Here is a 144,179-nt window from a genome sequence, read left to right as displayed (position 1 = left end):
TATTGGCTGGGCCTCCCTCCCATTCCCCGTAAACCCTCCCCATCTCCTACTGGAAGGCAAACCAAGAGGCAAACCACCTCCCACTGGAAGGCAAACCACCTCTGTTTTTCACTTGACTTGAAAGCCCCTTGCTGGGGTCACCATAAGTCAACTTGGACTCAACATCACTTTATACACACACAGGGGTACTGTGCACATATTTATAGCGATGCAAAGGCACTATTTGATAGGTGGATGCATTTCTCACAAGCCATATCCAAACTGCATTCTTTATCACAACTGACCTGCTAGCTGAGGGGAAACAATATTATCCAGTGATCTGCAGGGCAGTACTAAGTTATACCCTACTAAGACCACTGCAGTCAGTGGGCTTAAAAGAGTGTAACTCAGCTAAGGATTCCACTTCTGGAGAAAGATGATATGTGCATAAGATGAGTGTTACCTTAAGGAAAAATACTGATTCCCTGCAACAAATGAGTGCCAATCATGCTTTTATTGCATGAAGATGTCAAGAAAATATCTAAAATAACACTGGACCAACAGTAGATCTCATAAATGTATTGTATTAGAGATAAGAGGGGTAAGCAGTTTTCCTAACACTTTTATCATGTTTGTGACTTGAACATCTCCCATTACAAACTGGGAATCATTCAGTTAAGATAACAGACAATATGTCCAGATTTTTTTTTATATCATGCATAATCATTATTTGGAATTTATAACTGTGCAATGATGTCTCCTTGCATAGGTGGCTTTTTAAAAACAAATCAACAAACTCACATATGACCAACAGAGATGATAGCTAAATGGAACTTTTGTGTTTTGAGGCAAAATAAGTCTGAACACTAATATGAGAAATCAATAGGGTTTCATCAATGCTGTCATAGCCAGTTTAAGAACACCCAGAGGTATTTTACTGGTTATCTGAGGTAGAATTGGCGCGTTGGTCTGATCCAGCAAAGCAGTAATGTTCTTCTGATGTTACCAAATATTAGTGACATTTGGGATGCCATCTTCCAGCTTAGACACCAGACATAAACATTTACATCTCATGTTGGAGGCAAGGCGGACACAGTTGCTCCCACCTCTCTCTCACCTGCTGCAAAGCACACCTGGAGCCCTGTTTGGCACGGCAAGTGAGGGAGGGAGCATGACAGAACCAACTGGGTAATACTGGGAAAAGTTGGGGGAAATCATGGCTACCTTGTTTACCTCCTCAGTTTGGGGAAGGGCATGTAGAAGGTCCCAAGTTCAATTACTGGCATCTCCAGTTTAAAAGGATCAGGCATTAGATGATGGGGAAGATCCTGAGACCTTGGAGAGCCTCTGTCAGTCACAATAGACAATGCTAATATTGACAGCAACCATCTGACTCAGTATGACTGCTTCTGTGTTCTCAGTTTCTAGCCTTGCTAGGTATTATGTCATTTATCCCATACCTCTCTGATTATTCATATTAATGGTTAAAATCTCTGCTCTTTTCCATTTTCCCCCAAAAGGCATTTTGTTGTTGTTCAGTCGCACAGTCGAGTCCGACTCTTTGCAACCCCAAGGACAAAGTCACGCCAGGCCCTCCTGTCTTCCACCATCCTCCAAAGTCTGCTCAAATTCGTGTTTATTACATCGGTAACACTGTCCAGCCATCTCATCTTTTGCTGTCCCCTTATTCTTTTGCGTTCTGTCTTTCCTAGCATCAGGATCTTCTCCAGAGAGTGCTCCCTTCTCATTTGGTGGCCAAAGTATTTGAGCTTCAGCTTCAGCATCTGACCTTCCAGAGAATGGTCTGGGTTGATTTCCCTTAGGATTGATTGATTTGATCTTCTTGCAGTCCAAGGGACTCTCAAGAGTCTTCTCCAGCACCACAGCTCAAAAGCATCTCTTCTTCTGCACTTGGCCTTCCTTATGGTCCAGCTCTCACAGCCATACATTACTAGGAATACCATCGCTTTGACTATACGGACTTTGGATGGCAGGGTGATGTCTCTGCTTTTTATTATACTGCCCAGGTTCGCTATAGCTGTCCTCCCAAGGAGCAAACATCTTTTAATTTCAAGGCAGTGATCTTGGATCCCAGAAATGTGAAGTCTGTCACTATTTCCATGTCTTCCCCTTCTATTTGCCAAGGTGTGACGGGGCCAGATGCCATGATCTTAGTTTTTTTGATGTTGAGTTTCAAGCCTACTTTTGTGCTCTCCTGTTTCACCCTCAACAAGAGGTTCTTTAGGTCCTCCTCACTTTCTGCCATTAGAGTAGTGTCATCTGCATATCTGAGGCTGTTGATGTTTTTCCCGGCAATCTTAATCCCAGCTTGTGCTTCATCCAGGCTAGCATTCCACATGATGTACTCTGCATATAAATTAAATAAGCAGAGTGACAATATACATCCTTGTCGAACTCCTTTTCCTATTCTAAACCAATCAGTTGTTCCATATTCCATTCTGACAGTTGCTTCTTGACCCTTATACAGGTTTCTCAGAAGACATGTGAGGTGGTCTGGTACTCCCATCTCTTTAAGGACTTGCCACAGTTTGTTGTGATCCATACAATCAAAGGCTTTAGCATAGTCAATGAAGCAGAAATAGACGTTTTTCTGATACTCCTGTGCTTTCTCCATAATCCATCAAATGTTGGCAATTTGATCTCTAGTTCCTCTACCTCTCCGAAACCCAGCTTGAACTTCTGGTAGTTCCCGATCTATATACTGCTGAAGCCTAACTTGTAGGATCTTTAACATGACCTTGCTGGCATGTGAAATGAGTGCAATGGTGTGATAGTTTTGAACATTTCTTGGCATTACCCTTCTTTGGGATTGGAACATAAACTGAACTTTTCAAATCCTGTGGCCACTGTTGTGCTTTCCAAATTTGTTGACATTAACCGTTTTCGCACACTGCTCACCTCGGAGTCACGTCCCTCTTCACTGTGCAGCGTCTGCTCGGATTTCCCACCATCTGCGCCGGAGGAGCAGGAAGAGTCGCGGCTTCTGCGTCGCAAACGGAAATTGCTAAAACCCAGTTTCTGTTTGCGATGCAGAAGCCGTGGCTCTTCCTGCTCCTCCGGTGCAGATGGTGTGAAATCCAAGCAGACGCTGCGCAGTGAAGAGGGACGTGACTCTGAGGTGAGCAGTGTGCAAAAACAGTCATAATGTGTGCATCACTTTAACAGCATCATCTTTTAGACTTTGAATAGCTCAACTGGGATGCCATCATCTCTGCTCACTTTGTTGTTAGTAATGCTTTCTAAAGCCCATTTAACTTCACACTCCAGGATGTCTGGCTCAAGATCAACGATTTCACTGTCATGGTTGTCCGGGACATTGAGATCCTTCTTGTATAATTCTTCCGTGTATTCTTGCCATCTCCTCCTGATCTCTTCTGCTTCTGTTAGGTCCCTACCATTTTTGTCCTTTATCATGGCTATCTTTGCACGAAACGTTCCCTTGATTTCTCCAATTTTCTTGAAGAGATCTCTTGTCCTTCCCATTCTGTTATTTTCCTCTATTGCTTTGCATTGTTCCTTCAGGAAGGCCTCCTTATCTCTCCTTGCTGTTCTCTGGAAATCTGCATTCAGGTGGGTGAATCTTTCCTTTTCACTTTTGCCTTTCGCTTTCCTTCTTTCCTCAGCTATTTGTAAAGCCTCATCAGACAGCCACTTTGCTTTCTTGCATTTCTTTTTCTTTGGAATGGTGCTGATTGCTGCCTTCTGTACAATGTCACGAACCTCAGTCCATAGTTCTTCAGGCACTCTGTCTATCAACACTAGTTCCTTAAACCTATTCTTCACCTCCACTGTATATTCAGAAGGGATGTGATCAAGGTCAAACCTGAATGGCCTAATGGCTTCCCCAGTTTTCTTCAGTTTAAGCCTGAATTTTGCAATGAGTAGCTCATGATATGAGCCGCAGTCAGCTCCAGGTCTTGTTTTTGCTGACTGTAAGGAGCTTCTCCATCTTTGACTGCAGAGTATATAATCATCTGATTTCTGTGTTGCCCATCAGGTGATGTCCACGTGTAGAGTCGCCTTTTAAGTTGTTGGAAGAGGGTGTTTGCTATGACCAGCTTGTTCTCTTGACAAAACTCTATTAGCCTTTGCCTGTCTTCATTTTGTTCTCCAAGGCCAAACTTGTCAGTTGTTCCGGTCACCTTTTGACTTCCTACTTTGGCATTACATTGAAGGAATTAAATTTTCTGCAGCCCTCTCCCCCATGGTGCTATGAGGTGACCTTCTGACAAAGTGCTTTTACCATTCAGCTCAGAGTACAATAAAGCAATTAAGCTCTGACCCTTTGCTCTTTATACGGACATTATGCAGTAACATCCCCCTTACAGAAGAGGGTGGCAGGGGGCTTGTTTTAAACCATTCCTATTTAATTGAGACAGAGAGTACAGGAAGGAGAGAATAGCTGTAAAACACCAGAGGACGTGAAATGCCACTCATGTGGAAAACAATGTGGCAGAGACAATAGGCCTCCCACACAATCAGATCCATGGCAGCTCACTACTTCTTGGCCCTTGGCTATCCCTGTTATGCAGCTCTGTCAAGATTGTGGTGGTCACAGTGCCTTATAACAAGCTTCCTATCTAGACCAGGATATTATGCCATCACAGATAATGGATATTCTTTGCTCTATAAATCCTGTCAGAAGAGAACTGCCACCACAGATCTGCAGTGTGTCTGCTTTCACCTGGAAGTAGGGTTGCCAGGTCACCCTTGGCCACTGGCAGGGGATGGAGGGATAGGGTTTCCCATTCCAGGTTGGGACACTCCTACAGATTTGGGGATGACAGAGACCTCAGGGGGGTACAAGGCCATAGAGTCCATCTCCAAAGCATCCATTTTCTGCACAGAAACCGATCTCTGAAGTCTAGAGATGAGCTGTAATCCAGGTGCCACCTGGACAATGGCATCCCTATCTGGAAGTCATATTTGCCCTTATATTCTTCTGCTGGAAAAGAGAATGGGGAGTTTTAGGAAAATGTGGACAGTAGGCTTTCCCCCTTTGAAATTCACTGTAGAAACAGAGGAGAAAAAGCTTACACTACATATATATAAAAAAGACTGAATGTTTTTCTTAACCTCATTAGAGACATGTGAGGCATTCTCTCATATGGAACTCCAGTGAAGTGAAGCAGCAACTACCATTGAGGACAACGACTTGAAGAAAAGTTGGCTTCTGGGTGCTTTCTTTTGAAACTAAGTAGCTGGCCCCACAGTTTGACAAATGCTTTGAAATTTAAATGAAAGGAGAAAGAAAGATGGTTTCCTTCTTAGCAGGGGTGGAAAAGTTGTCTCCTTCCTAAGCAGGCCCAAGTGGGTGTGGGGCCACTGAGGGAAATCTATGATGGGTAGAGCAATGCCGCTAAACAATTGAGCACTGTCCCCAAGCACTGCACACCCCAGCCTCCTGAACAAAAGGCTTACACACAAGGGACCTGACTGTGAAGCTTCCATCTGCTTTCATCACTGACCCCTGGGGGGCAGGCAGGTCACAAGGTCATCCCACTTAAACTTAAATTTTTTAGCCAGAAATAGAGTCGGGAAGTGGGAAGGGTGGCCTAGTGCAGGGGTCCTTACTTCTTGAGGGGAATGTTGGACTAAATCACTTCATTTGTTTTTCATCAGATTCAGTTCCCCCCACACCCATTAATAAAAAGAGGGTGTCATTATGAATTACAACCCCTCTTAACAAGACTCTTTTACATCTTGAAGGTGAAAATGTGATGTATTGAAAGGATAGCTAGACCCATGAGTAATGAGAGCAAGCTCTGGCTCAGCTTCTCACCCTCCGGGTTGGCCAATCCACAAATCTTGTGGAGGGGTACTTTGACCTGCAGAACCTCTGACAGATCCCTCAGGGCTTCTGGAGGACAGCTTCATGCCAATTTCCAGTTCCTTCCCAGTTCTGAGCCCAGCCGTTACGTATCCATGCTGACAGATATCTGATTTGCAGAACGGACAATGTGTCCCTCCATATCTTTGGCAGTGGTTTATAGAAGATTGTAACCAAACACTTTTCATATTTGCAGATAACACAAAGGCAAGAAATGCTGCAACAATTCAAGAGGAAAGGATTTGAAAATTAATAGTCTTAATTTTTTTGGGGGGGGGGTGGTGGTGTCAAAAAATAACAAGAAACAGAAAAGCTGGACTAGTACTGATAAAATGAAATCTAATGAGTACAAAGACAGTTACATGTAGGAAAGGAGAGCCAATGCTGACAAGACCACAACACAGCCTAAAACAGAGTCAACAATGTTAAAAAAGTTTTATAAAGGCCAGTGTCATTCAGGGCCTGGGTAACGTTGACTCAATGGCTTGGGGCCAGGGTACTTGAAGGACTGCCTCTTCTCATAGTGTCCAGCCCACCAGTGAAGATCTGTCTCACAAACTGTGCTCTTTGTGTCCCCATCCTTCAAGGTGAGGTGCATGGCAACCAGAGACAGTTTTTTCTGTAGGGGCACCTTGCTTATGGAATGTCCTTCCTCTTGAGGCTTGCCTGCTTCCCACATTGTTCTCTTTTAGGCACCAGGCCAAAAAGTGTCTTTCTGGTCACCCAAACTTTTGATTAAGGGGCTGATCATATACCGTTTTAGTCTGGAAACTGCTATTTTAAACTGGCAGTGGTCTGCTTATATGGTCTATGTTTTTAATCTGTGCTAGATTTTTAATTAATACATATTAATGTTAATTTTAATTAATATCTTTTAATGGCAGGCTTATGAAGAGGCAGCATAATGTTTTCTTAAACATACAAACAAATAGTAGCAGTATAGTTTTCAAAACCTAATCTGCAGAGGAGGGCCACACCTGGAATATTCTGTTCACTTCTGTATCCTGCAGATGAAGAAAAACCTTTACTAAGGGCCAATTCAGAGTTTACATGGCAGATGCTTCTGCCATGTATTCAGTGATGTTCACTGGGATGAATATTGTAAAATGTTAAAGGGAGCAATATGCCAGAGTAGGCATGTGCTAGGGAGTTGCAACCAAACGCATGTGATATCTTCATTTCTTTCCTCCACACTTCGGTTTTCACCAGGAGACACCAATGTACATGTGGTAGACATATCTGTTTGGGAACAAATAAAAAGAATGAACTGAAAATGACCCGCTGGTTCCATTTGTTAGGACAACAATATGGCATGGGAAAATGATGTATGAAAGACAACACCTTGCCCAGGCACCTCATGCCCCTTTCTTCTATTCCTCCACCTGTCTACCTGCACTTATTGTCAAGTTGCAGATGACCTGCAAAGTATGAATGACCCATCAGTAGAGCATTAGAACATAAGAGCCCTCCTGGGTCAGACCAGTGTTCCATCTAGTCCAGCATCTGTCCCATACAGTGCCCAATCAGTTGACCTGGATGGCCAAATAACAGGGAACAGAACCAAGGCCTTACAACTGTTGCCACTTAGTACTGGTATTCAGAAGTTTGCTGCTTGCATATGCTAGCGTTCCCTTTAGTCACCATGGCTAGTAGCCCCAGTGGACCTATCTTTCATGGACCTGTCTAACACCCTTTTAATGATATGGGGGACTAAATTTAGTTGTGAAACTTACTAAAAGACAGGAACAGACAAGGAAGAAAGGAATATAACATCAAAACCAGCCTTCTTGGTGTCTGACTTTCTCTCCATTAATAAACTGGTGCCAGGGCTGGCCCTAGACTATCCGGCACACTGGGCAAGGCTAACTTCTGGTGCCCCTCCCCCACAGATAACCAATTTTCAAAAACAGATGAATTGCAGTAAAAATGAAAAGCACAAAACTTGAAATTGCTCCCTGACCTGGATAGCCCAGGCAAGCCTGATCTGGCCAGATCTCAGAAGCTAACCAGGGCCAACTCTGGCAAGTATTTGTATTGGAGACCTCCTTGAAATAACAAAGTTTGGGAAGGCAGGCTCTATTCAGCCATCTCTCTGTAATGTAATGGTTGGGGACTTTGGTTTCAACTCACTTCTCCCACTCTTGCTTCCTTCTGTGTTTCAGTTTGCTTTGCCTGCCTTGCTCAATCACACAGGATTTGTAGTTATTTCTCTAGGGAAGACTGTAATTTTGTAGACAAAAACATAGCACTGAGTCTGTGTCATGGTGCAAAATATTGCAGGAGTGCTAATGTTTTAAGCATACTTTTTTTAAAAAAAATATGTTTGTGTCCTTTTTACAACCTGACATTACCTTTTTAATGATCTGACATTACATTTTATGATATACACGGCCTGGCCTGACAAGGTCTTATTTGTCAGATCTGGCCCTCGTAACAAATGAGTTTGACACCCCTGCCCTATGGGCTTGCCAGTAGTCAGCTTTGACTTGACTGCAAAAACAAATTATTTCTGGAGTACTCAATATCTCCACAAGATGGCAATATAGTACTAGAAATGATATTTAAAACCCTGGCGATGAAACTGTTTGGTTCATTTGAACAAAGCAGGAGTCGCGTTGCACCTTTAAGAGCAACTAAGTTCACTATTCTCTCTTGACTGGCACTGCTTCACGAAGAAGAACCAGTTTACACTCAGTAAACTGTATACACTGACAGAACTAGCGTCAAATGCCATCATCACTGTCAGACTAAGTGATAAAATTTTAATCATATTGACTGGTTTTTAGTGATGTTAAATTTAAAGTTTTATATTGTTAATTTAAAGCCTTATTTATTACTGTATGTTTTATGAAATGTTGTTAGCCGCCCTGAGCCTGCCTAGGCGGGGAGGGCGGGATACAAATAAATTATTATTATTATTATTATTATTATTATTATTATTATTATTATTATTATTATTATTATTATTATTATTATTATTATAGTGAAGAGATATTCTGTATTACTCTTTCAGCCTCTTTTTCCAGACCAAACCATGCAGAGGCACATTTGCAACCATTTGATTTTTTTCCACTATAGGAAAGAATTCTTATAGATGAGTTTTCCTGTTTTCTTATCGTTTTGAATGGATTTCCTTGTAACAGGTATGAGAATAAAAACACATGGAATATCACCAGTAACAGGATGGTAGGAGGAGACAATCCCATCTATGTGGGAAGTGCCATCTCAACCAACATGGTAACCCCATAGGGGTTTTCAAGGCAAGCAAGAGACATGCAGAGATGGTTTGCCATTGCCTGCCTCTACATAGCAACCCTGGACTTCCTTGGTAGTTTCTGTTGGAGAAAGAATCTATCTTACCCCAGCTTTGACAGCTCTGTAATGACAGCTGGTGATCTAGCCGGCATGCTAGGTCACAGTGACCTTATCAGCAGGCTGGTTTGAGCCGGCTGAGGACAGGTGAAGGAACCTGCTGAGTCAGCATGACAATGCACTGCCAGGATTGGCTGACTGGACTATAAATGAACTGTGTGTGTAATGCACAGGTCTCTTTCTGAGAATTGAATTGCTGGCGGAGCGTTTTGTTCCTGTGATCAATATATTGGACTGCACTAGAGAGCACGTACTGTATATAATGTAAATACACTACTTTGGCACTAGTTGCAGGTGTCTGGCTGATTTCTTTCCTGGAGCTCAGTGTCGGGCTCATCACACCGCTCACCCTGCTAGCGTTCGCACCGACAGGGTTATGGGCCCAGAGCGGTTCCGCTGCGCGGAGGGGCACCGTGAGAGTAGAGCTGACCGGGAGCTGTGAAGGAGCCGGAGGCGAGGAACGCCGGTTGAAGGACAAAAAAGCACCAGCTATCTCATTTTGAGAGCCAGAGGGAGGACGGCAGCCAGCTGTGTGGAGGAGTCGGCATCATGGCTCAGCAGCAGCTTGCAGTGGCCGTCGAGAAGCTTAACTCAGCCAACTACGCGGTGTGGAGCCTGAGAATGGAACACTACCTTAAGCGTGAGGGGCAATGGCTGTTTGTAAGTAATCCCCCTGCCGCGTTATCTCCTGCCGAGACTGTGTTAGCCGATAAGGCGCTGGCAAACATCGTGCTAGCAGTAGGAGATGACCAACTAGTATATGTGCGTGGGAGGGACACTCCCAAGGCTGCCTGGGACGCGCTCAGTGGGGTTCATGTTAGTACCACTGCTGGCTCCCTTATGGCCTTGACCAGGAAGATGTTCCGCACTTTAATGCCAGCTGGAGGGTGTGTAAGGCAGCACATCAAGAAGCTAACGAACTGCTTCGTTGAGCTTGAGGCCAGGGGCAAAACTGTAGCTCCGGATGACAGAGTTTATATTTTGCTGTCGTCGTTGCCGCCTGAGTTTACTCCCCTGATAACATCCCTGGAGACGGTTGATGTGGCGACTCTGACAATGGAGTACGTGTGTGCCCACCTGCTTGACTTCCAAGAGAGGATTGCAGCAGTGAGTTGTCCGGGGGTGTCGGCTGAGGAGCGTGTGGCTATCGGCTCGTCCGGGAAGGCGTCCAAGAGCGAGCTGGCTTCTGCTGCTGGCAGGCAACCAAAGGCTGAAGAGGAGCCGACTGCACTGGCTGTCCGACGTTGCTATGGTTGTGGATCGTCCTTGCACCTGCTCCGAGCTTGCCCAGAGAAGGGGAAGCGGCGTGGACGGAGGCAGCGAGAGCAGAGGACCACCAGCCCGTGTGAGGAAGAAGCCCGGCTGGTCACGTCTGCAGGAGAGAGCACAGGGTCTGCCTGGATTTTAGACTCTGGTGCAACGAGCCATCTCTGCTGCGACAAGGAGCTGCTGAGTAATGTTGACATTCCTGAGCACAGTCATGTCAGATTAGCTGACGGGACCTCCGCAGCTGTTATATGCTCAGGCAGTATTGAATTTCCTGTGTTAAATTGCACTTTGCAGCATGTTCTGTGTGTACCCTCATTAAGGTCGAACTTGCTAAGTGTGAGCATGTTAATTGACCAAGGTTATCAGGTGAAGTTTGAAAAAGCCTGTTGTAAAATCCTAGGAGGTGGGGGGAAGCTGCTTGCAACTGGGAAAAGAGAGAGAAACATATATGTGGTTCAGAGTCATTGTGCCCAGGTGGCACAGGTGTCAAATGTGCCAGTGTACAACCAGTGTATACATCTGCTCCACAGGAGACTCGGGCACTGTGGGTTTAGAGCGTTGAAAAAGACCCTGCAGTTGGTGCCAAGTCTGAAAGTAAAGCCCTGCAGGTGTTATCTAGACTGCCAGGTCTGCAAAAAGACCAAGAGCAGGGCTTGCGCTGTTGCTAAGCAAAGCAAAAGGGAGAGTAAGCGTGCCCTAGAACTCATTCATTTAGATGTTATAGGCCCATTGCCAAAAAGTCTGTCGGGGAGGAGATACTGCTTAGTGGCCACCGACGACCACACAAGGTACTCTTGGGTGTTTACTATGGTGCATAAATCCGAGGTGTACAAGGCATTCACAAAATGGGTCAAAGCGGTGGAGAGGGAGTTGGATACGCGTGTCAAAGCTATTCAGACCCACCGCGGGGGTGAATTCTTATCTAATGAATTTAAACGTTGGCTGGCGAGCAAGGGCATTGCCCACCGTTTAGTGAACCCAGCCACACCCCAAGAAAATGGGCATGGAGCTGTACTGCAAAATGTGATGTACTGTATGTTAGAAGATGCAAAGTTGCCAATTGCTTATTGGGCCGAGGCCATGCATTCAGCAGTTTTTGTGTATAATCGCATTTGGTCCAAAGCTGTGAATGACTTGCCTTACAGAAGGCTGTACAATAAGTGTCCAGACTTAAGGTTTCTGAGAGTCTTTGGGACAAAAGCCTGGGTTGGCATCCTCTCCGAGGACAGGAGGGAGGGGGATGGCCGGGCAGTGAGCCTAACTTTTCTGGGCTACAAGCCAGAAGCCAGGTGTTATCGCTTTTGCAATAAGGAAGCGAAGATAACGCTCAGTAAGACTGCCCAGTTTAATGAAAGCGCCAGCTGGCTGCAGTTACACTCTACTAAGAAAGAACTTGTACTGCTGCCAAGCACTGATAACGGTGCTGGAGTCCTGCCAAGGGTAATTAAGCAGGAACAGCAATCTCCCGACCGGGAACTGGTAAGCAGACAAGCAGAGGAAGGTGAGCTCCAAGTTGGCACAGAGCCTCAGGTGCAAAGTCAGGAGGTGCAACCTCTGAGTCAACAGGAGGAACCAGGCCAGGAGGTGGCAACAGATCAGATCGAAGGAGACGAGCCCGGTCCGAGCACAGGGCCACGAGTATCTGCTAGGGCCACAAAGGGTATCCCTCCTGCCAGGTACAAGGTGCCTTATGTTACACTGGTAGTTAAACCAGACCCAGCAGGGTTCCAGGAAACGCTCAGGAAAAAGGCTGAGGCGTGGAAGGTCTGGGTGGCAGAGTGCGAGGCACGGAACAGGGAGGCTGAAGCCAAACGCCAGAGGGAACTGGCTGACCAGGACAGTGACAATGAATTCCTGGATTGGGGATTGTAAATCTGTAAATATGATAATGTAATGTTGCTGTCTGTGAACCAATGTGAAGTCATGTGTGTATAACAATGCAAAACATTGTGAGTGATGTACAGTTACCAGGCATAAATGTAAACTGTATCCAATGTTAATATTCACTGTGGTTGGGTGCACTGGGTTCGATAGATTAGGAGGTGTGTTGGAGAAAGAATCTATCTTAACCCAGCTTTGACAGCTCTGTAATGACAGCTGGTGATCTAGCCGGCATGCTAGGTCACAGTGACCTTATCAGCAGGCTGGTTTGAGCCGGCTGAGGACAGGTGAAGGAACCTGCTGAGTCAGCATGACAATGCACTGCCAGGATTGGCTGACTGGACTATAAATGAACTGTGTGTGTAATGCACAGGTCTCTTTCTGAGAATTGAATTGCTGGCGGAGCGTTTTGTTCCTGTGATCAATATATTGGACTGCACTAGAGAGCACGTACTGTATATAATGTAAATACACTACTTTGGCACTAGTTGCAGGTGTCTGGCTGATTTCTTTCCTGGAGCTCAGTGTCGGGCTCATCACACCGCTCACTCTGCTAGCGTCCGCACCGACAGTTTCCCATCCAAGTACTGATCAGGGCCAAATACTGACCTACTTAGCTTCCAAGATCTGATGAGGTCAGGCTAGCCTGTGTTATCCAGGTCAGGGCATCCGATCTCTAGTCCAACCTACATTTCACTGTATATGGGAAGCTCTTGAGCATATTGGCTATCCAATTCATTTCACTGGAGGGAGCAGACCAGATACAAGGGAATATTTTTGTGAAGGGGGTTTTAACCCTCCCTTCCAACAAGGGACTATAGGCAAGCCACTTCTATGTCATTCTTCCTCCATTTTATCCTCACTATAGCTCCATGAGCAAGGTTAGGTTGAAAGAGACAATAACTGGTCAACTCACCAAGCTTCATGGCAGAGTGGGGATTTGAACCTGGCTTTCTCAGTTCCCAGTCCAACACCCCAACCAATATACCATGCTGGCTCACAGCCCTATGTTGTCCAGTGAAATGAAGGGGGCATCCCTAATAAATGGGAGAGAAATTGGCAGATACATTAAAAAGCATGAACTGCATGGAAGTATTCCAGTTGTTTTGTGTTTTCTCTTCAAGTTCAAGGAGATTTGGCAGTGAACATTCAAGGTTCCTTGGAAGCTGATCAGTCCTCTGGTCATACAGTTTCAAATAACTGCGTTAGCCAAGAATAGATCCTCATCCTGGCCTAGTTAGTTGGAAGAATAAACTTCTTGTCCTTTGTATAATACGTTAAACTTTTTCCTATATCACCCTGTCCAGGGGTTGTTTTGTAGAAAAAAAGGTGGTGGAGCTCATTCAGAGATTGTTATGCAGCTGCACATATTATTCAATGGACAAGGAGGTGAAACTCTCAGGAGGAGGAGATGGAATTCTCAGAAAGGTTCAGGAGCTGTGCTCCTGTGAGTTCCCACTGAATCTGAGGCCTGACCCTGTCTATTCAACATGAGTGGCTTCACCTTTAAATGTTTTGATCAATGTAGTCACAAATGTCATTTAATTATGCCCACAACACTTTATACACTGAGGAAAAGTGAAACAATGATTAACAAACCTGTGTTCCACACACATTTTCAGATAAAAGCGTGGTGCTCTGCACTGTGTCAAAAGTCAGGTCACATAAGACTTTTGGTTCATCAGAAATTCTGCAATGGCTGAGGGGGAAAATGACATATAACAGGCAGTCTTGATTTGCAGAAATCAAAGCACTCTTTCAAGTCCCTGAACCCTTTGATCAAGGTAGAAAACACTTTAAAACATTTGATGGTTAAACTGTGACTCATTCTGAATGAAAAGATCTACTTTTTATTTACACTGGTCCTACAGTGCTATACAGCATCTTTGAACTGCACTGTCACGTTCACTGAAAATGTAAGGCATTTCCTTTGAAAAGTACTGAGATCCAAGTATACAACCTGAGCATTCTAAGAATTACATTTTCAGTAACATAATTCTTTGATAATAATGTTCCTAGTGTCTAGGAACAAGCACATTTCTTAGCCAAACTGCTCTTAAGAACACAAGACCCTTGCTGGAGCAGGCCAATGGGCCATTGAACCCAGCACCCTGCTTTACACGTAAGAACATAAGGGAAGCCATGCTGGATCAGGCCAATGGCTCATCCAGTCCAACACTCTGTGTCATACAGTGGCAAAAAAAACCCTCAGGAGGTCGACCAGTGGGCCAGGACACTAGAAGCCCTCCCACTGTGCCCCCCAAGCACCAAAAATACAGAACATCACTGCCCCAGACAGAGTTCCATCAATACTCTGTGGTTAATAGCCACTAATGGACTTCTGCTCCATATGTTTATCCAACCCCCTCTTGAAGCTGTCCATGTTTGTAGCTGCCACCACCTCCTGTGGCAGTAAATTCCATGTGTTAATCACCCTTTGGGGGAAGAAGTACTTCCTTTTATCTGTTCTAACCCAACTGCTCAGCAATTTCATTGAGTGCCTAAGAGTTCTTATATTGTGAGAAAGGGAGAAAAGTACTTCTTTCTCTACATTCTCTATCCCATGCATAATCTTGTAAACCTCTATCATGTCACCCCTCAGTTGATGTTTCTCCAAGTTAAAGAGCCCCAAGCGTTTTAACCTTTGTTCATAGGAAAAGTGTTCCAACCCTTTAATAATTCTAGTTGCCCTTTTCTGCCCTTTTTCCAATGCTATAATATTTTTTTGAGGTGTGGTGACCAGAATTGTACACACCACTTCAAATGAGGCCACACCATCGATTTATACAGGGGCATTATGATCTAGCTGATTTGATTTCAATTCTCTTCCTAATAATTCCCAACATAGCATTGGCCCTTTTTTATTGCAGTCACACACAGTCTCAATATTTTCAGTGAGTTATGTTTTTTGGAAGTGGGTTAAGCCAGGGAGGATTTTTACCAGCAAGACTTTTGATTGACTATTGGTGATTTGATAGGCTGTGCAGATTTTAAAAAAATGATTTGGGAGAAGCTGCCACCACAGCACCAAGGATCTATACTGTGTAGCTAAAGTTAAGCTATGGCAATCATTTTGTGGTTGGCTCTGCCTCCTGCAGCAGCCATTTTGTTGCTGCGCCCACCATGCCTTGTCAGAATTTGAAATGTGCCCGCACATTCTAAAAGGTTGGGGACCCCTGCCCTAGAGGGCCAATAAACAGGCCATAGAGGCTCAGGCTTTCCCCGATGTTATTTTCTATCACTGGTATCCAGAGATTTACTTTCTCTAAACATGGAGGCTCCACCATAGCTAGCGACTATATTCTTCCAAAACCACTCCATCAGCATAGGCAGGAGTGATGCCATTAGAGAGCAGAGGTCAGAAAGATGATAAACTGAATGTGAAAGGTCTTCAGCCTCCGCATGGAATACAGACCACATGCCATGTAAGAACAGCAGGTAGGGAGGGCAGCCTCTAGAAAACTGTTTCTCTCTCTTCTTCTCTACCTGATCTGTAAAAACTTTGATCTCAAAGAACTGAAATATGACAAAGATTTCAAACATTCCTACCGGTTGGTGGACATTTTCTTCCTTTTGGCTATTTTCTCTGATACTCTTGCAAACATTTTATCAATAAGCCCCCTCTAGAATATGAGTTTTAAAATGCATTCTATTGTTCCCTACCTCCATACTGAATTATTTTTGTGCTTTAGATTCTCATTGCTGCCTCCAGGATTCTATCAATGTACTAATCCACATAACCCTTTGTCCTATGGCAACAGTTATCATCACTTCATCCATTTGCTATACCAGTGAGTTTAGGTTTTGGAAATAATTTCTACAGAAACTGACTGCATTTTTTAATACACATCTTTATTTTGAAATGCTGCCATAGAAATGGTTTAAAACTGGCTAAATTGCTTTCTCCTAAAAGGGAGCACTGAACTGCCAGTTCCCTTGCTCTGGATCCTGTATGGGAGGAAATCCCCATGTTCCTTTTCCAAGCAACCTCTTTCTTAGTCCTGATGCAATAAAGGTAGCTGTTTGTTTCGGGATCAACTACACCAGGGGTGGTCAAACTTGCTTAATGTAAGAACCGCATAGAATAAACGTCAGATGTTTGAGAGCCACAAGGAAGGCAGGCAGGCAAATTGATGGGGAAGGGGAAAGAAATCAACTTTTAATGCATTTTCCAAGCTACTGTGTACCAATTCTTTACGACCAGCCGCTGCCTGACATCTGAGGCACTCCTTCCCGATTTAGTAAAGGTGCTCCAAGGAAGTGACCCTATCCTCCTACGCACATTTGCTCGAAAGAAAGCCTTAGTGAATACAATGAGATCGACTCCCAGGCAAGTGCGCGTAAAGACTGAGATCCTAAGCAGCTCGCGTACTCACAAGAAGATGTCAGTGCTTAAAAATCGCAGCCTTAATCCGACATTGTAGCCTTACAATAACACAACAGAACAATTCTCAGGATTGTGGTCTTATTTGTCAGCTTAGCGGGCTTTTGCTGCAACTTTTCTTTCTAGCGTTTGAAGGCGCCTCCGCCCTACTTCGCTTCCCCACCTTTTCCTTCTTCACATTTCCACTCATCGCTCACTGAGAAACGCCTAGGCTCCGCCCACTCTGCCTGCCCGCTCCTCCGTCATTGTGACTTCAACACGTTTCATCTCTGTTACCGCACCACTTTCTCTCCCCCTACGCCATCACACCTGCCACGTAATATCGCGAGAAAGGAACGGATTAGTCGATTCCTTTCCCCACCTTCGTAAGAACAGCCCGCCGAAGAGGCGGGACTAGGCAAGCACAGTAGGCGGTGCCTTCCGGTCAGGTTTGACACTGACGTGGAGGAGCCGCCGGGAGGGGGGTGGGTGGCCTCTGAGTGACAGGTGAAGAAGAAGAGAAGACCAGAGGCAGGTGGATGCGGACGCTGAGCTCGAGCCAGGCGCTTCCGGTGAAGAAGAGGGCTGCCAAATCCCCCTCCCTTTCTGAGGTGGGTGTGGAGATAAAAGCAGCCCCCTTTTTTATATAAAGGGGGAGGAAAGGGGTGTGGGGTTCAGAGAGCTGGAGGGAGCCTTCTTATTGCCCCCACCCCTGCCACAAAAGGAGGGAGCAGTCAGCCCACATCTCTCCCACCAGTAAACTAACCGACCCAAGTTTGCCCCTTCCTCGGCGACAGGTGACTTCTATGGGGATTTTGGTTTTTTGCCCATCTTGCTATCTTGGTGGGGGAGGTGAGAGGCAAAACCAAGCTAATATCTCTTTTGGATTTTATGCAGAAATCAGACCTTGCATGACTATCTGCCAATGTCTACATTTTCATCCTGCCCTTCTTCCAAGAAAATCAGGGCAGCATACTTGTTTCTCTCTATGTAAACTTGGAAGAAAGTGAGGGTTTAATTAAGTGTATGTTATAGGATGTTTTTAATTTGATTTATACACATTACCAATGTGAAAAAAGAAATGAAAAACCACTAAAGTGCTTGATATCATCTCTACACTTATATGACCAACATAACTTCATGTTACATCCTTGCAGGTACATTAACATGCATCCTTGCAGGTACATTAACATGCATACAAATCTGAAGTGGGAACATAGGTTCAAATCCCTTTTCTTGCTTACTGGATCCCATTGTAAATCTGCTGTTTGGTGTTATCTGCACCCAGGCATGATATGGAGCTACCAACCAATCAGATCTGGTTCTGATGTTGTTTCAAACACTGGAATTAAAAAGCACAAAGTGTATTTCAGGGCATGACATGGTATTTACCTGCAGGGAGACTTATATATCCTGGAGCTCTTATCCTACACAGAAATCAAATAGGTATCCACTAATACTGTTTTCCTGGATGATTAGTATTTCCTTCTTCTGTAGAATATTGGACAAAAAAAAATCTGTTTTGGTAGAAGAGTTTATTTCTGTGATAAGCACTTTGTGGAGGAATGGGCAGGTGTTGAAGCAGATTCCTTCCATGACTCTGGAATGTGCAAGAAAAACACCAGTTAATGGTCTCCATTTATGAGATGTAGTTACCAAAATTGATGATGGGCTTTTCTGCTTTCTAGGTACATCAGGGCAATCAGTATCTCTCTCAAGTGGCCTTCAATCAATTGGAACAATGTTTACAGACTTGGACTTTGACATTGAGGAGGATAAGCTGTAAGTGATTCACTCCCCCCTTTCTTCTCTTTTTGCCAGTGGTCCAAAAAAAAGGGGCTAGTTCAAATAAAGAGTTATTGCTGCCAGCTTTTTGCATACTTGTGGAGAGTGTATCTTCACAGCAACTGTCCCTATGCTGGCCAGCAGTAGAATAAAGACACTGAAAAATAGCTATTGTAGTGTGTCCTTTGAGAGTCAGATTCTGGGCTAATTCACAAACTAGTTCTAAGACTTGATTCAGTTGACAGACTTTTCCTGCACTTGGATTGGCTGAATGCTTGAGAGTCATGTGTATCATTTCACAAATAGCACACATTGCCGGTATAGTCACGATAGTCACGATGTGTGGCTGATAGGAATGGTATACTTCAAGTCCTGAAATGGGGATATGAACAAAAGTTTTTCAGCATCTCCTAATTGTTTACAGGAAGACTTCATGCACCACCTAAATGTTCTTAAAATTGAACCTTTCAACAATAACTCTTCAATAATAATCTTCAAATTGCCTACTATGGCTGCTTTCCTGAGTATACTTATATGGGAGAAATCCCACTGAACTCTGTGGAATTTGCTTAATAAGTAAGCATAAGGGTGCACTATCAAAATATTATTTGTAAAAAAAATATTTGTTTTTTATTTATATCCTGCTATTTTTCTCAATGGGAGCCTAAAATGGTTTTCTGCACCGTTCTTCCTTCCTTATCTTCACAACAGCTCCTCTGTGAGGTAGCTCAGAGAGAATGTGATTGGCCCAAGGACACCCACTGAGCATCCATGGCAGAGTGGAGATTTGAACCTGTTTCTCTCATATCCAAATTCAACACTAACCACTAACTACATCAGCATCCTGAACATATTTTTGGTGCTTTTGCTTTATCTTGGTAAATAATACGCACCTGGAAATACTAGCATAATTCAGCTTTATTTCTCATATCAAAATCTGCTCCTCAACATTTGTGTGATCTTTCCCCAGCTGTTTTATAGATAACTGTGTGATTTAGATGTTTAAAAAGTCATATAAGTTTTAATTTTTTTAAAATGTAGCTCTACATTCTACATGTAGCTCTACATTCTATCCAATTAGGTTTAGTACAATAGACAGTGCTGCTAGAAGGATAGAAAACAGTCTATGTACTGTCTTGAAAATAGTAGTATCCTAATGAAGTCTGTCTTATTCAGAAAATCTTGAAGGTATATGTGTTGTGGACAATCTTTAATAGACAGCCATCTTGCATACAAAGGAATAATACAGGATGTGGATAAACACTCCAAATGAGATCCTGTTCTTCCATGGGACAAATCCACAAAGGCAACCAATAGTTAAATGTGTATTTAAATAGATTCTGTAGTTAAAGTACAGTAGTTTTGATGTTTTCCTATTCCCTTATTGAGAACTCTCATACATGCATGAAGATTATTTGTCTGACAGAAGAGAACAAGCTGGATTGTTGTGAAAAATCACTGAGAGTGAGAAATCCCATCATATCCCCCCAAATTTTCCTTTTCAAAATCCTCTGATCCAAAGGCTTGGTGGGAGGCTAGATTTGCTGGGGAGGGGGTACATCCACACAAAGTAAATAAACCCAGAAAAAAGTTGGGGAAGAAAATTCAACCCAGAATGAGAGTAGGTAAACAAAATGTTGAGATAAAAGTACATAGGTTAGGGAATGTACAGTTTTAATAAAATCTCATCAAAATACCTGAGAAATACATGGTGAATAAGCTTTTCTGACAAGACAAAAGTTGTGAAATATTAGGGAACGGTAGAGAGTGTGTAAGTATACTTGAAGGAGAGTATGGTGCTAATGAGTGTGCATGCACACACGCATGATTTCACTTTATCTGAAACTTTAATACATGTTTAACTTTAAAAAACGTTCTTAGAGGCTGGCTCCCAGGAATTAGAAATGATTTTCCAGTTTTGAGTACCTGACAAAAATTTAGGCAACATATAATGGGTAAAAAAGTAAAAAAAAATATGTAATTAATCCAGATTAGAGCTTTTGTCTTTTTCATACGGTTCTATGTGGGGGAACTCAGAAGCCCTTGTCTACAAGAATTTGTTAATGTCCTTAAGAGCATCTCAGTTTCACTTTTAGAAATATTAACCTACTACTTAGATCGCAGTAGGCAGCCATGTTGGTGTGAAGCAGTAGAACAAAGCAGTAGACAAGTTCACCTGTAAGACCAACTAAGTTTTATTCAGAATGTAAGCTAGCAAGTTGAACTAAATGCTTAGAAATAGTAATGGGCATGAACCCACAAATGAACTCCAGTTTGAGCACAAACCGGGCTGGTTCATGGTTTCCAAACCTGGGGTTTGGGAGAACGTGCCTCTCATGTACCTTCCACGAACCTCCATGAAGGTTTGTGAGATTCAGGGAGGGTTCTTGCAGGCTCCGAAGGCATTTAAATACCTTCAGAGCCCGACCAGAAGTGAGCTTTGAAAGGCATTTAAATGCCCCATGGCCCAAGTGAGCTCACAAAGGATGGGACAAACTCCCAAACCGGACAAACCAGAAACTGGTTCATCCAATGGAGGCGTTCGTGAGAGGTACTGATTTACAAATCTCATAATCATAGAACTAACAAAACTCTTGAAGACCTATCTACAAACCCTAAATGGATGATTTCAGAATGAGAATGTCATCAAATGAGTGCAGTTTATTCACTAGATGTGATTTGGTACTTGCTGTATTATTGTAAGCAATGTGGGTATTATAATAACTGTTTAAATAACTAAGCACATCCCCGTGGCACAGAGTGGTAAATCTGCAGTACTGCAGTCGGAGCCCTCTGCTCATGACCTGAGTTCAATCCCAGCGGAATCTGGTTCAGGTAGCCGACTCCAGGTTGACTCAGCCTTCCATCCTTCCAAGGTCGGTAAAATGAGTACCCAGTTTGCTGGGGGGAAAGTGTAGATGGCTGGGGAAGCCAATGGCAAACCACCCTGTAAAAAGTCTGCTGTGAAAAAGTTGTGAAAGCAATGTCACCCCAGAGTCAAAAACGACTGGTGGTTGCACAGGGGACTACCTTTACCTTTTATTCTGTTGTGTTGTGTTTCCTATGTGAATGTGAAGGCCTGGGGGAAAGAACCAAAACATTTCAGGGATGGTAAAACACTCCCTCCCCATTTATTCCTGAGGTCTTTTTTTTTTAGTTTTTCCAGTGGAAAAATTGGAAACTTGGGGTAGTGTTGGGGAAAAAACCCTTCTGCAAAATATATTAATAAATAAAGTGCATCAAGTGTATCCTACTCTGCTGTCTTATGTTTATTTTGTGAATGTGAAGGCCTGGGGGAAAGAACCAGAAAAATTCAGGGGGGGGTTGAGTAGGGAAAAAAACCCTCTTTTTTTAAGTCTTTCCAATGACAAAATTGGAAATTTGAGAGAGTACTGAAAAAAACTCCCGTGAAATATTTTTGTTCTGAGTGAGTGAAATGCTTTAAAAGACAAATTGAGCATTCTGTGGACACATACAGCTTTTAAATTCAAGATTCATTTCTGCACCTAGAAGGATACCGAATCTTCATGAGAGGAGCACGTAGGGCTTTCATTGCTTCTCAGCAGTTGCATGTCTTCTTTTGTCCTGTTGACCTTTTCAGCTCCCTGAAAAGTTCCATTCCTCCCCCTGAAAATGTAGGAAGAGTACTGGTTTTGGTGATCTAGATCAGGGGTGTCAAACATATGGCCCGGGGACTGAATCAGGCCCCTGGAGGGCTCTTATCAGGCCCCTGAGCAACTGACTGTCATCTGCTTCCTTCTCCCTCTCTTGCTTCCTTCTGCATAACAGCTTGCTTTGTAAGGCTTGCTCAATAGCACAGGAGCTACAGAGCAAAACTTCTGTTTTCTCCATTGGCTGAGGCTTCTCCCTTGGGGAGGAAGGGGGGGGCAGAACTTGCTTTGCCAGGCTCTCTCAATCACACAGCAGAGCTGCTGAGCCAAGCGTCTCTACTATTGGCTGAGTCTCCTGGTCCTCTGAGGAGGGAGGGAAAGAACCAGAGTCTCTTATGCCCAGGTCCGTGGATCCCACACGAGAAATACAAAGAAAGCACTTTTAAGACCAATGAGCGCTAGTGGTTTTAAGCATGTTTCAAGGTGTTTTTTTTTTTTTTTTAAATCTTTAATTGTGTTTGTGTCCTTTATAAAGTTTGTATCTTTAGATACACACATGGTCCAGCCTGACAAGGTCTCATTTATGTTAGTTTCGACCCTCATAACAAATGAGTTCGACACCTCTGAATCCTTCTTTAGTTAACACCGTGCACTTGGCTTTAACATGGCCGTGCTTGTCTCAGACCTGCCGTGTGCTTCCAATATTACAAAGTCACGCAGAGCCACATTTCAAGTTGAAACAAAATAATAACTACTTTATTCTAGAAATAAATGCTTAATAGCTCAGGGTAGAGAGATAGAAGCAGTTCCTGTGCTGTCTAGCTAACAGATGGGAGTGGATGCAGAGTGGCATCCTGCATCCCCTTCTTGTGTGTATGGAAGGGAGGGGGGAGATGGAAGGATGTTATTTTTCCCTAAAGAGTGTTGCTCTACATTTCAAAGGGAGTTGGTGATAGTAAACAAAAAGATGCTTAGTGTTTTTCTGTCTGCTTGGATTGGAACTCTGTAATCACTCGCTTCTGGAGGCTGAGGCACAGGGACATACTTCCAATGCCCCCTCTCGATGGTCTGTGACTCAGTTGCACCATCTTCATTCCATCTCTCAGGACTTCAGAATATTATCTGGTGAGAGGATCTGCAATCATCTGCTTCATTGAAGAGTGGATCAGCTTGAAACCTTTCTGCAGATTTCTTGACAGGTGATGCTTCACATCGATGAGCTTGGAATGTGGACTCACATCTTCTTTCTCAGAAATGCAAATGCAAACTTTCATTGTCTTCATACACTATGATGGACTGTGGTACATCTTGGCCCATATCTTTCAGTAGTTGTAGCAGCCAACGTGTCTCTTGACAGCCTAGAGCTGCTGACAGTCTGCTTCAGTGGTGGAATTTGTCACTCTGATCTGCTTCTTATTACACCAGCTTATGGATTCTTCTCCAAAGAAAGCTATATTGCCACTGGTAGACTTCCTATCTGTTAAGTCTCCAGCCCAGTCTGCATCTACAAAAGTAACTAGTTTAGGGCTATCATTAGCAGACAAGTTTAAGTTCTGCGGTAATCATTAAGCATCTCACAAGTGTTACAAGAGTTTTCCAGGTTTTGCAGTCTTTCTACATAACAGTCCCACAGCTAAGGTAATGTCTGGTTTGGTTGAAGACATTGCCTCCATGCTGATGTCACCTGCTGCAAGGAGGTTGGACCTAGTGTCATCCATGGAAGCACTGGGACTCAACCAGGTTGTATCAGGACTCACACATCAAGCATGCCACATGCTGGATTTGGTCTTTGGCACAAGGGTTCACATGGATCTGGTGGCCAAGATGTTGGTGCCATGGTCAGATCACAGCACCCTGAAGGTCTGGCTGGGCGTCCCGTCTAGGTGGCGAGTGGATTTATGCTTGCCTGCAGAGACCAATGGATCGGATGGATTCCAGAATGCACTGCGGGAACTGATGCCCTCCAGTGATTCCTTACGTGAGCTGATAGAGGATTGGAACCTCTGGCTCTCTGAAGCCATTTATGAAATTGTCCCCAATGTCCTCTCTGTCCCCTGCAGAAAACATCCCCCTGATATACTTTGGAAGTTAGGGAGATGAAATGAACTCAGATGACTGGAGAGAATTTGGTGACAAGCTCATGACAAAGCCTCAAGAGCATCTTATAGAACACTTATAAAATCCTATGAGGTGGTGAAGGCCACGAAGAAAGAATATTATGCGGCCTCCATTGTGTCTGCTAACTCTCACCTGGTGCAGTTATTTAGAACAATTAGGTCTCAGAGAGGACCAAGAATGTTAGTAATTTGGCCATAAGCTGAGAGGCATTTACAAGCTTTTTTGCAGACATAGTCTTGTTACTCCAACCTCCCAGCCAATGTTGATACAGTACATGAACTGGAGGCTCCTTGGCTGTCTTTGGATTTGTTTCTCGACACCTTTGGCCAGCTCTCTCATGGTGATGTTGACAGGGTTCTTGGTACTGCTAGGCTGACCACCTGCCTCTTAGATCTGTGCCCCTCATGGCTGGTGAAAGCCAACTGCGAGGTCCCCTGGAGGATATTCTCAACCTGTCTTGAGGGTTGGGGATTTTCCCAGAGGGGATGAAGGAGGTGGAGGTTTCCCCACTCTTGAAAAAACCAAATCTAGATCCTATGGATCTAACCAATTACCACCCAGTGTCGAACCTTCTGTTCCTGGGTAAGGTGACTGAGAGAGTGGTAGCTGAGCCATTCCAGAAATCCCTGGATGTCACATGCATGCTGGACCCATTTCTGTCCCAGCCATAGGATGGAGATGGCACTGGTTGCCCTCATGGATGATCTCTGTAGGCAGGTGGATTGAGGCAGGTCAGCACTGCTGATAGTACTCAGCTTGACAGCAGCATTCAACACAGTCAGCTACGACCTGTTGACTCACCACCTCACCAACATTGGAATTTGTGAGGTAGCTGTACAGTGATTTACATCATTCTTCCATGGTCAAGGACAGAGGGTGGCACTTCGAGAGGCAGTGTCTCCAAGGTACCCACTGGAATGTGGAGTTGCTTAGGGAGCACTCGTCTCCCCAATGTTGTTTAATATTTATGTGCACCCCCTCATCCAGCTGGCATGGAGTTTCGGGCTGGGTTGACACTCAGCTGTTTTTGTTGATGGGTGGCCAGCCAGACACCACTTCCATGAATTTAGCCAAGGGTCTGGAGGCTATGGTTGGGTGGTTAAAGCGGAACTGCCTGAAACTGCATCCAGGTAAGATGGAGGTGCTGTGGTTGGGTCAGTGGTCACCCCAACCCTTGATGGTGTGCCCTTAACACTGGCATCAGCTGTCAGGAATCTGGGTGTCTTTCTGCCTCCCTGTCTGTGGAGGTTGCCGCTGTTATACATTCAAACCCAAGGCATGAAGCAAGCTGTCCCTCCCCCCAGTTGTCCTTTCTCAGGTCCCTCACAGGTGCAAACATAATCAGGCAGAGATGACCTTGGCCACCTCTGAGATCAGGCAGAAAGAATGCTTCGTTTGTTACACAGAGATAGAGGCTAGCTGAGCGAGAAGCAAAAGAAGCAGCCTAGGAGACAATTAACTATGACAAGAGGTACTCTTGACAAGGAGGCTCAGAGACTGTGATTTTTTTTGCCATCCTGTAATGGGGACTTTTTAATCTGGACTTGGTTTTAATGTAGGTTTTTATTTTAAATCCTCTATTGCATATATATTGTTGTAAGCCATCCTGAGCCCTGCTTGCAGGGAAGGGAGGTTAATAAATCTAATGAAACCAATAAATAAACAAATAAAGTGGAAATTACAGAAGCCTATCCAGTGGTTCATTATATTGGTTGCTTTCAGGTAGTTCTGCAGAGTCTTCCCGCTATTTGATGTAGTTTGGCTCCATGAGAATATATTTGGGTGGAGCATCTTTCAGTTTCAGGCTTTTCACTGGGTGTCTTATCTTCTGCTCTTGACAGTTGGGAAAACTGCCATCTGGCTCTCCCTGAATCTGCATGCCTAGATAGTATGCAGCGTTGCCAAAATGCCTGAGTTCAACTTCTTTGCTTAGGTGATTTGTGATTTCTTTGCTGTCATCTGGATTCTCATACGCTAGCAGAAGGTTGTCATCACAAATCCATTTTTCATCCTTGTATTTGGTGTATAGTTTGGTGTCCCTGGCTTTTGTAGCCTGACAGGATGTAGTTGTTACACTTAGATGTTCAGCCTGCATCCCATTGCTTGCTGCAACACTCAAGAGCGTTCTTATTGCTGTAAACTTCCTCCTCTGTGCCTCCTCTGGGTTGAGAAAAGTCTTCACATGATGAAAGCTCTGGTATTACTGCCACTTCTTCAAGCAGATTCAGCTTTGGGGCCGGAATACCTCTGGTAGAGCACTGTGATCATCTCACCTTGACTTGTTCAGTCTCTCTGGGCTCCCTCTGTGGCTCAGGCACTACTGGTGGAGTATCTTGTGCAGCTGCAGCAGCTTGGGTCGCTTCTTCTGGTTGGGTCTCATCAGGATCGACATTGTCTGCTTCATCCTTCATCATCTGTCACTCACAGCTGGATACACAAATAGCTTTTCCACTTCTGTGTTGGTCCCCTCTGAAGTAGTTGGCCTTTCACTTTCATCAAAATTGGCAGATCTGGAAATGGTGATCTCGTGTCTTTGGATCCATTATTCTGTAGGCTTTGCTCTTAGCTGAGTAGCCAACAAATATGCCTTCTTTGGCATGATTACTCAACTTTGATTCTCTCTTTCCTTTAGGAATGAATGCAAAGGCTCTGCTGCCAATCACTCATGAGTGGGCCACATTCAGCTTGCAGCCAAACCAAAGTTCATATGGGGTTCTAGCAGCAGATTTTGGGATCAATCTATTGTGTGTGTGTGTATGTAGCTGTCAGAATAGCCTCACCCCATGGGAGATAGTGTGCACCTTTAAGCATGCAACATACCATGGTAAGAAGAGTTTGAATGTTCCTTTCAGCCATGCTGTTTTGCTGCAGATTGGGCAATGTGTGATGTCATGGTAATCTGAGTGCTGTTAAGTTGTCTGTTTTAAATGTTTTTATTGTATTTTATTGTTTTGTTGTATGTTGTACTCCGCCCTGAACCCTACGGGGAATGGGCAGAATAGAAATTTACTAAAATAAAATAAATAAAAAATAAATAAATATGATTCTAAGGCATGGTTGTCTGGTGTTGGATGCCTTGCTGTCTCAGGAATTCCTGCATCACATTTGAGGTGAAATCTCCTCTGCTTTCCGTTCTGAGCACTCAAAGCTTCTTCCCAAATCTGTTGCTCACCATTGAAGTGTATTCCTTGAACTTGTCAAGAACTTGCACTTTGTTTTCAAACAAATAAATGATTGTGTATTTACTGTATTCATTGGTAAATGTCAGAAAATATTTAAAACCTGCTACCATGGGAGGCAGTGGTCCACAAACATTTGAGTGGATTTAGTCCAGGACATCTGTGGTCTTCTCTGATTGCTTTGGAAATGGTTGGTTAATAGCTTTTCCTTCTAAGCAACAAACAGAATCAAAGTTAGTTTTGCATTTAACACTGTCTATTCCAATTGCAAGATCCTTACTTGGCATGTCCAAAATGGTCTGCAGGCCTCTATGGCATATTCTGCGGTGTCAAAGATATGTGTGAACAGCAGCATTCTTTACCTCATGAGTATTTTCTGATATTTCATCCTCAAACTCATCCTCATAAAATTCATTTCAGTCATCATCACTGATGCTTAATTGTGGCAAAGCATTTCCTTGTACATAATCTAGCCCATTTTTCTTAATCTCGGCAAGGAGGGAGACAGCATCACAAGATATTGTGCATTTTCCATTTTCAGATTGAATTTACATCCATCCTGATTCAGATACATGAGGGACAAAAGATTGCTGGAAATCTGTGAAATATAAAGGACTTTCTAAAAAAAACCAAAAACCCAACCTTTTGCGCTGTCTGCTGGCCATATGGTGACATTGCCAGGAAACTGTAATTGGACTCTGGTCTTATTACCAAAGGCAATTGAAATAGGAGCTGGAAATTTCATATTTAAAAACAATTTAAACATATGTGCAGAAAATCCTGAATCCTTTAGTATTGAGAGTGGGTCTGCATTTTCCTCTAGCGAGGCAGAGCAATTCTTAGCTTGACAGTTGTTTGTGTCTGTCTTCTTTAAAACTTTTTGCTCTCCCTCCATCTGAGTTTTGTATTCTTTCATTTGGTGCCCTGGTGTTTGCACCTGAAGCATTGGATTTCAAAGGATTGCGCTGCTTGAGAACAGCTTGGCTGGCTCCCTTGTTGTGCCTAATGGCAGTGGATTGCCCCTGGTGCATGCCAACTTTGGGATTAGTGAATGCATTCTCAGGTCAGGAGAAATTTTGTCTCTGCCTTGGCTTAACAAATACTTTGTGTGCAAACTGCTGAGACAATGTAGAAATGTTTGCATGCAAGTTCTCACATCTCCTTATCTCAGAAATGGCTGATTCAAAAGATAAGCACCCTTAATCTGCAGAAAACTAATCTTGTCACAAACTAGGGTTGCCAAGTCCAATTCAAGAAATATCTGGGGACTTTTGGGGTGGAGCCAGGAGACTTTGGGGGTGGAGCCAGGAACAAGGGTGTGACAAGCATAATTGAACTCCAAGGGAGTTCTGGCCATCACATTTAAAGGGACAGCACACCTTTTTAAATGTCTTCCTTCCATAGGTCGACGCAGGAATCCGGGGGCTAGCCTTACAGTGGCTTTCCTCCTTCTTTGAGGGTTGGGGACAAAGGGTGGTGATTGGAGGAGAGCTGTCCCAGAGGCACTTACTCAATTGTGGGGTGCCTCAGGGGGCAGTTCTCTCTCTGATGTTGTTTAACATCTTCATGCGCCCCCTTGCCCAGATCGCCCAAAGGTACGGACTGGGCTGTCACCAGTATGCTGATGACACCCAGCTCTATCTATTGATGGGCGGCCGGACTGGCGACGTCCCTGAAAACCTGGACCGGGTGTTGCAAGCTGTGGCAGGGTGGATCAAGTCTTGTGGGCTGAAGTTGAATCCAGCGAAGACAGAGGTCCTTTGCGTGGGTCGCGGCGGGCCAGGGGAGGAGATCTCCTTACCAGCCTTTGACGGTGTGTCACTGATACCAGTGCGCAGGGTCAAGAGCCTGGGAGTGCTTCTGGAGCCTTCCTTGACAATGGAAGCACAGATAGCAGCCACTGCTAAAGCCGCCTTTTTCCATCTTAGGAGGGCGAAGCAGCTGGCCCCCTTCTTGGAATGTGGCGACCTAGCAACAGTGATCCATGCAACGGTCACCTCGAGGTTGGACTACTGTAATGCCCTCTACATGGGGCTGCCCCTGTACCGAACTTGGAAACTGCAGCTAGTGCAAAATGCGGCGGCCAGGCTGTTGGTGGGACTACCTCGGTGGGAGCACATGCAGCCTAGGTTGCGGGAGCTGCACTGGCTGCCAATTGGGTTCCGAGTTCGTTACAAGGTGCTGGTTATTACCTGTAAAGCCCTTTATGGCTGAGGACCTGTCTACCTTAGGGACCGCCTCTCTCCATATATCCCCCAGAGAGCACTGAGATCTAGCTCCCAAAATCTCTTAAAAATCCCTGGACCAAGGGAGGCCAAACTGAAAACAACTCGAGAGCAGGCCTTCTCAATAACGGCTCCCCATTGGTGGAATCAATTACCAGCGGAGGTTCGAGCCCTGCGGGACTATAATCAGTTCCACAGGGCCTGTAAAACTGTCCTTTTTCAAATGGCCTACAAGATTGAATCCTGAAGTGACATCTAGCCATCTGATATATACTGTCTTGTATATAGCACCTTAACTGTTGTGGTTTTAATTAAATTATTTAAATGTATTTTATTGTATTTTATTGTATAATGTATTTATTGTAATCATGGCATTTTCCATGTCTGTAAGCCGCCCTGAGCCTGCCTCGGCGGGGAGGGCGGGATATAAATAAAATTATTATTATTATTATTAGGAAATAATGAAGGATAGGGGCACCTTCTTTTGGGGCTCATAGAATTGGACCCCCTGGTCCAATCGTTTTGAAACTTCGGGGGTATTTTGGGGAGAGGCACTAGATACTATACTGAAAATTTGGTGCTTCTACCTCAAAAAACAGCTCCCCCAGAGCCCCCGAAACCTCCAGATCAATTCCCCATTATACCCTATGAGAATCGATCTCCACATAGGGAATAATGAAGTGCTCAGCAGACGTTCCTCCCCTCCCCCCCCCATTTTCTGGCAACTCTGAAGTGAGGGATTGGCCTCTCTACTCACGAGTTGCAGCCAACTTCTTCCAAGTAACACAGACACCCCATCCCAAGAGGAAGCCTTTCCAATCGGAGACTGGAGCCTCCGGAGGGGGGGGGGATCACATGGTGGCTTTGGGGGCGGGGCTTCCCCCCCACCGGCCAGCTGACTGGAGGCGGAAAGGAGACTGGGAAAGTGGAAGAACGCCCACTGGGACCTGGGGATTGGCAAGCCTATGACAAACACTCTCTGATAAAGACATGAAAAATTCTGTTATCTTGGCCTGGTCATCCAGTTTATTCCCACACTCCTCAAGAGATGGAAATATGCTAGACCACATTAACATGCTCAGTGAGAGAACTTCCCTCACGGAGTTTTAGCGAATTCAACTTCTGACGTAATTCATATCTGCCATTTCAACTAATTGCCTTATGCATTTTTATAAAGCTATCATACATGCTTTTTTGCAGTGTCCATACCTTCAATCCTGCTCAGGTAGTTCTCATAAAGGCTTGTCTGCAATTATGTGTTGCAGCTTTGCATCCTCACGAGTCCGTTTCTTCTTCTCTTTTGGTTGGGTGGAGGAGGGTCAGCAGGCAGGTACTTCACCAATTTTTCTCCCTTGAAGACCCCTTGCAATCAGGTCTTCCAGGAATGATAGGTCTCTGGTGATAGAATGACAAGCCAGGCTCTGGTATAGGTCTCTGCTTGTGGGCACACAGCCATCTCTCTCACTAATTTTTGTTCCCTGCTTCTTTTACAGAAATTTGGCTCTGATCACAAGCACATACACACTGCCTTTCTAATGGTAATTTGCCTGCAGATCCCCTTTTCCTTTGTTTAGGAGACTTACTGGCAATTGTTGACATAACAGGTCAACACAACTTTGCAGCTCAGAACTGGTCCTGGTTCTGGTCTGGTTCCTATCAGGTCCAATAGGCTGGGCCCATAACCTGCAGGAAGGGTATTGGTTTTGGTGATCCAGATCCTTCTTTAGTTAACAGAGTGCACTTGGCTTTAATGCAGCAGTGCTTGTCTCAGACCTGCCATGTGCTTGCAAAGTTAAACTACTTTATTCTACAAAACATGCTTGGTAGTGCAGGGTAGAGAGATAGAAGCAGTTCTTATGCTGTCTAGCTAACAGATGGGAGTGGATGCAGAGACATCCTGCATCCCCATCTTGTGTGAATGGAAGAAAGAGAGAGAGGAGATGGAAGAATGGAAGAAAGAGAGAGAGGAGTGATCTACACTCCAAAGGGAGTCAGTGACAGTAGAAAGTAAACAGGAAGATGCTTAGTGTTTACCTATCTGCCTAGAACTCTGTGGTCACTAGCTTCTGGAGCCTGAGGCATCTAGTACTTCCAACAGGGAAAAAAAGGGAGAAAGCCCAGGGCTTCTACCTATGCCTTCAAAACTTCTGGAAATTTTACATTTCTCTGTGACCCTTGTTGCCAAATTAATGAGCATCTTACATAGTATTGATTTTAGCATGTATAAGTCCTGTGATTAAAGAATGTGTATGTTAGAAACTGTTGTTGGTAACAATTTTTATATGTTTGTGCACCACCATTTCATTGTAGGGGTATACCCACTGTGCCTGGGACAGTGACCTTGAAGAAAGACAGTCAGAATCTGATTGGCATCAGCATAGGTGGAGGAGCTCAGTACTGCCCCTGCCTTTATATTGTTCAGGTTGGTATTTATGGGAGAAGAGCATTTTTCCTTTGAGAAGGAAAAAGTAGCAGTTGCATGGAGTATAACAATGAACCGGAAATTTTTGAACACAGATTGGAATTTGTTTTTGCACTGGACACTGCCAGTAACAGTCTTTCACCTACATACCAAAACCCCTATCTATCTGCTCCTGTCTGCTCTAGGCAGCTTCGTTGATGGCTCTGGCAAGCTAACTGCACATGGCCCGCTCAGAGCACAATGGAATGGGGATCCTACCAGATTTTCTGCTTATTAAAGAGGGAGGGTCATTTTTGATCAATGAAAAGGCTATGCCGGGAACTCTACAATTTTGTGTAGTGGTTTGGTGTAGTGGTTAAGTGTGCGGACTCTTATCTGGGAGAACCAGGTTTGGTTTCCCACTCCTCCACTTACAGCTGCTGGAATGGCCTTGGGTTAGCCATAGCTATCGCAGAGTTGTCCTTGAAAGGGCAGCTGCTGTGAGAGCCCTCTATGCCCACCCACCTCACAGGATGTCTGTTGTGGGGGGAGGAAGATATAGGAGATTGTAAGCCATTCTGAGTGATTCAGAGAGAAGAGCGGGGTATAAAGCTGCAGTCGTCGTCTTCTTCTTTTCTTCTTCTAAAGCCACAAAGGCAGGGCAGTGAAGAAGGGAATCAAGCAAAAAGCAAAAAAAACTGTAGGATCTAGCTCCACTTAGCTACTACTTGTTTCCTTTCTGCTTTGACTTTCCTTAGGTTTTTGATAACACTCCTTCGGCTCTGGATGGAACGTTGGCAGCAGGGGATGAAATCACAGGTGTGAATGGGAAGTCAGTCAGGGGGAAAACCAAAGTGGAAGTGGCCAAAATGATTCAGGTGGTGAAGGTGAGAGGAACAGGTTGTTGGAATGCAAAGCATACATTGCTGCTCTTTCCACAAAAGCAGGAACTTTTTCTCAATTCTGGAATGATAGCTCTGGTTTCTGCTGTTCCAGGGAGAAGTGACGATTCACTACAACAAACTCCAGGCTGACCCAAAGCAGGGCAAGACCTTGGATATTGGTATGTCCTATTGGTTTTCCCCCTACCCTACCCTAAATGCTGATGCAGTAAGTAGAGTGGCTTTCCCCTCTGTTCTGCAGTTTTTGTGACATTTTCTCTTATCCGCCAAGTTAGAGCTTTCCTCTGAGCTAGGTTCCTTCTGAACAGCAGAAGCCTGAGCAATTTTGCTACATGGTGTTGCAGTGATCCCACTTCTGTGTTGTTTGTATCTTTCCTGGAATACAGTGCTGAAGAAAGTAAAACACCGCCTGGTAGAGAACATGAGTTCAGGGACAGCAGATGCTCTAGGGCTGAGCCGAGCCATCCTCTGCAATGGTAAGCAAATTTGCAAGAAGGAGCTTTGGATTTGCAGCCCAGCAGTGCCAAGGGCTCTGTCAACATTTTCTACATTTACAAAGTGTGTATTCTCCTCAAATTGATCTTCAGCAAATGATCTAGCCAGTTTGGTGTAGTGGTTAGATGTGCTGACTCTTATCTGGGAGAACCGGGTTTGATTCCCCACTCCTCCACTTGCAGCTGCTGGAATGGCCTTGGGTCAGCCATAGCTCTCGTAGAAGTTTTCCTTGAAAGGGCAGCTGCTGTAAGAACCCTCTTGGCCCCACCCACCTCACAGGGTGTCTATTGTGGGGAGAGAAGATATAGGAGATTGTAAGATGCTCTTAGTCTCTGATAAATGTATAAATCTGCAGTCGTCATCTTTGTAATGTTGTGGGATTGGAAGCATTAGAAGGTCATTAAAAGGATTACTGATATGTCTTGAAGTGTTTGAATACAAATTTGCCCTTAAAGTATTATACTATATTTCTTTGATACCTGGCTTCTGTTCTTGGGTACTTAGGGTTATCTAATGTGTTGGAGGTCTCTTCTCTTTTGATTCTGTGGTTGTCAGTCAGCATCCTGACAATTTTCAATGTTTTGGTTGCTGCCTATAGACTGTGCTATGAAGGGAGGGTTATGCAAAATGGTGGCTCCTAGTGCTTGTTGTAGAAATCTCAGCAGCAGTGTGTACACTGCCTGTGTGCAGGTGGCCATTGGAATTCTGAGAGTCTCTCACTGGGTAGTGCAGTTTTTCCATTGTAGTCATTATGAAGAGGGCTGCCTGTCTGCACAGAATATACATCTGCCATTTCAAGATTACCTTTAAAGCCCTTGTTGCCCTCCTTAGCTTTAATGGGCCTTTCATAAGATTCATGGACAACTGAGACCCTATCTAATGAATTTTGCTGGTAATTTTGTAGGACTGCCCGTCTTCCTAGATGTCACTCATTCAAATAATCAATTGTTCTTCCCTTCCCCCCTTCTAGATGGGCTGGTGAAAAGACTGGAAGAACTCGAGAGGACTGCAGAGCTCTACAAAGGTAAATCCACCTTCTGCTCTGCAATCTAGGAAGGCATTTTGTGTCTCAGGACTCATCTGTGAGGATTTCTTCATGGATTGGGTGTACTGTTTGAGCACATCTGATCTTCAAAGTACTGCTCTTACAGGTCTTCAGCCCAGGCTGTTTCCCGTGTGCATGCATTATAGACTAAGGCAATTGTGAAAAACCAGCATGAATTTCAACTTTAATACAATCAAAACATATTCTTGTGATGTCCATAGCGGCATTTTGTTCTTGTTTCTTCTCTTAGCATCTAATTTGGTACTAAAGCTAGAGAATCTCCCATGTAGATACCTCATCACTGAGTTATTGTTGTGCATTTTTTTAAAATCCTGTCTAGGCATGATGGAACATACAAAAAGTCTTCTCAGAGCTTTCTTTGAACTGTCTCAAACTCACAGAGGTAAACAGACTGTCATTCTCTACCCTAATATTTGACACTGCTCTCTGAACAACAGACATTGTCTTTCACAAAAAAGTGTTTTTGAGCCTCTCCTTTGCTGTTGGTCTGCATTTGTGAAAAATAGAAATGAAGTTTTAAATAAGTTTGCATTAGAATTTTGACTCAATTGATGGTCATGCAGGAAGGTGCATTTACAATTGCATTTCAAATTTCTTACTGTTAGATTTGTCTGTTTTTGTCACCTTTGTGCCTTCTGTCAGAAGCACATTTTTAGTCCTTGATCTACCATTTTGCCCATAGGTTCTGCACACTTGGAAATGGCTTTTTCACATTTTTAATCTCTCCTCCCTAAGCAGAATTTGAGGGGGGGAGGGGCAAGGACCTTGTCAGTTTCTTAATGCAGATTTCCTTCACTGTGCCCCATCTCTGCTCTCAATTGAAGATCAGCCATGTTATAACCACCCCTCTTCTCTGTCGCTGCTGCTCTGAAAAGGGGAAGTCCTCCTCTCTTCAAAAAGGCATATATGTTTGTCTGCTCTGATTTACATAGTAAAACCCTAAAAAGAAATCTGATAAGGCATTGGTGAAGTTGGCAAGGCTCTCCTAGCCTTATCAGTTTCGCTAAAAAGTGGAGGTCAATGAAAAAAATGGTGATGAAATGCATTAAAAGGCTAGGATTATATCTAAACCTAATTGCAAGGCAGTAGCTAGTAGTATCTAGGCAAGGCAAATGGGGGAGTGTTTGCATAATTAGCTGGAGATTAATCAAAGGAATAGTTCTAGGCAGTAATTAAAAACACTTGAAAGTGTACAAGTGATTTCAGCTATAGTCTTTAATTTGCATGTTTGCTGTTTCTGCTCAGCATTTGGTGATGTTTTCTCGGTTATTGGTGTACGGGAACCTCAGCCAGCTGCCAGTGAAGCATTTGTGAAATTTGCAGATGCGCATCGCAGCATTGAAAAGTTTGGAATCCGCCTTCTGAAAACCATCAAACCGGTAAACAAACCAAGAGGAAATTGGTATAGGAGGGGGAAAACAGAAATGAGACTTGTTTTCTAACAGCTGTCACTATTGATTGTGTCCAAAATAATTCAAAATAAATTTTTGTAGAAAAATACTAGAGGAATTTCCTAACACTGTCTTAGATTTTTAAAAAGTTTTATAATATATTTAGATAAAGTCATGTGTATAGCTTCACTGAAAAATTCACATTCTACAAAGATAATAAGTGCAACAACAACTGAGATATTTCAAAGGCCATGGAAATGGGAATATCTATGCTGCTGGGGCAAAGGTAAAGGGATGCACATAGGCTTGTAAAAAAAGACCAAGGAGCGTTGATACTAATGGTCCAGAGAGCCTTATTTGACTTATTTTCCTGTCCCCCACCCCTATTTAGCTCTCAGCTAGCCTGGTATTGGCCAGTTGGGAAGAAAAACAGATCTGCAGTTCATGGGCCTGGAATGACTTGAGCTCAGATTGAGCATATGGAAATAGTAATGTTAATTAAATGTGTGCTTGGATTGGTGAAAAGAACTGCAACAGGACCAATCAGCAAGAGCCTCTACAATATTATTCACAAAAATGACGTCAGACCCATAATAATGCAAAGCAGAGCAATTTAGTGGGTCTCTGTCTTATCATAGAACATCCAACCCATGCACTGTGAATATGTGACAGCCAGTGGATGTAGTGGTGGCTCCAAGTGTAGATGACTTTAAAACAGAGACAGATTCATAGAGGATATGTTCATCAATAGCTACTAGCCACAGTGAGTAAAAGGAACTTCAGTTTTCAGAAGCAGCAGACTTCTGAATACCAGTGCCAGGAGGCAGAATCAGAGGAAGGCTTTGGTCTCTTAAGCCCTGTTGGTTGGTTATGCTGCACTAGATGGACCATGGTGTGATCCAGTTGGCTGTACTTATGCAAATACTAAATTGCTCTGCTTTGCATTATTTTTCCTTTTTAAATGCTATCTTCTTTAAACAGATGCTGACAGATCTGAACACTTACCTTAACAAAGCCATTCCTGATACACGACTAACCATCAAGAAGTATTTGGATGTCAAATTTGAGTATTTGGTGAGCAATTCTCTTTTGTTTTTAATTATAGCAAGGTTTTCAAATTGTTTGTTAGAAAATCTGACAGTCTGAAATTAGCTTCCATCATGCTATTTGCAAGGTGATTTAAATTTTTCTCTTGGGTGGTTTACTTTGATTTAAACATTCAAAGCATTTTTTTTTAGTTTAGCCAACTAAAGGTATTTTATAGTTCTGACTAAAAGACTCAAGACATTGATCCATCTCTCACAAAGCAGTCACTGGCCTCGATCTGTCTCACCTCATCATATACCCTCCCAGCCACTGGTATCTGCCTGTCTGTCTATCATCATCCTCCTATCTATATCTGTCTGTCTGTCTGTTCTCATAATCTTAATGCAATTCCTTTAAGAAAAATGTACAACTTTCTTAAGCCTTCATTACTTGCATACACACACGCGCGCACACACACACACACACAAGTATATTTATGGGTGCTTCTTGGGTTGGAATAAAGGCTTTGCATAAAAACGGGAATGACAAGTTAATTTTACTTCTCAAATGGCTTCATGCTGTAGTTGAAGTGCTGTTAATGTTCTGTGGCGCTTGGGATAGAAGTTATTTGTTAACAGATATCTGTTCTGCTTTTCTGCCCAAACCTGAATGCTGTTTGGTTTACTTGGATTTTTAAATGCAACAAGCAGCTTAAAAGCAAAAATAGTAAGGAATGCCTGGACAGTCACCTACAGCAGTGCCTGCACCTCTGCATTCCACTCTGCCTGTTTGAGTGCTAGGATTGTCTTGTAATGTTGGGCATTTCTTGTTCTTATTCTTTGGCAGTCTTACTGTCTCAAGGTGAAGGAGATGGATGACGAAGAATACAGCTGTATTGTGAGTACTGTGGTTGCTTCCTACTAGTCCCATAAGGGCCTGCTGGATCAGGCCAGAAGTCTGTCTGGTCCAGCATTTCCTCTTAAAAAGCGGTCAGCCATTTGCCCTGAATGGCCAAAAAGCAGGCAAAGAGGCCAAGGCCTTCTCTTGACATTGTTTCCCAGCATTCACAGGCAGGCTTATTAGTGTGCCTGACATCACAGACTTAAGCGTAATGGTGGGTGAGCAGTGGCAGGCTCACCATTTTTAGCACCTTCTTTTGAATCTTACGTTATTGTGCAAATGGTTACCATTCATGGCACCTTATAAACTGCCTAATTTTTTTTCCTGATTGAAAATATGCATCAGAAGAACCCACTGTAAGTCCTAAAATGAGAACTCAGTTTAAGCACTGTGGCTAGTTGGCTTGATAATACTTAATCCATAAACAAATATAGTTTTTAGATAACTATGTCTGTAGTTCTACAGACACAGTTTCATGGAGCCCTAGAGGCAACTAGCAACATTATATGAACAATATAAAGCCAAATGTAAGTAATCTAACACACATTTGCTGTAAAGTGGGCTACGAAGTCTCTCGTTTTATCTCAGCCCCAGTTCTGCATCACTTGTTTTTTAGGGACACCTGCCAGTTCTTTCCCCTGTGTGACATAGAAATGGCAATCATATGTTGTAGCTTCCAGCATCCTGATTCACTGTAAAATCCAACAGAGATTGGCTATTCCAAGTTTTATTTAGATCACTTGAAGCCCCATCTTGGTCACTTAGCAGCCACCTTATGGAGCTTGGGTACACCATGTGCAATTCGGTGGTCAAGCACAGCTACTTTCTGTGCTTTTTCATTCTGATAGTGATCATATCTTCCAACACATGGTCCCACATCAGCATTAAACAGGCAACTATATCATATGGTCACCATTACAAAGGCTTAATGGTGTTAAGTTTGAGGATTCCTGCTCTCGAGGGCTTTTTGGCCCCTGGGAAAGGGGTGGGGGGAGATGAATTTCAGGTTCCATTTCTCTTTACAAACAGAATTTGGCCAGGATAATTTGTAGGGGGAGGGATAAAGGGAAAGAAAAATGTAGGTGTCAGAGTCTCAGGCACAGGTTTTCATTTAGTAGATACAAATCTAATAAAATAAATAAATAGGATGTTATGTTTAGAGTTCCTGGCAGTTAACTACATGCATCAGTCCTTTTAAAATTATGGAATAAACATTTGTTTCTCTGAAATGGGCTGGAAGAGCTGACATCCATTCCTGATTTGTGGTACTCAGAGGTCTGTGTTTGATCCCTTTTGCCATGTGATAGGCCTTCTGATAGAGGTCTTTTTGCAATTCTATCTGCCCTACCCTCAAGCTTCTAAGCCTCTCCTCATTCCTCAGCAGAAGCTTCTTCAGAGTTCATGCTTTTAACATTTGGCTATCAGCCAAGCAATGTGGCAGCAGAAATCATGTGGGGAGCTGAAGTTTCCAGGACCACATCAGGGGCGAAATGCAGCCACACATGAAGCCATGGTAGAATTATTATCAGTTGCTATAGTAATTATGATGCTTTTGGCAGGCACTGGGAGAACCTCTCTACAGGGTCAGCACAGGGAATTATGAGTATCGCTTAATCCTGCGCTGCCGCCAGGAGGCACGGACACGCTTTGCCAAGATGAGGAAAGATGTGCTAGAGAAGATAGAGCTGCTAGACCAGAAACATGGTGAGTGAGGTCCAGAAGGGAGCTTGTAGATTCCACTGCGACAGAGATTCTTACTTGCCTTTTAAATATACTGGGCTTGCAGAAGGGAAATAACCAGGCTCCTGCAGCTGAAAATTTGCTCTTCCATTCAGTCATGTCTATATTTTCACGAGGAGCAGAGATGGCAATTTCCCCCTCCCATTGAATTCCATCTGTGATTGTTGACAGTTATTTAGCCATTGGGGAGCCATTGCCGCAATGTAGGTATTGTAGCTGGTGAACCAACATCCTTTTAAAAAAAACAACAACACATATCCAGCAGTACCATGATGATAAAAAAGAGTGCTTGAATATACGGGGGTGGGGGTCCTGAATCATTAGTGATATTTCAGCCATTGTTGAAACTTACTTACTTTCCCCTATAGTAGTGGGAACAGAATATTAGGCTAAAGTAATGGAAGCAGGAAAACGATGAGAAACTGAGTTACGGTGTTTAGAAGATGAGAACTTAAATGGCAGAAGGATTGAGGAAAGAACCGAGTTGGAAGAGAATGTTTGTATCATGGGAAGGGAGCTCCCCTAGGTGGAGCTAAAAGACAACAATACAGAACAATAGTGTAGGATTCTTTTAAAAACAGCTTTTCAAAGTTGGATAGTATGGGGAAAGGATACACTTAGGTATTTTGTAGGAAGGCAAAAAAGACATATCTTATGTTGGAGGAAGAGGGAAAAGACATACTTTCAAAATCTTGTATCTCATCGTAATTGTACATGTTGGTGTTGAATTGAAAGGAAACATTTGGTCTTGGAGCTTTCTTATATTGAGATTTCTGCATCTTGGGGTATTGGGTTTCTACATGTAGCAGATAACCCTATTCAGGTCTAAAAACATGCTGGTTCTGTCTGGTTGGACTGATCCATTTTGGATACCTCGCTCTTTAGCCATAAATTGTTCGGAAGCACTTTCCCTTTGTTTTTTTTAGTAGAAGATCTTATTTTCAAGAATATATGTGCTTTGGATCACAGTATTCAGACAGTTTATTGTCTTGTGGCATTAGAAACTAGTAGCTTTTGAGATAAAAGCCAGACTCCTAAATACAAATATTTGACTAGTATTATGGTAGATGTGGTGGCAGCTTCGCACATCAGACTGTTCAACAGGGAGGGATATTTTCTGCCACTCACCGTAAGCATGCAAAAGAACATTATTTTTGAGTCTTTGTACTCATTTTGGAAAACTCAGTGACTGTGTGGGGTCCTCCTTGGAATATTGTTTTGAGACTGTTGTTTTCTATTTATACTGTATGAATGTATGCCCACTGTTGTAGGCTGTTCATTTCATTATAATAGAGCTTTATATACACCAGTTAAGAGTGTTTGTTTGTGCACAATATTTTGTATTTTTGTAACTCACCGTAAGCATGGCTTTTCTCCTCACAGTGCAAGACATCGTCTTCCAGCTTCAGCGCTTTGTTTCTACATTCTCCAAGTACTATGACGACTGCTATGCTGTTCTGAGAGATGCAGATGTATTCCCTATTGAAGTGGATCTAGCTCGAACCACTCTGAGTTATGGCCAGAAAGATGTCTTCACGGATGGAGCAGAGGAGGAAGAAGAGGAAGGTGGAGGTGGAGAAGGCAACAGGAAGGAGGAAGAGAATGGTGAGAAACTCATTGATGATGCTTGAGCTCATGGACATGGGAAGGTGGAAAAATCACTGCAGAGACTTATAAATTATGTTTCTCTAGGCACTATGTCCACAGTGACTTTTCTGTCTGCAAGAGCCCACCTAAGGAGTTGAAAGTCTCTGGATATGGGTGCTTGCGGATGGCTTGCATCTCAAGTGCTTGAAAGCAATCCCATGTCTAAAACAATTCCCTCCTTCCTTGTCTTTTCCCCAAATCCCATCGCCCATCTGTGAAGCTGAGAGAAAGGAGCTGACTACGTGGGAGTACCCTTTAGCTCTCATCTTAGTGTGGCTCCCTGCACAGAGGGACCATCACTTGAGTGTGCAGGACACATATTTCCACTAGCCATTTCTGTAATATTTTATTTAATATGACCAGCCTTGTCTTCAAGTATATTAGCTGGGTTCATTGATAAAATCATTTCAGGCTCCTCCTTCAAGGAGGGGGAGAATGGCTTGAGGGTATTTGATTTATCCCTCTTCTAATCTCCACTACTGTCATTAAATGAGTATCAAAATAAGAATGTGTCCCATACCTACCACTGGCCATGTCCCACCTCAGATAAGAAGGAAAGCAAGACAGACAAGCCTTGGAGAAACTAAACAGTGCTTAGAAGGACATCCAGAGAAGAATCATCTGGTCTCTATAATTACTTATCAATACGGATAAGTGATATGAACCCAGTCGTGGGGGGTTAGATTACCTTAGCCAATGATCCCAGTCTCTGATGCTTTTCAGTTGCAAAGACTCATGGCTGGCTTTAACCAAATATGGTCCTTAAGGGATTACACAGCCTGCCTTGTAGAGCTCTTTGCATCTCTTCTAAAGCCTTATGTGGTATTTAACAAGCTATTAGATTTGGAAGCCTTGCATACAGAGGGGGGAAATGGTGCTTGTGGAAGGAGGCCTTATGCCCTGAGGTGGCTGGTCAATTTGACTGTTTGAAGCATTAAAGTTCTCAGCACCTACACTTTTACTTTTATTATTCATGGAATGCTGCTCCTGGGAACAAAGAACCTATTGTAAACCTCCCCCCCTCCCTTACATAAAGCCCTTCTGGGGGAAAGGGGGAAACAGTCTTTGGAGGTCTTCTAGTTCTCTAGCACTTTAGGATTCTAATGATATTGGGTGGCATTCTGTCCTAATTAGTAACAGTGATCTTCTGATAAGGAGTATTGGCGATCTCTTCCTTACATATTGATTGAGTCTGCTGGCAAAGAGAAAAGCTGTATAAAGGGCATTAATTTGACACACCCCCTCAGTATCCCTTTCTGTGTGAATGGCCAGCAAAAGGCTTGTGATTCCAGGGCTTTTACATGTCAGGTGGCATGACTAATAAATAAAAATGTGAACCTTCTGCCTTCTTTTTTTCCTCCAGACTTTGAACCATTTTTTAATTGTCTCACCTTAATCCTTTTTTCTAAATTCCCAAGCAGAAGCATGGAGGGTGTGGATAGGCATCTTCTATGCCAATCATTAGCTTCCAGAATTGCTGTTCCTGTTGGGATAATTTTTGCAGGCCAGAAATCATAGCCTGGACAGTTGTGAATATGCTGTCCACTTTATAGGGCTGTCCTTTGGTTTTAAGCTCAGTTTGTCTCCTTACAGAATAGACATCTACCTAAAGGTCGTAATGTAGCAGCATTCACCAGCAGTGTGGACAAGCTAGAAATTGCAGATTTCTTTCCAAGCAAATAGATTCTCAAGTTATTCAGTATGTGCGGCATAAATAATGAGCTGCTGCCCTGAATCTCTTTGGAATTTAGAGTATGCTGGTGGCATTAGAAGAACCATATACCTTGAGGAATGAATGGAAATGGTATCTTGAACTTGAACAAGAAATCTCTGAACATAATTTTAAGCAACTGAAGATAGAAGCCATGTGGTTATGTGTGTGTGTGGAAATATTGGACAGTCTTCATTTTTTTGTCCAAGAATGTGGCACTTTATGGAATGTGTACCATTTTAAGAATCTCAGTATTTCTGATTCCATAGGGGCTATTGTGTTAGGTTATGGCATTAAAAACTTTATTTTGAGATTGGAGTTCATGCACTAGAGCACTTCATCACACTGAATGAAGTGTATCCTTGGTTGGCAGGTGTATGTATATATATATATATATATATATATATATATATATATATATATATATATATATATATATATATACATACATACATACAGAGGCATTGAGGGACAAAATCGTAAACCGTGTGGTCAAAAGTTTTGTTCCAGAATAAACCTATTAGTCTTTTAAGTACTGCAAGACTCCTTTTTTGTTTGGCATTTTAAAATGCATTCGAAGTGTCACAGTACAAGGGCAAAGGCTGGAAAGCAAAGGTGAGGACAGCTTCCGTATGGAGATGATTGTGTAGCTCTCTTTGCAGAGGTATTCACAGCGGCAACAAGAATGCTATACAGCAGTTATCCCAGCACTTTCACACACGCTCTTGCCGTCATCCCCCCCCAGTTGCCAGTCATGGTTTTCATTACTAATTGCTGTGCCTTAGCCAGATCATGAAAACCTGTTTGAAAGTTTTCAGCTTGCTTGCATGTTTAGATTGTTTCCCTTCTGCAAGGTGTTTCAGGGAGCACCTGCCTTGAAATTAAACTGATTGTCCTATAAAATGCATTTAAAGTTTTGAACTGGTGAAGATGGCTGTGGGTATCTTTGGTGGTGTGTCCTAACCTGCTTACAGAGAACATATGCATCACCCAGATTTTTGAAGCTCATTCTGTCCTCACAGTCTCAGGGGCTTTGTTCATCCCATTGATAACCCATTCTTCTGAATCCACTTAAAGGTCACCCTTTGTGATGCAAATTACTGTTCCTTGCTGCTTGTGAAATATGAGGGATTTAACTCTCTTTCCCACCCCAGAACATTCTCTTGTCAGAGGACTTCACCCTAACTCTCTGCGACTGCTTGTGAAGTTTAAGACCAGCAGCAAAATGTTTGTTCTCATATAGCCTCTGCAAACCATGCATTTAGCACCTGATCCTTCTGTGATGTAACAGTTCCTTTAAGGTGGAGCTGTAAGGCATTTTAGGTCAGGTTGTTGCAGCAACAGGAAGGAAGGGCTTAGGCAAAGGTTGTTTATGTGAGACCTGGTATTAAAGCAGATTAAGTGTGATTTAGGCATGACCAAGAAGGTCGTTTTCATCCAGAAATCCATCTTTCAAGGCCAGAGAGGCCTGTAGCCTAATTTGTTTGGTGCTCAAATGCACCTTTTCATTTTAGCTGTTTGCTCTTCTATGCTAACATTGGTTTGTTATGTAAGGACCTAGGGGAGAACATTCTGCTGTGCACTGCCATGAATGGATTGTCCTCAAGACATAGGGCTGTCTCAGTGGGTTCTGGAGACACTCCTACTGAAAGCTTATCTATGGGGTGAGATTACCACAGGGCTATGAGTTGATTAAATCACAACCTGTATTTAAAACACCCAGTGCCATTAAATGATGTGTTTGTATGTCTTCATATCACGTAGAATTAATACTTTTTAGAACATTGGAGGCTTTTTTTCTTGGGGAATGCAGTGGGACAGAGTTCTGGAACCTCCTTGTGGAAACAAATGCTCAAAAAATGTTTAAAAGTTCATGATGGGCACTCGTGTGTTTCTGCTTCATTTCTGTCTTGAGAATTCCAGCACCTCTTGCACACCTCAAAGAACCTTGTTAACAGCTTTCAGGGTTGCCAGTCAGCTAGTTTGGTCTATCTCCAGGGCCCTTCCTTACCTTTGTCTCCATGCCAGTTGCCTATTGTCATTTCATATTGCACAGAAATAACTAAATATCTGGGAAGGTCCTCTTCCTGGAATGCTGGTTTGGTTTTGTCTCACGCAGTTCAGTTATGCTGTGCTCACACTTTTAGAAAATGTGTGGAGATGTTAAATGAGCAGAAACCCAACAGTTAAGATTAGGGAAAGAAAACCACACTAAAACAATTGGGTCAAGTGATTGGCAAAAAATAGTATAAATACCAGGTAGACATAACTTAGCAACAGTATGCCACCTTATGGTGCAGTATGGAAAACTCCTGAATGTTTCCCTCATCAGTCAGCTCCAGTAGTTCAGCTAAGATCATCATGGCAATTGGCCTTTCCCTCTTCCAGGGGCTCCAGTCTGTAACAATGAAGTACTATCTGTCACATCTGTTTATAGTAAGGCTTAAAGCATCTTGTTGCCAGCAGCAAAATCACAAACTTAGTCCTTGCAGTGAAAACTATCCCACACAACACATGGGCACTTGATGGACAGGATACAGATCTCAGTTTCATTGCACAATGGCACCATCAAAGCCACAACTGCCAACTAAATTCAGCTGGAGGTGCCTCACTGCAGGTAGATTGTCTGGAAGCACTGCACTTAGGCAGGTAGGATCACGGTGTAGCAGTAGCTGTGGTGGTTAGAGGTTTGATCTAAAGCTGTCCCCAGACCTTGTTTGGTCTAAAGCTGTCCCCAGCTTTGAATGATGTGTCACCTGCATCTGTTCCTGGGTCACTCAGCTAGCCACAGTGATCTATGTGGCAGTTACTTCTAGACTGGACTATTGCAATGTGCTGTATTTGGGGCTAACCTGGAAGAGTGTTCAGAAGTTGCAACTAGTACAAATCGTTGGCTGGGGCCAGTTATTGGAAGTTTGCAACTCTGATGTTACAGCATTTACATTGGCTAGGGATCTGCCCCTGGCCCCAATTCAAGGTGTTGGTTTGACCTTTCAAACCCTTCCTGGCTTGGGACCAGGGTATCTGAAGGGCCATCTTCTCCCATTCTGCTGGGGAATTAAGATCACAGGAAGAGCCCCCCTGACTGTCCCAAGAAGCTCATTTGGTGGGTACCCGAGAGAGGGCCTTTTCAGTGGCAACCCCACAATTATGGAATAATCTCCCTTCATTTTCAGTCTTAAGAGACAGCTGATGACAGTTTTATTTAGGACTGCATTTGATTAAAGCAGTCCAAAGTTATGGCTTCTAAGTTTTGGTTTTGTACTTTTATGTAATCTGTTTTATGTACTTTATTAATATGGTAAGCTGTTTTGAGATCCATAAGGAAAAAAGGTGGCTATTAAATATTTTGAATAAAACAAATAAATAAAGGAAACTCCAAGACCATAAGCCATGTTAATACCTTTTATTAAGGCCCACCAAAATAACACAAAATGGTGTGCAAGCTTTTGAGTTCTCTGGAACTCTTCATCAGGCTGGGTGTTAAACAAAAGTGGAGGGGGGAGGAGATGTTGCAGGCCATGATTTTAAAGCCTGCTGCCTGCATCCTGCGTAGAATGCCAGGTAGACCTGAACAGAGCATGGTGCTTTGTGGAACTATCTGGCTGCACCGTTCTTGCCTATAGCAGACTCTGCCACTGTACCTTCCAGAACATTAGTGGCATCAGGCTGCCCAGCCTGTTATCTTAACTGATAGAGTATGTGAAGGATATAGCTGTCACTGAATCTCTAGTATAAACTGATGTTCTCTGGGATTAATATGTTCAGAACATACAGATTAGGTAAGGCAGTTGTCTTTATTGCTCCAGTCTGTGTGTGCACAACCTTCAAAGCTTCAAAGGATCATTCTTCTAGATCTTCGGTGCTTTTGGGACGTTACGCCAGGTACCCATATCTGGAAAGATTGTGCCCCTGCAATTGCAATGAGGTTGAAACAACTCCTCACATTGTTTTGCAGTGCCCTAATTACAATGACTTGAGGGCAAGATTAATCTCTCCGATTCTTGGTCCTTGGCGGGCAGGCAGGAGGATGAGCAAATTGCCTTCCTTCTGTCTGACGCTCATTCTGATGTTTCATCTAAGATTGCCCGTTTCTGTTACGCTGCTCAGTTGGAAAGGAGGGAAATTGAGAGTGTAAATCTCAGTTATGAGTTTTAACAATATGTGTAATAGTAGGAGTCAGGAATTTTGTGTAAGAGGTGATGTGTTTGTTTTTGTTTTTATGTTTTTGTTTGTATTAAGCTGGTCGGATGACCGTGAATAAAGAACTACTACTACATTCTTCTAGAGTGAAATATAGAGATCGATTTCTGAGCTGGCGTATAAAAAAGTGTTCATGCTAACAGTACAAAGAATTTACTATTCTTCATATAGTAGTATTCAACAATGCCTTGTGCTTCTGCCTCTATTGGCAGGTCAGGTCCAAAGAGATCCCTCGTTGGGTGAACCCTTGACTTTATTTTATGCTGCAAAGGCACCCACAGAAATGTATCTGCTTTTGTTGAAATCCTTGCTGATGCTCCTGTCTTATGCCATGCAAAGAAGTCAGGGCTTTGTAAACTATGATGGGTGCTGATTAGCTTATGCTGCTCCCATCAGGACATTTTGCCCAATGCAGCAGGCCAATGTCATTGAATGTGTCGTGGACAGAGGAGCTTGAGGTGAAAAGTGAATAGAGCTACACCTGGCCTCTGCCAGGCCTCAGCTAATGAAATAGGCAGGCCATATTGCAAAAGCAAAGAGACTTCGGTCCCTTCAAATAAAAGAGTGCAGCACACAGCAGGTGCAGCTGATGTCATCTCAGCAGTACTGTACAACTTCTGCCAGCCATAGAACTTCTTAAAGGGACGGAAGCCCTGTCGTGAATTGAATGGGGAGGGAGGGATCACACTATCATGGATACTATAGGATTTTTTTGAGGGGAGTGGGGCTAACAGACTGTGACTTAATTGTTGTCTCAGCCTAACTCCCCCATCCCCAATTTACCTAAAAATTACCTCTCAGTGTTTGTGATGAACATTGCTACCAGCTGGGGGTTAAAGCTTTCTGTCTTGTACCAACAGAACTTTGTCCAGTCGCAGACTTCTCCTTTGCACTATTTTTAACTGAAACTTTGGCACTCTGCTGCTCTTTCAAAATGTATCCTATTGATTATCTGCATATATGGTATATCTCCTAATATTCTATGTATAGAACAATCATGTCCTGTATATTTGCCATAACAGGCAACACCACTCCCAGGGTCAGGATGAGGGGGCCTCTTTTACTGGGCTGTGGGTCTGCAGAGGTAGCTTAGAAAAGGTATTTAAGAGAATCAACACAACAGTGGCAGTCTGATTACTAATAGCCTCTAATTTAAAAGTTTGATAATGCCTGAGGAAAACTTTTGCAGTGTCAGAAGGTGTTATGAAGTTTCACGGACAGTTTTGGGGAACACTACAGTTTGCTTTTTAAGATAATCCATTATGTCTTCGTATGTGTAAAACCTGCAAGCCTTGGGATGCCCCTCTTTCTTCCCACCATCCAAACAAAATCTTTTCCTATGTATTTGTTTTTAAGTCGTACCAGGTCCTCCTGCCCATTGGCACAATCGTTTTTCTTGGAAGCTGAACTTCACGTAGCTAAAAACTGTCTCTTTCTACTATCTGGTCAACATGGCAGCCACCTGGTATCATTACTGTGCCCTCTGCATCGGGCCGCCCATCTCTGTCTGCATTTCTATTTTCTGTCAGGTGATTCATTGTGTCACCCCCAGCATTGTTATCACTGTGAGACAAGTAGTGATTGTTGCGAGGATGATCGTCTGCTTCCTGTATGTCTGATTCCACTTCCTCTGTTTCACTGCCACCTCCACCTGGAGGAGGATGCTCTGGTTGTGAGGTCATCTTTTTTGCCCTATTCAAGCAGCAGTAGGAAACAATGGCCAGAAAGAGAGAGGACAAAACAACCTCTGAGCCAGCCAGGTAGAAGATAACATCATACTTCTTGAGGGCATCCACCAAGAGTCCTAGGAGTCAAGAGTATAACACAGAGATTAGAGTAACCATCTACATTTCACAATGGAGATGCCAATGTCTAATATACTTGGTTTCCTGTGAATGATCAGAGTTTGCAGATTGTAGAAATTAAAAATGTAAACTGGAGCCAAGCTTGGAATATACTTTAATAATAATTTACCCGCCGGGAGCTAATTTGAACTGCTCCATCTATTGTTCCAATTTTTAGATCACAACCCTCAGTTCTAGGATCCAGCCTCAAGTTCCTAGTCTTGCTCCATTTCCTGTGCTACTGGAAGGAAAACAATGTAGAAGTAGTTCTTGGGGAAGCAAGAAGTCTGAGCCCCGAGACTCAGTGACAAGAGACACCAGGTAAAGGAGACATAAGAAACAGGGAGCCAATGAGAGAGAGGCTGTGTGTGTATGTATATGGATTTAATATTTTAACTTGAACCAACAAGTCAATTTTTGTTGTTGTTGCAGGTATGAATGTAGGTTGTTATCTTCAGGTGTTACTAATTTGGAGCTTTAGCCATAGAAGAGGCATTATTTTGATACTTCAATTAGCTAGCTTCCTGATGTTTCCAGTAGGCACAATATAGAATGTTATATTATCTCTATATATTATCTAGAACATTAAATTTATAGATAATAAATGTGTGTGTGTGTGTGTATAAAACGATGAAGTATGCTTTTAGCACATGAACGCTCACATTTTGAATCAAACTATTGGTCTTAAAGGTGCCACTGGACCGTTCTATTACTTCAGAGCAACTTGGCTTCCCACCTAGATTATTTATTCCCATATGTGCAGCTAAAATTGGAAAATGGAGCTCAGGCAGGATTAAAGATTTGTACTCCATCCTAGTGGGTGTTTACCCCTAATTTAGTTTAATTTTTGGTTATATTAGCAGTGCCTAAGAACTGCAGTTATGAGGCTCAAACAGTCCACTGTAGGACATGCATTGTGGATATAATAGCAGTTATCTCTAGAAAAGCTTTACAGCTTCTTTCTTTATAATATTTAATGAACCATCTGACAGCCCAATAAGTTGTTTATTAACATGACTGTTAATAGAGTGAAATCACTATTGTAGATTTTTATAATATATGAACACAGCACTCAGACTTTTTCCTAGTAAAAAGAGGTAAATAACAAACCCCAAGCCACCACTAAACAAGGCTGCTATAATTAAGACTAACAGGATTTTATTTGCATGCACATTTAAAATGTCACATATGAACATTTTAAACTGTAATATGGGAAATGCAAGTCTTACACTACATCTCCCCACTGTGTGTGCATGCAGTGGCAAGCTTGTTTTGCTATCATATAATGTGTGAAGTAGACTGAGTGTTTCCCCATTGAGTATTTTAAGATATGTGAGAAAAACAGGCAAGAAAGTTAGGATGAAAAAGGATTTAAAGAAAGATAAGATAGATGTCTTACTGGCTCTCAGCATAATCAATCATCATTTCTTAGCCCAACATGGAAACTGAGCAGGCAGGTAGGAACATGCCCTTTTCTTAGTAGACTCCTTATACCTCTTGAGGGATGCTATGCATGGGTAATATACTATGGGATATCTAGCTGTTAGCTTGAGATGTACTATCTTGTAAGTAAATAATTATGCTGAGATGATAGAGACCATTATGTTAATTGGGTCTGGGCGAGAGCTGAGAGAATAATCTGTGAAGCATACTGAAATTGAAGTAAATAATCTGTGAAATATACTGAAAGGTACTGTGGCTCAGTGGCAAAACATCTGCCTTGCATGCAGGACACAAGTTCAATTTCTGGTAGTTTCAGTTAGTAGTAGTAGTACATCAGGTAGTACATGATGTGAAAGACTTCTGGCAGAGATTGTGGAGATACCCTGCCAGTAAGAGTAAAGAATACTGACCTTGAAAGACAAGTACTGTGACTCAATATAAGGCAGCTTCATGTATGTTCAGAAAAATGCTGCAATTTATTTATGTTGATTAGTGTAGTGGCCAAGTTTGCAGATAACACCAAATTATTCAAGATGGTGAAAATCAAGGCTGACTGTGAAGTGCTCCAAGAGGGTCTCCACAAACTGGATGAGTGGGTGACAAAGTAGCAAATAAATGTCATTGTTGGTAAATATAAGGTGATGTACACTGGGACAAAAAATCCCCACTTCAAGTATAGGCTAATGGTTTCTGAACTTGATGAGACTGAGAGGGGAAAAGATCTTGGAGCCATAGTGGATAGCTCAATGAAAGTGTAAACCCAGTGTGGTGCAGCAGTGAAAAAGGCAAACTCTGTGTTAGGGATTATTAGGGAAAGGATTGAGAATAAAACACCAATATTGTACTGCTCCTGCACAGATCTATAGTGTAGCCTCATTTGGAATACTGTGTACAGTTCTGTTTACTGCATCTCAAAAAGGACATTGCAGAGCTGGGAAAAGTACAAAGGAGGGTAACCAAGATTATGAGGGGGCTGGAACACCTTCCCTATAGGGAAAGTCTGAAGAATCTGGGTCTTTTCAGTTTAGAAATGAGATGACTGAGGAGACATGATAGAGGTTTATAAAATTATGCATGAATTTTATAAAATTACACATGAGGTGGAGAACTGACAAAGAGAAATTTCTTTCTCCTAAAACACCAGAACTCAGGAGCATCCAATGAAGCTGATGGGCAATAGGTTCAGAATGGACAAAAGGAAATGCTACTTTACACAGAGGGCGTTTTCGCACTGACCTTTTACTGGCGCGACCACCCTCCTCACGCCGGCGGATCTGCAGGGATTTTGCGCCAGAAGCGCCGGCGCAGCCAAAAGAGCCGGCTACTTCCGTCGCGAAACCCGCTCAAACGTTTTCCTGCTTCTTGGCGGTTTCCGTTTGAGCTGGCTCCGCGACGGAAGTTGCCGGCTCTTTTGGCTGCGCCGGCACTTCTGGTGCGAAATCCCTGCAGATCCGCCGGCGTGAGGAGGGTGGTCGCGCCAGTAAAAGGTCAGTGCGAAATCAGCCAGAGTGATTAAAATACGGAATTTGCTGCCAGAGGATATAGCAGGGGCGGGGAACCTTTTTTCTGCCAGGGGCCTTATGGATATTTATAACATCAGTTGTGGGCCATAAAATATTATCAACTTAAAAAACAGTGCTCCACCGAGGGAGTTAACGATTCAGGCCGGCAAAATCAATGCAAATAATTGTTTTTCTATTTGAAGTCATGTGGGGAGAGCCTAATCTGGTGCACACACACACACGGCCCGTCGCCCTAGGCAAATGCATAGGTCCAGAGCTTTTTTGTAGAAAAAGCCCAGCAGGAACTCAGTAGCATATTAGACCACATCCCCTAATATTAGCATATTAGGTCATACACTCAGTAGCATATTAGGCCACACCATCTGGGATAATCAAGTGCAAACTGAACTGTGACAGTAACTTTTCCAGGCCCTGCAGCAATTCTGGCCGGCCAGCCACGCCCCAGAGAGGGTGCCGCACAGTACATCTGGGCCCTGTGATCCCTGCCTGGCCCTGGGGGGGCTGCTGCACAGTGCAGCTGGACCCCACAATCCTTGCTGGCCAGCCACGCCCCAGAGAGGCTGCCACATGGCTCGGTTCAGCCCAGCAATCCCGAGGGCCACACCAGGTGACCTCGAGGGCTGCATATGGCCCTCGGGACAGAGGTTCCCCACCCCTGGGATGTAGTGATGGGGATCAGACAGACATATCTATCAATGACTACTAGCCACGGTGACTGAGGTGAACCTCCCCCATGAGGTGCTAATCCTCTGGATCCCAGAGCCGGGAGGTAACATCAGGGGAAGACCTTGGCCTCTATGCCACATTGTTGGCCCTCCAGAAGAACTGGCTAGCCACTGTGTGAGACAGGATGCTGGACTAGATGAACCATTGGGCTGATCCAGCATGGTGGTTCTTATGTTCTGTATGTAAATGCTTTCTGGCATTTCAGACTGAGACTAAGCCTTCCAGGAAGCCACACCTTTTGACCTGAACTCCCTGCTTCCTAGTCACGGTTCCTGTGAGTTATTCAGTAGTGAGGGATGGCCATTCTGCACATTATCAAAGCCATTCTCTTCTCTTGTGTGCTTTGGGGCTGAACTACATCTTGGAAGCTGGCCATTGGGCTAAACCCTGACAAGCCCTATGACAAATTTAGACTCTGCGCTAAGAGAGGGAGAGGATTTAAGGGGGCAGAATTATCTGAGACTTACCTGCAGAAGGAGGTCCAATGAGCACAGCAAAGGCCTCGATGAGCAGCACCAGTCCAATGGCGCTGGAGAACTTCTGTGATCCGATGATGGCCATGAGTACTTCGAACTGCAGTGCTCCCACCATCCCATAGGATATGCCAAAGAAGACACAGAAGATGATGAGGGAGGTATACGTGTTGGCCCTGGCACTGCATATATCTGTCAAGCCATTGAACAGCATAGCGAAGCTGAACAAGTAAGTGACATGGGGGCGCACCCACTTAAGTCCAGCAAACATGCCACAGGATGGGCGGGCGAAAATATCTATGAAACCAATTATGGACAACAAAAAAGCAGCTTCATTGTCTGGCACTCCTATGTCTTTGGCATAGTTGACTAGCAATATGGGGGGCACAAAGAGACCCAATACCATGATGAACTTGGCAATGGCATAAATGACGAACCCCCGGTTTTTGAAGATAGAAAAGTCTAATAACTTTTTCTTTTTCTTGTGCTTTTTCTTCTTGGCTTTCTTTGACTTCTTGGTGCTTTCCGTGGTGCTGATGACCTCCTCTGCCCTTGCTCCCATTGGGAGCATTTCTTTTGCTTCATATTTGTCCTGGACTTTCTCTCTCTTCTTCATACTGATCTCCAGAGGTCTCATGACTGCACCACAAGTGCAGCAGTTGAGCAGCAAGCCCCCCATAATGAGGAACCCCCCTCGCCAGCCAAACTTATCCAACAAGACCTGTCCTAATGGAGAGAGGACTGAAAGGAAAACAGGGCTCCCAGCTGCTGCAAGCCCGTTGGCCAGAGGTCTGCGCTTGTCAAAGTAGGAGCCTAACATGATCAGAGAAGGCTGGAAGTTCAGAGACATACCTAAACCTGTAGAATTGGAAAGAGATTGTTTTAAAAGGCCTCAGTCTTATATGCAGCTTTCCTCAAGTATCTGCCAAGGAATTTGCGTCTGTTTGAATCTCACACTTCCATGCACTTTGCCTCTTAGCATTATGCATTATTTAGACAATTATTTGAATGTACCTCTTAAAGCTGGATAAATCTTGAGGCAGTGCCTTTTAAAATCAGGTTGAAGCAGATATGGCATCCAGTTAACCCTAGAATCCCTAGATATGGATGTTTTCATATGTCAGTTTTAGCCCTCCCTCCCCCCCCCCTCTCTCAAACATCCGATTTTTTTTTAGCCACCCCCCTGTGGCACAGAGTGGTAAACTGCAGTATTGCAGTCCAAGCTCTAGTAAACTGCAGTATTGCAATCCAAGCTCTGCTTACAATCTGAGTTCAATCCTGGCAGAAGCTGGGTTCAGGTAGTCAGCTCAAGGTTGACTCAGCCTTCCATCCTTACAAGGTCAGTAAAATGAGTACCCAGCTTGCTGGGGGTAAAATTTAGATGATTGGGGAAGGCAATGGCAAACCACCCCGTAAAAAGTCTGCCGTGAAAACGTCGTGTTGCAATGCGACTTCACCCCAGAGTCTGAAGCAACTGGTGCTTGCATAGGGGACTACCTTTACCTTTTTCCATTTCTCACATCTGCAATGTTAGTGTAATTGCAGTTAAAGATGTACTTTGATTTCAAAATGCCTCTTGTCTGCTTTCTAGGCTACAAAATTCAGACATGTACACAGGTAGCATGAGAGAGGTTCAAAGGCATGCATGTGGAAATGTTCAATGCACTGTGTTCCTTCCCCCTCCCCACACTCCTACATTCATTCTCCTATTGGTTGCTTTCAGCTGCACTCCCTATATGATTCAGCTATTCCCTTATTTACAAACACTAACCTGTGAGCATGCCAGCTGTCAAATACAGCTCAATAATGTTTGTGGTAAAGGAGGCCAGAATCATTCCCAAGGAAGCCAGGAGCCCCCCCACAAGCATCACAGGCCGGCATCCGAACTGGTTCACCATAATGCTGCATGCAGGCCCTGAAGAGAATCCAAAAAATTGGAGAGGGAGGAAAGAGCCAGTCAATATCAGTGGCAAACAGCTGGAACAACTTGACTGCCTGATACTACAGAGCAAATATACCAGGATGCAGCAAACTACTGCGATCAGCAGAAAATGTCTTGACCATGTCCTTGAATGTATCATTTGATGTAGAGGAAATGCAACCTTGGGACATACTATGACTTGGGGAAACTGGTGATCTGGAAACTTCAGCGGTTCAAATGAAACAATAAAAAAGAGCAAGGGACATACATGAGGCTGTGGGTGGCTGGAAAATGCAGAACACAACATGCTGCCCCCTGCTTTGTGGACTGGCAGTCACAAAAGCAGATTTCAAGACAGGAAGAAACTTCGTTATGCTTCTTTATAGTCCGGTCCATAGTTTATAGTGGACTAGAGGGGTGAAAAGAGCCCCATGGCGCAGTGTTAAAGCTGCAGTATTGCAGTCCTAAACTCTGCTCACAATCTGAGTTCGATCCCCAGTGGAAGTTGGGTTTTCAGGTACCCGGCTCGAGGTTGACTCAGCCTTCCACCCTTCTGAGGTGGATAAAATGAGTACCCAGCTTGCTGGGGGGATAGTGTAGATGACTGGGGAAGGCAATGGCAAACCACCCTGTAAAAAGTGTGCCGTGAAAATGTGAAAGCAATGTCACCCCAGAGTCGGAAATGACTGATGCTTGCACAGGGGACCTTTCCTTTCCTAGAGGAGTGAAAGCGGAAAGCATTTTAAATTATATAGCACATAAAAGAAGTATAGGCCACTTACTTAATGGAGGAAAGGGAGATCAATCCAATTCAACTGATTTTAGACAAACCAAGAAGGTCGACCTTGTTAGTTTCATAATTAGGCAATAATGGGGAAGACTCTGACCCCTGGGAGTATTTAGTGCTAATACGTCAAAGGACTGGCCTTCTACTCTTCATCTCAGGCAACGCAGTTGCAATCTTTAATGTCACAGAGTGTTTAGCGCCATCCACATTTTTTTGTAATAGAGGCTGGATGTCTATTAGGTTAGCTTCCCCCCTCACTCAGGACCCAGGGAAGGAAGTGCTGAGTACCACAGGGTCTAGGGATATAGGTTAGCTGAAGTTAACAAGGGAAAGAGTTGTGCCAGGAGTTCTGCCACCCAACTCAACTGAGCTCCCTATAAAGGCCTTTGGAGCGCACTCTCGGATTTCAGTCAGGCCAGCTCTACCCATAGGTGGGTCACTTCCAAACTCCCCAAACTTCAAATAAGTTCAGGAAATGAAAGAATGCATTGGAGGTTTGTGGTTCTGATTTGTGAAAATCCTGAACCACAAACCTCCATTTTCCCGGTTCATGCCCACCAGTGTTTCCTCTAAGCTGAGTTAGTATGAACCAGCTCAAAATTTTTTAGCCTCCAGCTCACACATTTTTGTCTCAGCTCAGGAAAAATGGCCCCAGAGCAAACTAATTTGTGCAGCAGCTCACAACTTTAATGCCAGTAGCTCACAAAGTAGAATTTTTGCTCACAAGACTCCACAGCTTAGAGGGAACATTGGTGCCCACCACTATTGAGGGAGGAGGACTGAATGTCACATTCACCTACAATAACCAGAGAGTGCTTGGCTGTGGGTCTCTTGTACTGCATGCGTTTTGTAAGCATACAGAAGTGGTTCCATAGGACTGGTCGCCTCCTTACCTGTTCCATACAGCATAGCCAGCATAATAGATGAGATCCAGGCTGTGTCACTGTAGCCCACGTGGAAGTCATGCATCAGTTCCTTGAAATAGACACTGACTGCCTTTGGAAAGGCATAGGAAAAGCCAGTAATGACGAAGCAACCCAGCAGCACAATCCAGCCCCAGCCTCCATCAGGGGGCTTCATTTTTTCAGACAGGTTGCCTTTCTCTGCATCGGCCCTGCCCATTGTCTAAACTAAGAGAGGAACCAAAAAGTGAACAGGCTTTGGAGCAGCAGAGACAGAAGGTAGAGTGCTGTAGCAACAGGAGAGCATTAAAAACACAAATGCATACTACCAGCTACCATCTGCATAATCTTTGCAGCTTGCTTTCTGTTAATGCATTTCTACATCTTTCCTCCACCTTGAATGTGTGGCAGAACAAAAATTGTGTTTGAAGGCTGACAAACATGCAAATTGCAGAGCAGAAAGAATGTCAGAAATTTTTAAAATAAGTTCAGCTGCCATGAGAGAAGGACAAAGCAACTGGGAAAGGGTGTTAGTGGAGTGAAGCTTTGAAGTTCTAAGAAGCATAACTTTGGGCTCCTATGAGTATACGAAGCTGCCTTATACCAAGACTAACCAGTCAGTTAAGCAATAGTTCTCCAGGGTTTCAGGCAGAGCAAAGTCTTCCTCAACACCTTCTGCCTTTACTTGGGAGTTAACCATGGACTAAACCTGATACCTTCTGCATGTAAAGCATGTACATGACCTTCCCTGCCCTTCTTTCTCCTTTTATATTCCATTTAGGTATCATTACTTATCTAGACAATAGCTATTTGCCATGATAGCTAAATAGAATATCAAAGGAGAAAGAAGGGCAGGGAAGGTCATGTACATGCTTTACATGCAGAAGGTCTCAGGTTTAAGCCATGGTTAACTCCCAAGTAAAGGCAGAAGGTGTTGAGGAAGACTAAAGAACCTAAAGGACCTCTTGTTGAGGGTGAAAGAGGAGAGCACAAAAGTAGGCTTGAAACTCAACATCAAAAAAACTAAGATCATGGCATCCGGCCCCATCACTCCTTGGCAAATAGAAGGGGAAGACATGGAAGTAGTGACAGACTTCACATTTCTGGGATCCAAGATCACTGCAGATGGTGACTGTAGCCATGAAATTAAAAGACGTTTGCTCCTTGGGAGGATAGCTATGGCGAACCTGGGCAGTATAATAAAAAGTAGAGACATCACCCTGCCAACAAAAGTCCATATAGTCAAAGCAATGGTATTCCCAGTAGTAATGTATGGCTATGAGAGCTGGACCATAAGGAAGGCTGAACGCAGAAGAATAGATGCTTTTGAGATGTGGTGCTGGAGAAGAATCTTGAGAGTCCCTTGGACTGCAAGATCAAATCAGTCAGTCCTAAGGGAGATCAACCCAGACTGTTCACTGGAAGGTCAGATGCTGAAGCTGAAGCTCAAATAGTTTGGCCACCAAATGAGAAGGGAGCACTCACTGGAGAAGATCCTGATGCCAGGAAAGATAGAAGGCAAAAGAAGAAGGGGACAGCAAAAGATAAGATGAATGGACAGTGTTACTGATGTAACAAACATGAATTTGAGCAGACTTTGGAGGATGGTGGAAAACAGGAGGGCCTGGCGTGACTTTGTCCATGGAGTCACAAAGAGTCGGACTCGACTGTGCGACTGAACAACAAAATTACTTATCTAATCTTCTGCCATCAAAACCATGTTCACCAGATCTTGTTGCAGCAAATTCCAGGCATTCTATGTAGATGTGAAGAAGTAATGTCTTTTGTGTCTTCTGACTCTATACTGATCAGTTTTCTAGCAGTCCCATCCCCTGAGCTACTGGAGCTTTTTCATTTTTTAAAGAGTCTATTGAATATAGCAATATACTATGAAAATATTATGACAAGTTCTCTGAATTCTCAGCTTTAATTCTTTTTTTTTAAGGTAAGTTTCTGGGGCAGGCTCTTCCATTGCAGAGATGCGCCTTTTCCCTTATACTTCTGCAACAGTAGGGGCTAGAGACATATTCTGTTTTACAATTAAATTTGAGAATTTAAATAATATATTACATATATTGCTATCACGGTGTACTGATATAAAATTACTTAATTGCTAATTTAAAAAAAAAAACCAAAGAAACCCAGTCTCTTGGGGAGGAGAGGGGCATGGCCACTGCAGGGTCAGGGAAAATGGTTGCAACGCGGACTGGAAAAGCTGGACTTTCCAACCCATATGGTAGCCATCTAGGCTTTACTGCAGCTTTTCCCAAAACTTCATAGCAAAGCCAGTTTGAGAATGACTGAAGAAAAGCTGGAGAAATCACAGGAGGTGCACAAATTCTCCATAATGATATGGGGAAGCAGGGGGAACTCCTTCCCAACAGCACTGAACTCTGATGGGGACAGATAACTCATTTGCAAATAAGGCGGAAAATGTTTCTTTGTATCCTGTCACCAAACTATGCATAGTTTCATAACCTTCTGTCATGTCTCTGCTCAGTCATGTTATCTTATAAATCAAAAACCCAAAATGCTTTAGCGTTCTCAAATGGAAAGTGCTCCACTTCCTTGATCTTTTGATTGCCCTTGTCTGCACCTTTTTTCATTGTTACAATAGCTCTTGCAGCTGGGGTAACCAGAACTGAGCCCACTATTCCAAAGGCAACAGTGGGATAGATTTACAGGGAAACTATTATGGCCATCTTCCTTTCCCTAGGATGGAATTTGCCATTTTCATTGCAGCTGACTGTGAGTGGCCGTCTTGTCTCTCTGATTTCCTCCTTTGCTAGTCACTGCTAGATCAGGTCCTCACTATACTATATGTGAAGATTAGAATTTTTGCCCCGTGCATCACTTCACTTTTCTTTTACTCACATTGAATCACAATGTGCTGCTTCATTGGACATTCATACAGCTTAAAGTCACTGATAGAACTATCTTTTTCTTTTCTTCCTTTGTGTGCCATTGAACCTAGCCAATGGCCACTATAATGCCATTGTAGCAGCAGGTTTCATCAACAGATGAAGTAGTGCAGTGGAAATGCTCTCTCTGGTATGCTAGGCAGGAACTTTCACTCATAAAGCTACAGGTACTAATCTGCATTGTTTGTAAAACTCTGCAGCCTTGGGAAAGTTTTCACAATGCAGCACATGCAAGGTTTAGTGAATAAATATTTGCTTTCAAGGACATAGTAAGAAGCAAGGCATTTCATTGCATATTTCTAGGCCTACATTTTCCAGTGGACTTTGTGAAGGGATAACATTATATAATGTACCACTTCATGGGAGAGAGGGCTAGGCCCTCTCCCCCTGAGGGGTATATGCTATGAGAGCAATCCTAAGCAGGTCTGCTTGGAATTCTGCTATGGTCTATTCAATGGGGCTTACTCCCAGGAAAGTGTTCTTAGGAATGCACTGTATATAATCCCAGAGAAATACCTTTCTGGTGTTTCTGTGGGATTGCAGACTACTTTCTTCATTTCCTTTCCTTCATTTTACTCTTTATACTTTGAAATTAGTCCTTGAAATTCATTTATTTCAAATGCGAATATTGTACTGCCTCAGTAAAACATTCTCGAAACAGTTTACCTCCTTTAGATTAACACACATCATACAAACCAGCAGCATAAAATAGAGTAGAGTGCATTTAAAATTGCATCTAATTAAGCAGAATAAATACAACAATTCGGAAATCTGAGGATTATATAAGCAGCATTCAATTTAAAACCACACATAACTAAGCAAAGGCAAAACCTTCACAGGGTAGGGAGGATAATTACACAAAGGCACAGGAAATAAAAACATTTTCACCTGGCAAAGGGTTGCATATTTTGTACAACCAGGTGACGAGGGAATTGAAGAATCTTGTGGGTCACAAGAGAAAAGACCCCATCTCTGATTCTCACCCACTTTGCTTCAAAAAAGTAGAAGCACAAAGATCTTCAATGATCAGCTAATTAATATCAGAGAAGATTATCCTTCCAAAAGGTAAACTTCCAAACTGTAAACTTTGGGGAGGGAGAACATGCTGTGATTTGGGAATGGGCTGTGGCATGTGCTTGGCATGCATACAGTCTGAGTTTTAAAAGATCAGATGGTAGTAGTGTGAAAGACCTCTGCATGAGACACTGCTGCCAGTCAAAGAAGACATTACTGGACTAATAGGGTGATTCAGTATAAGGCATTTTAATGTGTTCATTGTGAGTTCATGTGCTAAGCAGTTTTCAAGACAATAAGGATATGTTACAGTGCGATAGAGCTCCATACGCTGCTGTATTGCAGAACAAACAATAGCTATTTTTCTTTTAAAATCTAGACACGCACACTTTCAGTAGCCCCAAATACTGTAGAACATTTCTAAAGGAAACAAGTCCTGTAAAAGCACATGCCAGACAGATTACTGATCTGCATGTTATGTGGCATGGCTAAGATCAGTAGAAAAATATGGGCGCAAGCAGGAGACTGAGAGGAGGGCAGCAAGGGTGTCTCGAACCCTTAAGCTGGTCAAGAATGTTAGCAATGGTCAACCTAGCGCTTGTTTTTCAACACAAACTGGAGTGCCAGTCACTCATGACCTTTGTGATACTAAGCACGTCAGCCATGGTGAAGTTTTTTAAAAAAATATTAGTTATGCATCTTGGTTGTACAGGCCTGCAGTAACTGTAGCGAAGCCAGCAGAAATTAGCCCTACTGTAGATTTTGTGGTAAAGGAGGCAGATCCTGCTTGGGCATGAACTGCAGAAGAAATTCCCTCTCTAGTCATAGGGTTGCGCTGGCATCTTTGGGCTAGCACTGGAAGATCCAGCTGCATCATATCTGGAGGGGGGGCTGGTGATGAAGGAGCTACAATGGTGAAGGCTGCATGATGTTGTGGCACACTACGACTCTGGTATTTGATTCTTAAGTGATTTGACAGCAAGGCTAGATCACTTAATGATGAGGTTAGTTTCTGCAACAGATAAAGAGCAATATGTCCTTTCGATAACTATTAACTAAGTCAAAGAGATGTTTGTTTCCTTTTGTATCTTGTAACTGGCGGCGCTTAACACATTAAAGCCATCAAGGATTTGCAGGGACATGGTAAGAAGTATCTGAACTATGAGACAAGATGCTCTGCAGAAATAGCTGACTTCATGATTTCAGCCACCATTTAGAATTATCTGCATGTGGCAGCTATGGCAACTAGAATCTTGAAAATGTTTAATTTTTGAATATTAATGTTGCTAGCCCTCATGGCTATAGAGACCAAGCCTAGAAACACACTTATACTTTACTCTGTACTTAAGGTGTTTCTGAAATCCAGAGATTCTGGGCACATAACAATAAGCAATGAATATAAAGTAACATTGGAAATAAAATGTAAAATCAGCCCCAAAAGCCAGCCAAAGGAAAAGATTTTAGAATCACTTCTAAAAACATGCCTTGAGACTGAATTTCCAGATGAATTCTACACCTGTAGGGCAGCCATGAAGCTGCTCCCCTGCCTTTCAGTGCTGATTTAAAGTATGAACTTATTTATTTATAAATTTGTGCCCTTCTTTTCTTCCCAAAATGGAGAAAATTCTCCCCTCTCCCATTTTATTCTCCCTTCTCCCTTTTTACCTTCACAACAACCCTCTAAGATAGGTTAGGCAGAGAGAAAGAAAGAGCGCTGGTCCAAGGTCACCCAGCAAGCTTCCATGGCGCTGTGGGCCTTTTGTTAAGATCTCCACTGATCTTAACAAAAGCAAAGTGACAAAGGAAAGAGCAGCCTTATAAATCAATTTGGCAGCTTGTTTGCTGCCCAGTTTTTGCGCTAAATTTAAAGAAAAAACATATCTTTTACAAGAAATCAGGATCTTCTGGGGGAGTGTTTATTTAGTCTTAACATACTTGAAGATCACCTGATACTGGTCATTTTTCTGAGGCATTTATCAAGGTCAAAGATACAGAGGCCTGACCTCTTTCACATTACAGCACATATGTACACTGTCAAACACTTCTTCAGAGAGAGAGAGAGAGAGAGAGAGGAATCAGTCCTGGGAGACTCTAATCTGAAGACAAATCATGAGAGCACTATGCAAAAGACCCCCACACATCATGCTTTCTTAGACAGACATCACTCACAGCATGGAACAACACAGAACAATACCTGTGCCACATGGGAATACACCATAGCAGCCAGTCTAAACGCATGTTACTATAATGCTGTGTCCATTGCTTGGATGTTTGAGGATATCTTATAGAGAAAAATAGCAATTGAAATATAGACTCACAGAACTCAGGAATCTGTAACCAAGTACAGACTTTAGTAAGAGAACCTGCCCTGCTTATGTAGCTTCCTTTCTGGTTTCCTGTGTAGGACTTTTTTGGTGCATGTGTTCTGTGCATGAGCTGTCCTTTGCATACTCTCATCAAATAATTTATTTTACACCAGCTGGGGTATGTATGGAAGGAGTGGAGGCAACTGATATTACCAACTGCAGAACTGGAGTTTGTTTTTAGATTCTTATATTCAGGGGTCATTTTGTAGAAAAATAGGTGGTGGAGCTCATCCAGGGATTGTTATGCAGCTGCACATACTATTCAATAGACAAGGAGGTGGAACTCTCAGAAGGAGGAGGAGGAACTCTCAGAAAGGTTCAGGAGTTGTGCTCCTGTGAGCTCCCACTGAATCTGAGGCCTGGTTATATTGCTTTTAGATTGTATGTTGTTTTATTGTATTTGATTTTAATCTTGTATTATTGAGAGTTGTTACCCACCCAGAAGCCATTTGGGAATGGGCAGGCTATACATTGAAAATAATAAAAAATAATCAAATACTGTAATGGCTGCTGGAAAACTATGCATTTTGTTTAGTGTGTGTGTGTGTGTGTGTGTGTGTGTATACACCAATCTCAATGTTTACAGCTTCTTCCATTCTATGAAACTAGCATACTCTCAGTCATCATTTGAAATATTAGCATGCAGTGTGGCATCATTATTATACTATTTACCATCCATGACATAACATTTCCCAGAAAAATGGAAGAAAAGGCAGAACCCTATCCCAAGGAGTTTACAATCTAAATTCTGAGAGCAGAAAATGGGAAGTAGATTACAAGGCATGAAAAGGCAGATAATACCAGTAACCAATGTTCCCTCTAAGCTGTGGAGTCTTGTGAGCAAAAATTCTACTTTGTGAGCTACTGGCATAAAAATTGTTAGCTACTGCATAAATTAGCTTGCTCTAGGACCATTTTTCTGAATTGAGAAAAAAATGAGTGAGCCAGAGGCCAAAAAATTGTGAGCTAACTCACACTAACTCAGCTTAGAGGGAACACTGCAGTAATAAGGGGCAAACTTGTCACAGTTTTGTGTAGTGGGTTAAAATGCAACCTCTGAAATTTTTAAAAATGAATTTTCTTTAAATGGCAAATAAGTGTGTTGCACTGTGCAACATTTCTAGCTATGTAGAGTTTTTTCCCTGCTAAGAAAAGAATTATACAGAAGGAGTGGGGTAGAAACAATCTGGACCACATAGTAGCTTCAGTCTGTTAACCCTAAGCATGTTTAAAATTATTGATTTCAATAGATTGAGCACATACAACGTTACCACAAATTGTTACCAATATTTTTAAAGTGGGTAGTGCTGCTTCCATGTCTTTTAGTATAAACCTACACACCTCAAATAATCTAGATGAGCAAAGATTTGCCCTCGGAATCACTAATCAAACAGCATGCATCTTCTGTAGAACTACTGAACATTCTATTCAGCACGTGAGAACTGCTCATGTGACCTAATGCAGCAGGGACCTTTTGCATGAATCCACAGACAGTTTGTAGAAAAGTATCCAGGACAAGAAAGTAAATTGGCCTTTTCTGGCATATGTGCTCCCATTTAATTAGGTTAGGAAACTAATATTTACATTATGTCTGTGCCATCTAGTTGCAACCAATTTATGGCTACTTAAGCATTGGGTTTTAAAGGCAAGTGAGAAGCAGAGGCAGTTTGCCGCTGTCTGCCTCTGCAGAACCTTCCTTGGTGGTCTCACATCCAAGTAGCTTCCAAGATCTGATGAGACTGGACTATGCCATGCTGCCTTCCCTATATAGCCAGTATTTAACCTGAATAGGAGGCCAGTTGGGCATCCTTCATAGTTCATTAATCTGCAATACCCAGCAATGCTAACATCTAAAGAGAAAAATGCATTCCATAGTAAAATACGGACCTGGAGCTGAACTGTGACTTCCCTTTTTCTTTTTTGCTTCCAAGGAGACAGATCCAAGCAGTCCTTCTGAATGCTGAGGGTCAGTTTAATGGAGCAAGGGGTAACCTTTCAGGCATCAGTACAAAACCCCTGGAAGATGCTTTTGAATCACTCACATTTCTCTATTCTAGCCAGGAAAAGTCTCCATCCAACTTAGGCTGTTGAAGATCCTTCCCCGTGGCCCCCTCCTGAAAGTCTGATGTGAGGGGAAAGGGGTCATGTGCCGATCTCCTGTGCAAGTCCTCTTTCTAGATCCCCTCCAGAGTCCCTGGACACAGCAAAGCTCAAGTTCTAAGGTGTTTGCAGTGTGAATATGGGTCAGCAGCTGCTTATGTTTAAAGTCGCTAAAGAATCATAGGTTGCTGATCTAGCAGAAATCACTTCTGTACTTTTAAGAGGCTTTCCCAGCCAATGGGAAGGCGCAGAGCTCGGACTACAATCTCCTCATAATCCTGTTGCTCCAAAGTGAGAGGTAGCGGAGAGACGGCCCATAGATTCTCTAAGCTTCCTTCACTTCTGCTTTTGATGCTTTCCTACAGTGGAGGGTGGGGAAGAGGCATCAGTTTTGGCCCATCAGACAGGACTGCCTCATAGGACATAATAAAGGAGGGAGAGTAGTACAGGTAGGATGCAATAATGGGCCAAGGCACAGCATTGAGGGTGCAGTAAGAGGCAATATCAGAGCAGAGGTCAAGACAGAGAGGCTGCAGAGTTGGGACTGCGCAGAAGAAGCAGAGTGGGCTGATGCAGGTGCACTAGTCTTTGAGCAGCAGGCATCCTTAGGGACAAACTAACCATCCAGCGATGTGTAGGCAGTTGCCCTGTCCATTTCCAGACCATTTTACTGGTGTCCTGGTTGGGGGAAGTGATCAATTTAACCACATAATGCCTTAAAGCAAAGGTAAAACAAGCAATAGCTCCATTTGCTGACAACTGAAGGGGAAAGAACTATATCTGACATCACAATGCAACTTCCTTCTATTTAATTAACTCAAATTCACTTTGCTTAAAGCAACCATTAATTAGGTAAAGGCTCTGAAGCAGGATGTGGTTTAATATTACAAAGCAGAGGCTGCAAGAAGCAGAAATAAGATTTTTAATGGAGTTTTTTTAACAATAAAGAGGAAATTTGTGATCATTCAGGAGGAGCCTATATCTGCCCCCTTTGAATATTTATGATAGACACATATTTATGAAATCCATGATTTCTAGAGCTGTATCAAATTTTTACAATGTTTGATTTTGAATCCAGAAATTTCTCTTTATCATGAAAGGTGATGACTTGGATTGCAAAAACTGCTGTTTGTGAGATCTGATATGAAGAGACAGATTCCATATGGGTAGCTGTGTTAATCTGTGGCACTTCTGTACCTAGTTCTGTTTGATATTATTCAATCAATACAATACCAGATTGGGTGTAGTAAGAAACAAGTGGGGGACCTGGAAGGGCTTGTGGGTGGCATTTCAGTTTACCTTGTAACCCCTCCACTATATACTAATTTCTTCCTCCTGGCAGTCCCCATATCCTCTCTACTTTCCTTTCTGTCCTTCTCACCCACCAGTCAGCCTACTTTTGATCTGCCTCCATTTTCCATTATATTTATTATTTATTTCAGTTGTACCCTGCCTTTCTCTCCAATGGAGATCCAAAGCATGTTTCACATTGTTCCCCTGTCCTCCATTGTACTCTCACAACAACACTATGAGGTAGGTTAAGCTACCAGTATGTGACTGGCCCAAGGTCACCTAGTGAGCTTCCACAGAAGAGTGGGGAGCTGAACCTGGGTCTCTCACAGGGTTGCCAGGTCAGTGTTGGAAAATACCTGGAGACTTTGGGGGTGGATCTGGGAGAGGGTGGAGTTTGGAGAGGGGAGGGGCCTCAGCATGGTACAATGCCATAGAGTCTACCCTTCAAAGCAGCCATTTTCTCCAGGGGAGCTGATCTCTACCAGCTGGAGATCAGTTGTAAAAGCAGGAGATCCCAACCCTAGCTCTCAATATTCTGGTATGAAACTCTTAACAACATGGGCTTTCATAACATGGCTACTATAGAATAGTTGTGAACAGCTGTGAATGCTGCCATGCTTGGCCCTGATGAGGTCTCTTTCAAAGGCCAAAATAGCCTTAGAAAGGGCTTGCCTCCTTACTTTTAGGGATAGAAACCAAGAATTGAAGTGTGGTTGCCTAGCAACTCCTACAATGGGCACTGCAAAGGGCATTTGTTTCTTAAAGACAAAGGTATTGCTTCCATAATTTGGTGGTTGTTTTTTAAACCACATGTATAAGATTTCAGATTTTTCTGCAAACCTGGGACTTTTTCTTAGGTTTGCAGAAATATCTGTCTGTTCATGGCTCTAGTCTCTGGATTTAGGTATCCACAGACAGGCCATACTGATGATTGTGTGCTAATATGATGTAATCCCATCACTGATATACAGCAAATAAAGGCATACTGGTCAAGAGAGTGAAATGAAGTGACATCAATTGACCTTTGACCTCAAAGTGACATCATAGGAAATGACATCACAAAAGTCTCTGGCCCTACCCCCAAAAACCCCAGATATTTGTTTAGTTGGACTTGGCAACCCTAAGTGAAACATTCTATGTGGAAGCTAATAGCATAATATATTGATGCTGAATGATTTCTGTGCTAGGCATGATGTTTACACTAACAATTTCTGTAGTATAACACACTGCAATTCCAGTATTTTTTACGCTGACAGGCAGTTAGGTTACCTTCAAAACCCTAGAAAGAAATTCACTGTGGTAGTGGTATCTCCATAGTGGGGTGAGGCAAGGCAGGAGGGAAAAGATTGCACATATTTATTACTTTGTGCCTTCCTGACTTGTGTAGAAGACCTCAGTTCATAGGAACATGGTATACACCACAGGGGTAGCCAAACTTGCTTAACGTAAGAGCCATATAGAATAAACGCCAGATGACTGAGAGCCACAAGACATGAACATCAGATGTTTGAGAGCTGGGAGGGCGAGAGAGGTGGAAAGAAAGCAACTTTAACTTAAAATGCCTTCTCCAAGCTGCCAGCTGGCTTGGCTTGTAGAAGTGAATTAAAGAGATAAATGCCTTCTCCAAGCCAGTCTATTGGGTAGTGAGGGCTTTGAGAGCCACACAATATGTGTGAAAGAGCCACAGTTTGGCCACCCTGCACTACACACTGCTTATGGATCTGCCACAAGAAATGCTTCCTTTTGGTTTCCACATAACATAGGTTAATTATTATATATAAATTGGTCCTTCTCTGACAGATTCTCTGAAGGCAGGAAAAAGCAAAAATATGAATTAATTCTTTCTTTTAATATATTGAATGAGGATATTTCTTGTGAACGTTATCAGTGTTGGACCTATATCACCATTTCTCTTGTGAAAACAGAGCCAAGTAAAAAAGAATTCTGGAATAGTTTCTTACATCCATGAGGAAAATTTGATCCTCATTCTGTGGAAGAACTGAGTAATATACTTATTGTAAAAGTGGATGGATCAGTACAGAAGTACAGCATGTCTTTTTGCCCAATGCCCTACAGAAAATTCCCATTAATTTATCTTTGCTCAAGTGAATATATACAGTGGAGCCCTTGTAGAGATTTCAGTCACACAAGTCTATTGCAATTTGATCCACTAAAGAACAGGAATGGAAAACAATGTGTGAGGAGACACAGAGAGGCCACACTCCATATGTATAAAATATGGTGGACACCTTACTGAGGACTTCTGCACTTTTAACACCTTGGACAGGCAAATATTTTCCCAATGCAGAAAGACCATGATAAAAAAAATATTCACAAGCAGAACTGAGAACCTGTTTGGTGTAGTAGTTATATGTCTTCCACATGCAGCTAGTTGGGTGACCTTGAGTCAGTCACAGTTCTCAGAGCTCTCTGAGCCCCACCTACCTCACAGAGGGTGCCTGTTGTGGGGAGAGGAAGGGAAGGAGATTGTAAGCCACTCTGAGTGAAGGGCAAGATATAAATCTCGTCTCTTCTTCTTCTACTCTTTGCCTTGCAGCAGTTAAAGGCACAGCAGCCCCACCAGGAAAAAAGGGGGGAATTCTACTGGCACACTATTTCTGACAGAAAAAGCAATGGGGTGAGGTTAGGCCACTGCAGGAAAAAACACTAAAACCTGTACACAAGGCACCAGTGAGGCCAGGTAGGTTGTAATACCTACCCTGGCAAGTCCTAGAAGTGAAAGGCCTTGGTTTTTAATCCTCTAAGCCTCTTAGTCTTTCTCTCCCTTACCCCCCCCCCCTTTCTTCATCTATAAATTCCTCACAAGGGAGAAATAGCACAGGTAGGGAAGGCAGCATGTAGAGACTCTTGGAACTTTCAGACAGGGTTTAATTTCTATTAATAAGGCTAATTGGCTAAAGGAGCCACAACAGGTCTCTCCCCTCCCCTCCCACTAGTGAAGGCTTCAGCAACAATGAGCTGTTTGTATTGAAGCCATGGGAAGCCTTGAGAAGCAGCTGGTCACAAAGGAAGAGGGGACACTTCTCTTCCCCTCACTCCAGTAACCCCCCACCCCCAAGGCCAGGAATATTTTCATTAAATCAGGTTTAAAAGGTGACTGATGAGTACTACACCTGGCGCCACTGAAGGAGAAACCAAATTCCATGCAGGTGGATGGGGAAGGGGCAGCTTTCTGTGGCAAAAGGGAGGTTGTGATGTAGGATCTTTAACTGGGATTGGGGGCAGGAGGGGGAGGTAAACCTGCATAGATCAAGCCAATTTCCTCTGCCATGTCAATATATAAACAAGATCACATCCATGTGTTCTGTTTTGAATTTAGAACAAAATATTTGTCCCAGTAATCACTAATATTAGATCCCCCTGTCTGAGAATTTGGGGAGAGATTCAGTCCATCTACTGTTTCTGTAATATCCTAATCTGATAGTAATGAATGATTAAAGGATAACTGATGCTCATTAAATAGCCTTGATTGAGCGCTCTTATTTTGCGTCCCAGGGAGGAAGATGGAAGGTTAGCTCTACCTTGCCAATTATAAACATTATTAATTTTAGTTTTTATACACAGTGTGCCTTAGAGGAATCGTGATGGGTTTAAATGCACTTTATTCTGTGTTGGATTGTATCCGAAGCCTCATACATTGAGGTTGTTCATTATTCCCACTTAACAAATGAGGAGGAAAGTCCAGAGACCGTTCATGTTTCTCAATATCATCCAGTAAATCTAAAATTCCTTCAAAGCACCATTTTAGGGATTACATTTCTTAACAGCTACCACACCTGCACATTCTGAATATGCAGTAGTACTGAGAGAGCCACAAATCATTCTACTACTTGCAACTTCTCCCCCACAATGAAACTCTAAAAACCACTGATGTCAGTGCAACAACTGAACTTCAGCCCTTTCACTGAATGTGCTGTTGGAATTATTTGGTTACTGCAGCACTAATAGACCCTCTGTTCTCTTTAGGTAATAAACTAACAAATAAAGGTTGCAAACAGGTGGTTTGCCCCAGTTTAGATGATTTTGGGAAGCAGGAGTCCCACCCACTTCCCCACAGCAGTGTGGTGCTTTTGTGCACATCCTGCATTTTTCTATCTTTCCATCAATATTTTCCAAACCTGCTTTGCTGTGATGTTTTGGGAAAGACCGTAGCAAAGCAGCAGCGGCATCCATACGGATGAATCTTCCCAATCCCACTCACATTGTCATTGTTTCCCTTGCCCCAGTTCCCCATGGTGGCCATTCCTCCCCCACCAGAGAGCTTTAAAAAAATATTGTTAGAACACTATAACACACTTGGCATATTGTTAGAACACTGTAACAAACTATCAGGTTCTTTGAATTCCCAGCTTTCATTTTTGAAGATAATTCATTGAGTATTCTGGGTTAATCACTTTTAACTTACTTCTCAAAGTTATTGTAAGGCTAAAATAGAAGTAGAAAGAGTGATATATGCCATCCTGATTATATATATATACACACACACACATGACTAAGACAGAACTTCAAAAAAGCCAAGTGATGAATTATATTGATGTTAGAACGCCTGTCTGCAACTTAAAAAGGCAAGCTGTACTATGATATCAATGCTTATGCCTGTGTCACTGTAAAGCCAATCAGCCAAGGTGGCATCCACAGATGTATATCTGCTACAGGCCGTGGTGTCTTCCATGGAATTGAGAACTTCATTAATGAAGCATCTTATGTGAGCCTCTTGGGAATGACTCCAGGATTTGGAGATAAAACATTCACTATCCATGATTGGCAATGTGGTCTGCATTCTGTGCGGTATCTACATCGATACGGTGCAAACTGTGTGGCCATTTGGGGAAAAAGATGGTATTATATGGAATCCTGATGGTCTTGACCCAAAGGAGTTGGAAGATTACAATTTGCAACATGGATCATTTCTCACCTACCCCAAGGCACAAGCCCTGGACTGCCACATCCTTGAAGCCAACTATGACAGCCTCATCCCAGCTGCCAGTGAAAAACAGTTAACAAAAGCCAATGCTCATAAAGTCAAAGCAAAAATCATTGCTGAAGGTGCTAATGGGCTTCAGACTAGTTCTCCAGAAGCAGATAAAATCTTCTTGGAACAGAATATCATGGTTATTCCAGATCTGTATTTAAATGCCTGTGTTGTAACAGTGTCTTACTTTGAGTGGCTGAAGAACCTGAACCATGTTAGCTATGGTTGTGGACCTTTAATTATGAAAGGGATTCAAACTACCACTTGCTCATGTTAGTCCAAGAAAGCTTGGAAAGAAAGTTTGGGAAACACGGGGGAACTATTCCAATTGTGCATACTGCAGAATCCCAGGATAGGATATCTGGTGCGTCTGAAAAAGACATTGTTCATTCTGGATTAGCCTACACCATGGAGCATTCTGCCAGGCAAATCATGCACACTGCCATGAAGTACAATCTAGGTCTGGACCTGGATTGAGAAGGTCTTCAAGGTGTGCAATGAAGCTGGGTAGCCTTCACATAAACAAATGGCCACCCACCTCTATCTGGTTCCCTGTTCTATATCCTCTTCAGAAAGCTTATCACAAGTTTACATAACCACACAAATCCCTTTTCTTTTCAAGTTCCTTATAGTGTATATGATTTTAAATTAGCTTCTGTCAGAGCTAGTCCTTTTTATAATAAAAGGGGGAGAAAGAAGGCTAGCTTGAAATATGAAAATATAGCTCACATTTCTACACATTTTCTCCATTCTCAGATTATTAGATGCAAAGAAGAAGACAGAACTAGTCTTCCAGTTATGCATCCCCTTCCTTGCTGGGTGCCTAACTGCAAATCATGATAAAACACCTGTACCATGGAAGAGCAAATGGTTGCAGGCAAAGCTTTTCTCATCCTGGCAAGATAGTTGCACCTGTCAAAATTCCCTCTTCTAGATGATTTTTCAAGGTATAGGAACCCTGACCAGCATATATATGGTCACCAAATACAGCTAGGGCTCTAGGCATGTTTATTTCAATAATTTCTGTCCCATTCCTTCCACCAAAAGCACTCAAGATGGCTTACAGACATTTTTTTTAAAAAAATTGTAAATAATAATCACATATGACATTTTAAAAAAATAAATAAATCCCCGTTTTCCTGTCTCCTTAATCGGGGAGTGTGTTCTGCTTTACTCTCCCTCTTCCCTGGTCTTTCATGAGACCTCTCATGTAATACAAAACTGGTCCCTTCAGTTCTAGTAAACGTGTGCATAGCTGATAACAATAATACATCATCCTGGGCCTTCCTTAGCAAAGGACAGCTGCAGGACCTTTGGAGGAATGGGAAAGGATTGCTAGATTCTGCTGCCCTCTAATGGCCCTGAGATGGTACCACTAAAAGGCAATGGACAGGAGGATGCCTAGGAAAAAGGAAAGGTCTCCTGTGCAAGCACCAGTTGTTTCCGACTCTGGGGTGAAGTTGCTTTCACAACGTTTTCACGGCAGACTTTTTTACGGGGTGGTTTCCCATTGCCTTCCCCCGGTCTTTTACACTTTCCCCCCAGCAAGCTGGGTACTCATTTTACCAACCTCGGAAGGATGGAAGGCTGAGTCAACCTTGGGCCAGCTACCTGAATCCAGCTTCTACCGGAAGGAAAGAGAGTTGGTGGAAATTTGTCCTTATTTATTCCATGGATATGTGTTGTTACGGAGCACAAATATGTAGGGTTCAGTGAAGTGTCCCTTCCACGCACTGATCAGACCCAGACCCAGTGACTGCCCAGCCTGCTTACAAAGCATGCCACCCCAATGCAAAAGCTGTGTACACAAACATAGAACTTACGCACAAGTAGATAGAGCCAGGAGGGGGCATTCCCATGAAGCAACAAATTTTCCCTGGCAGAGCACCTCCCACAACTTGTAAAAGCAGCCAAATAGCACACCACAGGAAAATGTTTAGAAGAGTAAAATAAAAACATAAGTCTTGATGAAGAAGCCTTCCCTCTCTTCTCTTACACATTCTCTCTGTTCCAGGACAATCCCAGTTGTAAAATGAGACTGCAAACTACAGGCAGCTCTAGGTAGCTTGTAGGTTGTCCAGGTCATCAGTCCGTGAGGAGAGGCAGCAGCTCTCCAGAGCACCTTAACATGCTTACCTGGAGCCATGCTTTATTTTGTTAGCCCCAATATATTAAATGGAATTGGATTAAAAAATACTGCCCCAGTGGCAAAATGCATAGATTTCTGGAGTTGCTTTCTATCTCAGGTTAACAGAAAGTAAACTATAAGTAGTAAGTGGCTATGCCCTGACCTGGATATTCCAGGCTAGCCTGATCTCATCAGATCTTAGAAACTAAGCAGGATCAGCCCTGGCTAGTATTAGGATGGGAGACCATCAAGGAACACCAGGCAGGCAATGGCAAACCACCTCTGAACATATCTTGTCTTGAAAATCCCACAGGGTTCCCATAAGTCAGCTGACAGCACTTTCTATAACCAACAAGTGGCTGTACTTAGGGGACATTGTACAGGTGATAATGTCCTAAGAGAAGTTTCTAGAGCTACTTTTTTCTGCCAAGGTAGTAAATTCATGCAGGGGTGGCCAACAGTAGCTATCCAGATGTTTTTTGCCTACAACTCTCATCAGCCCCAGTCAGCATGGCCAATAGCTGGGACTGATGGGAGTTGTAGGCAAAAAACATCTGGAGAGCTACTATTCGCCACCCCTGCAGAGGGTGCATTTTAAGACTTTTTAAAAATTCAGGTTGTTGGCAGCCCTATGGACTCAAGAATTGAAAAATGAACCATTAGAAACCGCATAATTTATCAGTCAGTGCACGAGACACAAGTTCACAATCCCCACTTAGCCATGAACTTGGTTGAGTGAACTTGGGGCTACTCACTCACTAGCATGCCTCTCTTGGAGGAGCTGGAAGGATAAAATGGAAGAGGCAAAGTTGAAATATGTAAAGAGACACACTCAGGATCCAGTAGCATTTTGTCCTACTTTTTATTTTTCTTTAAAAACACACAAATTTTGTTAGCATTATTTACAGGATCAAACTGAAAAATGGGCAGTGCAGGTAGACCTCCCTAGCAATTCTAGAGCCACTCCCGGTTCTTCTGATTGAGGTAGGTGGCACAGTGGATGAATGTGACACAGAATGGCCAGATATCTTCAATCAGAAAGCACTCTAGATCTGGCATGGGGTGGGGGAGCACTTCTGCTAGAATGAAATCTGCTGGTATAACTGGTAGCTAAGATCTACCTGCTGGTAGGTTCTTTAGCCTACCCTTTGTTGAGCAAATGAGGTAAACCCTTCAGTGCTTTTAACATAAATTTGAATGGCTGCTTTCATCCACTGCCAGAACAAATTTGCATTCTCTGGTTTTGGTTGTCTGTTTTTGTTTTGTCTGGTCCCTGAAGGATAACAACTGGTGCTGCTCTTTTCAAACCTTCTTGAGTGCTGACCTGTGCCTGTCCCTCCTTCACCATATCTTGTATTCCTAAAATATATCTGCTGGGCATGAGTAGATGCCAGCCTCCCACAGAAGAATTCCAAAGACCATCCTACAAGGCCGTTCTGAGGGCCGCTCCATACACTGCATAAAAACAAACATGTGTTAGGCACTGCATGTGCATTCAAGAGGGGACCACTGTCAGTGAAAGCTATCTGATGATAATAATCCTGTTCAAAACCAAACTAAACTAGATTATGGTAGATCTGTGAATCAGTGATTGCGATGGGAGAGAGGGGGATGTGTTTAATCCTTTTCCCACAAGCAGCAGAGGAGTGCCTTCAAGATTAGAGAACTAAAATTTAAAAAACTGTTCCTCATCTATTAGGCAGTATAACTGCCACACACAACTAAAAAACCCCCCTAAAACTAAACAAAAACATGTTATAAAATGATATAGCAACTAATGGAATGTGACTGGGGAAGGATAGAGTTGCTGGGTAGCTTGACACTGAAGTTATGTCACAAATTACACTTGGTAGATACCTATCATGAACTCTACTTTCATAAAGCTATGACTGGACTATATGGACTAGGAAGCAAGAACATAAGAAGCCATGTTGGATCAGGCCAATGACCCATCCAGTCCCACACTCTGTGTCACACAGTGGCCAAAAAAACCAGGTGCCACAGTGGCCAAAAAACACAGTGTGTCACATTCTGTCCCAGATAGCTCAGAGAATACATTCTTTCACCAAGAAAAATGCAAAACAAATGTCAATCTTCGTGCTACAAATGGGAGGAAATGTGCATGATCATGCATAAAAGCCCTTTAAAAACTAAGTAAAAGGACTCAGGGACTTATCGACTGCTACAACACAGCATGTATGAAAAATAAAAATGGAAAAAGAGCCGACCTCCACTCTGGTTTGCTACATTGTGAGAAAATAATTCCAAGGGAATGCCAGCCTAAATTCTGAAATGGAAAGGACTGTTCTGTACAGTTTTCTGAGCCAGTCATCCAGCCAAACCTAGTCTGCTTTCACCGAATGACAGGTGCTGATCGGTCATTGGTCACTGTTGGGCGCAGCTTTACAGTGGCAAAAGGGTTGGTGCCCCTAGAAAGAGACAAAGGAGAAAATGAAATCTCTGGAAACATTGTAGAACGAGCCACATCACAACATAAAGGGCATCAGTCACTGACCCATGCTAAGCATAATCCTCATGGATGCAACTAACCCAATAAGCAGCATATCACCTAGTGTTGCCAGTACCTGGCTTTTGTGGGGCTCCAGTGTCCATTTCAGCCCTGTGGCAGGGAGATACCCCAGCCTGCTCTAGCTGCACTGGGACAGAAGAAGCAGCACCTTCCAAACATCTCTGGTCTTAGGCCGGAGAATGGCCCAAGGACTCGAGATGCTGTTACACTGTTGAAGGTAAACAAGCAGGCTTAATGCTGGGCACTGTCCTTCTGGGGGTCTGCCTCAGAGCTTCAAGAAAGTTGTTCTGACAGCACGTTTTATATATGTGCATACCATGAATTCATTAGGTATTTTCAGGTAAATCACTGTCTCTCAAGTCCCACCCCATAATTTGGGGATACTTGACCCATTTTCCAGGGTCGTCGTTAAGAATTACAACAGGAAATGCATATGAAGTCATTTTTCTAAAAGTTCTGTCTAAATGTTCAGTGCCATATTACACAATGGAATTAACAAGCTTTGGACACTTTTAGAAATTATGATAAGAATATCTTTGCATTTATCCGTAGGGCCTTCAAAACTGTCCTCTTCCAGCTAGCTTTTTAAGACGGAACCCCTGATAACATCAATAACACTGAGCCATCTTATACACAATTTGATTATATTATAATGTTATATTGTTTTATTGGTTTTACTGTTTAAATTATTAATTATATTATATATTGTTTTATTGTATCATGGTTTTACCATGTCTTGTTAGCCACCCTAGTTCAGTTCAAATGACAGGCAAATGTCAGATATAGTCAAATGATGAACAGACACGGTTTTATACCTTTTTTCTATGAATAGGCAGTGCCTTTAAGATATGCACTGTTGTCATCAGATGCCACCTTTATAATATGGCCTCTGGACTTTCCTTCTAGGGACGTGTTCTCTCTTACACTAAAAAAATGTTGTGTATATATATTCATATGAGAATGAAAACAGTAACCTTTGAATACACACAATAGAGGGCAGTGAGGCATCACACAGATATGGGAATTACAAAAAAAGAGGGTGTCTTTTGAGTAAATGTCATTAATATATGCTAGGAGCAGACTATGGAAAGTTGGCAATCCCAGACTAGCATGGAGCCAAAACTTACCTGGGGAACAGTTCTGGTGGATGCTCCCTTCCTGTTGACTTCTACAATCAAACAAAAGTATGGTGAAGGGCTAAGAAATAATAGCTTCTGAACTAAACAGAGACAAAACAGGAAAGGCAGAAACATGCCAGATCACACATTCATATACTTAGATTGCATTTGCATCACTGACCTCCCAGCAAGATAATGCACATCCAGCATACACACAGCCTATAGGATCTTTACCATGTATGTCCCTATTTTTGCTAGCAATGCAGTCCAATTATGTCCAATGTGGATATAACATCAGAGCTGTCAAATCTGTGATTTTGGCATGGAGTCCTCTCACTTCACAGTATTTCTGGTCATATGTGAATCTTGCATTACCTCTTTCCTGACATAACAGTAATCCAGACTGGCCAGACAGGGCTTCAGAATGACATACATGAAGACTCATTCTCAGCCGCAAACAGCATATGCACATCTGGTCATCTGTCAGGAAGGCTCAGTCTCAGCCTCCCTCAACACCAGTCATTCTCTATCTGACACCTGCAGGTAGTCACTTGAACCCCTGCACAAACCTTCATCCTTCATTATACCTTTTGTTTTTTCCATCTCTCACCCTGAATGATGCAGGCATTGCCATGAAGGGAATCCCTGCCCTGCTTCACTGACATAAAGTCATCTTAACCACCATTCTGCAATTTCTTGCTCAGATTGAAGGAAAGCAATTTGGTCCACCCTCAGCTCAGACATTGCTCATGGACAGAACACAAGGATCCTTTGTCTTGCTTCTTTTTAAAGCCCATTCCTCTAGAAGTCACACCTTGATGTTCACCACTTGTAGCCTTTGCTAGTTTTAACTCACAGTTCAGCTGTTTTTGTGGCAGTCAGTAGATTATCACTTGGAAGAAACGGCTTATAGAAAATTGTGCCTACTGGATGGAGTCGCCATCTCCTTTTGACCTCCTTCACTGTCCTCACTATCAGTTTTGGTGATGGTTTATTTTACAAGATGTCTTACTGGAACAGTTTGAACTGGCACAGTTTATGGGGTGCTGCTTGTTTGAAAATACAGCCCAGTTTTTAAAAGCTTGCATGTCAAGAGAAAAACTCAAGCTTTCCATATGGTGAAAGATTTTAAGAACATAAGAAAACATTGCTGGATCAGACCAGTAGTTCATCTGGTCCAGCATCCTGTCTCATAAGTGGCCAACCAGTTACTTGTCTATGGGGCTTAGAGGCTGAGGCTGAGAGATCTTTCAAACAAGCTGCAAACATCTGAAGATGTCTGAATACACTTTAGTAACACTCATCACATCTAAGGCTGTGTTCACACGAACATAAATAGCGTTAGGTATTAAGTCTGAAACAGTAGTTGTTCTAGGAAACGGGAAGAGGCAGCAGACTCTTTCATTTGTCCCTGCAGGAGTTTTGTTTGTGGATTTGCCAGTCATAAGAACTGATCAAGCTGTATTACATGAAGGTCCGTGCAGCCCTGTATTGTCTCTGTGGACCAGCAGTGGCTCTTTGGGGTCTCACTACCTAAAATCCTTTAGCTGGAGATGACAGCAGTTGAACATGGGACTTTCTTATGCAGAAGATGTGTTCTGTAGCTGAGCAATGGCTTTGTCCCTGGCAATTGCTATGTCCCCGTGCTTCCCAACAAAAAACTTCCTGTATACCTTCTATACAGAACTCACATAGTTATTTAAATTTATGACGTGATGGGAAGGGGACTTTTAAAAGGAGAAATATGCTGCACTTTTGTTTGAGAACACATATTTTGAGAACAGCAATACAAAACCCTGTGCACTCACAAGAGGACTACATTTAATGACACTTATGGGAGGATGCCCCTGACATTTGCTTTTGCTTGTAGCAGCAGAAAAAGGCACATCCTGGAAGGGCTCTGCTCCAATTCATACTGTCAGAATTACAACTTCTCTTTTCTTCTTCACTTCAGCTCTTCACAGGAGTCAGAGTGTTAAGAATATGAAGTGCATTTATTTCATTGGTGGAACTGTTCGTGTGAACATGGCCTCTCAACCCACAGCAAGCAGCAAAACTGTTGTTAACATTTCCTAAAGGCTGGGAGCTCCAGGTTTCCTCACAGCGGAGCACTAGTATTTTGCTTCTAGAGTTTTTATTCAGCCCTTCTGGAAGAGGCAACCCAAAATACTCCAACAAGGGAGATATGAAAAGTTTAGCATTTCTGCCTGCTAGCCAGGCCCCACCCAAATCCCTTTTCCACACTCAGAGTCCTACTGTTAGCAGAAAGAGCTGCTGCCCCGGAGCCACCAGAAATCAGGCTGAGATGTCATGGAGCAGAGGAGTGAGCTGAAGGGACCCTAGAGAGTGAAGAGAGAAGTGACTGAGATTCTCCCACTGGGGCAGAAGAGCAAGGCTCCTAGGCTGGAATGGGTAAGGAGATGAGACAGACCAAAAGGGACTGGGTTCTTCCAGCCTCAGAGTGGAAAAAATAAAGGGGGGAGAGGGGAAGAGCTCCAAGTAGGCCAGTTCTAAAGTCTAAGTAACAGCTACCAGCAAAAGTTAGAGAAAGAACTGGAGATGCATTAAGAGGCCTTGGCTTTGTACAGAGTCCACAGTAGAGGGCAACATTCACTCTAACAAGGAAGTAATTTGCTCATGAAGTCTTAATGGTCCCAGTGCTGCACAAAAGTACTTGTCTAGTTGTGTTAGACCAACGTGGTGCCCATGAACACTGTAGAACCCACTGATACCTTTCTTCTTGCCTGCCAAATGCCAAGTGTTTTGAGAAAGTGGGTAAAGTGAAGTGGGGCTTTTGCACAGAAAGGCTCCCTTTGGCAAGGAGTGCCAGAAAGTTATCTGTAGATCATAATCAGTCCATGCAATACTAGTTAGATCTAGTGATCTGGGGTAAATGGTGAAGTCTTACCTTGGAATCTGCGGTGGTTGCTGCAGTATTAGCTACGCTGCTTCTACGGCTGCCAGCCACCACAAAGGTAGTAGAAGGGCTTGGTGATTGGGGTCTGGTAGGAGTGTGCCAATAATCACCTGTAGATGGGGCACTAGGCCGATCCATGAGCTCGTCTACACTATGACTGCTTCGCAGAGGAAATGGTCTAAGCAGAGGAAAAAGAAAAGGATGATAAAAGGTCATGAATGTGGGAAGGGGAGTCCTGAAAACAGTTCTGTGGGAGCTGATTCAAGCACTTGGCTAGGAGTGTGAGTCAAAAATTTCAGGTTCAATGCTCATTTTAGCACCAAGCTACACCTTCTATGAATAACTGATAGCCTTTTTGAAACTGGGGTACAGGAGGAGGAGATCAGGCATGCAGAAAGGATACTGTTTCCCTGACTGATTTTTCATTGCCCCAAATGTCCTGCAATGGATTTTCTCCTTGGGGACACAGGTACAAACAGGTCCATGGTGTGTGTATGTGTGTGTGTAACTGGGAATAGATAATCAGATGGATGTGGTTGTCAGGTCCCCCTGGAATGGGGGAGAGGGCAGACAGCTCAGGTTTGGAAACTCATGGAGATTTGGGGGGTGGAGCCTAAGGAGGACAGGAACCTCAGGGGGATATGCCACCCTCCAAAGTATCCATTTTCTCCAGAGGAACTGATCTCTGTAGCATGGAGATGAGCTATAATTCCAGAAGATCCCCAGGCCCCACCTAGAAATAGGCATCTCTAGAAAGAAAAGTTTTGTTTCCTTTCTCTCTGCTTGCAACTTGGAAGATAGAGATTTTGAACAGATAGATGACAACTGTGTTTGTGCCTAATCCCTACCAATTGCTTAATGATGTATACTACATGTTGCTTCTCCCCCACCCTCCCCAAAGGGTCCCAAATGCATTTTACCCTCAAAAACCAGATCTCTGGAATTTCAGGGGGGCAGGGTTAGCAGGAAGAAGAGAAATTAGGGGAAAGAAAACAACAAGCAAAGAGTTACACTCAAAATCATCTCCTCCTGAAGTTGCTTTTCCTTAAGAAAAGCAGGTATTGTGAACACATGGCATTCAACCTTAATACTGGCCAGAACTATTATTTGAAACAACATTTGATTGAAATTGGCCTTAATATCTAATAACATTTACTGGGACCTGGCTCATTTCTGCCTCACCTTCCCAGCATCATCCCTCCCAGCCCTGAAACCCCCTTCCTCCTGAATTGCAACACTCCTTACTATCCTTCTTCTTCATCTACCTTCCCTTCCTCTTCCATGTCAAGGCAGCAGGTAGAAGTGTGGCTTCTGTAACAGCAGCAACTGGTAGCTGAGTGACATTGCTTGATACCCACTGCAACAATAAGTTTCCTGGCTAAGTTTGCCAGGAAAAGTGCCCTGTCAACTCCAAAAACAGGCTGGCCCTATACTGGGCAAGGCTCCCTATGAGAAGAAAGACCAGCACATGTGAACTTCAGAGTGTATGGAGATCATGGAGGGTCAGTTTGGTGTAGTGGTTAAGTGTGTGGACTCTTATCTGAGATAACTGGGATTGATTCCCCACTCCTCCACTTGCAGCTGCTGGAATGGCCTTGGGTCAGCCATAGCTATCGCAGGAGTTGTCCTTGAAAGGGCAGCTTCTGTGAAAGCTCTCGCAACCCCACCCACCTCAGAGGGTGTGGGGGAAGAAGATAAAGGAGATTGTAAGCTGCTCTGAGACTCCGATTCAGAGAGAAGGGCGGGGTATAAATCTGTGGTCTTCTTCTTCTTACCTGGGGGTGGTCTCCTCAGGTTCTGTCATCTCCTCCAGTGGTTTCACAAAAGCTTCAGGAAACCAGCCACTCCTAAAACCAAGGACATATGGCAACAGTTGCCCATTATGGCCTCCATCAGCCAGGCACTTGATGCCCGCCCCGTTTTTTCCCTTCACAACAACCCTCTGAGGACAGAGAGGCCAAGAGTGGGCAGCCCAGGGGCACCTCAGAGCTCCGTGACTAAGCTAAGATTTGAAACAGGGTCCCATCATTTAACAACTACACCACATGGGATTTCAAGGGGGATATTTAAGGTACTGGGGCTTGGCATTCTTACCCCCAGAGCCTTGAACCCTGCTTTAAATATGTCATGATCCTGGGCCTAGTGAGGCCTGCAGGTCCCAGGAAAGCCTGCCTAGGAGTTACTGGGAAAAGCCTCCATTTCCGAGGATCCCCTCTGCCCCTCTGATTGGGTGGCCAGGTTTTAGAGGGAAACTGGCCAGGAGAGGGGTGTTCTTTTCCTGGTAGGAGAAGATAAAAGGGCCAAGCCCAGGAAGGGGGTGTTCTTTTCCTGGAAGGCTGAGTTGGAGGTAGGCTGTAGCCTAGAGAGATTGAAGCAAGGGAAAGACACTTACCCCCTTGGTATTAGAGTAGGAACTGTGTAGATAGATGCATTAGGGCATTTATTTATTTTCCCTTCACCCTTTTACTGGTTAATGCACCTTGTTAATTTATATTGCACTGAAATAAACCTTTTTGTTGTTGTTCACTCTGCCTGGTCCTCACTCCTATTATTTGTCCTACAGGAGGCCTGAAGGGCTTGGGAAGGAACTCTGGACCTTCTCAAGGGGAACCCCTAACCCAGAGTGGTGGCAGCAATTGGTAATACCCCCCCTGAGTCATGACAAAATGTTACAGGCTTTATACTTCAACCCAACAAGAGACACCTAGATGTATATATAACAGTATTCTAGTGCTGATTTACAAAAAAAATAAAAGCCCCCTCCCTTGGCAAGGGAGAGGAAATGGCTGTCAAGAGGACAGGGTCAAGGACAATGGCTGCCATGTGAGCTGGAAAATCCAAATTCTCTCTCTCTCTGGTATTTTGTATATTTGTGTGTGTGTGTGTTTGCACCTGGATGTCATGTCATCTGGTGACTGACCATACTGGGGGCCTGGAGGATATTCAGAGATGTGGCTGAATAGAGCCTGCCCCTGTCCTCTCAACTGGGTATTTCAAGGAAGTCTCCTGACCAAGTACTGACCACAGTTGACCCTACTTAGCTTCTGAGATCTTGGCTTGCCTGGGCTATACAGGTCAGGGAAAATCCAAATTTTCTAACACACATAGAAGTAGGCTTCCCAATCCCCAGGTCCCAGCGGGGGATCCCCCGTTTTGACAGGCTTCTCCCCGCCCCCAGCCAGCTGGCTGGCGGGGGACGCCCCGCCCCCACAGTCATTCTATAGATTTAGAGCTCCTGCAGGTTTAGAAACCTGTAAACAGTTTTTAAAATGTGTACCTTTAAGGCTGAACAGGAAGTAGGGAACAGGAAGGGCTTCATGGGAAAGGGTCAGTAACAGTTTCCTCAGAGAATGGCCCCTCCCTTTCTTTTGCTTTCGTTTTCAGAGCCAGTAAAGTTCTGCAGGAACAAGACCCAGTAAGTATTTGTGTGTGTGAGAGAGGGAGGGGGCAGAGGATTCCCTGGTTTGGAGGCCCTCCCCCGCTTTAGAAAGTGTGTGTGGGGGGGCGGAATATGTCTACTGGGCACTCTATTATTCCCTATGGAGAACGATTCCCATAGGGAATAATGGGGAATTGATCAGCGGGTATTGGGGGCTCTGGGGGGGCTATTTTTTGAGGTAGAGGCACCAAATTTTTAGTATAGCATCTAGTGCCTCTCCCCAAAATACCCCCCAAGTTTCAAAATGATTGGACCAGGGGGTCCAATTCTATGAGCCCCCAAATATGGTGCCCCTATCCTTCATTATTTCCTATGGAAGAAAGGTATTTGAAAAGGTGTGCTGCCCCTTTAAATGTGATGGCCAGAACTCCCTTGGAGTTCAATTATGCTTGTCACACCCTTGTTCCTGGCCCCACCCCCAATGTCTCCTGGCTCCACCCCCAAAGTCTCCTGGATTCGCCCCCAAAGTCCCCAGATATTTCTTGGATTGGACTTGGCAACCCTACATAGAAGCCATTCTAGTTTTACTGTAATCTTTCCGAAAACTTCAGAACAAAGCAGGTTTGAGAAAAATCAAACAAAAGCTAGGGAAACCCCCAGAGGTTCACTACTACACCATGATTCAGTATGAAAACAGGAAAAAAAATGCTTTCCAAAAGCACTGCACTCAGGGCAAATAACCTGGGCAGAAATGGTCACTGTCTCTAAAGAAAGGCAGAGGGACTTAGCACCTGAGAGATTCTTGAGTCATCTGGGTTCTCTTAAGCCAATCTGACAGTTTTGAAGATCAGAGCACCTATGTAAGTGCTTTTTTATGTTTTGTGTTTCACAGAGAAAACTCACCATGAGATACGAAATGCCTGTAATTCTTTTTGTATTTAGTTTTCTAATAAATACAGTTAAATAATGACAATTGTGCTTGACTCTCTCTTTCACCATATGGAAACTCAATATATTAAGAGCCTAATCTGAACCAATCAGTTAAAGATAAGTCCCCTGTAAAGAAAGTATCTGCTTGGTCAGCATTACCTGAGAAGAGGATCTGAGCCCACTACAATTTCATAAACATTAATCTGAGCACACTTACGTGGATGTCCCTTCCAGCCTGCCATATAGCCAGCCATTTTGTGCTTCTGGTATCAACACGATAACAATGTCTCCAAGGCCGAACTGCAAAAGAGTCCGGTTGGAACCAGCAGAGTGAGGTGCTATTGCTCGGACTTTCAGCACATTATTGTTGCTTTCCTCTTTGCTCCCTGCTTCTTTCCCTCCTCCTGCCTGCTCTCCAAAGGAGCTAGAACGAGAACGTTGGCCAATGGAAAGAGAACCTGCAAGAGACAAAATAACTGAGCAAAGCCATTGTGTTGGTTGATGCCTTATCAACTAGGAAATGGGACAGTTCCACACAGATTTGTCCTCATACATCTCAAAAACCCTCAGCTTGCCCTGGATATTCTCTGAGTATGACCAATTACTATATTTAGGCCACATGCTTATCCAGCTTCTCTGTCCTGGCAGAATGTAACATCCTCACCTACATATACAAGGCTTTTGAGGAAAATCTTTCTTGGTAGAGATTCCTTATCTCCCATTAGATGGGACAAGCTGAAAGGCCTGTTAGTTGCACCCCGCCTCCTTACTAGCAGAAGAAGTTCTTGGCAGGGATCTCGTCCTTGGTTCTGTCTGAGTGGAAGGCATGATTTCCACTGTCTCCTGGGGGAAGGGGCTGGGACTTCTTCCTGTCATCAGTGTACTGAATTCACCCACAGTTCTCTGAGGCTGGAACAAAACAATGAAGTCAAAAACACCTCATGGGAAATTTATTATTTTTAAATCAAAATGTCCCCCTATTACAGAGATCCAAAGAGGCATATGACAAAAACTGAGGCTATAGATACAAACCACAGTATACATAAAAACAAAGATAAAACCAGAGAGCAGCTTAGCACTGCTCATGATCACTACCTGACATCCATTCCCAACACTCTCAAGAAAGCTTTCCCACAATATAGGAACTTTACCACACACACAAAAGCGAAAGTAAGAGAAGTAAGAGAAAATACTAAAGCAGGAGACACCTACAAGAGATAAATTATTAATGCCTTCTAAAGACACACTAACATCCTTTTTGTCAGAATACTGGCTTGGACTAACAAGGTGACACTGGAAGATTTATGAGCAGGTCTCCATATTTTTTTTAGAAATAGTAAGCTTTTCTTATTTTCTACTGGGCTTCAGCCTTCACCTGTGCCATTTACCCAACCCAAACACAGCTTTGGGAGAGCAATTTTTGCCCTGTGAAGGAGCAGCATTTGCAGTATTCATTGCCCCTTGCTCTGTCCCTGCACTGCAGTCCTGATACAAACTGGGCCCTGGAATGCTTGGGAACTTCATTCCCAATAGCTGCTGTCTGATAAAGGATCAGAATTAGTTCAAAGAACCTTGACTCAACTTGTGACAAAAACATATCATCTACTTTTGCTCTTAGCAGGGACCACAACAGATCACAACTGATGGGAAAGTTTTTATTCCATGAGACAATGTCCCAAATTGTTCCACAAAGTTTTTAAAAAATCTTTTCCTCAAGGGAAAAAGATTGCTTCTTTCTATGGAAAGCTACAGAGAACTCTGAGCTGTCAGTAAGTGATTTGGCCTGAAGCTTACCAGAAAAAAATAGCAAATCCTTTATGCTGATGAACTTTTCATGCTTGAATCGCATTTTGGCAATCTGAAGTACTGTTGCATAGAACTTTTGCACATCACGTGTTTCTGGTTTGGTTTTGCAAGTTGGTACAGCTCTCACTATGTTAGTTTCCCCAGAATTTCAATCCTACCTTGGCAGCTTTAATGGCTAGAAATCTGTTTTTCATTGCGAAACATTAGATTCTCAGGATGCTGAACACTAGACTCAGTCCAAACTCCTGTACATGTATGGTATGACTATGGAATAGTTCAAAACATAAGCTGCCAAGGAATGTAGCAGTTGTATTTCTGGCCAGGCAGCAGCAGCTCAATTTTTTATGCCTATGAATCTCTTGGCTTCTCAGCTCAGTCCACCCCATAATAGATCTCCCATGATCACAAATAAAAGCATCATAGAGAAAAGAAACATTCTGGTGATTTTTGACCATCTAAAAACTGGCTCCCTCCATCTCCCGCCATTCCTCCCCCAATAGCCCACCCCCTTAATAAGGTCATAATTGAAAGTTCTCCTCCTGTCATCAGATGTCAGACTGGTGGCTACTGGGGGGACACAGCTTTCTGAGGTGGCCCCCACATTGTGGAATAATCTGCTTTAAAATATTCCTTTGACTCCCTCTCTGTGTTCATTTTGGTACCAAGCTAATCTGAAAAAAGTTTTTAACTGAGATAGGTATTTTTCCAGTTATCTCACTGCTGCCTTATTCCTTAAATACCTAAATATTAATTTTCCCTCAGAATTGTATTTTAGATACAGTTATGTTAGCCACCATATAGATTTTAGGGAAGGTCTTAGCCAGTGGGCAACAAGGGCAGCTGTCCCAGATCCCTTGCTGGGGAGGGGTGGCTGTTCACAGTCCCACCCCCGATGGAGAGGGGGAAGAGCAGGCGCTCTCTGCTCCCACTCTCATCTGTTTTGTTCGGGGCTCAGATCACCCACTCACAGTGACAGCCACTCCCAACTGCCCCATTCAGTTGGTGGATAGTCCAGGCAAGCCCAGTCTCATCAGATCTCAGAAGCTAAGCAGGGCTGACCCTGGCAAGTACTTGGATAGGAGGCCTCCAAGGAATACCAGAGCTGGGACACAGAGGCTACCTCTCTGAAATATACAAGCCCCACTAGGGGTCACCAGAAGTCAATCATGACTTCCAGGCACTCACACACAGAGACATACACATACAAAGAAAATACAATTATTATTATTATTATTTTAAAAGCAGCCACTTGTGCTTTCTCTTTCTGGTCCTCGGGCAGCCATTTTCTAGTGACGGCTCCTACCTACCTCAAATGGACTGAGGGCCACCTCTTGCTTGGCTCCAGCAGGCAATGATACTGGGGGCCCATCCTAGACTTTGTCTTAGGGTCCCAGAATTACTAAAACCTCCCCTGATAGACTGCACTGTGAAAAGGCAGGCTATAAATATGTTGAATAAATAAATGATACCATGAAAGAACTGATGTTGTTTGCCTCCTTCTTGGGCGATTCTACACCACAGCTACTTTTGTCAGGAACTGTTTCTCACAGAGGTGTATGGGTTACTTTCGCCTTCCTTACCATCTCAAGGTGGGTAGGAGTCAGGCGGCCTGATGGGAGACCTTGGCTGTGGGGAGTGCTAAGCAAGGTCGGGACAGGATTGCGACTGGCCTCCAACTGCTCCTTCCACAGTGGTGACTTGTTCTGGATGATGCCCCGGGACTTAGCAGGAGTAAAGAAAACATAAATGGAGTCAACAAACTGAGGAAGCATAAAGTAATGACCAACCCTTTTTTAAAGATTGGGAGGAACTGGGTCAGGCTTTACACATTAACAAACACGTCTATGTTTCAGTGATTGAAAGGATTAGATCCTTTTCCTTGCAAAGCAGTAACAGTGATCATCACAAACATAATCCCAGGAACAGGGGAAATGTCAGGCCTTTGGGTTTGCACCATGTTCACGTTGCTTTGTTTGACCTACAAATTCAATCTATATTTGTATTTCTCCCATGGGATTCAGGGAACTGGGCAAAGGAAGCTCTGGCTCTTTTCTTCCTTCCCCAGGGGACTGGAGGGGGAGCCTCAGCCAATAGAAGAGAGGCTTGGCTCAGTAGCTCCACTGTGCAATTGAGAGAGCCTGGCAAAGCAAGCTATTCCTCCCTGAGGGAGGAGCCTCAGCCAATGGAGTAAATATAGGTTTTGCTCTGTAGCTCCTGTGCAATTGAGCAAGCCTTGCAAAACAAGCTGTGTTGCAGAAGGAAGCAAGAGAGAGGGAGAAGGAAGCAGATGACAGCCAGTTGCTCGGGGGCCTGATAGGAGCCCTCTGGGGGCCTGATTCAGCCCCCAAACTGCATGTTTGACACCCCTGACCTAGACTGAAGGAAGCCATCACCCCAGCCAACAGCAGGGAATATATACGGACTCATCTCAAATGCCTCTTAGATGGTGTTTGTTTAATTATTTAAAATATGTATATGTTACTTTTCTTTATAACTATATTTCAAGCAGGTTACAGCCTAAGCAAAACAAAATCTACAAAACCAGTAGGCAAATAAAGTCATTGCAACAGAACATCTCATCTTAAAATAGGGTTGCCAACCTCCAAGTAGGGCCTGGAAATCTTCCGAATTTACGACTGACCTCCAGACTACAAAGATCAGCTGCCCTGGAGAAAATGGCAGGATGGACTCTATGGCAGTATACTGTATTAAGGTCCCTTCCTTCCCCAAACCCCACCATAGTTCCTAACCAAGAGATGGCATTGCAACCCTGTCTTAAAAACATACTTTCCTAAATATCCTTAAGCACTAATTAAAAGAGCCTGTAAAATCACTAATTACTGATATTAGTAGAAAAGAGCAGGAGTCCAGTCCAGTAGGATCTTAAAGACTAAAATTTGTGAAAGCTTTTGTGAGTCACTGCTCACTTATTCAGATAACTAATACTACTAATACTAATATTAGGGTAGGTAGCTAACTTGAATGCAGGCTGAAAAGAATGGAGAGAATGAAAAGCTCTTCATTTAGAGTCTACAGGAGCATAAACAAGCCAGGCCTCTGCATGGAAGGATTTCACAAGTGTTACCTCATCACTGGGATGGCCCAGTCTCTCGTGCACTCCCATATTAATTCAGAATGCTGGGACACACAAAGGACAGCCTCTAATAATGACCTCAGATGCTGAGAGGGGGATATATACAGAAAAAGGTAATGAAGGTCCCAAACTGTGTAGAGCTTTGTGAGTCAACACCAACACTATGAATTGTGCACAGAAGCAAACTGTCAGACATTAGAGATCAAACTTTTGAGTACCATTTTTTTCAGAAATCAAGTAAGTTGAGGTTCAACACTCACTAAAAATGGGACAATCCTGTTTACTTAAGGAATGCTGAATTTTGCAAGTTAATCCATTCTGGAAGAAGTACTCCCCTTCCTCCTTCAAAGAAGTCTCCATTATCAGAGATCTTATCATGATGTTCCTCTAACACTATATATAAAAGGTTTAGAAAATGAAGAGTAAATGGCAACCCATGCCCAAAATTTGCATTTGGAACAGAGTCTGCAAATTGGACATGCCAGCATTTATTTATTTAATATGCATGGCTTGGTTATGTTGCTTGTTTTCATAGCAGGCTTTCTTGTTTTATCATGTTAAATTGGAATTTTCTTTCTACATCTTTTGCCAAGAACCAACATACAGCTTTGAGCAACAAAGGCTAGAGCTTCTCAGATTTCAGAGAGTGAGAGAGAAATCTATAAGACAAATGAAAAAGAGACTAGCCATCAGGTAGCATTACCAACATCCAACGACAAAGATCAGTTTCCCTGGAAGAAACAGCAGCTTCAAAGGATGGACTCTATGGAATCACATCCTCACCATGCTTCCTCCTCTAAACTCTGCCATCCCAAGGCACTACTCCCACATCTCCAGGAATTTTCCAAGGAAGAGTTGGCAACCCTAGCACCAACAGCAAAAAACCAAAAGCTGTGCTGAATATAGGTCTCATCATCTAGTCACTGGAACCCTGAACCCTTTTCTGGTTTCTGCAGTTTTAGAAAAATATTTTCTTTTATGTTTCCACAAGAGCTAGAAAATTGCTATCTTTGAAATCTGAAAGGGAGGGTGCTCAAGGTTTTGCACATGACATGGCATTCTCCTTTAAGTATCATTTCCCATGAGTCACCATGCTTGAGTCCTGAGTCACAGCAATGCACATACTTCACCTATGTATATGTAGCCAGGAGCCATTGGCTGTCTTACTTTATGGAAAGCTTTGGACTTCCTCCTTTCCTCTATCAGAAGGCATCTCACCAGACTCTCTTTGATGTCAAATCAGATTTTCATCAAATGTGAATGTCAATAGCTAGATTTTTCCTCTTACACACACCCATGACATCTGCCTTTCCCTCACCCTGTTATAGAACTGAAGGAAGGTATTGGAGAGCAGGTGGTGCTTCTCTGCTAGAAAACGATAGCGGCGTTTCTCCTCCAGCTCAGCAGCCTGTTGACTCTCGCTGACAAAAGCTTGCATCTCTGTGCGCAAGAGCATCATGTTCTCCTGGAGTTGGTTGTGGGAGAAAGAACATGTGTCAGCTGATATTCTGACCAGGAAATTGCCATTAAGACATCCACCTATTGTGCCATTAGGACAGCCACCAATTGTGTCTGGATCTTAGCTGCTCAGTACAGCTGGCTATGTGGAGTAATTCTTTCACTGACTGGTTTGATAATTTTGTCACTGGCTATTTCCATTTTTCAGTCTGCAATGAGGTGTGTGTGGAAAATTTACCTCATAGCAGCTGAAAAGATCATCTGGTAAAGTAACAAATTAATCAGCTGGCCACGTGGCTATGTGGCCAATAGATACAGACAACTTACCCATTAGGCACAGGGAAAGGAAAGGTCCCCTGTGCAAGCACCAGTCGTTTCCGACTCTGGGGTGATGTTGCTTTCACAACATTTTCACGGCAGACTTTTTATGGGGTGGTTTGCCATTGCCTTCCCCAGACTTTTACACCTTCCCCCCAGCAAACTGGGTACTCATTTTACCGACCTCGGAAGGATGGAAGGCTGATTCAACCTTGGGCCAGCTACCTGAACCAGCTTTCGCTAGGATAGAACTCATGTGAGCAGAGAGTTCAGATCACAGTACTGCAGTACTGCTGCTTTACCACTCTGCGCCACAGGAGACACACAATACTTTTAGGGGCCCACAATAATATTTTGATTTCTTTTAAAATCAAAAGGGGGGGGGGGAAGTTAGGGTCAAGGAACATTTTAATTAATAAATAATAAATAAATAATAATTTTATTATTTAAATTATTTTCTCACATCAGAAAAGAATGACATGCTTAGAGCCACAAAAATCTATTATATTTTGCCTAAAACTGGAAAAATCAAATAATTTTGAAGTATTTAAAGTTATATCAAAAATAAATTTTAATATTGATATTATTTTGGTGGGAGAGGCCAACAAGAGCAAAAATGCCTAGGGCTCATGGAAGTCATAATGTGGGTCTGGATTAGGGTTGCCAGGTCCGACTCAGGAAATATCGGAGGACTTTGGGGGCAGAGCCCGGAGCAAAGTTATGACAAGCACAACTGAACTCCAAAGGAAGTCCTGGCCATCACATTTAAAGGGATCGTGCTCATGGGGTTTTTTGTAGCAGGAATTCCTTTGCATATTAGGCCAAACACCCCTGATGTAGCCAATCCTCCTGGAGCTTACAGTAGACCCTGTACTAAGAGCCCTGTAAGCTCTTGGAGGATTGGCTACATCAGGGGTGTTCGGCCTAATATGCAAAGGAGTTCCTGCTACAAAAAAAGCCCTGATCATGCTCCTTTTAAAGGCCTTCCCTCCACTGGAAATAATGGAGGGTGGGGGTACCTCCTTTTGGATCCCTTGGTCCAACATTTTTTAAACATAGTGGATTTTTTTTAATGAGAGGCACCAGATGCTACGCTGATAATTTGGTGCCTCTACCTCTAAAAACAGCCCTCCAGAACCCCACAGATCAATTCTCCATTATACCCTATGGGGACTGGTCTTCATAGGGTATAATGGCATGGTCAGCGGACACTTCCCCTGCCCCCACTTTCTGATGACCTTGAAGCAGGGGGAGGGATTCCAAACCAAGGTATCCCCTGCCCCCAACTCGGGATTGGTAACCCTACCCTGGATACAAGCACCTAAAGTGATGCCTAAACAGAACCTGGCTTTCCACCTCAAACCAACATACAGACTGGAGTTTCACACAAACCAATCTTCTGTGAAATGAGATCCTAGGTTTGCAGTGTGCCAATGCCAGACATGCTGGCCCATCTTCTTTCTCTGATTTTTTTTTAAAAATCTCCACATTACTCCCCACCTTCATCTCTCGGGCATTCTTGTCTCGCGTTCTCTCCATTCTCCATAGGTCTGACATGCATTTGTCAAGGTTGGCAGCTCTCCGTCGGTATTCTTTCTCATATCGCTGGCGGCTGTCCTGTGTACAGGCATAGCAAAGAGAGAAAAGCTTCATAGCTGAAAAGATAACAAAAGCCCACTTGCTGTACCAAGTTTGAAAACATGAACTACTAAACTCAAAAAAGTAAGAGACATTTTCCAGGTTATTTACATTTCTCAACTTTGTAGTGGTGCAACTGTACCAGACCTCGGAATGCCAAAAACAAATTTAAAGATTTAAAAAAAATAATGGTAGTGGCACCAGAGAGAAAGGTGCCATGTGTCATCCTTTTTGACAGGGGAGAGGACACAAAAAATAATCTTCCTTCAGGGAATAACCCTATGGGCCAATTCACAGTGGCACATTCATCAACTGACAACCACAGTACCCAGTGATGGAGATGTCAAGAACAACATCAAAGATAAAACTTCCTTATCACCCAACATTGCATCATACATAGTTCTTTTCAATGGGAGAGTTCACACATTTCCCTTCCTCCAAGATGTCAAGTATTGCATAACCAGAAAAAAATCCAGTGATGTACTTGGAAACATTTTATACTGCTTCCGAACCTTTAAAAGAAGAAACCCTTGTTCAAACTTTTTCTCTATAACCAGTAGGTCTAATCATTTGCTCAGAAAGGGCAGAAGGGAGTCATCCTCTCTTCTTTTTACAGACCATAGGAGATTTTTCTTTAAGGGCACCATTTGACCAGTTCATTGCTGTACAGACAAAAGGTCAAATCAAATGGGATGCAAGAAATGTATTACCAGGAGCATCCCTTGATTTTTTGTTTTAAATACAAAGCAACAACAGAGGGGCAAATAGGTTTGAGGAAGCAGAACTGAGAGGGAAGAGGTATTAACCTTTTCCTCAGCCACTTTCCAGCTTTAATCATCCCCCTTGCCTCTATTGCTAGGTGGAATTCCCAGATTGATTCCACAGTAATAGTCATTCTGCCCTTGGGCTCCTGCTCTTATAGAATCATAGAGTTCCCCCACTCAACTGATTGATTCCCCACCAGTTGCTGTGCAACCACATTTTGACCTCCAATGTCTCCCACATCTTCCTGATCTTGTTGGAGGGAGAAATTGGATGGAAAATTGGACAGAGACAAGGGTCAAAATGCAGCCACGCAGCAGCTGGTGGGGAATCACTGGGTTGACCTGGGAAAGCAGAAGTCCGAGGGTAGAGTGACTGCTACTGCGGAATCAGTCCCACATTCCTAGGTGGGGCGCCAATGAAATGAGTGAAATTAATAATCTCTTCATAGCCAACAGTTAACACAGTTATGTTTCCAAGTTATGTATTTAACATCTGTTAACTGGGAAATTATTTATTGGCTGTCCATTGTCACTAGATCTAAGTTGTGCATATTTTAGAATCTGAGCTGTTAGTGAAAGAAAACATTGAATAACAGTACTTAAGTTCAGAATCAAGTTAGAGTCCAATGGCACTTTTAAGACCAACAAAGTTTTATTCAGGGTGTAAATTTTTGTGTGCACACACACTTTGTCAGACAGAATGGAATTAGATTTACTAGTCCATTCAGGTTGAACAGCAAATTGACAAGCAAGTTGAAATAACAAGCTAAATTTATAAAGTCATCATTCTTTAAATTCAATTCCAGGATAAAACAGGCAAATAAATGTGTCAGATGTGTTAATTATTAAATGTTAAGACAATCATTTAACCCTGTCATCATGCCCCATCTATCTCCTCTCAAGTGTGGAGGTAAGAAAGCTCACACCCTGAAAACTTTGTTGGTCTTAAAGTTGTTGGTCTTTGTTCTACTTCAGACCAAAATGGCTACCCACCTGGATCTAAGTTCAGAATCATTACCTACTCATAACAAGCACTTTATTTAAACAAATAACTTTAAACTGTCTCATATATTTTAAGAGCCCTACTGAAAATAGCTTTCCCCCCAAGTTCACTTCAAGAGATGAAAGAAATTCTTCCAGTGGAGAACTGAGAAATCTTCCATGCACCACAGGAAAACCACTCTGCTGGGACAAATTATCTGCATGTTTGGGGGAGAAAAGGTGTGGGAGGAATGACTGCTCAATCTGCTTGTACAGCTAGATTTGAGAGCAGCAGCACCAGCTGATCTATTGCAGATCAACATGGCAATCTTCTGAATCCATATTTTCTGGCAGGATTACTATAAAGCAATGTGAGATGCACAAAAGCAGCTACAACAAATACAAATACAACAAATCTAGTTTTTTTGCAAGTTAATCTTAATTATATCCAAGAACAGAACTCTTGTCGCCTGATATCAATCCCACACTCAATCTGAACAGCAGCCATATTGTGCTCCTCCATCCATGGGTAATTCAGTTCTGCACAGAACTGCCTTATCCACAGCAGGTTGTCTGGCTGGCAGCATATTCCACCATTTCCCCTAGCCTCCACTGGGAGAGAGGACAGAGGTAGGAGTGGTTCAACACAGTGCCTGATTCACCCATAACAGGAATGGCTATGCTATAGGCAAAGGCAACTTCTAGGCAGCCAATGACATTCCCAGAAACAGAGAAGAGATGTGAGGCTCACATGTAAGATGGGCAGAAACAGGCTAAGAGTCAGCCTGACACTCACATTGATGAACTGCATGTCCAGTTTGGTGTTTTTTTCCATTTGCTGCAGCAAGTCCACATGGAAACTCTGAGCCTGCTCAAAAGAATGAAATCGTTAGAAACCACTGCAACTCTTGCTCACATGGCAAATGACTGGATGTTGCAACAGAGCAATAAATATGCAGAATTGATCCCATCAGAGCCTACTGAGGGTCAGAGCAGGGCTGCCAGACACAGTGATGTCATCTGTGCTGCTATGTCATTTACAGGAAAAACCCAGAAATGACATAAGAGGAGGCCTGCTGGATCCATCTAGTCCAGCTTCCTGACTCACACAGTGGTCCACCTAGTTCAGCTTCCCGTCTCACACAGTGGCCAACTAGTTCCTCTGGAGGGCCAACAGCAGGGCACAGAAGATGAGATCTTCCCCTGATGTTGCCTCCTGGCTCTTGGATTCAGAGGTTTAGTGCCTCTGAATGTGAACGTTCCCCTCAGTCACCATGGGAAGTAGCCACTGATAGGCCTATCCTTCATGAATCTATCTCATCCCCTTTTAAAGGTGTTTATTCCTGTGGCCATCACTACCTCCTTTGGCAGCAAATCCCCATTTTATATCATTCACTGTGCAAGAAAAGTATTTCCTTTTGTCTGTCCTGAGTCTACTACCCATCAGTTTAACTGGATGCTCTCCAGTTTTAGTATTTTGGGAGAGGAAGAAAAAATTCTTTATGTCAAGTCTCTCTACCCCATGCATAATTTTATAAACCTCTATCATGTCCCTCCTTAGATGTATCTTTTCTAAATGGAACACTCCCAGACTCTTCAGTCTTTCCTCATAAGACATAGGGGAGCAAACAGATGCAAATAGGAATAACAAGTGACATAGGGTAGTGAACATCCTATAATGTTGTGGTCCCCATTTCCCTGCACTGAACTCTCCCACCAGTTGCCAGACATGGCCTGGCAATTCAGCCATCCACTGTGGGTGGGGGGCCAGTTGTCACACTACATCCAGACACCATGGTGGGCAAGGGGACAGGGCTGGTTGGTGCCCCTTCAACTCTGGCACTTTAGGCAGTTGTTTATGGCTATCTAGTGGATGGGCCAGCCCTGCTAAGATCTCAGAAGACAGACAGTTAGATGTTGGTCTGGGAGACTGGAGTTCAAGGACCATATCTCCCAAAGACAGACCCTTGGCAAGTGATTCTCAGTCACAGTTGTTTCTGCCAAAGGTGCCTTGTATGACTTTCTATAATTTCATATATGTTCCTCCAAGATACTTACTACTACTTCCAGGTTGCGGTTCAAGTGCATTTGGGTATCTGACATCTGTATCAAAATTTCACCTTCAGAGAAAGCAGGAAAGTTGTAATGAGGGATTGCATATACAAAGCCAGCTCAATTTGTGACTCACCAAAGCAACTGTAGTTCAGAGTCCATATATGGTAACCCACTAGGGACAAAACAAATCACCTGGTTTTGCTATCTGGTTAGAAAGGAGGGAACAGAGGTGTTGGCAAGGACTTGGAAGGCCACAAGAAATAGCTCTTCGGTGAGCCTATGGGACACATACTGATGAAGTGACTAGAGTGTGTTGGGTTTGGATCGTGAGGTAACAGGTTCAAATCTCTGCTCAGCCAGGATTCTCATTATGTGACTGAAGTAAATCACTCTCCTACTAACTTACCTCGGGGAGGCTTGTTTAGACAACTGAAGGGTGGATAAAGAGTAACTCCCAAAGTACTTTGTACTCTGAAAAGTCTCTCTAGAAGCAATTAAGATATAGAGGAGATATTAAAGGGCTTAATATGTAAATATCAGTGATAACTCCACAAGGTCATAAATCTCAGAAGAAAAGTCCAATTGTTATAATTTTATATTGATATTCTCTGTATGGGATGGCTTAAATCACTGCTTTTTAGCTTATCAGGTTCACATAAACTCCATGGAGTTAAAAGTCTTCAAAATTATCCTGCTGCTTTTCAAGGCATTTTTAAACAGTTATTCTACTCTGTGGCCTTCCCTCTCAAGGACAGTGCACTTAATTTGTTCTGTTAATTTCAATACTCTCATATTACTACATTGTTTAAGGAAATGTTGTGACCCACTCTGAGCCTGATTGCAGGGGAGGGTGAATATAAATCAAATTAGTTCATTTAAACCAGGGGTCGTTTTGCAGAAAACTAGGTGGTGGAGCTCATCCAGGGATTGTTATGCAGCTGCAATACTATTCAATGGACAAGGAGGTGGAACTCTCAGAAGGAAGAGGAGGAACTCTCAGAAAGGTTCAGGAGCTGCACTCCTGTGAGCTTCCACTGAATCTGAGGCCTGATTTAAACTACTAAGTAAAAGTACATTTTGTATTATCCACATCTGCAATGCACTTAGGTACCAAATTGCCTAGAAAGTATGTTTGTTTTTAAAGGCTCTTATAATTTCTGTCTCACATTAACGCTATTCATACTTAGGGTTGCCAGGTCCTACCTGGCTGCTGGCAGGGGATAGATCTTGCCAGTGCCATAGAGTTTTTACCCAAATACTAGAGCCTTTCCCATGCAATGTGCTTGGCGCAATGACATCACTTCTGGGTGATGCCATTGTGCCAGGCACATCAGGTGCCAATGGAGCTCTTTGGGGGTGGAGATCCCCCACCGACCAGCTCCGTGCTTGTGGGTTGGGGGCCCCAGAACCAGGGGGAACCCCACCCCCAGCGAGAAGTTGGGAACTCTAGTCACACTAATGTACAAATAGCACCACAGAAGCTCAAACGAACTTTCAATGTAAAAGAAAACAAGTGGGAACCTGCAAAGACCTGCAGGAACCATCTGACTTCCGCCTCTCTCAGTGTTTCCTCTTTCCCTTTCCTGAAAGCCCCCATAGTCTCTACCCTTTTCTTACATCCTTCTTGGCAGGGCTTTTTTTGTAGAAAAAGGCCAGCAGGAACTCATTTGCATATTAAGCCACATCCCTCACACCAAGCCAGCCAGAACTGCATTCCTGTGTGTTCCTGTTCAAAAAAAGCCCTACTTTTCAGATTACCAGTCTCTGGGTAGGGGCTGGAGATCTGCTTTTATCATTTTTGGATTTTTAAAATCTGCATTGTGCATTTTTTTTATTTCACATTTTTCTGCAAACTTAGGGCCCTTTTCAGGTTTGTAGAAATTGAGGAAGTCAGCATGGATTTGTCTCCAGCAGGTCTTATTTATTTAATTTACATCCCGCCCTCCCCACCAAAGGCAGGCTCAGGGCGGCTCATAGATTAAGGGTCATGCAATCAAATGAGTGTGACCAAACAAGATAAAACAACAATAAAAAACATAAGAACAATTATTAAAACATCCACAGGTGCTAGTACAGTAGTTTCAGGTCTTCCAGACCAACCTGGTTTCCTTCTTTAATCAAGTAACAAGCTTACTGGATTGTGGGAATGCTGTTGATGTGGTTTGCCTGGATTTCAGTAAAGCTTTTGATAAGGTTCCCCATGACATTCTGATGGGCAAACTGGAAGACTGTGGACTGGTCTATAGGCCAGTTAGGTGGATAGGAAAATGGTTAGAAGACCATACCCAAAGAGTGGTTGTCAATGGAGTTTCGTCAGATTGGAGAGAGGTGTCCAGTTGGGTACCTTAGGGCTCGGGTTTGGGCCCGGTTCTTTTCAACATTTTTATCAATAATCTGGATGAAGGGGTGGAAGGGCTGTTCATAAAATTTGCAGATGATACCAAATTGGGAGGAGTAGCAAACCCCAAGGAGGATAGAGTTAAAATTCAACAAGATCTGAATAATCTGTAGAAGTGAGTGTTTGCGAACAGGATGCAGTTCAACAAAGATATGTAAGTGCAAAGTTTTACATCTGGCTCACAAAAATGTGAAACACAAATACTGGATGGGCGATGCACTTTCGGGAAGTAGTGTGGCAAAAGAGATCTTGGGTACTAGTGGACTGTAAACTAAATATGAGCAGTCAGTGTGACTTCCCTTCCTAATAATTCCCAGCATGGCACTGGCCTTTTTTATTGTAATCGCATACTGTCTTGACATTTTCAGTGAGTTATCTACTACGACCCCAAGGCCAGTGCCATGCTGGGAATTATTAGGAAGGGAATTGAAAACAAATCAGCCAGTATCATAATGCCCATGTATAAATCGATGGTGCGGTCTCATTTGGAGTACTGTGTGCAATTCAGGTCACTGCACCTCAAAAAGGATCTTATAGCATTGGAAAAAGTGCAGAAAAGGGCAACCAGAATGATTAAAGGTTTGGAACACTTTCCCTATGAAGAAAGGTTAAAACGCTTGGGGCTCTTTACCTTGGAGAAACGTCGACTGCGGGGTAACATGATAGAGGTTTACAAGATTATGCATGGGATGGAGAAAGTAGAGAAAGAAGTCCTTTTCTCCCTTTCTCACAATACAAGAACTCGTGGGCATTCAATTAAATTGCTGAGCAGTTGGGTTAGAACGAATAAAAGGAAGTATTTCTTCACCCAAAGGGTGATTAACATGTGGAATTCACTGCCACAGGAGGTGGCAGCAGCTACAAGCATAGCCAGCTAGTGGCTATTAGCCACTCTGTGTGTGCGTGTGTGTGTATATATATATATATTGGCCACTGTGTGACACAGAGTGTTGGACTGGATGGGCCATTGGCCTGATCCAACATGGCTTCTCTTATGTTCTTAAAGAAATAGAATTTCAAACAGAATTCCCTAACAATAGGTCCAGAAAGATCAGAAGGAAAGTGATAAGACTTTTCCTATAATATTCATTTGAATGCTATCAAATGGTGCAGGATAGAGACTGGCAGTGGTGTTTCAATAAGAGATTCTATACAAAGTGTTAATTTGGAAGGCCAAGATAAGAAATACAGCACTACAACACTACTGAACCCATAAATATAAAGGACGGTCCCCTGAAAAAAGGTTCTTCCCAAAATGAAATGGACTGGTTCTTTTATGATTTGTTAGACTTTAATCAATTTTGATTATTTTTTGAACTGTAGGAGCGTTGTGCACAAGATGGTTTTTTGTCTGTACCATTGAGATACTCATAAGAGGATATATTTTGAAATAGACTGAATATATACTGAATACAACTGCATTTTTTCTACATGAAGTGAGAGTGCCGTTATTCCACAGCACTCTATAGGTGGCAGTCATGGCTGAGGAAAGACTCCCAGCGGGGCCTCGTCTCCTTGGCTATTTCTGTAGCCTTCAGAGGCTGTGTGTGCTGGGAGGCCTTTCATGAGTAGCTCTGCAGCCCTTTCTGAGGGCAGCTGACAGAGAGGACATAGAGAAAAGTTGGAGATGTGGCATCTCTGAGGTTAGACTACTTTTGGCAGTTTGTTCAGCATTCTTGGGCCTGCAGTAGGTGGGCGTGGGGGAGTCAGCCCATGGGAGGCCAGAGACAGTGACTGATGTGTGATGGGCCAATAGTTTGTTCCCACACATATTAGCCCATGACTGAGCTTGATTTGGCCACTAAAGGTAAAGGCAGTCCCCTGTGCAAGCACTAGTTGTTTCCGACTCTGGGATGACATTGCTTTCATGTTTTCACTGCAGACTTTTTACAGGGTGGTTTGCCATTGCCTTTCCCAGTCATCTACACTTCTGCCCCAGCAAGCTGGGTACTCATTTTACCGACCTCAGAAGGATGGAAGGCTGAGTCAACCTTGAGCTGGCTACCTGAACCCAGCTTCCATCGGGATTGAACTCAGGTTGTGAGCAGAGCTTAGGACTGTAGTACTGCAGCTTTACCACTCTGTGCCACGGGGCTCTTTCTTTTGCCCACTACCACACGATAATAATTATTATAGATATATATTTTTAAAACATGAAAAGACAAAAATAGTATTCATCATTCACTCTAAAAGTTAAACTCAACCCAGATCCTTGATCCTATCAAAATAAGGAAAATTAAAACCGTAACTAGATCATATTCTGCATCTGAAAATTTCTGATCACCACACAAAAAGGTACAGGAGCCCTGCCAAGAAAAGAGTGGTGATCCCTCATGGTCATCAAAGCTAAAAGTCATGTATTTGGGGGAAAGAAAGGCAAGGGCAGAAATCTTACCCAATATCTGTGAAGTAGAGCTCTGTAGGGCTTGCTCCCCAATCTTCTGAATTGCTGTAAAATAGACATCAGCAGCCTCACATAATGCTGCAGAGGAGAGAGATAACACTAGGTGAGTTTCTCTGCTGCCTGTCTTCTTCTCCCCCCTTTCCCGGTTGTCTTTAATGTCCTACCCTTCATCATGTGACCCTTCATCACTTCCTTCCTTACAAAGCCTCCAACTCAACATACAAATCCTCTATGCATGATAATGATCATATGGCAATGTGTGCAGTACAGCCAGGAGAGCCTAAGATTGTCTGGCAGCAAGAAGTTCTGGTTCTTTTAGTGTTTTTACCACTAGATGGTGAAATAGACTTGTTTTTAAGGCAAGAGATGTTTCAGAAGTGTTTTGCCATTCCCTGCCTCTGCATCATGCCCCTGGTAGTCCTTGGAGGTTGGACATTGATTTGTGACGTTTATTTGATATATTTGTAAGTCTCCTTTGAAATTGTTTTATTTTATTGAGGCTGGTTTTCACAGAAACTTTGGGTTTATCTTCAATCACTCTCTGCCATGATTCTCTATTGTGGTTGCACAGCCTCCACATGGGGCCTGGTGAACTCCTGCTTTTACAACTGATCTCCAGCTGGCAGAGATCAGCTCCTCTAGAGAAAATGGCTACTTTGAAGGGTGGACTCTATGGCATTGTACCATGTTGAGGCCCATCCCCTCTCCAAACCCCACCCTCTCCCAGATCCACCCCCAAAGTCTCCAGACCTGGCAACCCTAAATGAAACTGATGATCAGTAGGCTCAGAACAGACAAGAGGAAATACTTCTTTACACATAGAGCTTTAAAAGAGGATTAGAGAGATTCATGGAGAGTAAGTCTATCAATGGCTACTAGCCATGGTGACTGAAGAGAACCTCAGAGGCACTAAGCCTCTGAATCCCAGAGCAGGAGGCAACATCAGAAGGCCTCGTCCTCTGTTGTTGGCTCGCCACAGAACTGGTTAACCACTGAGACAGGATTCAGCAGGGCTCTTCTTATGTTCTTCTTATGACTGTTGTTTTATCATCTTTTGTCCTTCTTCTGCTAGTCTGCCTGTTGCTTTTCAATTATGGTGTGTGCTTTTATTACTGTATTAAAATTCTTTGCATTCTGAAAGCTAGTGGTCTGATCTGATGTGTGATCCATGCTAAATCCTGCTTTGGCACACATACACAGAGAGAGGAGAAGAGGGGAAAACAATTTAACTCCACTCCTGTTGTGTGTCTGAATAACAGTGCTAGACCTGAAGGTTCAATTGCAAGTGTAAACAGCAAGGCAGATGAAAAGTCTGAGCTGTTCCTTTAGAGGTAATGATGGAGTTTTTCTGGGTGGTAGAAGGAGTGCGCCCTATTACAAATGAGTAGGTTTAGTGCCAGTTCCAAGAGAGAACCAGAATAGCTCTGGGAATGGAGGGGGGAAAAACTCAGTGGGCAGAAAAACCCAAACCGCTGCATAGTTATCTCACTTCCAGAAATGGTGGTTCCCAGGTCCCATTTCCCCAGCCAAACATAAACATAAAAAGACCCCTTTTATTTTTAGATTTGTTACATAGGTTTCTTAGAGGTCCTTGTTCATGTGTGGAGCAGCATATCAGCAAAGAGATATAAGTGCCAATCACACATTAAAGATCTGTCCCAGATGTTGGCAATTCCAGTTTGGGAAATTCCTGATGATTTTGGAATTGGTCTTGAGAAGAAAGCTCAGAGAGGTGATAGGGTTGCCAATCCTCAGGTGGGGCCAGCATTTTCATGAGGGGCACTGGGAGAGCATGACATCACTTGTGACATCACAATGTTTTAATTTTTAAAAAAAGATTTAAACAATGGGATGCTCAGTAAACTGCTTTAAAGTTGAGGTAAGTCCATAATGCATTAAAATAATATTGTTTCAAATAATCTGTTGTGTTTCTGCTTCATTTCCCTCTTGAGAGTTCTGGCACTTCTTTTTCCAAAAAAAAAAAGTCCTGCATAGTTGCATTTTATGCAGTGTCTTTAATCATATGATTTACATTTCTGTAACTATGCAAGTGAACATTCAATACACTAAGAAGAGCTAGCAAATGGATTCATGACCCCCCCCCCCCCCTTCACTGAATGTCTGCCTAGGGCTATTAAGGCAAGGCCATGTGGATACTGGATCAGGGCTTTTCACTTCTGGCCTAAAGGGTCAGCTAGCATTGCCACTCACCATGGAAAGCTCGCACGTATTTGTTACCCAGGTACACCAGATTCTCCAGAGCCGGATTAAACTGTTCTAGGATACTCTGTTGACCCATCCAGGTCAAGGAAGGATTAAAAAAAAAACATACATACAACATATTAGCATAAATCACACTAAAACTGAGAGGCTGCTCAGGGATGGCTAATATCAATATTTATGGAGACCACACTGTTCTCTTTACACTGTGGTCCAAAAGTGCATTTTGCCACACAAACATATTTCCCTGATGGGTGGCGAGGCTCTGTAATAAAGTTAGTACCAGCTGCTATATGGCTGTAGAGAAGGGCTGTCATCTTTCTACGAAGGGTGGGCAGTGGGAGAAAACCAAACAGACAAATGAAAAAACAGCTTGCCATGCTGAAGGTCTGATATCAGTTCTGGGGAAAACCCAGGAGTGACATCATACCTCTCTAGGAATCACTGAAAGCTCTGTAGTTTTTTCTCAGTGATTCCTAGAGGGGCATGGCCTCACTTCTGGGTTCCTCCAGAAGTGGCATCACACCATCACTGATGGTGCCCACCACCATGTCCCCCCCAGATTTTTACTGGTTGCCAGCAACCCTATTACAGAGAGCCTGCACTCAGACATAGCTGGGAGTGGGAGATTACATACAAAACTCAACAGGGTGATATTCTATATCCCCCATGTTTAAAACTTATAAAAAGAGCTAGGTTTCTAATTTGTTAAATTCTGAGTCACTGGGTGGGTGTCCATTTGCTCAAAATCAAGTAGGATCTCCAGGGGCCTGGGACAAATAAAAATTGCTGCCTCCATCCAATTGACTACCCTTGATTCTGACAAGATTAACAGGACAGAGTTCAAAGCCCATTGCAGATGCCTAAAACAACAAACAGCCAACCAACAATGTGGGCAGCAGATAAGGTTGCCAGTTCCAGGCTGAGAAATTCCTGGAGAGTTTGGGGTAAAATGCCATAGAATCCAGCCTCCCAAGCAGACATTTTCTCCAGGGGTACTGATCTCTGTGAACCGAAAATCAGTTGTAATTCTGAAAAATTTCTAGGCCACCCTGGCAATTGTCAACCCTAACAGGGGACCTGGTTGTGGGAGCAGGCTCCATCCACTCATCTCCATTTACGGATTGTATCCGGTGCAGAGAGCTTTTGTGTATGGGCTCTGACAACATGGGTTTTGCCCTGCAAAAATGGAAGATGTGGATCACCTACAGGCTATGCACATCAGGTCTCATCAACATGTGGGGAATGTGGGTGTGGTGAGGTGGGCCAACAGGCACAAGCCCTCTCCCCATGAAGTTGTGGTTTGTAGATTATATGTGTGATCAGATCACCTGATTCAGGTAAACTGCCCAGATTTACAGAGGTCCACTACTAGCATTATGTGTCTCTGCATTGTGTGTAGCTTTTGCCATGCCATGTATTTGAAGTTGAGAAGCATGACTTGCCATTCTTTTGTTTGTTCTAGTGACTCTAGAACAAAGCAATATAATTCTGAAGTCCCTCTCCTAGGGTTGTCAGTTCTGGGTTGGGAAATACCTGGAGATTTTGGGAGTGGAGCTTGAGGATGGTGGGGTATGGGGAGGGGAGAGACTTCAATGAGGTATAATGCCAGATAGTCCACCTTCCAAAGCAGCCATTTTCTTCAAGTGACCTGATCTCTGTTGCCTGAAAATCAGTTGTAGTCCCAAGAGATCTTCAGCCACCACCTGGAGGTTGGCAACCCTGATCTCCTCCCCAAACCCCACCTTCCTCAGGCCTCACATCTCCAGGTATTTCCCAACCCAGAGCTGGCAACCCTGATCTCTGATAATCATTTTCCCATTTGAATTTTGTAATGGAAAACAGCTTAAGGGACATAAAGCATCAACAAAGCACTGTTACATTCCAGAGATGGGGCAGGGGCACCACTATTTTCGTCTGAAACAAATCCAATGTGTTGGAACTAATAGTGCTTGCTAAATGCGTTGTATATAAACTCCAACACTGGAAATTTCATGCAAAATGACCCAAACTTCTACCGCTGTTTTAGACAAAATGTTGTGCTACAGGAGAGAGCACACAAACACTGACATTTAAAAAAAAATTAAAAATATAGTTAAGAAGGGGAAAAGGTGGATGTCCTGGTCAGCCTCCAGGTGGGGCCTAGAGATCTCCTGCTTTTACAACTGATCTCTGGCTGGCAGAGATCAGCTCCCCTGGAGAAAATGGCTGCTTTGAAGGGTAGACTCAAACCCCACCCTCTCCAAGCTAAATCCCGAGTCTCCAGGTATTTTCAAACACCGACCTGGCAACCCTAGTGTGGCCCTGCTGCTAATTCAGTTTTAAGTCTAGTCATATGCCTATGATGCCATTGTAACCCCCTTTTCACATGTGAGCTTCAGCAGCAATACCTCTACAGGTTGGGGGAAGGATTGTATTTTCCCAGCAGGGCAAGCCCCACTATTAGGCAGCCTATGTCAAATGACAGATTTGGAGGGTCTATTAATAGGGTTCCCAACTTCCAGGAGGTTCCTGGATTTCCCTCACTATTACAATTGCTCTCTGGGCAATCAAAATCAGTTCCCTGGAGACAATGGTTAATTTGGAGGGTGTGGCATTATACTCTGCTGAGGTTCCTCTCCAGGCTCCACCCCTGAAGTCTCCAGGAATTTTCCAACTCAGAGCTGGCAACCCTATACATTAAAGGGCAGCATAGGGCCAGCCAATAAATGTTTTTACCATCTTGGAATGCACTTTGTAGGTTCTCAGCTTCAAGTATCAAAAATATTTTGCATCCTTGCAAAGAAGGAAGGTTCTCTAGGCTGTGAACATGCCGTTTCCCCACAATAAATGTACAACATCATCCCCACCAGAAGTCATGTGGGCTGCATGCAACTGCTGAATAAAGTTATTGCCCACACTCATGTGATAAAGCAGAATCTTCCAGATAATCGGAATATTCTATTCTAACCCTCCATCTGGGGCCTTTCCCAGAACTCGGCCAGTGTTTTCACTGCAGCTACATCCAGTTTTCTAATGCAAAGCATTATTTTTCGCTGCTTATTTTTCATGATGTAACAAGAAGGAATACAATCAATAATATCGGAGTTGGACCTTGGGAATGACTACTGCCGTCCAAGCTGGAAGAACCCAGAGACAAGCCAGACTTTAGAGCTGGAAAGAGTAGAAGAGGGCCACCAGGTGAGCCTGTGATGGTTTAGCTCAGCAAGCTCACTAAAGAAGAGGAATAAAGAAGCCAGAACCTACATGGGGTACTAGTTAGGCTGATGAGAACTAAGTTCTAATCCTCCTAAGCTTGCTGAGAGACCTTCGGACCATTCTCTTCATCCAGCCCACCTCACAGTGTTGTTGTGAAGCTAAAATTGAGGGAGAGGAGAATTTGATGTACATTGCCTTGAAAGGGGATGGAACAGGGAATATTGAAGCCTGCTAAATAAGCCCTGGCTTGAACATTTACCCCTCCTTTCCTGCAGGTAATTTAAAATCTAGGTATGGCCCAGGACATGAGACTTTGGTACTAGCTGAAAAGGCTCCCAATCAGTTGTTGTGTGAACACTGTGCTTGTATGACCTCTCCCCAAGCCTAAGACATCCCCATGTGGCTTACTGCCCTCTTGTTTTTGGTCTCTTAGTGCTCTGCCTGTTGCTGTACCTGGAATTTTTAAGAACCTCTGAGTGAAAGGATAGTAGCATTCTTTAACATGCTTATTCTCAGAGCCTAGGATGGTTGGACAGCTCAACCCTCGGGAAGCACATGTCTGTAGGAAATTAAAGGGTGGGCCCGCTGGCAGGAAGCTTGAAAAAGCCACTAAGAACATTGTGCACTGCAATGTAAGCATCCTCAGGGCTGGATTATGACCCTACCACACCTTAAACAGGATGTTGTCATCATGGTTCATTCGAAACCAACCAGACCTTTCACATTCATTTTTACTATTTTCAAAGTAATGTTTCTATCGCTTTTGAGGCCCTCTTACCAATGGCTTATGCCGCTACTTTATTACCCTTTTAATCTCTGCTAAATAGAGAATAATATCTGGCTACCTACCACAGACAGCTTCACCTCAGCTTGGCCAAATGCTGTCAAGGATCACTGAAACATAAGGAAAGTGAGTAGAAATGCTCCTCAGGTTGCTACCAAACCACAGCCCACCTTGATAGTTATCTGCCTCCTTTTAAAAGCTGTCCAACTATTTTGCTGGTGAGTCTTCCTGTTTATCAGGGTTTTTTTTAAAAAGCAAGGGAAATGCATTACATTACCTTAAACTGGATCCAACTTCCTTCACTATATGGGAATTTTCTGTGTTTATGCAAGGCTCATGAGAGGTTAAAACAAATGCTGAAAGGTTGGACCCAAAATCTGCCTCACACTCCTAAAAAAGGTAAAGTTGGTACACACTTTGTGTGGCAAAAGCTACACTGGTATTTCACCCGGCAAACATTTTAAAAGGTGACTGGAGAACACGTTTTTATATGTATGGTATATACCCACTTGGGACCTGCAATCCAAGAGAGTTCGGCAATACATATACACAGGTTTTCAGGAATACAGCCTGTTCATCTTTTCTGTAGTTTCAGTGGAAAACACTGGAGTAAATACAGTAAATATGATTGCCACATAAAAATGAGATACAGCCTTCTCCTTGTTAATGCAAGACCTTCCATCAGTTAAATTACCATGTTGCTTGTGAGAGGACAGAGGCAAATAATGTATCCACTACCCATTATTGGCTTAAACCCCATGTGTGCTTCAGTTATTCCATTTGAGATCTGGACCCTACATTTAAAACAACCAAATCATTGCCTTCATCTGCCTTGCTCTTCTCTGCTACTGTAGCCTCCTCCATTAAGGAAGGTCCTGAAGCCACATGTTTCTCTGAGCCAATCAAGAACAGCTCTTGCATTCCAGAACATGCACAAGAAGTAACCAAATCTCACCTTGTAGATGGAGATTGTAGATCTATAGGACTGCTCCATACCCTCCAGCTTGGACGATTCAAAGGTCCCTTTCTCCAGGAAAGGGTATGTTGTAGAGAAGATATTCTGATGTTCCCCCAAAAGAAAAAAGCCCACTTATTAATCCAGTTCCACAAATCTAGTTGGGACAACAGCCTCCTTTGCTGCACCGCACACAGCAAAGATGCCTATCCACTTGGAAGGGAAGAAAATGCCACTCTGTGTTTAATAATTCACTAGGCAGGCTGTTAGTTAGAACTTGATCCTTTAGTGTAATCAGATATCAGGTAGGGAGGAATCCTGTGACAGCCATGAAGGTCATGTGACTCACTTTTAATTATTTATCACCAGTTTCTATATACAGCTCCCTGTGTAGCTCTGCAAGATTATCAAGCTGAGTTGTCTTCTCTTGACCACAACCAATCATATTAGGATTTGCTGTCACTCACAACCTGCTCTTGCCTTGGAGAACACCGAAAGCACTGGGAACAACCACATTACAACAGCCTTGCTTTATTCACTAATGTACACAGATGTTCTGATCTCTTTGATATGGTTCTAGATCCAAGGTGAACATGGATTCTAAATAAGGTGCTTCAGAGATGGAAACAAGGCACATTTTTCAACCTTTTATGACTGAATTCTAGGGCTGGCACCCGACCTTCAGACAGAAGCAGCAGGTTAAAATGCTAGCCCAATATTCATGCTTGCCCATTTCACACCTGGCATATACCCTTGCCAAAATGTACAGCCAGGAAGAATCCAAATTTACCACATGGAGAATTAATGATGCATTCTTAAACCTATTGACTCTAATGGGGTTTAAGCACAGAACATCTCTGCTGGATTATGGCTTCTCTGTGTACCAACTCTTAGTCAACACAATCACTAGCTTTTGCATAACCACCATGTATGGATGTACTGGATCCTGTATTTAATCGGAAGCATCAAGCACTGAGGGTCAGAGATCAATGTTAAGATCAGTGCTGGAACCTCAGTGGGGATATCGGATTCTACCTTTGAAAGACCAGCCTTAGAATTCACAACAGAAGATTCTCTGGTAAGCTTTTCTGTAGTTTTGGGAGTGTCGTGATTCTAAAAAATCCAATGTGTGATTCTCCCACATCACACCATGGTTCTTTTTCCTAAATACCTACCTGCCACTTATCTGACTGAATGTACTGACTAGGTATTTACAGTACAACTGCATACTGAGCAGTGTTGCCACCCATAACAGTGATCTTCTACTTAAAGAACCAGATTCTTCCTGCTAGCTTAAATCAAAAGGGAAAATGCCTATCTTTGCCAGATACAAAGAACAAACTGATTCCATTGTGAATCTAAAACAGACATGGTGTGGGACTAGAAGACCTGTGGCCTGATGCAGCATAGTTGTTCTCATGTCCTTTCAGGGAGATGCTTATGCTGCCCCCTGGGAAGTGTCTGTGCCTTCCATGTAAGTTTTGTCTCTTGCACTTGGAGAGTTATTAAGCCTGAGCAGAATCAAGGTTTTGTGTAAAGTTCAATTTATTTAATACTCAGTTAGTGTTGTGGAGATATCCTCAGTCACCACACCTTTTATTTTCAATTGCAGTAAACTAGGTGATGTTTACAAAAATAGAGAAAAAAACCAATTGTTTGATTTCACATTAATCAGGATATTTTTCCAATAGTTTTAATAAAATCCATTAAATTGTCAGAATGCATACACACAAAAATAACAGCAGCACTTAAATTCTAGTCACTGAGAAAAGAAAAAAGGGAAAGGGGGGGAGGGAGGGACCAACCATAAAAGGAATTAATGCACTACAATCCAGAGGGGAAGACACTGAATTGAATGTCTGATCACTTGCCAGAAAGAACACAGTTTGCCAGGAGGAGGTCCCCTCACTAATGTGGCTGAATTTTTACACTGTTCACCCTTATTAGGTGATTCCTGTGAAGGTGGGATTGAGGAAAGATTTTCCCACCTCTGCCAGTGACCAGAGAAATCAATTAATGTACTCTATCCTGCTTGTCTCAAAATTTTTCAATTTATACACATAGCCCCTTTCAGGAGGTGGGGGGAACCAAAGACTAAGAGGGGGGATCTGAAATAACAGGAAAGGGTAAGGAAAGAACTTATGACTGCTAATGACAAAAGGAACTCATCTTTGCCAATACCATGCAGGAACACTGTAATGCTTAGTTGAAAACATACTGCAGGCAGGTAGCTGTATGTCCTCACAGATTCTGTGGGATAACAACACTACCCTTCTTCACAGCAGAACTTCAGAATTCAGTAGACATACAGAAATGAGCAATTAAAATTCTCTCAACCTATCTCGTATAATTTTTGACAGAAAAGTGCAGTACCTAAAACCCAAAGCATCAGGAAATACCCTTTGTGAGGAAGGCAGGGTCAGGTGATCTGTCTCTGATCAGTCACATGCCCCGTTACCACACAAGCAAGGTCAAATTCAAGAAATGTGTTTCAGATGTATGCCAGGTTGCAGTTATACGGGAGTCTGGCACACAGGAAAAGAGCAACCACTGCCACACATGGATTACAGCAGCTACAAAACATGTCAGTAAGCGGAATCACCAAGTTCTTCAAGTTCATTTCCTTGTGATAAGAAGGAAGGGTAAGCCACAGGCCAGCAGAATCTGCTACTTCTGGCTGATAGTCTAAATCACCTCAGTCACGATGCAGCATCAACACCACCAAAAACGTCAGGGAGTTAGGAACTGTTTTACTAAGCGCTTGATTTCATCCCAGTGTTGGTAAATGTAGAGCTGAGTCTCCCACAGCAAGTTCACCAGGACTGTGTCACTCACCTCATCCAGCATTACGTCGGATTCTAACTGAGGGTTGAACCTGTGGATACACCAGGAACAAATTACCAAATGGAAATCAGACAAGCAGTTTTGTAAAGATTAGGGAAATTAGGACAAGAAGGCAGATAAAGAAAAAACAGTCTCTTGAGGGAAAAAAGGTGTAAAAGCACTGGGTCATTACCAACCCATGGGGTGATGTCACATCATGATGTTGTCTTGGCAGACTTTTGTTGTGGGGTGATTTGCCATTGCCTTCCCCAGTCATTTACACTTCACCCCCAACAAACAGTACTCAATTTACCGAAGGCTGAGTCAACCTTGAGCCGGCTACCTCAACCCAGCATCCGCCGGGATTGAACTCAGGTCGTGAGCAGAGCTTGGACTGCAGTACTGCAGCTTACGACTCTGCGCCACAGGGCTTCTAAAGGGTGGAGACAGTACAACAATTTACTTATACTCCTCACACTTCTATGTCATTATCATTAAATTCACTACAGCCTTCATCGTTGGCAGGCATATTACACGCTTTGCATTCTGGAAGGAAAAAGTAAACAGTAAAGGTTGGAGTGAATTTAATGAGAATGACATAAGTGTGAGGAAGTATGCCTGTAAGCTGGAACTTGAAATTGTATTGAAGTATCTTCTGCATACATTATGCAAATCCAGACTCATTTAAGAATTGTTGCTACTAGTAAAAGATCTGGAATACAAAAATAATGTTTTTGAATGGATTTTTAATTATAGGAAATTGACAAGAGGTGTATTATACACGGAGCAGGAGAAGGGAAATGTCTGCTGGGTACTCCATCATACTCTATGGAGACAGTTCCCATAGGGTATAATGGAGAATCAATATGTGGGTATCTGGGACTCTGGGGGGATGTTTTTTGAGGTAGAGGCACTAAATTTTCAGCATAGAATCTACTGCCTCTCCTCAAAACACCTCCCAAGTTTCAAAAAGATTGGATCAAGGGTCCAATTCTATGAGCCCTCAAAGTAGGTGCCCCTATCCTTCATTATTTCCAAATGGAGGGAGGGAATTTAAAAGGCATGCAGTCCCTTTAAATGTGATTGCCAGAACTCCCTGTGGAGTTCAATAATGCTTGTCACAACCTTGCTTCTGGCTCCACCCCCAAAGCCCCCAGATATTGCTTGAGTCAGACCTGGCAATCCTATTCAGTTTAGTCATTTGAGCTTCTAGAGTCTAGACTTGATTGGATCCAGAAGCCACTAATTTGTCTTTTGGGGAGTCCATGGTATCTGTAAAACTCCTCCAGCACCACATTTCAAAGGAATCTACCTTCTTTCTGTCAGCTTTCTTCATTGTCCAGCTTTCACACCCATACATAGTAATGGGGAATGCTCCTGAAATTATCAGTACTCTGTAGTCAGACAGCCAGAAGTACTACCATCCTGGACTGCTGGAAGGCTCAATCCTTAACTAGTGGACAGCTATGGGAATGACTGAGCCACAGGTTAATGATCTCAATTCAGCAAAGACTGCAGAGACTCATGCTCTGAAAGGCAGAGATTCAAAGCGCAAGTGCTACTCTTGCTGACCCCTGCAAGGCATCAACCTGAACAAGCCACATACCTGAAATAACGGGCCTCTATCATCTCGCACCAGGCTTTTGAATGATCCACCACTGGGCCATCGGAATCAGTGCACTGTGAAGAAACATTGCTATAATAATTGAATGACTTGTTTGCACCCATCCTACAAATCACATTTTCAGCAAGGAACCAAATAATTGTAAAAATATGACAACAATGTCTCTTGGAATGGCTAAGTTTCCCCTAACCAATACTTTGGACTTTGCTACAGAACACAAAACAGTATGCAGCTTTCCTTCACTGGAGTTCTCATTGAGTTTTCAGGGCCTCCATTACACTGAATTAATGAGTCATCTGTAAGGACTATTTAGTGGTAGCAGCTAGCTAATTAGTTCCGAGATGCATCAATGCCATTTAGGACCTGATAATTCCAACTGAGCCAATTTCATTGCTGGCAGCGGACAAAGGGGGAATTGGAGCAACCCAAAAGCCATTTAAAATGCACTCCTGTAGTTCAACAGTGATGATGACCTCTACTTTCCAGCCGCTAGTAGCCTTAATTGTACCTATAAGGCAGGAATTATGCAGTGCCACAATTATGCAGTGCCACAACCCCGCACATGCACTGAAAAGAACACAGTGTCACTGCAAACCTAAACTGAGTTACATTCTTCTAATGGACTTAGAAGTGTGTAACAGTGTTTCGGATTGTACTGCATATCTGACACAGAGAAATGAACATCCTGAGAATATTCCATTAAAAAAAAAAGTAAATTTCTAGAATTTGAGGCTATGAAAACAGGCTTGAAAGTGTGTAAGCACCACCTGGAGAAACTGCAAAAGCTACAACAGCAGAGGAATACATGGCATTTGCATTTTTATAAAGATCAGTGGGAGGGAAGGATTAGGCTGATTAAATACTTGCAAATAAATTAAGACTTTTTTTTTTAAGTATTCCACTATTTTTGGATCCAACTGATACCTAAATAATGTTTACATGTTTGTAAGCACTATTTTTACTTCACTTATTACATCAGCGAAGCAAGACTTTGAACAAGCATTTGGACTACCAAGCAGATACAATATTTCCAAATATGTGAGGGAGCTGAAAGCATTAGTTTTACTAGGGAAGAAGTCAGGAAAAACATTAGTAAATTAAAGGAGTCACAACCCCCTGGGACAGATAGACTTCCCAGATGGACTTCCCAGAGAATCATATAAAACTTTTATGACTAAGGGCAAATACCTTTCTGTATCTTGAAGCAGTAGCAAAAGTGGTATTAATTCTGAGGGTAAAGAGCAAGCAAGGGCAGAATGCCATCCTCTAACTCCTGTACTAAGGTTTTGGAAACTATTCTTGCTATAAGATTAAATAAAATAAGCAACCGTATTAGCTAGGACCAGACATGTTGTGTTAGAAGGTATAAAAGTGAATGAACTCTTGAAAATATGCCAGTGTTGGACCCATGACAAGACTCAAGCAGGATATTTATTGAAATAGGCTAGCAGTGCATTTTGCCAGAACAGAGACAAAAGTTAGACATTAAAAACTACTTGGCCAAGAGAAAAGCAGACTTACCACCAGTATTTCAAATAAATAAAAAATAGCATACAGAAACCATCAAGGAATCCTTTCATTAACACGAAAAGTCTGAGAACAGACCATGAGACGTGCCCCTCTGCAACAAAAGTTTCCAGGAAGACTCCAGCAACATCAAATTGCCAATCTGGAATTAACTGAAAATACCAGACTGAAGTGCAAGTCTGTTAAGCCAATGTAGGACTAAAGTACAGAAAGCCACCATCTTTCCTTTGGTGTTTATGTACACTATCCATCTTGCTTCGCCAGTCTGATACCAGCTAAGAGTGGATGGCCCAGACTAGCCTGATCTTATAAGATCTTGGAAGCTAAACAGCATTGTTTAGTATTTAGATAGGAAATCACCAAGAAAGTCCTGGTCTCTATGCAGAGGCAGACAATGGCAAAACACCTCTCGCCTTGAAAACCATATGGAAGTCATCATAAGTTGGCTGACTCCACTTTTCTGCACCACCAAAAGTGGGTCATATCCTTGGATTAGATATTTTCCTCTTCCAACTACATTGTGGTTTTGTTTGTGCTCCACACAAAGATGCAACTGGCCTACCCTCTTGCACTGCTAGGCCTTCTGGCCTCATTTTAGTCTCTCCCACCAATCTTCTGTCAGACATACGAGGTGGGCAGAAGTAAATGTATGCAAAGATATGAAGTGTCTTCTGGCCCACAAACTCTTATCTTTGCATACATTCACTTCTGCCTACTTCATGTGTCTACAACAATAGAAATTGCAACCACAGGATAAAAGTGTGGTGTTTAGAATATAACAGAAGAAAAACCACTGCATAAATAAGAACAGCTCTTACACAAATGTTATACTTTCCTTTGAATAATAAAACCAATATATTTGAAAAACAGTGTAGCAATGCTGGTTGTTTCTAAAGTACACGCAATATACAATGCTTGTTAGTATATGGAACCACTGAATGGCTTCACAAGTTCACAAATAATCAGAAGTACAAAATCGTAAGCATTCAGCCACATAGTCCGAAAGTCCAATATCTAATAACATCAACTTGATCACTAGATCTTGAAAACAGGTGGCTGGTGTCCTTCCTGTTTCAATAAGAATCTTCTTATAGCAAGCTGGTGTACTTAAGAACATAAAAACATAAGAGAAGCCATGTTGGATCAGGCCAATGGCCCATTCAGTCCAACACTCTGTATCACACAATATATATATATATATATATATATATATACACACACACATATATATACACACTGTGGCTAATAGCCACTGATGGACCTCTGCTCCATACTTTTATCTAACCCCCTCTTGAAGCTGGCTATGCTTGTAGCCGCCACCACCTCCTGTGGCAGTGAATTCCACATGTTAATCACCTTTTGGGTGAAGAAGTACCTCCTTTTATCCGTTCTAACCCGACTGCTCAGCAATTTCATTGAATGCCCACGAGTTCTTGTATTGTGAGAAAGGAAGAAAAATACTTCTTTCTCTACCTTCTCCATCCCATGCATAATCTTGTAAACCTCTATTATGTCACCCCGCAGTCGACGTTTCTCCAAGCTAAAGAGCCCCAAGCGTTTTAACCTTTCTTCATAGGGAAAGTGTTCCAAACCTTTAATCATTCTAGTTGCCCTTTTCTGCACTTTTTCCAATGCTATAAGATCCTTTTTGAGATGCGGTGACGAGAATTGCACACAGTATTCCAAATGAGACCGCACCATCGATTTATACATGGGCATTATGATACTGGCTGATTTGTTTTCAATTCCCTTCCTAATAATTCCCAGCATGGCGTTAGCCTTTTTTATTGCAATCGCACACTGTCTTGACATTTTCAGTGAGTTATCTACCACGACCCCAAGATCTCTCTTGATCAGTCTCTGCCAGTTCACATCCCATCAACTTGTATTTGTAGCTGGGATTCTTGGCCCCAATGTGCATTACTTTGCACTTGGCAACACTGATCATCATCTGCCACGTTGACGCCCACTCACCCAGCCTCAACAGATCCCTTTGGAGTTCCTCACAATCCTCTCTGGTTCTTACCACCCTGAACAATTTAGTGTCATCTGCAAACTTGGCCACTTCACTGCCTACTCTCAACTCCAAATCATTTATGAACAAGTTAAAGAGCATGGGACCCAGTACTTACCAGTGCCTATGTCATCAATAGATTACAATCAGCCAAAACTAGAACCTTTGCCAACAACAAAAATAAAGGGAAAGGCTCTGCCTCTCATTCATAACATGGAATGGTGATTCTCTGTATTAGGTTTGGAACTATTTGACTATGGAAAATCTTAATGTAATCCTCTACTTGTTTTGACTGATTGTAGTCCGTGATAACACAGGCACTGATAAATACACAGACTTGCTAAGAATTCTGATGAGAAATTTATGAGAGAGGGCAGAAGAGGAAGGAATAATGGGGTGTTTCTGATATCCTAACACTGAATCTGCACCAAGCCTACATGATACTGATTCAGGTTCTAAAATTCCAGTTGATATTCTCTGTGGGTTCAATAGGCTACTCAAACAAAGGCTGGAATGAAGTATGGGTTTTGAACTACACCTACAAAAAACAGGCATGATTTTGTAGCACCACCAATGACATTTCAGTATGTGCAAATTATGCTCACTAAAACATATGATTCAGATATGCTTATCTGACCTTAAGAATTCTGAATATGGCCCCATCCATGGGTATATAAATCTGAAGATTCAAGCCATGAACAGACAGGAGGGAAGAGCAGCCACACCATGAAAGCCAGTGAGGTGCAGTGATTAGAGTTTTAGACTAGGATCTGGAAGACTCAAAATCAAATTCCCACTCTGCTGTGGAAGCTCACTGGTTGATCTTGGGCTAGTTGCAAACTCTTAGCCTAAATTACCTCACAGGACTGTTGTGAGGATAAAATGGAAAGCAGAACGATGTAAGCTGTTTTGGGTTCCCACTGTGGAAAAAGGTGGGAGTACAGATTAATAATTAATATAGCGGAAAATAAAAAGTAGGTTGGCTGGTAGGTGTGAAGGAGAGAAGAAAGGAAAGGTGAGAATATGGGGGATGGTAGGAGGAAAGGGATACAGGAGAAAGTGAGTTGCCCCCCCATAAGTCCTTGAGGGTTCCCATTGCCTAACTGGGCCAGCCTAGAGGCAGGCACAGCCCAAGTAGATCTGGCCCAGAACAGCTGATGGTATCACACAACAGTTTTCCCAGGGAAAGACTGCCAGTGGGAAAGAAGTGGGGAAATCTGAAGACAGAGGATCAGATAAAGTTAGGTTGGGAAGGAGAGAAGGAAGCAAGAAAAGGAAGGTAGCTACATGGGCTTTTGTGGAAAGAACAGAGAAAATAGTGGTGGAGAGGGAAATGTGATGCCCCAGAAAGTCCCTCTGGGTCCCCCACTTGTCTGCTCATAAATTTCAACATTCAAAGAGAGCACTTAAAAAGGTCTGGGTCAGAAAAGAATAATAGACAAGAATAAAAAGTAATGCCTATAATAAAATTAATGGATCTTTTGCTCTGAGTCATTCATGCACCCATTCATGCCACTGTTGCCATTTTGCTCAGCACTACTTTACAGACTATGGCCCTAGTCTGGCCAAAACCATGCTCCCATGCATTTTGACGGGGGATGGCTGTCTCAGCTCTTCTTAGGTTTGGGCAGGGTTTATACTTCCCCTTACATCCATTCAAACATTACATGCTCATTTCTGGCAGTCCGCATTAGAAAGCTTCAATTGCCAAAGACAGACATTTAATTTTGCAGAGGGACCACTTTAGATCCAGCATTCTGACAACTCAAATAGCATGGGCTTCCTTCATCAATGGCAAACTTGGACTCCCCATAGTTTGAATGCGCTATCAGTTTTAAAAGTCTATAGCAAAAGGGTTAACATTAACAGAGGCACATGGTGATTGTTAACACACGGAGGGGAGAAAAGTATAAGGCCTGCTAGTATTTGATGGGATTCTTCATACAAGGGGCCATCTCATATATTCTAAAACAAGTTGTTCCAGGTCTCTTTGTAGGCTGTCGCTTCAGCAACAGCTGTCACCACAGCACAATTCTGAACGGCATCTTGTGAAACAAGAGTTTCTGCTGGAAATGCTGAAGAGTTACTATCAGAATTATGCATAACCTCACTCTCGAATATTTTGCAGTTGGCTTCCCATTACAACCACTTTGCCGTTGTGCCCACCACCAGATGTCAGAATTTCAAAGGTGCCCACTGTCTTTAAAAGGTAACAGAGATTAGGTGGAATTCCTATAGTGCTACCAGGAAGTGCTGTCACAGACTTGCCAAACTCCACCCTCAGAATCATCTGGCATTTGCCAAGGTGGTGCTGGAGAGGGAGAAATGGAGACTGGCTAGAGTGCTCATTTCTCTTCCCCACATCTCAAAACATGGAGCCTCTCAGCCCAACTATGCCCCAAACATTAAGCTGGGAGAGTGTCTTTCTTGCCTGGCCCTTATTTCTACCTCTCACTCTGAGGACCTTGGCTCTGTTTAAAAGATGACTCCATATTTGTGCGCTGAGGAGAAAGATAATACAGTATGAACCCCTAAGTTCCTTTTATTCCTAAAATTGAGAAGGCCTCAGTCAGCATCAGAATTCCTACATGGTGTCTCCACTTCAATGGTCCATCCTTTTGCCACCCAATACTCACACAGTCCACCACCAACTTGCCCAGTTCCTTGGCCCCGTAGACAGTCCTTGCCAGTTCCCAAGGGTTGGAGGGGCGGAAAACATCCACTGAGCTTACAGGAACCTGTGGGGCCCTTCCTGTTCCAAGAGAGACTACCACGCCCAATATCTTCACCTCATGTGTTTTACCCTGGAAAGATGGAGAAATATATCCAGGTTAGCATTCATGAACCCATTCTTCATTCCCACAATGGGGGGAATAAGCTTTATTTGCAGCATCTTTTCCAGAGTCCCTGGAGTGTTATTATTTCATCAACAGGTTGACAAAGCAAGCCAGCCCTTCCAACACAATTTCACAAATTATGTTTAAATCCTGCAGTATCACCAAAAAGTTGGAACTAGAAATCTTCGAGTATAGTGTAGCCATCAGAGCAGCACAGATCTTGGCGGCTCAAGCTCAGATCTCCACTCTACCATCAAAACTCACTGGCTGACCTTGGGTCAGTCTTCCTCTCTCAGCCCATCCTTCCTCACAAGGTGTGAGAATAAAATGGGGGAGAGAAGAACTATGTTGTAAGCTGCTTTAGGTCCCTGCTGGGGAGAAAAGCAGGGTCTAAATAAGTTTCCAACTGCACTGTACAGCATGGAGTGCAGGCATTTAGTGTGTTATTCTGAAAAGAGGTCAGGACACAATGTCTCATTTAGAGGTCGTCGTATGAATTGGCTTTAGCCTGTTGTGATGTCAGCAGACAAGGCTTCCTGTGGCACCTTAAAGACCTGCAAATTTGTCCTGCCACAGGCCAGAATCCCCTTGGTCATGCTGTGCTAACATCTGTTCATTTGTGAATTGTCAGGGGACTTTCTTTTTCCCACAAGGGAATAAATCCCACTACATTTTGTGGGAATTGTTTCTGAGTGAGTAAGCTTAAAATTGGGCTGTAAACCACACAACTATAAAGCAATGCTGGTTGAAGTGAAAGCAGAGAAATGCTCTGACAGAGGCCTCCACAGGATGGATCCACACCTTCAGGATTAAAGACTTGTTGTAGTCATTGATCTCTGTCAAGGCAGCCAAAGTAGGGTTGTTGGCCAGCAGCCCTCCATCCAGAAACCGCCCGATAGGCCGAAAGTATGTCGGAGCAGCTCCACTTGAGCGGGCCGCCTGCCACACCAGCTGATCTGTGAGGGAGAAAGGGGGGGAAATAGCAATTTGCCCCCTCTTGTGCAGTGTACATTGCAGCCGGAGCAGTAACTACAATTGTTTAGCATTCATACACCACTTCAGGACTTCACATATATTCTGTTTTCCACACAAGAAGCCTGTTAGCAGGGGGAGGAGGCAGGAATGTCCACAGCTTTCCCTGCAGGCCCTCTGATCCTGCTTGCTATCTCACTCACACTTACTCCTATGGCCTTAGATCGAAAAGGGAAAGGTTCGTCATCACCCAACTCCTCCTGTTGTTCACCCCCTTCCTGCACTGCCTGGAACAGGCACTCAGATGCCTCCTCAAGAGCAACATTTGGCACAGCCGGGATAAGGGTGAATGGACCTCATTTAGTTCCTTCTGAATGGCCCTCATTTAGTCCCTCAAGTTGCTTTGGTCCCAGGTCATGGAGGCATGAGCATTTACCTTCTGGTTTGGTCAGTTCCGGGAACAAGGCTGCTGTCTTGTAACGGGACTTGCCTTTAGCCTCTGGAGGATTATAATTTCGAAAGAGGTGGAGTTCAGCAGGTTGCCGGTCACAGAGAGTGGCTGTCAACATGACCCTGTAAGAGTCCAGAGAGATACCATTTCCCTCCTTGCCTAGATATTGCCCTTGTCTAGAAAGGATACTAAAATGTAGGGACAAGTGGACCAGGAAGCCACTTGGATAAATGCTCAGCCAGCACAACTCGAGTTGGGGATCACCTGGGTTTCTTGACATCTGTCATTTTGGTGTATTCTCCAAACTCCTTCTTCAGGAATTCCTCGAGGGGCTCTGACTCATAGGGTCGAGATCCTCGAAACACCTCATCTTTCATGCGAAAATACAAGCAGCGCATGTAGTCCATAGGCTTCCCTGCAATGCAAAAGGACATTACCAGGATGGAAGGAATGCTGATGAGACAAGCAAAATAGCACATTTGCAAAAGCTTAAACAGCACACCTGACACTTGGCGAACAATTGCAGAAATTATAGCAAGTGTGCTATAGGGGTCAGAGCACTGGACGAAGACCTTGGAGATTTAGGTTCAAATCCCTGCTCAAATATGGAAGCTTGCCTGTGTGACCCTGGACCAGTCACTTTCTCTCAGCTTAAACCTGCTCACTGAGAGGTAGGTTGCAAGGATAAAATGGCAGAGGGAAAACTGATGAACTCATTGACAAAAGTCCAGGATAAAAATGCATGAAATATATTACTATTGCAAGTAAAATAAAATTCAGTTTGGAAAAGAAGATGAGTAGAGATTGGATTTATACTCTGCCCTTTAATCAGAGTCTCAGAGCAGCTTACAATCTCCTTTACCTTCCCCCCTCCCCCGACAACAGACAACCTGTGAGATAGGTAGGGCTAAGAGCTCTGGCAGAAACTGCTCTTTCCAGAACAGCTTTTGACAGAGTTATGACTGACCCCAGGTCACTCCAGCAGTTGCATGTGGAGGGCTGGGGAATCAAACCTGGTTCTCCCAGATAAGAGACTTAACCACTACACCAAACTGCCAAGTGGAAAAGACAGAAGAGAGCCATTCAGGAGACATATGCTGTATTGCTGAAAATACAGGGAGGGTTTTTCCTCCCCATAATGTCCGACTAGCACCTGAGTATCTGAAAACATGTAGCAGCAAATGCCTCATAAAAGAAAACTTGCAGTAGAAATGTCAAAATCCACATTTTGCTGCAATGTGTTAAACAGTTGTAAGGGTGACAGAAGATGAGGAATTAACATTGTTAAAGGTGACATGACAGGGAGAGAGTATAAGAGGACTGAGACCATGAAGGTAAGAACAAGATGCCTTTGCCACTTGCAATGTGGGATGGAACCCAATGGAGGTTTCTTTGCCAACGGGTCTTCAACCCCAATGGAAAAGCACCTGCTTCGCATGCAGAGGGTACAGGTTCAATCACTGACCTCTCCTGTGACAGACTCTTGGGCAGAAGGGCTGGGGAAAGGACCCCTGCCTCTCCTGGAGAGCTCATGCCTTTCAAAAAAGAGGGTCCTGGGTTAGACGGCTCAATAACTTGACTTAGTACAGCAGCCTTCATATGTAGGGAGTTGAAGAGTGGCTGAATGTGACCAATGAATGGATAGGGCCATTCACAAGATACAATGGCAGGACTGAAGGGGAAACTGGGGAAAATGCTATATACATGAAGGACTGTATCCTGTGCAAAACACTGCCAAGAACCCAATTCTGTTTTTAAAAAATGAATGAAAAGCTACTTCTAACCTACAATTCCTGGGCAATGCCTAAAGTCATGTAAGCTCTACCTGCCAAAAGCTCAAAAGCCCAAGCAGACCTTGTGTAGGAAGGGGATTAACAGGGGAGGACGGAGTTTCAGCCTCCCCACTCTGCAATGAAGGTCAAATTCTGGAAAAATCCAGACACTGGTTCATGAGACTGAATGGTGCATCTGAACACACACAGCCCTGGCTGCTGCCTGGTAACTGGGTAACAACAACAAAAGAAGAAACCTCCTTTACAATCATTCTGCAGAGTAAACTCTTAATCTGCACAAGCTTTTAAATGGCAAGGGACTGTGCTCCAGTGGCAGAGCTCCTGCATGCAATGATCCCAGGTCCCAGGTCCAATCCCTGGCATCTCCAGGCAGAAAAATCAAGAGAAAGCTGATGGGAAAGACCTCTGCTTGAGATCCTGGAGAACCACTGCCAGGCAGAGTAGACAATACTGACCTTGACAGGACTAGGCACTTTCATATGCTTTGTGTGTCAGGGAAAACACATTAAGTACTACTTCTATGACAGCTGGCAAGCCAATTAAGAAGACATGGAGACAGTTTCCTTCTCACCATGTGTAACTCCAAGCACTGCTTACCTTGTGCAATAGACAGCGCCAGAATTCCCCCTGTGCTAGTCCCAGCTATCCAGTCAAAGAGCTCCCGAATGGGTTGCCCTGCAACTTTCTCTATTGCAATGAGAAACTGGATAAGCACCAGGCCCCGGACACCTCCCCCATCCAGGCTCAAGAGACGGTCTTGGCTGCAGAATAGAAAGGGGGGGGGGGAGAAGCATGTAGTAGCAAACACCGGTCACCCAAACCACTGCTCCCAGCTTCAGATGCCTGGTCAAGCAATTAAGAACCAAAACCCATGGGATGCTCTGGGGAAAGAAGGCAAAACTCTTATGAAATGTGATTTTAGCCAAATGGGATGAGGAGGGGGTGTGATTTTCACTTCTGGAAATATAGCATTTAATCTCTATCAGGCTGACCAACAGAGTCTTATCTCTCAGCAAAGAGGAGAGCAGACCACAGAAAGCAATCTTGTCATCACACTTACGGTGTCTTCTCAGCAGCAGAGTCAGTCAAGTCTGGAGCTTTCAGCAAGGTATTAAGTGATGCAGAAACATGTATAATATCCTTGAATCCTAGAAAGACACAAGAGGAAACAAACATACCTGAATATTTATTTAGCAGCATAGGAAGAAGTGAAGAACTCAGGGCCTAGGAATTTGCTATTCCTTTGCTACTGCCGTGGCCAGATCAGTCAAGGTGCTCCTAGCTTATGAGAATTGAGAAGTCTCCAGCCAGCCACACCTCAGCCAAGGCACTCTTGTGCCTTTACTTGCCTTACAAAATCTGCCACCACTACCATTCTTTGACAGGTAAAGCAACACCTGACAAAGTTCTCCCATATAAACAGCTATGAAAGAGGCAGGAGCCCAGCTTCTCTCCCTGCTGTTCACCAAACAAACAAACAAAAAAAGAAGAAAAGGAGAAGGAAAAGCAAGCAGCCATAGAACTTTAGGAGGATCCCAACACTGTTCCACGTGATCGTTCCTTCAGAGGGAATGCCCACGCAGCAAAAAACTGATGTCCACCCAAGATTTGTGTCAGTTCTTATCTGCAAAAAGTCTGTTGTGCTGAGATTTTCTAACAGATGAAGTGGTCCTACAAGAGTGAGCAAAAGATAGAGAGACACAGGGCTAGGTAAGGAGGTTACCTAGGTCTGAGTTTGTGGTCCCTGTGGATGATGGTCTTTCCGAGAAAGTGGAAGTAGATGATACTGATGAGGTTGATGAGGCTGCCAAATGGAGGGCGGAGGTGCCGGGAGGGTGGCAGCGTTCAGTCCCTATAGTTTTCAGCAGGTCTAAGAGTACCTTCCGGTTGGCACCTTTGCATGGTGGGGATGTCACATGCGTTAGAGAGAAAATGATTACATAAAGCAAACAGTCACCGCTGCAAGTGCGGAGCTAACCCAATCCCAGGTACCTGCCAGCAGTCTGCAGAGGAAGGACCCATGGCTGGAGGTGCTTGTCTGAACAGGACACTGTCGTTTAGCAACTTACTGAGGTCTTTCTGGGGGAGGTTAATGCCCCAAGCCTGCTTCATGATGGTTGTTTTGCATGTCTCAACTTCCAATTTTCACTGCCTTTTACTGGACAGGGCAAATTTGTACCCTCATATGTAACATTGCAAGGCCTGCTCACAAATACATTCTCGACACACATAATTACCAGAGTCCAAGAGCTAGAAGCAATTTCCCACAGGTTTTGCCCTATTCCCACACTTGCCATTCCCCAGCCTCATAGCTGCTCTCTCACCTTTGCTTGTCCTGGCCGCCAGCAACCCTGGGGTCTCCCCAAAATCATTAGGGATCTCCACATCTGCTCCAAACACTATCAGGGCCTTGATCATATCCAGGTGGTCTTGCTAAGGAGAGGAAAAGACCTGGTCAAGGACAGGGAAGCATCAGCGCTCCCTTTTCTACAACCCACCTCCTCCTGCTCTTTTTTCTTGGCCATCTAGCAACTCATCCCCAACCAAACAGCTCAGACTCAATAAGCCTTGTTGGATGGAAGAACAAATTTAGTGGCCTGGGGGTGAATCGGAAACACAGTTCTGGGAAAATAATTACTTCCAGTAAGGTATGAAGCACTGCCCACGGCCCAGAAGAGCTGCTGCAAGTCAGGGTAGAGAATGGACCAATGATCTTGATGGACCAATGATCTGATTTTGTATAAAGGCAGTTTCATGTGTGTTCATGTGCAGTGGAACAAACATTTAGGTAGGGAATTTGACCCTTACACAGTATACAAGGCTGGATCCAGCTCAAGGAACTTGCAAGGTTCACACATGGATCCCTGATGTCCCTCTCTCCTCTCTCCCCAGAGCAGCCATTTCCAAAACCAGGAAGGTTTATTCCTGGGATCACAGGACCCGGCAGAGCAATAGCCATGCAAGGCATGGGAGGCTGCAGTGGTGGGGAGAAAGGGGGGAGGTAAAATTGCTCCCTTCTGTCAACATTCTGCTCATGCAGAAAGAGTGATTTCACCCCTTCCCTACTGCAGTCCACCAACCCATGTGGATATCACTTCACATGAGTCCCACAGCTAGGGGAATAAACTTCCCCTGACAGGTGAGGGGAAAGCCAGAGGACCCTTGGCCATCAGTGCTGCCTGCTGATGGATCTCAGGATTGAAAACCTAAAGGTTGTCTTTCACAGGCTCTTCGCCATTCCTGGCAGACTCCCACGTCCCCTCAGTGCCAGGAAAGCATCAGCTGTGGAGAAGCCCACCTTCATGGCCAGGTGCAGTGGAGTGTTGCCATCCTTCCCTTTTGTGTTGGTCACAGCTCCATGCGTCAGCAGCACCATTGCACAGTCAAAGCGCCTCCGCTGCACCGCAATGTGCAAGGCTGATTCCCCCGTCGCGCTGAGAGTATTTACTTCGCAGCCATACTCTATGAGTAGTTGGGCCATCTAGGTCCACGAGAAGGGAAGGAAGCAAGGTGCAATCAGGTCATGGGCAGGACCATGTTTGTGCCCCCAAGTGCTGCTTCTGGGTAAAGCAGTTCACTATGTAATCAGGGTTCCCTCTAAGCTGAGTTAGCTAGCTCACAGATTTTTAGCTTCCAGCTCACACATTTTTGTCCTAGCTCAGGAAGGATGACCCCAGAGCACAATAATCTATGCAGTAGCTCACAAGTTTAATGCCAGTAGCTCACAAAGTAGAATTTTTGCTAACAAGACTCCGCAGCTTAGAGGGAACATTGTATGTAATATAAATAGGATGCTAGAAACTCATCTCCAACAATGAAGGAACACAGCAGGAATAGCAACAGAAGATTCAAGATTGGGGCAGCAGCAGCACCCAGACAACAAAGATTCAAAGATATTAAGTCCTCCAACTGCTCTGTTGGATCAAAAGGTATTTGATGCCTTTTAAGAACCCTAGTAAGCCTCATTTGAGAGAGAGATTCACAGAACAGGCACCATCACCAAAAAAGCCCTGCACCTTATTAATTGCCAGCCTAACCTGAGAAGTCTTAGGCTAGGACTGGGGCTCCATCTGATAATCCCAGTAAGCATGGGGAGGTTCACAAGGAATGCAGCATCCCCCAAAATAGCTTTGAGTTGTTGCTTCTAGGAAGTAAAAGAAAGGCCATAAACCACCTCCAAAATTTTACAAGAGTCAGAGTATCAACCCCAATGGCCTGGCAAATGTTTACTGTGCACAGTTACCGGAGCCTTGAGTACAATTATAAGAATGTATTTATGACTCATAGATGCTGGTCCACAGTTGGTGGGCCAGCTACCACCTGTTAGCTGCTAGGACTCTTGCGAAGAATGTTGGATTAAGTAGCCACAAATGTTCTTAAACAAAAGTCCCTGCTTTGGATCACTTCACATTCTATTTTGCTTTAAGAGAATGTGCATTCTTGACCAGCAAATTCAAGCACACATCTGTGGAGCATGGAGATTCTACTTAAAAAAAAAATCACACAAGACAATCCACTTCCAATTTCCATGCACAGGATTGCCAATTGTGTTTCAGAAGAGGGATTCCTGCACCTTTTTAACAGTTGCATTGCAGGAAGAAATTCAGCAAGTGCAGCCTCTCCAATTCCTGCCTCATGGGGGGCAGTTAAAAATACACCCTGGGGGAACAGTTTAAAAGTCACAAAAGATGGCAACACCACTGACAAAGAAGAGCACTGGAGATAGGAAGGATTTCTACTGGGAGCGCAGGACATCCAAGGAGCCAAGATGGCTGCCTAAATGTCCCATCAACAAAGCTGGCGTTCTCAACACGTACCTCAGCATTTTTGGCCCAGTGGAGGGGTGTTGCTCCATGCCGTTGGTCCTTGTATTGAATCTGGCTAACATCCACATCAAGGAGGGCCTTGGCGCATCTACAAGGAAACGAAAAAGCAGCAAGTGTACAGATCAGTTAATGATTCCTGGGAAAATAGGCTGACATTCCCACAATACAATCCGAGAGCTCTATAAGATTAACTTTGAGGTCTGCTGTATTAATTCCTTATGTAGTTTCCCCTCCCCTGGCCCACCCATATCTCCAAAGCCAGAAAGAGATGAAGGCCTGTAAACAGGGCTCAGCACCAGCTGCTCAAAGACAGTGCCACAGACAACACCTGGGACAGGGAAGTATTAGCTGTCTGAGGAGCAACTTGGACCAGATCAGAAAAGTGGAGTTGCAAAGGTGATGCTGACTTAGAGCCTCAGATGTTGTGGGAGGCTTCATCACACAACCAGGTAGTCATACCAGCTGTCAGACCTCTTTAATGTTCACCAGCTTGATGATTAAACTGGAGCCACATAGGACATTGAAAGCTACACAGAAGGCCCAACCTGAGGAGCAAAAGTGCAGCTTCAGTCCTCTCACCTCTATACCTAAGGCCCAAGATAGGCACCTGAAAAGGCCCAAACTGCCAAAACCTTCACACATTCCAGGTCAACTAGTAGGCAGAAAGGCAATGGTGCAATAAAAGAGAGCAGATATTTATTACATCAATAATTCCTCAGCATTTAAATTAATAATCTCCTGATGAAGGTAACGTAAAAAACGTAGGGATTAATTTAATAAACATCTGCACTCTAACCACACCATTGCCCTTTTTGCCTACTTTTTTTCTTGTTGGCTGGTACACACTTTTGTTTCTCTTTTCAATTATGCAGTTGGCCTGTGATGATGAATTAAATGAAAACTATTGGTGGAGGCCCTTCCTGCCACTGACTCACAGAAGGTATAAATCAAGTCTGTGTTAGAAGAAATTCCTTTCTAGCATGCTGACTCCAGCAAAGAAATCAAGCTTACCTCTTCTGGGAGTACTTCATGGCCGTGTGGATGGGGAAGCCCAGCATTCCCAAGGTATTGCCCTTGGCTTCGACCTTCAAAAGTGACGCGACCGCTTCATCCTTGCCCAGCTGGCAGGCTAAGTGCAAAGGGGTTTGACCAAGGTTGTTCAGATGGTCCAAAGCAGCAGTTGACCTTCTGCCCAGTAGCTGGAACAACTGGATCAGATTAGTGGTTCTGAAAGAAGCTCAACACAGCTTGTCTTTGTTCTTTCCATTGTAGGGGCAAATCTAAAAATTCCTTTCTATGTTCCATTTATACAAGGGAATGCAACTCTATGTTACTACTGTCTGAAAGCTTCTTGTAACATATCCAATGGGAAAGGACATAACCAAGAAAGAGACAAGTATTCCAAAATCATATTTCTTTTTACCTTTACATATTCATGATCCCAAATGCACAATGTTACAGCAGGGAAATAATGGGAAAGTTATCCCATTTTCAAAATAATCCCTTCACTCCCCATTTCATAATCTAGCATAAACTGGTTCACTTTACCTTTTCAGCTCAATTCAGATCAATTCTGGATGCTTTGTTATTCTTCCACTTGGCAACTATACAAATTCTCAAACCACATAAGAGGTTTGCAACTCGTTACAGATCACATTTTAATCCAACTTTTTAAAAAATCAGAACAATTGGCTCATTTGACATTTCACATTCTTATCAGTGTTTTCCAGTCAAGGAGGAATCTTTTTGCATACATATAGAGAGTCTGCTGGCTCTTCTGTGCATCTTGAAAGTTTTGATGGCCTAGATTATAGATGTTGGGGGGCATTTTATATGATGTTAGGAATAGAAAAACAGAGACAAGTTCCATTATGCACATTAGATGTCACATTATGCACATTAGAGCAGCCCCGTGGTGCAGAGTAGTAAAGCTGCAATACTGCAGTCCAAGCTCTCTGCTCATGACCTGAGTTCGATCCTGGCGGAAGCTGGGTTCAGGTAGCCGACTCAAAGTTGACTCAGCCTTCCATCCTTCTGAGGTCGGTAAAGTGAGTACCCAGCTTGCTGAGGAGAAAGTGTAGATGACTGGGGAAGGCAATGGCAAACTATCCTGTAGAAAGTCTGCCGTGAAAATGTCATGATGCGACGTCACTCCAGAGTCGGAAATGACTGGTGCTTGCACAGGGGACTACCTTTTTTTATGCACATTAGATGTCAAGGGAATATGACATCCTTGGACCTTACGAGTGATCTGCAAGTCCTTCCTTCCATTTAAGCTGATGTGGATGAACTGCCACAGAGTCACCTTTGTCACCTTCTGCTACAAGCTTAATAGAACATTCTTGTCTTGGAAGGAAGTGCTTCTCAATATGTGGTCTGGTCTTACTTGGACATAAAGATAACTCTGTAAATTGTCCCTCCCACAGAAATTCAAGGGAAAAACAGATAAACCAATTTCCTCCCCCCCCCTTTTCCCATTCCATTATCCCCAGTTATTTTCAGGCTGTCAGTGGGGGGGGGGAAATCAGATTTAAAACTGCCTGGAGGTCATATGCAGGACAGATCAAACAGAACAAGAATTTCAGCACTACCCACTGCTTAATCCTCTCTCCGCCCGCCCCCCCACCCCAACATCAGCATTAGTTTGGAACCAGAGATTTGTTCCATAACATCTTTGAGTTGACACACAAGGACAGTCCCCCATTACCTAAACATCTGGGGAACAACCTCTTTTTGGCACCCACATTTGGAAAGTCCTATATTCATTTCCTGTGGTACCTTGGCATGATCCTCTCTGCCTTTGTTCTTCTAGGGAGAGTTACCCTTGAAGTTACCCTTCTTTCCAATGCCTCACCTCTATGATCTTGGGGTTACTCCCTCGGACAGCATAGTGGAAGACAGTATCTCCATTTTTGTCTGTGAGATCCACGCGGGCGTGGCATTCCTCCACCAGCTCCCGCAGACAGTCAATGTCTCCTTTCCGACAGGCTAAGTGCAAGGGAGTACAGCCATCCTCACCGTCATTGCTGTTTATGCAACTGCAACGCAAGATGAATGAATAGTAGGGACAGGGTCAGGTCTGAGTGCAAAACCAACCAAAATCTCATACTTGCCACCTCACCTTGTTTGTTTCAAAAGTTCACTGCTATGATTTATTACAAAGCTTCAAAAATAAAAATAACATCTACATGGATTCATACTAGGAGAACTTCTCCTTGGTATTAGCTAGAGAAAGACAGCCCTAGATGCCATTTTGATTACCTCCTGTGGTATTTTAAAACTCTCCAGTCATAATATAAAGGAACAGAATACGATTTACAATAATCTTTTTGTTACTGTAGTACTGGAATTATGGGTTAAGTGTAAAAATCACAAACTCTTTTCTGTCCCCACAAACATATTTTAATTTATAACTCTACATTTATCCTGGGTAGATTCAAGTATTCAAAATGAAGGAAATACAGCAGAATGGGCATTGTATAACATGTTCAGAATTGTGATACAAAAATAACAACTGGGTTATTTTTGTTTGTCTTTTTAATTTACCTCAACTTTCCCTCCCAATGAGGACCCAGAGAGGCTTACATAATTATTGTATCCTAGATTTTATCCTCTCAACAAGCCTGTGAAGTAGACTAGGCTGAAAGAGAATGACTGGCCCAAGGTCATCCAGCAAACTTTCTTGGCATAGACTTTAACCTGTGTCTTCATGAACCCTCAAGAGCCTCATAGACCTCCCAGGTGGGTTTGTGTAGTTCATATCCGCAGACACACTGGAGCTGGCAACAAGGCCTGGAGAAGGCATTTAAAAAGAATGCAGTCTCTTTAAATGCCTTATCCAAGCTGCACTGCTGTAAAAACAATTTAAAGGGATCCCTTTAAATAGTTTTTACAAACCATGCCACCACCGTAGTACAACTCACAAGTGAACTGAGAAGGCATTTAAATGCCTTCTCTGTTAAATGCCTTCTCTGTTGACTCGCTAGGTCATATCTCCACAACATGGGCTGGCCCTGCCACTAGGCAACTTACGCATCTACCTAGGGCACTGGCCTCTGGGGGGCACTGAATTGGATGCCCCCATGTGACTTGGACTTCTCCTCTCCCACGCCTCCTGGAACTGCCAGAGAGGCATGGGGTGGCTGGGCTTTCCTCCTGCACTTTCCCACACACACACACAAGGTGACTCCCAGGACTTCCCCAGAGGCACGGGGTGGCTAGGCTTTTCTCTTGTGTTTCCAGCCTCAGCTGGACACACAGGAGGAAGATCTCCCCACCCCCCCACTCCTGTGCTTCCCAGGACTGCCCCAGAGACGTGGCGTAGCTGGGTTTTCCTCTTGTGTTTCCAGCCTCAGCTGGACATGCAGGAGGAAGATCTCTCCCTCCATGCCTCCTGGGACTGCCCCAGAGGCATGGGGTGGCTGCGCTTTCCTCCTACTTTCAGCCTTGGCTAGAAATGCAGGAGGAAGACCTCTCTCCCCCTGCCTCCTGGGACTGCTGGAGAAGCTTCCTGCTGTATTCCCAGCCTTGGAGTCCTGTATCCCCACTCCCACACCTCCCGGAAAACTGATTTTCACTGCGGGGGAGGGGGACACCAGAAGTTAGCCTTGCCTAGGGCACCCGATAGTCTAGGGCCAGCCCTGGCCACAATAATGCAACTCAACAAGTGAACAGGAAAGGCATTTAAACGTTCCCTTTAAATGGGTTATGAAAGATCTTCTTTCTTCCCCCTGCCATTCTGCTGGCATTGTGGAGCTGCAGCCAGCAGAAACAAGAGAGGGAAGATTTCCCAGAAAGAGAGATCTCCCCCCGCTTCCATTCTGCTGGCCTTGGGGAGCTGCATCCAGCTCCCCAAGGAGGGAGGAAAGATCCATAAACCCGAAGCAAGGAGGTTTGTCCCAGTTTATGGGACTTCATGAACCAGGACAAACCTCCATAATCCTGGTTCATGCCCATCCCTACTCACTGCCTAGCAAATTTACGATAATTTGTCTGAGGCCTCCCAGTGAGATTAACTGCTGAGTAAGATCTTCAGCCTGGATTTCCAAACCCAGCACTCTTGACAGCTGGAATACAGATCTGGACTCTCTTGTATTTTACTCCTAAACTAGTAACTAACTAACTGCCATTTTCATTAAGAGAAGCTCCAGGTGCCATACCTCAAGATACGATTGTGCCGAAAACTCTCCAAGAGTCCAACTTCGACTGCTACATGAGCCAGTGAACAGTTGGGGTGGTTGCGAAAGCAATCTGTCAGTTGCTGCAAGGTCTCCAGTGGCAAAGGTTCTCGATAGCTCTCATAGAATGGGCGTAACTGCTTTACATACAGGTCAAAATGTTGGATTGCATCTGCCTCATTATCTACCTGGAAAAGCCTGAGAAAGAAATTGTATTATTTTAAAACGTTTATGTTCTGCATTCACAGCAGTTGAAATAACTAATATTAAAAATACACACAATACAAAAATCCACACAAAAAATACAAACAGAAGCAAAAATTTGTACACAAATAAAATATAAGGTTTCACAACAAAATAACTAAAACCACAAAACTTCATGGCATGATCACTATAGTGACTAAAAGTCTGCTGGACAGCCAGGAGGCTAAAAAAAAAAGAAGTCTCCTAACCTCATTAAGGGAGATTTTTCTATAATCTTGGGGCTACTGCAGGACTGGCCCTGCTCCTCACTGTGGAGAACATCAATGCAATGTAGGCACAAGGAACAGGGCAGGATACACGTACATGTGGCACTCATACATGGGGGAAATAGTACATGGATTCTCAGGTCATGAAACATTTAAACACTTTCAAGCTGAATCCAGAGCTAACTGGCAACGAGTGCAATTGCTGCAAAATAGGTTGAATACAATCCAGCCTCCCAGCATTCAACAGCAGACAAGAGGCAGCATTCTCTGCTGGTTCAAACTGCTCTGTAATCATCAGGGGCAGCACAACAAAGAAGTGCCTTACAGCAGACAATCCTAGATAGAAAGATGAAACGGAATGCAGACCAGTTCCTGCTTAGATGAAAAAGTTCCTCTGGGGTCCACTTTGCTAGGACAACATGTGTCTGTAGTCATCCCTCCAAAAATACTCCTTCAGGAATGAAGGAGATTACTGTTATGCTCTTGAATCCCTATGAATGCCCCTTCATGGCTTCAGAACCTACCTCTGTAGTCATGTTCTTCTACCCAAGGGAGAATCTGTGACCTCAGGGGCTCCACTTCAAAAAGTGAAGGGCTCAAACACTCACCGGAAGGCAGTCACTTGATTCTGTGGGTTAACGAAAAGGCAGTCCCAGGAGTGAGCTGAACTGTTGTCATACAGAATTATCCTGTCTTCCCATTTCAGACGGGTCCGAGTTGCGTACTCCGCCAAGGGTACCTCCTTCACTCGATAAGGGTTTGAGAACAAGTTGGTGACATTGCCAAAGGTGTTCATAAGTCGACCAAAGAACTGCATGTCTCTAAAAATAGCCTATATTCTTTCAACACTGCAGAAAAACATAAGAATTTCTAGTCACATCATGCCATTGAATCAATGTCACTTGCAGTACGCATCTGTTCAGCAGCATCTTCATTCACACTCCCCCATCCTCTCCATCACTCAGTATCACACACACATTAAGATGCTAACATAATATACACTGAAAGATGACCCTGAGATATCAGGAAAGCTGCAGCCCCATCAGCATTTTCCTAAGTAAAATTATGAGGAGATAAGAATGTGAAGAGGTTGGTCCTCTTAACTTTTACCATTTGAAGGTTGTGATCACATATGAGTTTCCCACAAAAGGATAACCTTCATGCAAGGGGAAAACCTACATATATAAAGAAGTCACATATAAATCAAGAGGTGACGATATAACTAGGGTTGCCAACCTCCAGGTGGTGAGAGAATAAAGGCTGGGCCTCCATGTGAAGAAAAAAGGGGGGGGGGAATACAAAAACTTTATGTAAGTTTATCTCATTCAACAACCATCACACTTAATAACATCCAAGTCAGATCTTAAAACATACACAGAACAAAAACAGTAAGAACAGGAACATCCCAAAGTATTTCACCCATATAATTCAAAATAGTGTTGCAGTCACAACAAATTTCACCAATTCCAATATTTCATAGCCAGGGGGTGTTCTCTGTTCACAGAATGCTGGAATCACGCCATTCAATATATTAGTCCAAAAGAAGACCGGAACAACTTCGCAAAGATAAGGCAGCCATGGCTGGAAAAGCAAACAAGTATCTGGAAGCCAACAACCACATTTTCATGGCGAGCTTCGTCCTGACTGCATGAGGTTGTTGGCATCCAAGACTTTTTTGCGTTTCCAGCTGTGGTGCCTATCTTTGGGAAGTTGCTCAGGTCTTCTTTTGGACTAATATATTGAATGGTGTGATTCCAGGCCTATTCATACATGAGAACCAGCATGGTGTAGAGTCTGGATGATCCAGTGTCAAATCCCCACTTTTCCATGGAAACATTTTGGGTGACCTTGGGCCAGTCACACATATTCAGCCTCACCTACCTTACAGGATTGTGTGAGAATAAAATGGAGGTGAGCATGATATAAGCTGCTTTGAGTCATCACTGGCAGAAAGACAAGGTATCAATAGCATAAATAAAATAAATGCAGGGGGGCAGCAGGTTTACTTAGAAAATTCACAGGGTTCCAGTTGTTCCTCAGACTATAACATTACTGGGATTGGCATCTATCCAAGTAGGCAGCCGTGTTGGTCTGAAGCAGTGGAACAAAGCAGGAATCAAGTTGCATCTTTTAAGACCAACCAATTTTTATTCAGAACGTAAGCTTTCGTGTACTCTCTTATGCACATTTCATCAGACGAGGGGATCAGGTACCTGATCCCCTCATCTTTTTTTTTTTTTTTTTTTTTTTGAGAATTTTACATTTTATTGAGATAGAAAAGAACAATACATAGACAAGAGAAAGAAAAAGAACAAATATACACCAACAAGCAACACATACAAATAGTACATAGCCTAATGAAAAGCTAGGCCATAGACAAAATACAAGCATCCATTCCCCCTTACCCAACCAAGCACACTGGGGGGGAGGAGAGGTTTCGATAAAATAAGAACAAGTTTTCTAATTATAATTTCACAATTATTTCAGCTGTACTTTACATAAGGTAGTTTAAAACTAAACATTAACCTTTTCCTTAGATAGTATTTATGGCATGTTTTAATATAGTTACTCCGTGTCAAATCCTTTACTTTTAGCCCATTTGTACACAGGATCCCATTCCTCCTGACACTTCTGCACATTTCCATTTCTTAATCTTGTGGACATTAGGTCGGCCTCAGCGGTTTCTAATAGTTTATTTATAAACTCTTCTCTGTTCGGGGTTTTCTCACCTTTCCAATACTTGGCATATAGTATTCTGGCAATTGTAATTATATACATTAGCAATTTCAACTTTGTTACCGGCACTTTCTGCCTGCAAATGTTCAAGAGATATAGTTCCGGCACATGGGTAATTTGTGTTTCTAAAATTTTTTGAGTCCAGATGTTAATTTGCACCCAATACTTTCTAGCTGATTTGCATTGCCACCATATGTGGAATAAAGAGCCTTTAACTTCTCGACATTTCCAGCACTTGTTTGAATATGTGGGGTAGATTTTTGCCAATCTATTAGGTGTAAGATACCACCTGTAAACCATTTTATATAAATTTTCTTTAAGATCTGCTGGTCTTATCAGCTTTAAATTCTGTTTCCATAATCTCTCCCATTCCTCTAAATCTATGTTATAGCCAAAGTCTTGGAGCCAACGGATCCATGTCTCCTTCACCACTTCGTCACTCATCTTAATTTGTAGCAGCCAATCATACACCTTGGAGATCATTTTCTGCTTAGATTCTATAATCAAATCTAACTCAATTTGTGTGTTCACAAAACCTTTTTCTTTATCAGCCCGAAATCTTGATCTTAGTTGACACTGAAGCCACCAACTTAACTTGCCAATCTCTTCTTCAATCAGTTCGTTTTTATCATTCAATAAATATGCATAGTCCTGTGGGCTGTCCCAGTTATACAGATTGGGGTGAGTCAAAGCTTCAATCGGAGATATCCACTTGGGAGTATAGAAATATTGTAGCTTGATATCACTCCAAATCTTGTACAAGGATCTTCTTATTTCATGCCTAAGGAAATGACCCGTTTTTGCAGGAGCATGGTACCACATATAGTTGTGCCACCCTTCACCCAGGCCAGCGCCTTCAATGATCAACAGTCTCTTATTGTCCAGTTTACACCAATCTCTTAGCCACGCCATGCCACATGCTTTATAGTATAGGTTCCAATCTGGGAGAGCTAGGCCGCCTCTTAACTTACTGTCTTGTAAAACTTTCAGTTTAATTCTAGCCTTCTTGCCCTGCCAGATAAAAGTCTTAGACATGGTATTAAGTTGTTGAAAAAAAATTTTGGGTATCATAATTGGTATTGTCTGAAACAAGAACAGGACTCTCGGGAGGATATTCATCTTGATTGTTGCAATTCTGCCCAAAAGTGAAATCTGAAGATCTTTCCAATTGGTTAAGTCATGACGAATCGATTTTAATATTTTTTCATAATTGTCTCTATACAAAGTCCTTAGATCATTTGTAAGATGAATTCCCAAATACTTAATTTTTTTCTCATGTTTGAATCCTGACAGTTCCTCAAGTAACCGGACCTGATCCCCTCACCTGATGAAGTGTGCTTAAGAGAGCGCACGAAAGCTTACGTTCTGAATAAAAACTGGGATTGGCATGTACAGTTCTTTTACTTAGATTCCCCTCCACGCCCCCATACAGTGTGCTTCCAGGAGACAGAAAAAGAAACCAAGACATATAAGCACTACCTAGTCACCATATAAATGTGTGGGGAAAAGGGGAACAGAAACCTAATTCAACAAGAATAAAAACCACCAAAGGGAAAATGTAGCCTGAAATATACAAGCTTAACAACTTTAAGGAACCTCCATAAATATGCCTGAAGTTTCCACTTTACTTACCATACTTTTTTCATGCTCCATTATTTAATATTTTCATTAAGAAAACTCACCAGGAAGTGTCATTCCTGCAGAAAAGTTATCTACTGTCCTAACTTAGGAGTCACTCATCTCCATATTTTTCCCTTTGGGCTAAATATCAGTCAAAAACCACCTTGCCAGTAACCTGGTGACATATACACAAGATTTCCAGTCCCAGCACTTGGAAATCTGTATTTCAAACCATTATGGGACATCCAGCTACCTAGCAGAGGGTGCAAATTCCCTTCCAGAATGACAACTTCAAGAAGGGATTGGACAAACATATGGAGCAGAGGTCCATCAGTGGCTATTAGCCACAGCGTATTGTTGGAACTCTCTACAGTGATGCTCTGTATTCTTGGTGCTTGGGGGGGGGGGCTCAGTGGGAGGGCTTCTAGTGCCCTGGTCCACTAATGGACTTCCTGATGGCACCTGGGGGTTTTTTGGCCACTGCGTGACATAGAGTGTTGGACTGGATAGACCATTGGCCAGATCCAACGTGGCTTCTCTTACGTTCTTAATCCAAATGATGCAACCACAAATATATTTCCTGTACTTTCAGGCTATGAAAAGTCTATCAGTACTGTCTTGAAAAGTCTGTCATTTCTAAGTCTCAGAAGGGTATAAGTCTCAGAAGGCTTTTGATGGCTCCTCATTGTGTACCTGAGATCTTTTGCCTAATATTCTGAAGTTGAACTACAGATTTTTATAGATTCAGATTAGAAGCATTTTCCTTCCTCAGAAAAAATGCATCTCTGAGAGAGACAAGGCAAAAGAAAGTTTGTTACTATTTTAACATTTAAGGCACATCTGTTAGACTGCTTCCTGATGACAAAGCATTTAATACTTCAAAGAAAGTAATGGGAAACACTTCAACCCCAGTACATAATATAACTACTTTTCCTGGCAAGGATCCTGTATGTTTAATAGCCAAAATGCATTATGATGCATGCCCTGGAAACATCTAGTTTAGATTACTGCAAAGCACTCTATGTGGGGCTGCCCTTGAAGATTGTCCAGAAGCAGCAGCTGGTACAGACTGCTGTGACTGGAGCTGATTGTAGAGACCATATCACTCCATACTTGTTCTATCTACATAGGCTTCCAGTTTGCTTCCAGGCTCAATTCATGGTGCTGGTATTAACCTTTAAAGCCCTGCACAACCTGGGACTGACACACCTTCTCGCATATGAAGCTACCTGCTCACTCCAGTCATCTTCAGAGGCCCTGCATCTGTTACCCCCACCATCTGAGGCTAGGCAGGTGATGAGCTGAGAAAACACTTTCTGAATTGCGGCACCATGAAACTCCATCCCCAGGGAAATTTGTCTATTTCCCTCTGTCAGTCTTTTCCATCAGCCAGTGAAGACTTTTTTTGTTTCATTTGGCATACCAACAACCAGGGCTTTTTTTGAGCAGGAACACACAGGAACACAGTCCTGGCTGGCTTGGTGGCAGGAGGTGTGGCCTAATATGCAAATGAATTCCTGCAGGGCTTTTTCTACAAAAAAGCCCTATGTGAAACAATGGTGACACCAGGGGCTGTGGCCTAATATGCAAACGAGTTCCTGGTGGCTTTTTCTACCAAAAAAGCCCTGCCAACAACCATTATTGACCCTCCTCAGTTCTAGTGTTGTTTTTATGCGCTTTTATTGAATCATTTTATAATTTTAGCTCTGCTCTTAATTGTTCTAATGTTTTATATGCATCACCATGGGAACCCTGATCAGGTGAAAAGCCAGCATAAAAATGTTTTACACACACAAACACTTAATAGACAAAGCTTTCACCATCGCTACAAAAGAAACCCCACCTTGCTGAAGGTTTGCCCATCACTCAGTTATAACGCAGCAAGTTCACACGAGGCTTCCTTTCATTGCAGAAGAGCATCATTCATAGAAAATGCACGAGATAAAGGGCGGAGTCCGACTTTCATAAAAGGATGTTGCTTAAGAGGCAATTACAAAGCATAACATACACACACGGGTTTCAGGGCAGAGCTACAGAAGCCTCAAGGCACACTAAAGAGGAAAAGGAGGAGAGGATATGTAGCAGGACGTGGGAAAGCAGAAAACAACACCCTATCGAACGGAGAGGAGTGCCAATCCACTCCCAGTTTCCTTAGTCCTTAGGGTGTGTATCTTTATCACACACCCAGGACTCCCCTTTAAAAAAGACGAGGGAGGGTCAAGAGTAGAGAAAGATTTCGCGCTCTTTCGCTCCCCTTACTGCTCCTCTGACTCACCTCTTCAATTTTCAATTCTACTTCCGCCAACAAAGTTCCTTCACCGTCACGTGATCGATATTTCACCAATCTCCTCTCTCGGATGACGGTTCTCCACTAACCTTTCTTATTGCTTGGACAGTCACAAGATCTGGGTAACAGCACAGGCTGTTTGCGTGCGAACGATCATTACGTACTAACGTCAGCGATGGCCATCTTATGTCTGGGCGGATGAGAGCGCGGTGAGAGTGTGGCAGCCATCTTTGGGAAGGGAACGAGACGTCACCTCACAGCGTTCTCGTTTGGTCTCTGCCCTCTTTTAAAAATAAATAACAGTCTAACAGAACGCTGCTTTAAAGGGTCTCCTTAGAATCCCACTGAGTTATATTTAACAGGGCTTATTTCCAGGATACTTTTTAAAGTTGCAGTGGTAAAATACTGAAGTATTAATTCCAGAATTGAGATTTCCTGACCCCAACTGATGGATGGTGGAGGATATGCTACTGCTTTAGGTAGTACAAAAAACAAACGCACAGCAGAGTTTTGCTTAGAAAGTTAAAATAAATGAAGCTAATAAAATAAAAGATTAGAGTGCAATAAAAATCCGAGATCGTCACTCAACCCCCTGTTGACCCTTTAGTGGAAGGAGAGGACAAGGAGTGAGAGCGAAGACGAAGAGACTCAGAGGGAAGAACCGGAAAGGCGTGGTCAGCAGAGGATTTACACCTTGAATGATAGATGGGGAGGATGGCCGTAGTTAAGGTTGCCAAGTCCAATTCAAGAAATATCTGGGGACTTTGGGAGTGGAGCCAGGAGACATGGGGGTGGAGCCAGAAGCTAGGTTGTGACAAGCATCATTGAACTACAAATAGACTTCCGGCCATCATATTTAAAGGGACAACACACCTTTTAAATGCCTTGTCTCCATTGGAAATAATGGCTAGGAGCACTTTCTTTGGGGGTTTATAGAATTGGACCTCCGTGGTCGAATCCTTTTGAAACTTGGAAGGTGTTTTGAGGGGAGGTACTGGATGCTATGCTGCAAATTTGGTGCCTCTACCTCAAAACACACACACACCCCAGCTACCTGCGGATCAATTCTCCATTATGCACGATGGGAATCAGTCTCCATAGGGAATAATGGAGTGTCCAGCAAACATTTCCCTCCCCCCCCCACTTTCTAATGACCCTGAAGTGGGGGGAGGGCCTCCAAACCAGGGGATTCCTGGGGATTGGCAACCCTAGCCATCACTGTTGCATTATCTGACCCTCAGAGAGCTGGCAGTCTCAGAGGCTAAACTCTAAGCCCTACTTAATAAAATGAGACATACTTCTGATGCTGCTATCACACACACTAAATGATGCACTTTCAATACACTTTCCAATTGGATTTTACTATGTGAACTAACAAAATCCAGTTGGAAAGTGCATTATTTAGTGTGTGTGACTGCAGCCTGAATAGACCTGCCTTGGTTTACTCTCCCACTGTCAATTTACAGCATTCTTTCTGCTCTTAAGTCATGGAGGGGTCTGAGCAGAGATGATACAGAGGCAGCGGCAGCCACTTCATGCATATATTAAGGACTCTGCTAAATCTCCAGAGGAAAAAATGGTAATGGGGTACTAATAGCGCCATCCTAAGCAGAGTTATACCATTTTGAAATCGACTTCTGCTTAGAATTCCATTAAGGTCCTGTGGGGTAAAATATGGTTCATATTTTAAGAAACAACAAGAGCATCGCTATACCTATTGTGCTAATTTCTGTCATTTGAATAGTCACTTTATGCCTGCATTACTATCTAATCAAAGTAAATCAAATACAACAATGGGACATAAGAAAACAAGGACCTTCATATAAATACCTGAGAGAATGGAGGTTTGCTTAAGGCAAGCTAAATATCTCTTAACAACATTCAGTTATCACTAAGCAAGCATAATTAGTCCTAAATTTGCTAGAACCCTTCTCTTGTACCAATTTTTTCACTTTTTAGTTAGATAGCAGGGGAAGGGTTTTGTTTTGTTTCCCTCTCCCCACAAATTCACAAATTGTATTTGGCAACATGATTCTAATTCATTTTATCTAATGCTGTTAATCTTTATCAACTAGTTCAAGAAAAAATGTACATACACTACAATGGAAGTTTTACATTTCCCTTTAGCTTTCCTCTGTGTTGGTAACTCTTGACAATCATTTCCAGGTTAGCCATCCCCCCTATCCCTCAGTCTCCACTGCCTTTTGCATATGTGCCTCAGTTTGCTGTCTCTCCCTGCCCTCCAAGTAAGCCAATGCTCACTTGCATGCATTCACAACTGAAAATTTATGTGCATTAAAACATTCCCTTCCCATTGTTTATCTGTGAAGCCCAACTTTAATGACAAAATTAATTTAGCTGGATATTAACAGAACAAGTCAGGCCAGTTTCAACCAGGATTTCTTTTTTTCAGTCCAGAGGTGAAGTAGACCTGGGCGCAAGATTGAAAGACTAGATGTCTGGCCGGATAGCAATGGTGATGCGCCCTAAGTCAAAATATAAAGTTCTCACTTGAGGAGGTGTTGCAATTAAGACTCTTGACACGAGTTCTTGAGGAGGGAATGCGTTCAGCTTGCTGGGCAAGCAGTCTTTATTTTATATATGTTCACCAGTTATTCAAAACCATTCTAGTCTTACAATACAATGACATAATAGAGCGTCACAAGGAAGTCTGGCATGGGAGATAACATCTTGCTTAGTTTGCAAGAATTAACAAAAGTCTGTTTGTTGTTTCCCAAAGTAACATTGTCAGAAGAAGAGGAAACAGAAGGCATGCTATGACGTTAAAGGTTGCTGTTTTTTTCCCCAGAGATTTGCAAGCTTGGCAAATCTCTTGATAGCTGGTCATTAGGTCAGGACCTGATCTTCCCAGGTTTTTGGGATACAAGTAGCCATTCTCATTACATGATATCTACAAGGAGGACATGAAAGACGAGAACGAACTTTTGCTTTTCAGCCCTTCCCAAAAAGAGGAAGACGTATAAAGCACAGTCACAATAATAATAATAAAAACTAGTGAAGGTGACAAACTTCTCAATTTTCTTTTCAAAAAATGGAAATATGTAGGAATATAAAAAAGGACCAATTAAATATCAAACTTTGAATTCTACAAATCATTCTGGAGGAAGATGGGAGATCTTGTTAGAACAAATTACAGTGTTTTGCAGAATTGTCTGTAAACCTAGCTGCGCTAGTCAGATTTTCATCATGGTGTTATAAAATGGGAGCATCATTAACTCTGGTATATTTACAGAATTAAAGCTAGAATGGAACTTACAACAACCCAGTAATCATCCTTTTTCATTTACATTTCCTTCCTTTTAACACATGCTCAGCTTCAACCCAGCCGTTCTCAGAAAAGTGTTTCCTTCATGCCTTTATTACCTTGAGGCTAGGCCACTATACTACATTCTGTGCTGGGCTGCCCTTGATAACAGTTTGAAAGCATAGCTGGTGCAAAAAGCTGTGACTCACTTCCTTGCTGGAACAGATCACAGAGAGCGCATTACACCAGTGTTCCAGCATGGTATCAGCTTTGTTATAATCATCCTGGCACAGTGACAATTCAACATGCTGGTTTTGACCTCTATAGTCCTTAGGTTCAATTCCTACTCAATGAAAGATTGAACCCCTTACCTCACATTCTGTAGATACTGACTTCTTGCCTGTGTACCATCATAATGTTAAGACTGCCTTCTAGTCTTGTAAATTTTAATTTTTAATCCACTACTATCTAGTCCACCAAGTATGCAGCATCATTAAATTTTGGGTTTTATGCTTGTAATGAATTCTGTTTTAACGTGTTTTATCTTAAGCCTCCTTGAGCTCATTTGTTTTTTAAAATAGCTAATAAACATTTGAAATAGATTACTGAAACAGGACTCCAGAAACTCAACTTTATTTATATTGGCATATTTATTATATATGTGTACTAAGGGAAATCAACCCTGACTGTTCCCTAGAAGGTCAGATGCTGAAGCTGAAGCTCAAATACTTTGGCCACCAAATGAGAAGGGAGCATTCACCGGAGAAGACCCTGATGCTGGGAAAGACAGAAGGAAAAATAAGAAAGGGATGGCAAAAGATGAGATGGCTGGACAGCGTTACTTACTGATGTAACTAATACGAATTTGAGCAAACTTCAGAGGATGGAGAAGGGCCTGGCGTGACTTTGTCCATGAGGTCACAAAAAGTCGGACTCGACTGTGTGACTGAACAACAAAAACAATATGACATATCTCAGGCATGTATTCAGTGACACCCTTGTAAGCTGATGGCCATCAATCCTATGGTTGCCAATTCCCAGTTGGCAGCAGGAGACCCCCCCAGTTTTGTGGCCCTCCCCCTGCTTCAGGGTCATCAGAAAGTGTGGGGGGAGGGAAATGTTTGTTGGGCACTCCATTATACCCTTTGGGGACCAATTCCCATAAGGTATAATGGAGAATTGATCCACGGGTATATGGAGCTCTGGGGGGGGGGCTGTTTTTTGAGGTAGAGGCACCAAATTTTCAGCATAGCACCCAATG

At 43.2% G+C, this 144,179-nt stretch overlaps 4 protein-coding genes and 1 pseudogene across 4 annotated transcripts; 2 read left to right on the top strand and 3 right to left on the bottom strand.

Moving 5' to 3' along the window:
* Positions 1-17,071: 17,071 nt before the first annotated feature.
* On the top strand, positions 17,072-42,543 carry PICK1 (protein interacting with PRKCA 1). The gene is made up of 13 exons (XM_060245471.1): positions 17,072-17,326; positions 18,404-18,497; positions 31,944-32,055; positions 32,793-32,921; positions 33,031-33,097; positions 33,323-33,412; positions 34,402-34,455; positions 34,817-34,879; positions 35,743-35,876; positions 36,870-36,962; positions 37,761-37,811; positions 39,374-39,518; positions 40,938-42,543. The coding sequence occupies exons 2-13, from the start codon at positions 18,457-18,459 to the stop codon at positions 41,183-41,185; spliced, it is 1,227 nt and encodes a 408-aa protein (XP_060101454.1). The 5' UTR covers positions 17,072-17,326; positions 18,404-18,456; the 3' UTR covers positions 41,186-42,543.
* Positions 42,544-47,858: 5,315 nt separating this feature from the next.
* Positions 47,859-65,416, bottom strand: SLC16A8 (solute carrier family 16 member 8). Its single transcript, XM_060245470.1, has 5 exons — positions 64,923-65,416; positions 56,726-56,962; positions 54,896-55,039; positions 53,119-53,982; positions 47,859-48,919 (listed from the first exon to the last, which is right to left on the bottom strand). The coding sequence occupies exons 2-5, from the start codon at positions 56,952-56,954 to the stop codon at positions 48,534-48,536; spliced, it is 1,623 nt and encodes a 540-aa protein (XP_060101453.1). The 5' UTR covers positions 56,955-56,962; positions 64,923-65,416; the 3' UTR covers positions 47,859-48,533.
* Positions 65,417-69,952: 4,536 nt separating this feature from the next.
* LOC132575739 (glutamate dehydrogenase 1, mitochondrial-like) lies at positions 69,953-71,898 on the top strand (annotated as a pseudogene).
* A 3,803-nt stretch (positions 71,899-75,701) lies between these two features.
* BAIAP2L2 (BAR/IMD domain containing adaptor protein 2 like 2) lies at positions 75,702-108,688 on the bottom strand. Its single transcript, XM_060244588.1, has 14 exons — positions 108,497-108,688; positions 103,551-103,626; positions 101,331-101,417; positions 96,541-96,602; positions 95,279-95,350; positions 92,600-92,716; positions 90,642-90,788; positions 87,810-87,950; positions 85,194-85,332; positions 84,641-84,881; positions 81,890-81,961; positions 80,106-80,292; positions 77,207-77,247; positions 75,702-75,978 (listed from the first exon to the last, which is right to left on the bottom strand). Exons 1-14 carry the CDS (start codon positions 108,533-108,535, stop codon positions 75,903-75,905), a joined length of 1,497 nt encoding a protein of 498 aa, XP_060100571.1. The 5' UTR covers positions 108,536-108,688; the 3' UTR covers positions 75,702-75,902.
* A 1,387-nt stretch (positions 108,689-110,075) lies between these two features.
* Positions 110,076-133,888, bottom strand: PLA2G6 (phospholipase A2 group VI). The gene is made up of 16 exons (XM_060245469.1): positions 133,619-133,888; positions 132,523-132,738; positions 130,218-130,401; positions 128,375-128,562; positions 127,355-127,451; positions 125,836-126,018; positions 124,862-124,970; positions 124,261-124,431; positions 123,598-123,685; positions 123,135-123,298; positions 121,009-121,159; positions 120,730-120,866; positions 120,123-120,277; positions 119,121-119,288; positions 112,926-112,999; positions 110,076-111,371 (listed from the first exon to the last, which is right to left on the bottom strand). The coding sequence occupies exons 1-16, from the start codon at positions 133,825-133,827 to the stop codon at positions 111,227-111,229; spliced, it is 2,439 nt and encodes an 812-aa protein (XP_060101452.1). The 5' UTR covers positions 133,828-133,888; the 3' UTR covers positions 110,076-111,226.
* Positions 133,889-144,179: the final 10,291 nt, after the last annotated feature.

The sequence above is a fragment of the Heteronotia binoei genome, chromosome 8 (genome assembly GCF_032191835.1).
Source record: "Heteronotia binoei isolate CCM8104 ecotype False Entrance Well chromosome 8, APGP_CSIRO_Hbin_v1, whole genome shotgun sequence".
NCBI classification, from domain to species: domain Eukaryota; kingdom Metazoa; phylum Chordata; class Lepidosauria; order Squamata; family Gekkonidae; genus Heteronotia; species Heteronotia binoei.
The sequence above is the reverse complement of the archived record's forward strand: the minus strand, read 5'-3'. Positions and strand labels throughout refer to the sequence as shown.

Excerpts from the sequence above, each read along its gene's own strand:
- PLA2G6 (XM_060245469.1), bottom strand. The coding sequence starts at position 133,827 with ATGCAGTTCTTTGGTCGACTTATGAACACCTTTGGCAATGTCACCAAC. Across the intron at positions 119,289-120,122 it reads ACAAGTCTTTAATCCTGAAG|GGTAAAACACATGAGGTGAA; the intron begins GTGTGGATCCAT and ends CCATCTTTCCAG. Across the intron at positions 111,372-112,925 it reads ATAGAGGCCCGTTATTTCAG|GTTCAACCCTCAGTTAGAAT; the intron begins GTATGTGGCTTG and ends GTGTATCCACAG.
- BAIAP2L2 (XM_060244588.1), bottom strand. The coding sequence starts at position 108,535 with ATGGAGCAGTCCTATAGATCTACAATCTCCATCTACAAG. Across the intron at positions 95,351-96,540 it reads ACCGCAACCTGGAAGTAGTA|GCTCAGAGTTTCCATGTGGA; the intron begins GTAAGTATCTTG and ends TCTTTTGAGCAG. Across the intron at positions 81,962-84,640 it reads AGGCTGGAAGGGACATCCAC|GAGTGGCTGGTTTCCTGAAG; the intron begins GTAAGTGTGCTC and ends CCTTGGTTTTAG.
- PICK1 (XM_060245471.1), top strand. The coding sequence starts at position 18,457 with ATGTTTACAGACTTGGACTTTGACATTGAGGAGGATAAGCT. Across the intron at positions 33,413-34,401 it reads CCGAGCCATCCTCTGCAATG|ATGGGCTGGTGAAAAGACTG; the intron begins GTAAGCAAATTT and ends CCCCCCTTCTAG. Across the intron at positions 37,812-39,373 it reads ACGAAGAATACAGCTGTATT|GCACTGGGAGAACCTCTCTA; the intron begins GTGAGTACTGTG and ends TGCTTTTGGCAG.
- SLC16A8 (XM_060245470.1), bottom strand. The coding sequence starts at position 56,954 with ATGGGCAGGGCCGATGCAGAGAAAGGCAACCTGTCTGAAAAAATGAAG. Across the intron at positions 55,040-56,725 it reads GGCTATGCTGTATGGAACAG|GGCCTGCATGCAGCATTATG; the intron begins GTAAGGAGGCGA and ends GATTCTCTTCAG. Across the intron at positions 53,983-54,895 it reads GACAGCTGGCATGCTCACAG|GTTTAGGTATGTCTCTGAAC; the intron begins GTTAGTGTTTGT and ends CCAATTCTACAG.